At 34.1% G+C, this 128275-nt stretch overlaps 10 protein-coding genes across 14 annotated transcripts; 4 read left to right on the forward strand and 6 right to left on the reverse strand.

Moving 5' to 3' along the window:
- Positions 1-2216: 2216 nt before the first annotated feature.
- On the forward strand, positions 2217-7625 carry LOC137826738 (peroxisomal membrane protein 11C-like). Of its 2 annotated transcripts, none has more exons than XM_068632869.1 (8): positions 2217-2618; positions 5389-5598; positions 5978-6052; positions 6231-6305; positions 6405-6485; positions 6586-6660; positions 6770-6943; positions 7267-7625. In XM_068632869.1, exons 2-8 carry the CDS (start codon positions 5407-5409, stop codon positions 7300-7302), a joined length of 708 nt encoding a protein of 235 aa, XP_068488970.1. In that variant the 5' UTR covers positions 2217-2618; positions 5389-5406; the 3' UTR covers positions 7303-7625. The 2 variants fall into 2 exon arrangements, with proteins under 2 accessions (XP_068488970.1, XP_068488971.1); XM_068632870.1 differs by having other exon boundaries at positions 2298-2618; positions 5392-5598.
- A 1922-nt stretch (positions 7626-9547) lies between these two features.
- Positions 9548-13531, reverse strand: LOC137823879 (F-box protein At4g00755-like). The gene is made up of 6 exons (XM_068629188.1): positions 13353-13531; positions 12611-12808; positions 12055-12474; positions 11825-11964; positions 10279-10397; positions 9548-10089 (listed from the first exon to the last, which is right to left on the reverse strand). Exons 2-6 carry the CDS (start codon positions 12744-12746, stop codon positions 9804-9806), a joined length of 1101 nt encoding a protein of 366 aa, XP_068485289.1. The 5' UTR covers positions 12747-12808; positions 13353-13531; the 3' UTR covers positions 9548-9803.
- Positions 13532-17542: 4011 nt separating this feature from the next.
- LOC137826739 (uncharacterized) lies at positions 17543-30402 on the reverse strand. Of its 2 annotated transcripts, none has more exons than XM_068632872.1 (10): positions 29945-30402; positions 24773-27823; positions 24355-24588; positions 23525-24244; positions 22565-23377; positions 21478-22188; positions 20565-21389; positions 19314-20048; positions 18373-19192; positions 17543-18062 (listed from the first exon to the last, which is right to left on the reverse strand). In XM_068632872.1, the coding sequence occupies exons 2-10, from the start codon at positions 27758-27760 to the stop codon at positions 17995-17997; spliced, it is 7914 nt and encodes a 2637-aa protein (XP_068488973.1). In that variant the 5' UTR covers positions 27761-27823; positions 29945-30402; the 3' UTR covers positions 17543-17994. The 2 variants fall into 2 exon arrangements, with proteins under 2 accessions (XP_068488973.1, XP_068488972.1); XM_068632871.1 differs by having other exon boundaries at positions 29932-30298.
- Positions 30403-32839: 2437 nt separating this feature from the next.
- LOC137826740 (uncharacterized) lies at positions 32840-37049 on the reverse strand. Its single transcript, XM_068632874.1, has 4 exons — positions 36214-37049; positions 34708-35451; positions 33375-34612; positions 32840-32976 (listed from the first exon to the last, which is right to left on the reverse strand). The coding sequence occupies exons 1-4, from the start codon at positions 36340-36342 to the stop codon at positions 32967-32969; spliced, it is 2121 nt and encodes a 706-aa protein (XP_068488975.1). The 5' UTR covers positions 36343-37049; the 3' UTR covers positions 32840-32966.
- On the reverse strand, positions 37026-46202 carry LOC137823655 (uncharacterized). Its single transcript, XM_068628873.1, has 5 exons — positions 40863-46202; positions 40435-40668; positions 39652-40347; positions 38685-39488; positions 37026-37847 (listed from the first exon to the last, which is right to left on the reverse strand). Exons 1-5 carry the CDS (start codon positions 43896-43898, stop codon positions 37026-37028), a joined length of 5592 nt encoding a protein of 1863 aa, XP_068484974.1. The 5' UTR covers positions 43899-46202.
- A 5262-nt stretch (positions 46203-51464) lies between these two features.
- On the forward strand, positions 51465-52055 carry LOC137823657 (uncharacterized). The gene has a single exon (XM_068628876.1). It carries the CDS (start codon positions 51465-51467, stop codon positions 52053-52055), a length of 591 nt encoding a protein of 196 aa, XP_068484977.1.
- Positions 52056-66232: 14177 nt separating this feature from the next.
- Positions 66233-88273, reverse strand: LOC137823658 (uncharacterized). The gene is made up of 8 exons (XM_068628877.1): positions 87758-88273; positions 71182-74271; positions 70751-70984; positions 69963-70664; positions 68988-69797; positions 67346-68101; positions 66467-67225; positions 66233-66241 (listed from the first exon to the last, which is right to left on the reverse strand). Exons 2-8 carry the CDS (start codon positions 74212-74214, stop codon positions 66233-66235), a joined length of 6303 nt encoding a protein of 2100 aa, XP_068484978.1. The 5' UTR covers positions 74215-74271; positions 87758-88273.
- LOC137823668 (uncharacterized) lies at positions 82549-83277 on the forward strand. The gene has a single exon (XM_068628891.1). It carries the CDS (start codon positions 82549-82551, stop codon positions 83275-83277), a length of 729 nt encoding a protein of 242 aa, XP_068484992.1.
- LOC137823669 (uncharacterized) lies at positions 83376-86361 on the forward strand. The gene is made up of 7 exons (XM_068628892.1): positions 83376-84136; positions 84216-84987; positions 85029-85138; positions 85558-85705; positions 85851-85925; positions 86030-86087; positions 86288-86361. The coding sequence occupies exons 1-7, from the start codon at positions 83376-83378 to the stop codon at positions 86359-86361; spliced, it is 1998 nt and encodes a 665-aa protein (XP_068484993.1).
- A 2831-nt stretch (positions 88274-91104) lies between the features above and the next one.
- Positions 91105-114377, reverse strand: LOC137826530 (uncharacterized). 3 transcript variants are annotated; one of them, XM_068632522.1, is made up of 12 exons: positions 113881-114377; positions 98760-101838; positions 98334-98567; positions 97509-98207; positions 96525-97334; positions 95591-96352; positions 94661-95488; positions 93706-94467; positions 92768-93595; positions 92184-92257; positions 91472-91543; positions 91105-91376 (listed from the first exon to the last, which is right to left on the reverse strand). In XM_068632522.1, exons 2-10 carry the CDS (start codon positions 101784-101786, stop codon positions 92198-92200), a joined length of 8010 nt encoding a protein of 2669 aa, XP_068488623.1. In that variant the 5' UTR covers positions 101787-101838; positions 113881-114377; the 3' UTR covers positions 91105-91376; positions 91472-91543; positions 92184-92197. The 3 variants fall into 3 exon arrangements, with proteins under 3 accessions (XP_068488623.1, XP_068488620.1, XP_068488621.1); XM_068632519.1 differs by having other exon boundaries at positions 97509-98210; XM_068632520.1 differs by having other exon boundaries at positions 91467-91543; positions 97509-98210.
- Between the last annotated feature and the right edge of the window lie 13898 nt (positions 114378-128275).

A 128275-nucleotide genomic window follows, 5' to 3' on the forward strand; every position in this document is an offset into this window, starting at 1 on the left:
AAAAAATATTTACTTTTACTTTACTTTTATTTATGCATTCCTTTAAATTATAAAAAAAAAATATGATATTTAAAATAAGGTGTAATTATCTTTCTTGTCCCTACATTTAGGGTCAATATTCAATTTACTACAGTATTATTTTTTAGATGTGCGTAAGTTAGTTCCTTTTGTTAAATTTCTACCAACAACGTTAAGTGTTGATAATGTGACATAAAGAAGAGCACACATTTATAATAAGATTTTGTGACGTGGCAATTAGAGGGTTTGAAAGATTAAACATAATGAAATTGGAAAAAAGAGATTAGGATTTGTTTAATTGCAATTTGGGATTTAGGAGATTTGAATTCTTGATTGTGGTGTAGTGTTGGCAATTTGGATTCTTGATTCTTAAGCTTAGGTATTCTTCACTTTCATGTTTGTGGTACACTGTTGGCAATTTGGATTCTTGAATTCAAAAGGCAACTTGAAGATCATCTTAGGATTCATCTTAAATTCAAAAGCCTACTTGAAGGTCCAAAAGACAAAGATCATTATGCAGCAAAACCAAAGACATATTGCAGCAAAACCAAAGACAGATTGCAGCAAAATCAAAGGCAAGGATTGCATGTTCTCATATGGGTCTTCGTTCACAATCACCGTCGTATGCATCCAAATCCTCCTCGAAGGTGTCACACTCTTCACAAAGAAGGGCATCAAGGATTGAGGGAGAGTGGTGTTGTGCATCATCGCTAATAGTCATTCTCATGCTTCCCTTCTTCTTCAATCTCCTTTCCTCCCATTTCATTCTTCCTAAAAGTTAAAATATAAAAAAAAAATCCATATAAAATAATGTCGCAATATTAGGTGTTCAAACTGCACAGTCCAAGTGTGCAAACCAATGTCACTATGTGTGTCATGTCATCAACACTTAACGTCATTGGTGTAAACTTAACAAAAGGATGTACATTTTTTAAAAATCTTGGGACCAAATTGATTTATGTAGAAATTACTGTAGTAAATTAAATATTGACAAAAAGTATAGGGACAAAAAAGGTAATTATTCCTTAAATAAATAATTAGACGAGTCTCGATACCATGAGATAATAAAATAACAAAAATCTAGAGAAACACCCCTTACACTATCAATCATATGTTATTACATGAAACATAACATAAAAGAAAAAAAAAAAGACATGAAAGATAAGACCAAACTTATATAAATAAATAAAAGAAAAGTTCCTATAAGAACCTAAGCAAAAGGATATATAAAAAATTTAGTATATTAAAGATAAACTCATTACTCAACTATAAAGATGTGTTTGTTTCCAGTGTTTTATTATTGACAAAGAAAGAAAGGAACATATCATATGTGTTTGTATTTGGTTATCCGAGTGGAAATGTGAGTGTAGAAAAGCAGGAATTTACCTTTTCTCCATCCTCTCATGTCCCAAGCGATTTGCAGAGTAAGCTATAGTGAAATATATTGCCCTTAAATAATTTTTTATACACATATAAAATAACACTTTATATATTATAATAAAAAATTATATATTTATAATCAAATAAAAATAAAATAATTAATTTTAATAATATAATATAATAGTAATAAAATAAACATATTTATATAATAATAATATAAATGTATTTATATAATAATAGTAAAAGAAAATAAATTAGTAATGTAAATGTAAAAACTATGAATATGAATAATAGTAATATATTTAAAATTTAAAATAGGAATAATAATAATAAAAAAATTATAAACAATAATAATAATAAAAAATTACATATTTAATAATAATTAAAATAAATTTATTAAATAATAATATTAACAATAATAAAAGTTAATTTTAGTTTTGATTTGATTTTGTGAAAATATTTTTTATTTGTGTTCATATCAAAACTGGATTTTATAATTATAATTAATATAAATTCTATAATTAATATAATATTATAACTAATATGCATATTATAACATTTTGAGTAACTATATTATTGGTGTAAAATATTTATTATAATTTTTATCAATAAGATAAAAGTTAATTGAAACAGAAACCATTTATAGAAGCTATTTAGTACTTAGAAGCTTTTCAAAAGTTTGTTTTTTAATATGTGTATTAATTAATTTTAATTTATGAGAAAATTATTTTGGTAAAGTAATCATACGTTTTAAAAGTGATATGGTAGGAAATGAAGAAATGTGATTAATTTATTAACATTCTTGTTCGTTTATCAGCGATCCACAATCCACGGTGTAACCATTATCATCTCCATTCAAAACAAATTTATTTGTTTATTTTGTAAAAAGATAAGCTTTTACGTCACGGCATAGTGGAGGCTGTTGGGGTGCGTGTGGCAAGAACCAAAGCGACCCAGTTGTGTTGAATCTCTTCACGATACTGATCCAATCCAAGCCCAATCAAACGGAGTTAAGAACTTTCAACGCGTGGCACGTTGACATTGGAATCATCGAACGGTGTTAGATTAACATTTCCATTTGTTTGGTTGCTCCGAAAAGAGAGGACCAAACAAGCCCTTATCACAACTCTATCTACCGTAGTACAGGCCCAAACCAAAAAGCTTCCTCTCTCAATTCCGATTCCCCAGCACAATTCCCATCCCCAAACAACCTTGGTTTGGTACTCTTCTCTCTCTCTCTCTCTCTCTCTCTCTCACACACACACACTATTGTGTCTTTTTATTCGTTTAATTAGTGTTGGGAATTCACGTGCCCCAGTTGTTTGATCCTTTGACCTTGCAGCTTGAGATACTAAAGTTGCAATCTTTGAAGATGGGGTTTGGGAGTTTTGATTTTGGGTCAACTTAAAGGGGTGTTGATTTCATAGGGTCGTATGATTTGACTTGCTGGGTTGGCTATTTATTGTTGTTGTGAATGTTGTGTTGTTCGTAGTGTGGTTGGTTGCTTTGGAAATGATAGAAACGATGAGGGAAATCGAAGATTTGAAGATGTGGTTGTTGTTAAAACATAGGAAGGGGATTGGTGTAACTGGACTTCGGGGTAGTTTAGATGGATTGATTCTCTTCCTCCTTTATCCTATATCACGTGCCAAACATGGCGTAATTGAGTTAAGCCTTTTTGTTTTGACAACATGAATCTTAATCCTGATTAATGGAGAAACTTGGATTTGATGTTTTCCATATTTTTACCTAGATAAACCTGATGGTTGTTGTTTTGGGTGAATTCTAACTGCTAAGTACCCTGGAGACCTGGTCAATATGCAGAAGTTTGTCTTGTTTTTTTTTTTATTCTCGCAAATAAACCCTCTCTTCTCTTGGCTTTGAACTTGAAAATAATTCTTTTCAAATCCTATTCTATTGAAGCTATCTAAAGTTAGAGGTAGAGTATTCGTGCAGTCGTTCTAATTTATTCGTCATATTTGTTGGTATGCCGAAGAACAACAGATTCATAGAAAATAGTGGTTTAGTGATTCTATATAACAAAATGTGTAAATTTCCCTACCATAGAGTTTCAAAAATACCTCTTAAACCTTGCAAGATGTGATCTAAAGTAGTCACATTTGGAAGCACTAATACAATAAGTATGGAATTTTATTCTTTTCTGCTGAGCTGCCCTCACCAAATATCTTCTTATTATCACTTACCCTATTTATTTCCAAGGGTGACAGTTTAGGAGATGTCTTCTTGTTTATGAAGAACACAATTGTATTGTTTGATAGCTGACGCCACTTAGTGGAAAAAAACCTTTTGTTGTTGAGGAGGATTAGATGGTCAATTAGTGGCTGCTTGAGTGCTTTGAAAAGGTTATTGAATTGAGATTCCAATTTTGAATTGCCAACTATATTTTCTATCATTAAATTCAGGTACAATGAAAAATTACTTCAAATATATACAGATGATATATAATATTCAATGTAAATAATTTAAAGTAGAGATAGATAAAACAACTTAAGCAGAAGTCATACAAAAAAAACTATTAGTTATATCTAAGTTTGTGAAGTCTTTATTTTAGAAGAATGAATACAAAACAATTGAATAGCTAAATGAACTACATGTATTGAATGATTTTGTGACAAAGAAAGGTGAAATAATCAAATAGGATATGTTCACAAGTGTTCTTTCAAATTCCTATTCAATACACATTTAATCTCATTTTCTTTTCATGGGAATTGGTGAAAAGATAGAAACATACAAATCATTGAATTGTATAGTTGATACAAATTACATAGGTTCATTTATGTATCATAAGATACAAAATCATTTAAATTTCTTTTGGTGATACAAATAGGTTAGACAACCAATATGTATCAAACCATAAGACTCAAATAGTGAATTGTAATATTCTGATAACTATGCTCTAAACAGTATTTGTGAGAATGGATTTGTGGTTTGAGGAAATTGAGGAATATTCAAGCAAGGAACAACTAGGACTTTGGTAGGGTGGAGATTAACAAATTTGTGTTTCTTAGTATTCATTATGAGAACTATAAAGCTTAACAACTTTGTTTTTAGAATGTGTATACATAAATTTTCATTCTCAATTTAGTTTTTTTTTTTCACGATGATTTTATATAAATGAATATTTTCTAGTTTCCCAACTAAATTAACAGATCCTGATCTGATCTGATAAAGTAGTTTTTTACAGAATTGAGGGGCTGTTACTCTGTGTTTGTGAGGTGGTAGAACCTACTTCATGATTTTGTCCCCATATTTTACCTACCACTTGAGCTTTGAAGCTATTGTAGTTGAAGATTGTATGCCCCAATAGGTTAGAATTGGACCTTTACAGGTTATATACATACTATAATTTAACATTCTCAGTATACTATTGTTTAGTTCCTTTCATGGAGATTGAGAGAATGAATGAAAATGAAAAGAAAAATGATTTTATTTAGTAGTAAATTGAAATCTGATGAAATTGTGTTTGCCTTGTGTTCTTCAATTTTTAAATACAAACGGTGTTACTATTCGATTTCATGTTTGCAAGAAGGATGAGTTTTCAAATGCACATTCATTATAGAAACTCAAACTAGACAGTATCGCATGAATGATGTCACTTAGATAAGTGGAAGGTCTACTAAATGTTCCAGCTAATTGATTATCGCGCTTCTGTGATCTTGATGAAGTATTTGTGGAGGTGCTAAATTGTAATTCTCAGAAAGATTTTCATAATTTTTAAAATTATGATAATAACTTAGTTCTTACTGTTTTAATATTAGTAGCATTTAGTTTATGAGTTGGAGTGTTTAACAAGTTAATCTGACACCTTTTTCTTTTAAAAACAAAAACTCTTTGCAAAATATTGCTGCATCAAGTGAGAGCTCTGAACGCCATCACCTCCATATTTAATATGACAATATCACTCTTTACATCACCTACTCCTTTTCCTAATTTAGTTGACATGAACTGTGGTGTCATTTTGTTATATAGCAGCAATTAGTGTAGAAGATGAGTACGTTGGATGCAACAAGGGCTGAACTTGGTCTTCTTGTTTTATATTTGGGCAAGGCTGAAACAAGAGACAAAATATGCAGGGCAATTCAGTATGGTTCCAAATTTGTGAGTAACGGGGAACCTGGTACTGCTCAGAATGTAGACAAGACAACCAGCTTGGCACGAAAGGTCTTCCGTCTCTTTAAGGTTAGGTTATTTTTAATTTCCGAGTTTTGAAACATTTTTTTTCATCTGTTCATAACTTCATATTTTCTTTTTCTCACTTAGGAAGCTTCTGTATAATGATATTTCATTCTTTTGTATAATTTTCCTTATATGTATCCCCTTTGATTGATTTGTTTAGAAAAAGACTAGAAACATGTAGTATGCATAGTTTTCTCGTTTTTTTGGGTTCCAAGGTCATAATCAGAGAAAAGGATAAATCAAACACAGTCAAATATTGTAATTTTTTTTTATAGTATTAGCCAGTTATAAAATTCGAACAGTCATTTTTGGCAAAAAAATTAGGTGTTTCAAACTATTGAGTTCATGCAATGACCAGTACTCTTCACTCTTTAATTTGCAGTTTGTCAATGACCTACATGCTTTGATAAGTCCAACACCACAGGGCACTCCCCTGCCCCTAATTCTGTTGGGAAAGGTATGAGAACTGCAAGAACATTTAATCTTTTCTCATCTTTTTTTTGGTTACTATATTATAAGTGTAACGTGCCTACTGATTTTGCTGATGACTAATTTCCATCAGGAAACTTAGTTGGCTACCTATAACAAGGTTTCTCTTCCCAACCAAGTTTTTTCATCTTTGTTTTATATTTCAGTCCAAGAATGCACTTCTCTCCACTTTCTTGTTTCTTGATCAAATTGTGTGGCTTGGCAGATCTGGAATCTACCAGGTAGGAAATAATAAAATATGTTTTCTTTGGCGTCATGTTCGTTTCTGTATTATATAGAAATCATCTAGCAGTGTGTAAGAGTTTTGCGTCTAACTACAGAATAAAGAACGCACAGATTTAATTGGCCGGATATCTCTTTTTTGTTGGCTGGGTTCCTCGGCGTGCAGTACCTTGGTTGAGGTTTGTAGCTTTACCTACCTTCATTGATTCTAACATGCGAGCATTTATGCCCTCAAGTTTCTTCACTGTTTACCCTTGTAATATGTTTTACTTTGATCAGCTTGGGGAGCTTGGAAGACTCTCTGCATCAATGAAGAAATTAGAGAAAGAACTCAAGAACAAGAATAAATATGATGTATGTTGTCCATGCACGTGTCCAAATTCTTCAAACTTTCTGTTTTTTGTTTTACTTTTGGACCGTGATTGCGTTACTTTTCTGAGTATTTAATTACTTATGTCTGCAGGATGAGCAATACCGTGGCAAACTAAACAAGTCAAATGAGAGGACTCTATCACTTATCAAAGCAGGAATTGATATGGTAGTAGCAGTTGGACTGCTTCAACTGGCACCCAAGACTGTTACTCCACGTGTTACTGGGGCATTTGGATTTGTATCATCTCTAATATCTTGCTATCAGGTACTTGCTAGTATAATTGTAGCATGCTTCTTCCTCTGTGCTTCTATTTTCCGTCCCTAAAACCTTGTATCCATGATCTATATGTCCTCACAAACAATAACCTTTTTGCAACTATTGACCAAGAGCCAAAAATTGCAGACAAAATGAGTTCTTGATAACTTTTTCTCAAAGACAGTAGAACCACATTAGCAACGTTTCAAATTAAGTTTTGTAATAGTTGTGTCTGTTGATCGTTTGAAGGTTATGGTTTTTCTTTCCTGGGTTCTTAACATTCTTAGGAGTAGCAGTTTCACTAACAAGAATTTCTGGTTTCTGCAATGCAGCTGCTTCCTGCTCCGGCCAAATCCAAAACTTCGTGAAGTATGGGGAATAATAGAATGGTTCTGACGAGGTCTCATTGTAGTCAAATAATTATATGAATTGGTCAGAAAGTGTTAGTTGGTGAGACCAATTTTCATCAGTCACAATTGCTCCCAAAAACTGCTGTGTAGGGTATCTATGCAATGCAACAATAATATGTTGCTCCATAATCACATACATATTTGTCAGCCAAAAGACATCCAACAGCAAATTATTTCACCCCTTCCCTTCAATGTTTTATTGTGTTGTCAAAACGGTTCTTCAGATAACATCAAATTGGTCTTTGAAGGAGAAAATGAATGCGATGAATTTCTCAATAAAAGGACTCATTTGATGTTTATAAAAGGTTAATTGTGGTGTTCTGTGTTGAACAGATGAATGAATGGTCAGTGAAATGGGGTTGGTGTCAAGACACTTTTGAATTGGATTAGATCAATCTAAAAATATATACAAACGAAACTTACTTTGGGGGAAAGTTTTTCCACGTCTCAGCACCAGAAAAATTCTAAAATAACCATTCTTTTAATATCTCTCAAATCTACACATTACATTATATCAAATCATTCTAAAAAACCAATTCAAATTAATATATATAATTTTAGAGTATTTTTTTTATCATAATTATTTTATAATATTATTATTATTATTTTAGTTTAAATATGATACATAAAATTAATTTCTTTCATTATTTATAAAATTTATTTATACTAATAAATATTAATTCTTTTTCAAAATTCACGTGCATAGTACAAATTCAAAGACTATATGAATGTAGTCTAAATAAGAACACAAACAAATATCAATGTAATCTAAATAACAACACAAAAACTTGTTAAGTGTTGCATATTTTTTACTTTCTATATTTATTCTGATTTTTTATTTAAGAGACCAATTACAAGTACTTCTATTGTCTACTTTGATGTAATGGAAGCTTATTCAATGATAACAAAATGCAATCAAAATTATTTATTACTGTTTTCTAATTTTTTTTATCAAACAAAATTTATATAATAAATATAGTATATTTTTAAAATAAATTCCGTTGCACCAGTAAAATTACTAGTAACTTGTTAATTTTCAGCTTGTCAAGAAATAGATTTGAAAATTAGATCGGACTGAACAAATTAACTAGTTAAATAGAATTTGTCAGCTGTTTATTAAGGTAAATTTATTAATTTTATACGTTAAATTACTTGATTATCTTGAATATTTAGAACTTAGAAATGTTGCCAAAGATCTACCTCGTTGAATGATTAGTAAGTTAATGATGATTAGGTTTATACCACTTAATATTGAATTTATGAAGTTACATATTTGGACGAGGACTCAATCTTTTATATAAAAAATAATTTTTAATAATTAAATTAGAGAATTTTATCTGATCAAAATAAATATTTCAGTGAAATATTATAACTTCGATTATAATATTACCAAAATAATTTAGTGGGATGTTATTTGATTTAATAATTACCAAAATTATAAAGTAAGAAAATCATTATTAGATTTGATGAAGATCCGAAAAGCTTCGACTATACTTTGTCAAATTTGTTTTAAAATTCCTTAAGGAGATTTTTGTTGAGAAGGAAAACAAAATAAGTTATTTATTTTCAAAAGCATTTAAAAGGTAATGAGAAAAGTTTTGAAAATAAATTATCAAATTAAATATGCATTTAATGATTTATATTTAAAGTTTTTTTAATTCTATTAATCAAATAGTTATAAAATTAGTAGTCTAAGAATACACGTAGAATCTTCGTGAAATTTAGTAAGAGATTTTGAAATTCCAAGAACATATTTTTCATTAACTTTTGCTCAATATTATCTTCGCAAGACCTGTTTAAAGATAACATTTTCTTATCTTAGTTTATTCTAAAAACTGTTGTTTATTGTTTTTACTTTTATCTTTCTTTCATAATTGTCTACAGACAAGGCAAGGCAAATACTAAATTCGAAACATAGTCAACTGTCATTTAAGCACAAATAAATAAATTATTTAATTCTATAATTTAATGAACCATTACTTTTTTTTGGTAAACAAACCCTCAACAAAACAATTTGCATTCACTATTTATTACTTAATAAGTGCAAAACCTTAATGCTGTCGACCAATAAAAAATCAGCATTTATATAACTTCTAAGAAGATCATTGTAAAATTCGATAAGCTTATCATACTTGTAATTTATACTTATAGTTAGTGATAAATGAAGTTGTCAACAAAGAGCATTAGATGTTAAACCCCATAATTGAGAGCTCAAGTTTCAAGCATCATGTTAAACCGCAGATAAAAAAGGCGCAATATTTGTCCAACATGATATCTACAAGAGAAATAAATTCTTAGAATCAGATGAGTAGCAAAGCAGAGAAAGACCAGATTTTTTTGAAGGGTAAACATAAAGAAAACAGGAAAACTAATTGGAATGCAATCACTCCTCGCCTGGGGAGATTCTAATTTTTTTCCCTTTTCTTTATTTAGGAGGGGATTATAAAAACAAGCAAAGATCAGAGGGCAAATTCTGGATCAAAATCATCAATATCGTATTCATCCTCATCCCACTCATCTTCCACGACTCCTACTCCTTGTGCACGCAATATAGTCACAATCCGCTGAATATCTCCCAGTCCTCTTTGCTCGTCGGAAACATCTTGAGATTCATTTCCAGATGTCACTACCGGCTGATGGTTGGCCAGCTGGTCCCTCTTCAACACAAACATTCCAGAGGGCTGAAGAATATCCACATTGAACGGTGGTGACAATGAGCCTCCCAGAACTTGAACATGAGAAACACTGCAATCACAATTTTCAAGTAAGGAACTAAACAAAACTATCTGTAATATGACTTGTGTCACATTTTTAAAGATAAAAAGGACATTAAAACCTAGCACTGAATCTGCTCTGCCACTAATTAAGTTTCATAAAACCTCAACAACAAAAGAAGTTTGACAAATAGAGACCAAAAGGAAGAACAGAACGCACCACATGTATAACAAACCATCCATTTCTTGTCTCTGTACCCTTCCCAAAAGCTCAATCTGCAAGATACCCCCAATACAAAGCACAGGTTCTGGAAGCTTGAACTTCTGTAGTCGGTTTTCCTGTTCACAAGGATTTTTTTCTCTAAAATTTATGTAAAGGGATACACAAAAAAAATCATCAAAACATTGATGCTAATAATTTTAGAATCAGCCAAATATTCCTTCTTATTGCATACGAATGTGACTTTGGATAATTCATTATGATTTATGAAATGTGCAACCATTTTTATTTGAGTCTTTATGTGCGATCTGCCATCCCACAATAGCAGTTGGGGAATTGACTCCTCCATATCAGTCAACATGATGCTTAAATACGATTTTTAATATTATGGCTAAATGAAATAATTAGTAGCATAGTGTCACTAGGGATGAAAATGACAGAATAGGGAAGTAACCATTTGAATAATAGGAGAATATCAAATAGCAGGTCATGCTGGAATTTGAATAATACGCCCGTTCTGAAACCTAAAAGGCTAATGACATGAGCCAGTGAAGTAACCATAGGAAAAAGGCCCAATTAGAAGATTCACTTCCTAGTATATTGACCTCCCACCCAATGTATGTTAAATCTGATGTACTCTGTTTTTTATTTGATAAAAAATAACCACCAAATCACCATCTATTGCCAACAGTTAGATTTGATGTACTCTTGGTTGAAAATGAATGTAGAATTTTTAATTATTTATTTACCTCAATCATTTTAGCCAACTACACGATAAGAGAAATTTAAGGCCATCTGGTTGCTTTTCCAGTATTGCATCAACCTATCAAGTGATTATAAAATTTGAAAATCTTCGAAGGAGCAAATGATCCTCTTAGATTTAAATTCAATGTAGATATGTGTCTGGCATGGTTTCGTCCAATAGACCAAGGATGATTCACATTATTTTCAACAATGGAAAGGAAACTGGGAGACAGAAGCAAATTTTACTTATGGGTGGACATCTTATTACATCATATCATGTGGTAAAGAAGAGGGAAGAGTTATGAAAGCTCCCGATGACACATATGATGTGACCTTCTTAAACAGAACTTAAAAGAGATTTGAATTAACATCATGCAGAGAGTATATGGTGTACAGACATAACAGTGCATGCATAAATTTGACAATATGTGGCTGTACTAAAGACCTAATAAACCAGATGATGATGACAAAAGACAACAAACAATAATGAACATGGTGATTTATTCATAAAACCAGGTCTTGCTTATCTGATGCTAAAAAATAAGCCTAAGTTACATTAAGACTTTTTCAATATTCTGTTCTCTTCAATCAAAAGCATCACATTTATAACACTAGGGAGTTCACTGGTTATAGAAGGGGGTTATTACAATTTGGGACAAACTTCCGAGTACAATCTACAGAAGAGTTAGCATCCTTTAACAGGAAATATCTACTTTTTCACACAAGCACTGAGCAATCAATGAAACAGAAATTATTCATTGGAAAACAAGTTGACAAACTAGATAAGATGTAAGTTAAATACCTGAGACATTGGAAACTCCGGTGAAGTATAGGTCCACACAAACAATTCTTCATCGAAAGCATCTAAAGAGTCTTTAGGATGACCCATTTTAAACCGAACAGAGTTTGCTGAGTATATTGGTGACCCCAGCTGAAAGTGAGCTAGAAAAGGCATGATATTGTTAGCAAAAAGGAAATGAAAGTATAGAATAGATGGGTCAAGTCATCGTTTGTGAATATTTTAAAGAGCACCTTGAAAAGGCTGGATATTGATTTCTGTAATAACACAAATTTGAGAGACCAATTCGTACGTTAATGTCTCAGGCACATTGGGATTACTTTGTCCATCACTTGACCAGTAGGAATATCTACCAGAAATGACATCTCTTGGTTCAAGTGTATTATCAATGCTCTCCTGAGGAAAGTTATCAGTGCTAGAAGCACCAACTGTCTTAGCAATGCAATTCATTGCAACAGATGACATGAGAGCTTTACCTAAATAAGAAAAAACTCTATGTTCTCTCTGTAGCACTAGCCATTCCATAGAATAACTAGATCCAACCTCTTCATGTTCCTTTGTTCCATGTTGATTCAGTTCAACAACAAAAGCAAATCTAGATAATTGAGGAAACATTCTCAAGCACAGCTGCTTGCAAAGACCATTTGCAATCACTGCAAGCCAAAACAGTGTTGATCAAATTTGAAACGTAATGTATAATTCAAGGCAACAAGGAACTAGAATTGAATTTTCATGAAACTGATGCAACAGTTGAGAAACAAAAGCATAATTTGAACTAGTATAACTCACCAGAGTGTCTCCAAGATCGCGAGACACAGGTGACACGAACAAAATCAGCAGGATCATCCAGGCACATGAGTATCTTAAGACACGTATCAGTATCAAGATAGGTGATAAAATCTTTATGATATTCCATTGTGGACATGATCGTGAACAAACAAAATTAGGAATCTTCTCAAGCCGGGTTGAATTTCCTCGTAAAGTCAACTGTAACAGCCACTTTATAGTGTAAAACACAGATACTCAAAACAAAAAGTATGGTCTTGTTTTACAACTTTTTTATGCACAAATTGCTTCCTTTTCATGAATGGTTGAAGCCAAATTTGAAATAAATACACCCATATCTAAAAAATTCGGAAATTTTCACCCCCTTTATTTTATCGAAGTTATAGCATAACAATGGGGATACAGAGATTGAAAACTCTTCCACCCCACAGGCTAATCAAACAATGACACAAACAGGAAATGATTGAACATATTGCAAGTGAAGGGTGAAAAACGTTAGCAACCCAGCACTAAACCAAGCGATATTAAAAAAATGAAAACCAATTGAGTAATGGGCTATGAAATTCAGACCTTTTGGGTTAAATCTCTCGCAATCAACACAACATGGGGGGAAATTTCGAAAATAAAATTGAATATAATAGAAAGAGAAAAAAACTAAAAATGGAAATTTCTGAAGAAACAGGGGAAATTGAGGGTAGAGGACAAATGGGTGATTGTGTTGAAGATAAAAGAAAAGAAAAAACACCTTTGATGTGTAGAAGAAAGCATATCCGTTGCTGCAGAAGCGAAACCCTAGAAGTAGACGATAGAGAGAGAATGGTAAGTTTGATGTTGGTACGAACAAGGAATGGCGAATAACCTTACCAAACACAAAGCTTCATTGATGCTCAATTATTTTATAGACAAAATAAAACCGTTCAGAATTGTCTCCTTTATGTCTTTGTAAAATATAAACAAAATTCTACTCGTATGAATATCTATATTGTATAAAATATGTATTTATACAATAATTACAGTATAGTTGTATTGTTACTACAATTATTAATTTTTCTGGTTTTCATATACTAATAATTACTCCGTTTAATTTTTAAATTGTTACCCTTAACCAAGTCATTAATTATGCATAGGTGATTATGCCCATATGTGTTTTTTATTTTTTTAAATATTGGATATAAATTATATAACGTTGTTTATATTTGTGAAAGGGTAAAGAGTGAGTTTAATACAATTAATATTAATATATTTGTTTATATAATAATAAAAATTATAGTTTTCATTTATAAATTTCAATTTTATTAATTTTGTTTCATCTCAATTAAGGTGATTCAACACATATTTAATTTTTAATAATGATCACATATATTTATTAAAGAAAAAAATAATATTAATATGTAATAATTTAAAAAAATAATCAATATTAATATGTAATATTTTTTTAAGAAACCACTAATAATTTTAATTGTACATATTTAATTATTAATGAAGTTTTAAAAAAATAATGTAATTAACTTTTTATATTAATATTGTAATTTTTTATTATATAAAAGTAAAATACATTAATACTTATTGTGTGAATTATTATTTATTCTTTAATAAAAAAAATACATTTGCGTCTTCAAATTTTGGGAAGAGCCCTAGTTTAGAGAAAATCAAAAGTGTAGGAAGTTTTTTTTCACCATATCAATTTCAACTTATATTTTATTATTTTTTTAAATTTAAAATTATTTTTTATTTTGGATTTAAAAATTTGGAATTCAAAATTATAATTCAAAAGTCAAAATTTATTTTGGAAAAGAAAATCCGAAATGCAAAAAATACATTCCAAATCTAAAAAAGCATTTTAGAAAATAATTTCTGAAATTAAAAAATGTGTTATGGAAATCCAAATGAAATGTATTTTGAAAAAGAAAATCCAAAACACAAAATGTAAAAAAGTGTTTTGGAAAATAAAATCAGAATTTAAAAATGTGTTCTAGAAATCTAAATCCAAAAACGTATTTTGAAAAAGGAATTCTGGAAGTATTTTTTTATCTACACCCTTTTTATTTAAGGTTATTTTTGTTATTTTAGAAAGATATTTTCGTTATTTTACAAAAACATTTTTATTATTTTAATAATAAATTAGATGCAAGAGTTGAAAGTTGAAATTGATATGGTGGAAGGAAAATTTATGAAAGTTGAATAGTAGAAGATGATAGCTAGCTGTAAAAGCCCACGTCCACAAGTTTAATATTCATCATTGATCTTGAAGGTTTTTACTTCGGATTTTAATTAGAAGTTGTAAGTGTATTGTTGAAAATCAAGTTATTCTACACAATTGTTAAATGACATGGAAAAACTAATTATTCAACATTAGCCATGTCCTAATCAAATGTGTCCTTCAACAGCATATTCGAAGTTAGTAGCTTTTTTTTCTTTCTTTTTAATATGTTATCTATTTTGAAAGAATTCCTCAACCTATAAAATAACAATTTCAATCTCAAACATGTAGTTATATAGTTGAAAATGAAATACACTGCTAAATAATATTAAAACATAACCAAATATGTTATTACTTGTTCAAAGGTTGCCTGCGTTTGATGTTTGTTTTATATAAGACGTGTGACATTGCAGCTTATTTTATATAACAACACCAACTAAAATATAACATTAATTAACCAAAAGAAATAGGTCAAACGACTAATAAAATCAATATCTCTCATAAAAAATATCACAAAAAATAATGGACTATTGGGGTATCTTATGTCTCCTAATAATAGTTACTCCTCCTTTCTAGAACCTCTCTTAAGCAGTGATCATCTAATAAGTATTCTTGAAAATGGTGTATTGAAGATTTCACATCAACTAGAGATTAGGATATTTCATTGTATATAAGTAGGTGCAAACCTCACATCTTAAGCTGATTTTATGAGGTTGAGAGTTAGGCTTAAAGTCCACTTTGTAATATGGTATCAAAGAAATTTTGAGCCTATCCTAGTGAGTGTTTGTTGGCCTTATCGGGCCACTCGCTATCGAGACATTATCCATTGATGAGTTATTGGATGTAACTTATAGTTTTTGTTTTTTTTATTTAGTCAACAAGATTTCAATTAGTGTTTTAAATGAAAAAGGGGAAATTAGGCCACAAAATTAGAAAATACGATTAATATTTACAACTAAAGAATGTGTGAAAATTGTGGTATGCAAGCATATTCTTTAACCTACCAATCGGGAAGAAGGACTTGCAATGCTCATCACTGTCATTATAATGACTACTACAGAGTGGATTCCTTCACAAATAAAACAAAAGTTGATTTATAAAAAAAAACTACATAAAAAGGCTGATCAAAAGAGGGTTGCACGTAGGGAGTAATAATTGTGTTATGTGTGGACATGAATTTGAGACCATCAGACATTTATTCTTTGAATGCAAATGTGGCAGTGGGAGCTTGGAATATATGCAGTAGATGGATTAGGATTATGTCATCTTTCCCTAACTCAGTTAAAGATCATTTGGTTCAGTTTTTCAGTTCACAGCCTGGTCAGAATAATAACAAAGTTTAGACAAATATGTTAGTAGTATATATATGGACTCAGAAATGTGATTATGTTTAAAATAGCTGGATGAAGAGGAATTTTTTAGCAGGGTTCAGCAGAGGGCTTGGGTGTGGATTTCGCGTGTACATCAACGACTCCATTCTCACACCCGGTTGCTCTTTGAATCCGATTGTGTGTTTAAAATATCCCTAATTAAAACAATGTAGGAGGGGTCGGAGGAAAGTCTCTCGTTTTTTAATTTTGAAGGAGTCAATGGAAGGTTAGTATTAAGAAGTGAACTTTAAACCTAACTCAAGCTGATAAGCTCATAAAATTCTCGCTAAAATAAATTCTAAAACAACTTTGATACTACATTAAGAAGTGAACTTTAAGTCTAACTCAATCTTTTAAAACCGACTTATAAGATCAGCTTTGCACCCACTTATATACTATGAAATGTTTTAATTTCTAGTCGATGTCTCCAACAATGTAGAAATGTAGAGTGACTTGTTACAAAAGACAAACAAAGTTTGTTGAAGGGTATATCTGTATTGGTGTGATTTGGGCTCAATCTATGACATGGTCAACTCCGGTGTATTCTATGAAGATAGGTCCTGCTCTAGCAATAGGGAAGTCAGAATTTGGTTCAAGTTATAATAGGAACAGTGGGGTTAGTCAGTGATGTTCTGTGTCAAGGGATCAGTGTGAGGAAGAGTATAGGTTCCTCATAGTGGTATTAGCAGGATTTGATGAGAAAGCTACGTTTTAGGAATGCTTTTGTTCTCTGACCCAATAATTATGGGGGCAATATCTTTGCAACAGAAGTATGAGGAGTGAGTGCTGAGCCTCTGCCATGTTCAATTGTCGGTAGGTCCCAATACCACAGCAGACTCTATATAGCATATCAGAAGCACGCAATTTGGTGCTGTTGTATGTGTATACAAAGCAGGTAACATCCAAGCGCATTTGAGCTAGGTGTTCCCTGCTGTTTTCATCTGTGTAGCTCTGTTTTTTAATAGCAGGGTCATTGACTAGACTCTCTTATATGTATTTTGAGTTTTATTGATTTTCAATCTGTCATATGGGTGGGTATATATTAGCTGCAGGATATATATGTATCAATCAACACTTGGTAGCAACCCAAATTTGTATTTAGGATGTCAGGTTATAAAAGGCAAGGAATATCTTGTCTTGACTTGGGGGATGTTGGTGATGAGCATTACAGCAGTAATATTAACTGTAGAGTGTGGCATGGTGTTTGTGAGCTTATTTTGTTTATTTATTATGTTTTCTGTCTAACCATAAGGTGTATCCTTGTTTCTGTGTAATTTCGGTACTTCTTGTTCCCTATTATATGATATTTCTCTTTACTTGATAAAAAATATATATATTAGGAAGGACTATTCCACAGCCAAGATAATAAAAGGTGTAATCCATGCCATCACTACTATATTAATGGTGTGTTAGAAACGGTAAATAAGAACACATTTTTCCTAAAAAAAGCCTTGCTGATCAATCTAAACCAAGTTGATCCTCCACATCTGCAACTTCACTCAGTTCTAAACAGATTCAGCTTAACAATGATATATATCTAGATGTGATAACATTGGCCATTCTAGAGAGTTTTTTCCAGGGTAGAAATACTTGAGCTCTGGCAATTCCCAAAGTGTAAAGGTGATCAGACAATGGAAATTGAACTGTTTAGTTTCTCTCCCAAAGGCTGCTTCAGACTCTACCAAAATTTCCACATTCAGAATCAGTTTCTTCAAAGGAAGAGTAATGGGTTTCATATCTGCTCCTGTATCTTTGGTTCTTTGAAGTGTCAAGTCTGCAGGAGTAAAGAATACTCATATCCCTTTGCTTGCTTCCAATTACTCTTTTCTGCGCCTACTTTTTTGCCTGTACAACGCGGCAAGTCTTCCAAGCACAGAATGTTTTGCTGATAAAAAAATTAATTTGAAGAGCTTAGCATGTTAATATTTCCGGAGGTGTGCTTGTAATCATCCTTAATCAAAACAAAAGTTTCACTTATTTCATATAATGCTAAAATGAATGCTTATGCATGTGTATTACTACATTTTGAATACATAACCTGACACATTCATTTTAAATACCACCAAAAAATGGTTTAATTACTTTAAATGTAAAAATAAAATAATAAGAAGACGAAAAATTAAAAGAGACTAAAACTACAATTTAGCATATGAAAAAAATATGAAACAGTTGAATGTAGATAATGAGTTCCTCACCTCTATTTGAAGCAACCTCTGGAAGATCATTATGGAGGAATGAGTCAGAATCCTCCGATGACGTTTCAATTCCCAAAAACCTTGGCGCATTCAGTACTCCTTCAGATAAAGTTTTCATATTGGGGCAATCAATTACATTAGCTTTTTTCAAACATGAAAATTGCAGAGTGGTCTTCCCTGATAAAAAGCTTTGTAGTCGAGGTAAGGAACACAACCTTAATGTTGTCAGTCTTGTAAATGTGATCTCATCACAATCTTCTTCATCTTCTTTTCTTGCTATTTCTTTGATTGATTCACAATTCTTTATAATTAGGGTCTCAAGTTGCCCCAAACTTTTTGCAGTTTCAAATGTGAATAAATACTCCATTCTACCACAGTCCTTCACCCACAACTCTTTCAGATTGATGAAAGACATTGCACCACACCCTAATTTTTCCAACCGAGGGCATCTGATAACATTTAAAAGTTGAAGCTTTTCAGAGTATGGACTTACCCATGGGTGCTCCAACCCTATTGACTCAAGCTCATTTAGCTCAAATAGGGTTAATCCATTCAGTGACGCGGGAATTCCATCATGAACTTCCAATTTCTGAGAGGGAAATATCTCCTTCACACCAAAGCATCCTTGCACTCGAAAATGCTCTAAATTAGGTACCTTGTGCAGGAATTCAAAAGGCAAAGTATGTTTCTCATTTTTATCATCCTCAAAGCATAGCCGGAGAATTTTTAATTTGGAGAGGTAGTCTTGTGGCACATGTGTATCGCTCAACAACATCATGTTTTCCTCGTTGAGAGTCAGTGCCTCAAGTTTGGGAACAACCTAGATTCAAGCCAAACCAATTCAAAAGAAAATGATGGTGGAAGTTAGAAGGAGGAAAGCTGAAACATATACAATGAAAATCACAAATATTGGAAAAGAGGAATCTACTTAATGCTGTCACCTTTTCAACCATGAATAGAGGCTGTTGTAGCCAGCTTATAGAAGCCTCTGTAGCTGCTTCTTTGTGACTATGATGAATTTCTAATGTGAATAGCTTCATCTTGGGACAGTAGGCCACATGTAAGACTTCTAAATTGGGGCATTCTAGATGGTGTTTTGCAGGATAAAAGCAACTCAGATGTGTTAGGTTATGAAGAGTTAGGGAGTACAAACAGGGGAATTCAAAGATTAATATTTCAGTTGTTCCATTTTCTATTGCATCTTCCTTTCCAACAATTTCTACCAACTTGTCACACCTCTGCATTTCAAGAGTCTTAAGCTTTTCAAGATTGTTGGCGAACAGTGTTACCAAGCTTCCACAACCATCAACAGACAGTTCATGCAAATTGGGAAAGCTGACACTTCCTTGGGGAGTTTTGTTCAATACACATTTCAAATTTGATAAGTCTTTTAAAGTAAGTTTTTTCAAATGAAAGACTGTATCTTTGGTCTTGGCTTGGCTATCATCCATACCAAATATTACCTGAACCTCATCGGAGCTATGTACATTCAATTCTTCTAAGCTCTTCAAGTGAGAAAGTAGATTATATGGAATCACAGTATCTCCTTTACTTGCTCCATCAAATTCCAATTTCTTTAAACTACCAAAGAATTTGCCTGGATATTTAACGGGTCCAAATCCCCTCATCTCAAGATAATCCACTACAATCTTATGCTTTGTGTATTCGAAAAAACCCTTAAAAGTCACAAAACTCAATGTCAGAATAATTGGCAAGCCTCATATGCATAATTAATTTACATATATTTAATAATCTCGTATTAAAATTCATTTTTCTATCGTTTTTTAAATAAATTGTGAGTTTAATTTATATATATATATATATTTGTTTAATTTATATATTTTAAAATAAAATTTAGAATGCACAAATACAGAGTGAAATAAAATTAATGAAATTAGTAAATAAAGAGTATAAAATGTAATGAACATCTAAAGAAAGAAAAAGGCAAAAAGAAGATGTGAACTAAGAATATAATGGGAAAAAGGAAGGAGCGAAGAACAAAAGAAAAATGAATTAACCTATAATAAAACAAAGTTACTTCTGAAATGAAGGACTAATGGCAGTTTGTAAAAATTACATCAAACTGTTTTTTCAAAAATTCTTACTGATATCTCATCGGTTAATACTGTTATTTGACAAAAAGATCTAAAATAAAAGTACTTACAACTGAATTTGGATAATAAATTCCTTACCTTCTGGTGGAACAAAGTTTCAGTGGTCATGTTGAGATCCGAATGGAAGGTTAAATCAGAATTTATTGAAGACTTAATTCCATATAACATTGGAGCCTTTGTGTCTGCTTCAGAGAAAGTTTTCATATTGGGACATTTAAATAGCCTCACTATTTGCAGAGATGAAAATTGCAAAGTAGCATTCCCTGAATAAAAGCTTACCAGCTCTGGTAGGGAATACAGCCATAATTTTGTGAGCCGTCCAAATATGATCTCATCACAACCATCTTCATCTTCTTTTGCTGTTATCTCTTTTATTGACTCACAATTCTCTACACGTAGAGTTTCAAGCTTCACCAAACTTTTGGCCGTCGAAAATGTGAATAGATACTTCATTCTTTTACAGTCCCTCACAACCAACTGCTTCAGACTGATGAAAGATGTAGCACAATTCACTAATCTCTCTAAACGAGGGCACATAATAAGTCCTAATACGTGAAGCTTTTCGGTGTATGGCTTTACCCAAGGGTGATCTAACCCTATAGACTCTAACTCAAGAAGTTTAAGCATGCTTAATTTTTTCAATCCAGCTAGTAATCCATAATGATCATCAAGTTTTTGAGAGGGAAATATCTCCTTTAGACCAAAGCATCGCCTCAAAGAAAGATGTTCTAAATTGGTTACCTTGAGAAGGAAATCAAAAGACAAAGTGTCTTTCTTATTGTCACAATCTTCAAACGCAAGACCAAGATAGTTTAGTTTGTGAAGGAGGTCTGGTGAATGTCCATCCTTCAACAAGAGAATGTTTTGCTCATTGAGTATCACTTCCTTCAGTTTGGGAACAACCTAGCAAAATCAAATGAGTTCAATTAGAAAGAGGAAAATGATGAAAAGAAAAAGGAAATGGAAACATTAATAACTAATCCTTTGTCACCTCTTCAATCGAGAACATGGGGTGCTGTAGACTATGATGAAATTCTGATGTGAATAGTTTCAACTTACGACAATAGGCCACATGTAAACTTTCTAATATAGGGCATTTGAGATGGTGTTGTCCAGGATAAAAGCAAATAAGAAGTGGCAAATTCCAAAGAAACAACTTGGACAAACAAGGGAATTCAAACATTTCAGTTGTTCCATCTTCCTTCTCCTCTTTCTTTTCAACAATTTCTACCAACTTGCAACACTTATGTATTGTAAGTGTCTTAAGCTTCCCAAGATTTGTGGCAAGGGTTGAAGGGAACAATGTTACTAAGGTTCCACAATCATCTACAAAAACTTCTTCTAAATTGGGAAAATTGACTATTCCTCGGGGGTTTTTGTTCCATACACATTTCATATTTGACAAGCCTTTTAAAGAAAGCCTTTTCAAACCAAAGACTATTCCCTTAGTCTTGGTCTCACTGTCATCTATGTCAAATATTATCCTTGCTGGTTTGCAGCTCTCTACATTCAATTCTTCTAAGTTCTTCAAGTAAGGTAGTACATGAGATGGAATTACAATCTCTCTTTTACATGCTGCATCAAATTCTAATTTCTTTAACCTGCCAAAGAAATTGTCTGGAAAAACAAGTTTGTCGTAGCGAACTTCCTTCATCTCAGGATAATCCTCTAACTTCATATGCTTTGAATACTCAAAAGACACCTTAGAAGCCAAGAATCTCATTATTAAAAGTGTATTATGGAAATTATGTACAAGAAAAATTAATGAAGTTTGCTTGAAAAAGTAAAGTCTATTTTGGTATTCCACATACAATTATTCTAGAATTTTGGACATCTAATCAGACTTGATTATATACAACTAATCAGAAAACGTTGACCGATCAACTTAAAGTAGAATCAGTCTTACTAAATCTGTACAAATGGCATGCGTCATATCATTTTACACATAAATGCTACAGCATACAATTTATATATGTTTTTCACTATCGAAGTTATCATGTAGAATATTTTGTTACCAAAGTTTTAAATGCAATGAAAAATAATTATAAGTAGATGGAAATTAATTACATGATCCGTACCTGATGAGTGAAATGTTTTTGGAGAGTTGCATTCAAATCACCTTCCCAATACCATTTGTCTTTTTCTCCGGCTACAACATGTACTTTTTGTATGTTTGGAGCACTTTGAACTTGAGAGAATTTCGTCATTTTAGGGCATTCACTCACTACTAAATTTTCCAGTAGTGGAAATTTTAAGTCACACTTATCAGCACTCAAGAAACTTGTGAGATTTTTTAGAGAAACCAATTCTAAGGATCTTAATTGTTGAAACTCAATCTCTTGTACTTCTTCCTCTCCATTTTCTGCAACGATTTCCACAATCATTGGGCAGGAACTTACTTTCATCGTTCTGAGTTGAACCAATGTTTTAGCAGTTGAGCATGTCACTAAATTCCTCATCATACAATTCACCACTTCTAAATATGTTAAGAAACTGAAAGATATTGAGGATGACGCCAAATATGTCAATTTTGTACATCGTTGAATGATTAAGCGTTCAACCCTTTGAAGAAGCACCTCATGCTCAAAGCCAATCTCCTCTAGAGACCAAATGCTTTTTAATTCCAACTCTTTAAGTTGCAAAACAACTCCTATTTTTTCATGTGAAATGAGACTTGCAGGAGCCCAAATCGTTTTGAAGTGACAAAATCCCAATGTTAACCTTTTCAAATTGGGAAGTCTATGAAGAAACCAAAAGAGAATTTCAACATTCTTCAACCCATGCAACACAAGTGATTGCAGATTGTGCATTCTGTGAACATTAACAATGTAATTCTGCAACCACTCTCCTTCTCTGAAGCTCATCGCCAAATATTCCAGGTTGTATATCACCTGAAAAGTATATAAATAAAGTCATTAGCATATTTGGAACCATATTTTTTGCCAAGATATTTAATATGAAATATTTTACAAGAAATAAAAAACCTATATATTCTCAATCCTTCAATAGGTTCTTAATTCACGCTTTCTGTTATCTACCTTTTCTGTAGCCAAAACAATTGGCTTCACTTGTGAGTTTGAGATTTCTGTAGTGATCCCTTCCAGCTTACCACATCTTAGTATAAACAATTTCTTCAATGATGGCCACTCCAAAGTATGAGTTCCCCCGTAGAAACTCACAAGTTCAAATAATGATTGTAACGATACATTGTTTAGACGAGGAAACTTAAAGGTGATGATAGCATTTTCATTTGAACCTTGGTCCCAAGCAACAATCTCTTTCATTGCCTTGCAGTTTCGTACATCAAGAAATTCCAGTTTTTCTAGGTCATTGGCAACAGAAAGTGGAAAGAGATTTTTTAAATATGGACTCCCATCAACTGTTACGCTTTGCAGATTATTATATTTAAGTATTTCACAGGTGTCATCCTTCCACACGCTCACTAAATTTGGCAGCCCTTGTAGAACTATTTTATGCAAGTTTGTTTCATTTCTATCGCATGTTTGTGGAATCATTGCAAAGTCAAATATGTTTTCCACTGACTTGCAATTAGTTATGGTCAAGCTTTGAAGACTCTGAAATCTTTGCTCCATAAAACTAGGAAAAATTGTTACAAGTTTGTGGCACTCTCTTATTATCAAAGAGTCTAAACTGCAAAAGGAATGAAGACCGATATGGGGTTGCCAAATGGTATTGAGTTTTTCCATGCACATGATCTCCATTTTCTTCAACTTAGGAAAAACATTATCGATATTCCCCTACAGTAAAATTTTGTAGTTAGATGAACAATCAGAAGACCTCAACAAAAATGCAATTAAACAACAAATGATAGTAAGAATCAAACTCAATACTAAATGAATACACACACCTCAACCACTTCCGGACAAAATATATCCTCCATCATTTCACATTCACTGACAGAAAAGCTTTGGAGGTTCACCAAACGTCCAGCCATGGAGAATGACAGTAAATATTTCAAATTACCACAATCTATCACATTTAATGTAAGCAAATTTTGAAAACAATGCTGAGATTGGTCCCTCCATATCTTCTGGATGTTGATCGAGGACAACTCCAACCATTCTAGTTTTGGAATTGAAACCTGTAAGAACAATTAATTTCTCAAAAATAAGATTTTGATTTTCAAAATTTGATTTGTCCTAGGCAAATGGCAAGACTTGAATGAGCATGAACTTTTACTTCTTTAAAGGTTTAACATGCAAAATTAAATTAAAGATTGTAAAGGGTAGAAGAGGATACATATTTTTTGTAATGTTTTACATTACCTTTTCGCTGAAGAGTGAAAGACAAAATTTGGTGCCATCTTGCTCAACTTCAGTGATAATATCTTTGTTCCTGTTTTGCCCAATGTCTTCCAATGATTGTGCACTACAAGGCATCTTATCATTGGTATAGAAACAAGTAAATGTAGATAAAGATTTTAATGTTAAAAGTCGTAACTGAGGAAACTCGATATTGTCATCACTGTTAGCAGGGGTTTGTCTTTCAACAGAAACTATGTCCTTCAAAGAATCACAGCCACAGACTTCAATTTTTTCAAGCATGGTGAGGAGTCTGACTATGGAAAATGGGAAAAGGTTTTCCAATTTGTCACATGATTTAATCTTAATGGTTTTTAATCTGGAGAAAGAGGCCTCAAGAAGTTTATTGTTGCATATTTTCTCCAAATTATAAAGTTTGTAAAGATACAACGACTCCAATTTGGGAAAAGCCAATAAAGGGTGGAACTGTTCCACTGAGTTGATAATATATTGAAGGCCAAAATTGTTTACAATGGATAAATGTTTCAATTTCAGAAATCCTTCGACATTTAACTCATAGAAAACATCATCAACATCAATGAGTTCTCCCAACAACAAATATTCAACACTTTTAAACAACATTTTAACCCATGTTTCAGAATGAATGTCAATACCTTCTTTTAGGTTCAATACCAAAAGTTTCACCACTTCATACTTGTCAGGGATTTTGAATTCTCCCTCTGCGAGCATGTCAAATTCACCAATGACAATCTTGTAGCTATCAAACTTATCAAAATATAAGTTCTGTGGAACTTGGGCAACATTCTGAATGTGTAAGTCTAGGTTTCGTAACTGATTCAAGTGCCTCAACTCAGAAAGACTAGCATTTTGACTTTGAATATTCTTCTCGGTCTCCCATAGTATCATGCTGTCTCTCATATAAAATTCTTCCAAAATGTTCATCCTTGATATTACATTGGAAGGTATAACACTTAGTTTAAAGCAATTACTTAAGTCAAGAAGTTGCAGTTTATCTAGTTTCCCAAATTCAAGGGGAAAAATTTGAATGTTGGATCCTGAAAGAGTAAGAATTCGTAGTTTCTTTAACTCTCCAATGAGTGATAAGTCCTGTCCCAGAGTGCACCTCTCCAGATTAAGCATTCTTAGTTTCGTTAAGCATATAATTGAAGAAGGTAAACATGGCAAATTGAAAGCAGTCAATATCAAAACTCTGAGTTCAATCATGTCTTTGAAAAAGTCGTCTGGTATTTTCAAAAGGTGATCTTTATTGTCAATATGTAAGACTTCAAGTCTAGGACAATACATACTCCCAGGAAGATCATCAATGATATAACAAGAGTGTAAAAAAATTGCAGTGTACCTCTCAAGTTCATGTTTGTGAGGCCACTCATCGAGTATGCCATTTTTCATGAAAAACATGTGCTTTTCTTTGGATGATATTGAAATAGCAACATCACGCACAATGTCATGCATGTTGAAGCGGTCGCTAGAGTAACTTTCCCCCACCAAACTTGATTCTTTTAGCTCTTCTATTAACATATTTACTTTGTTCCTCACTTCTCTAATTGTGTGGACTCCTTGTATTAAACCCAAACCAATACAAAACTTCACCAAGTCCATAACCAAAGCATCATTTCCCATTCTTGCACAATGTAAAAAAATACACTTGAGCTGCTCATTTTTTAGATGATCATAACTCAGCTTTATAGAGAACTCAATAGGTTCGTGCCCTTCTGTAAAATTTTGCTTTTTCATTTGTTGATAAACATCCTCCCATACAAGGGAGCTTTTATTCTTTAGTGCCCTTCCTATGGAAACTAATGCTATAGGCAACCCATCACACATTCTTGCAATTTCAATGGCTTTCTCATCATACGCAAAATTTTGAACGTGTATTCCAGCCAGTTTCTTAAGCAAAGTCTTTGCCTCATTTTCATTAAGGACTCCAACAGAGAAAGTTGATCTCTCCTGCACATCCATTTGATTACACAATACTTGTTTTCTTCTAGATGTTAGAAGAATTTTGCATCTTTTGTGATCATCAGATAACTTCTCTTCTGTCATGTTATTGAAATCGGAAGATAACTCTTCTTTTTCCATCTTATCACCAGAATCAGATATATCATTAACATCCTGTTGGCTTCCATCATCTTCATCACTATATGGAATACCCAATCTATTCAAGTCCAACCCTTCCCACAGATCATCAAGGATTATAAGGGTGTTCTCCTTTTCTTTCATTAACCTCTTTCGAATGCGATCTGCTCTTACAATCTCACTTTCCTCTTCCAATCTCATTCCTAACATCTCAGCAATTTGTCCTTGAATTTTTGTGATGTTAGGATTTCTTGTTATATTTGCCATAACCACCACATTGAACAACTTCTTTTCTTGAGCTTTCTTAGCAACTTCTTTTACTAAAGTTGTCTTACCCACACCACCAACACCATAAAGGCCAATCATATTAACTGTAGAGTCTTCCAGGGCTTGCATAAACATATCCATAGTTTTTGTTCTTGATGCAAAGCTTTCATAGCTAATGTTTGTCAAAGCAGCATTAATGGATGGGAGTACTCGATAGGAAACTTCATCAAACCTTTTATTCCAAAGTTCTTCCACTTTCATTTCCTCTGCCATCTTTGTAGCATTTCTGCCCAATCGATACCTCAACGACAAGTTATTTGGAAAGAAACCAATGGAACATCTTGTCTTCGAATGTTGTTCATCACGAATAAAAAGTTCATACTTTTTTATCTTCTCATCCAACTGTTTTAAGCAATGTTGAACGTCATCTTCAATTTCTTCCGCATTCATTTCGGCATTATCAACTTGATGTTGTATCCTTTTCCTAGTATTATCCAACATCTCAATGTGACATTTAACCTCTTCAAATTTGTCATTGTAATTAAAAAAGTAGCTCAACTGTCGTTTCACTACACGTACTGCAATTTGCAGTGCATTTTCAGTCGCTGTAGAGACAACTACTTCCATGCTCCCTTGACAATTGAGACCTTCTCCTTTCCTTTATTGGTTTCTACTAGGGCTACCTTTTTTCTGATAGAAATGAAAAATTTCAAAATTTATGACTTATAAGGGAATCAATGCATAAACACTAACAAAATATAATTGATAACAGCTAATGCAAACTTCTAAAAAGTTCATCAAAGAAATCCTAGAAACTAGAAAATATAGAAATAGTACCACAATATAAAGACTTTAAAGGTGTAAATGTTTTAAAAAGCTCTTAAAGTGGATATCATAAAAGTTTTTGACTCTATAGACTGGAACTAATGTTATAGTTTTGACTTCATCACTTGCTTTTGCAGCTGGATAACCACCATCCTGAGATCGGCTAAGATTTCAGTAAGTCAATGGATCAACTTCTTCAGCTGCTCAAAAGGGGTAAGGCAGGGCAACCCATTGTCACCTCTGTTGTTCTGTCTGGCTAAAGAGAGTTTGAGTAGGGCTCTGCAGCAAGGTTTCCAAGATGGGAAAATCAAATACATGCTCAGTCCTGCAGGTACAACCATACCTTTTCACATGCTATACACGGATGAAATTTTCGTTTTCTATAGAGGGGCTAAAAAATCTCTGTGGGCTCTCAAATACTCTGTATAACTATGGTCTTGCCTCTCGTCAACTGGTTAACTCTGAAAAAAGCAGCTTCTTCGTTGGCAACAAAGCATCTCTTCAACGATGCAATACTCTAATACAGAAAAACAGGATTTGTAAGGGGGAATCTGCCATTTAACTACCTTGGAGTGCCTATCTTTCAAGGAGTGTCCAAAACAAATACTTCCAAGATATTAAAAACAAGGCCATAGCCTAGCTCCAAATTGGAAGGGGAGAATGCTAAGTATGATGGGAAGAATACAACTCGTTAATTCAGTGATTGGAGGGACGGTGCAGTATTCTTTCAAAATCTATAAATGGCCCGTTAATCTTATCAAGGAAAGAAACATTAGAAACTTTATTTGGACAGGAAGTAGAGACACTAGAGCTTTGGTCACGACTAAATGGAGTAAAATATGTAAACACAAAAATGAAGGTGGACTCATTAACCTAAAAACACAGAATCAAGTTGTTATGATGAAACTCACATACAACCAGAACATGTGCACTGATCTTTTGAGGAAAATATTTCTGAACAAGAAGGGGATGTTCACCTTCCTTCATTTTTTTTATTTGTCAATGTATAGTCCACTAATGATGGTCATCAATGCATAAATGTCAAAATGCAGTAATAACCTAAGGGTATGCTGAGTCAAGGGTACATACTACTAATATTTACTGCAACTTCTGTTACTATGAAACTACAGTATTTATAGATTTTAGACTCTGTATATTTCGAGTTGTGTAAAAGGGTAGATACTCCTTATTATATTACACAAATATATTTACAAACAAATCATAGGTGCACACAATACAATAATTCTAGAAAAATGAAACGTCTTTCCTATTCTCTGACATATTTATTCTTAAATTAGAAATGTATCCATAAAAAATTAATTTCAATATTAATCCTAATTTAAATGAAGGGAATTAAATAAATAATATTTGGCAAAGAGTAAAAATAAAAATGGATAAAAAAGCATTCAACTTATAAGATAAAAAAAGGAATGCAACTGGAAAGAAGAGAAATAAAGTTTGCATTAACTAATTAATTAAAATAAAGTAAATTAGACAACAACAATGAAATTAAAGTAGAGGGTCGAAGGGTCCTAGGCTATTCTATGCTTACGCCCCCACCCCACCAGCGATCCTAAAGATGGATTTTTCCTATCAACTATTAACAAACACTTTTTATTATCTTTTAAAAAAGGTTTAATATAATTCAAAATAAATAATTCACTAAGGGGGTAGATTGATGTTGATGAAATATAGATGTGAGGTTATTTTGCTGATAAAAAAAATAGATGTGAGGTTATTTGTGAAATTAATTCCGTAAAGATTTTAGAGTTGTTGATTAGAGATGTATGGTGTTTAAAATAATAAAAGTAGTTGATGATATGCAATGATTGAACCCATTTATGAATCAAAAAGTAAAAAAAAAAAACTTATCATTGTTGAAATATATCCATGGTCGATCTAAATAAGTGAATGAGATAGTTGCAGAAGAGATAGGAAAAAGAAAAAGAAAAGAAGTGTATGAGATATTTTACCTGAGTGATTCACTGCTGCACGTGATTTGTAGTTGACAGGGTGAGTGCAGTTGGTTCATTCAAGCACTGGAGCTCATAGCATCTTCAGGTGTCATGTCAGCTACACCATTAACAAAACTCTGTAGCATAAGCCTGCAACTTTGTATATATGTGTGTGTGAAGGGAGAGTTTTTTGTTTTTTTTTCTTTCTTATGAGCAAACTAAATTGAACAAGAAAGAGAAGGTAGAATAGAAGGGGTTGGTTATGTGGGGTTTGATGATGAAGTTGCTGTTTGAAGCAGAAGAAGAGGAAAAAAGGTGAGTGATAGTGTTTGAGGGGTTAACGTTGAGGATGAATCTGATAGGAAAAATGAAGGAGAATGGATGTAGCTGTGTGTGGATCTGATGCAGAATAAATAAAGAAAAGGAAATAATGTGCAGTGACATGTGTTTGTCTTCTCAAATTCAGAAGAAAGAGAAGAAGGAATATCCATAAAAAATAATTCTGCTGTCATTAAAAAACCTTCTGAGAAGGAGAACTTCATGCAAGGCCTGCATTATTTCTTTGTCTTATTTTTTATCTATTTTTTTATTTTTCATGTGTTTGTGTTTTTATTATCATATCTATTGTTCTCATTGCAAATCTATAACTTTTTCTTCATTTTGTCCTTTCCATACTTTAAAATATACCATTCAATGTTGACTATGGATATGTGTCCAGAAATCAAATAATATGTTAAACTAATGTATTTTTATTGATTTAACTATAGACTTTCCAATAATTACAGAAGTGCTCATTTAAATTTATAAAAGTTAACTTTCAAAATCTAAAACGAAGAGAACTTTTTATTTTCGTATTTCTTGATTTAGGAATCATTGGCAATTTTTGTTTCGATAAATCAGTCATTCATTAACCTTCATTGATGATATTTTAAAATCAATATTCTTTCATGTCTTCTCTACTTCATCAATTTTATTTCCATAAATAACACTTAAAATATGAATTTTTTTTATTCTACCTAACATAACCACAAGTATTATGGTGGCAATAGTTGTCACACTCATTGTTTTTTATGTCAACATATTCTGGTTGTTATCTCTATTTAATGTCACTATAATTATGCCTACGTCAGAAGCAGGTGTGTTAGGACTTAAAAAACTTTAATCTATAAGAAAAAAGTAGAAACAAAACATGTAGGTCATATGTAACTGTGTAATACCGTTTGTTGAACCTAGCAAGGATAATCCAAACTTATATTTATATTTCTCAATGAAAGAATTTGAATTAAAAATCCCACTGAACATATAGAAGAAATAAAATAATATAATGAGAATTCTTGTTTTGTCTCTATTTTAACATTCTTGAAAACTTTAAACTCTTTTTTTAAACATTGATAGAATTTGGGATGAATTTTGAAAGAAAGACAAAGGTAAACATTCTATGGATATATTTAATTTATTCAATTGAAAACATTAATTAATAGATTAACATTCAAATTATGAAAATATTTTTCATTTCTAAGTATTTTTTCTAGACTATATCTGAAAAGAGTTTAAAAATAAATTAATCCATTTATTACTGTAGAAATAATTTTTAAAAAAGGTTAAAAATAATATTTAAAATAGTTTGAATTATCGTTGATCTATATCATTAAAAACAAGTCGTTTTTAACAAAGGGCGTCATCGTTATTGACAAAATTATTTTAACGATGACTGTTAAATAAATTCGTTATAAATTAAGAATTAATGACGAGTAGAACCAACTTCGTCATTGAAAGAAAAATAAAAAAATAAAAAAATATTATTTTTATTATTTAAAAAATCATTAAATAAAGATTATTTTAGAAATTAAAAAATAAAATCTAAGTAGTTAATTAGATATTAATTTAAAAATCATTTATTAATAATAAAAATTAATTTAAATATTAATAATTTTTTAATCCTTAAAATAGTTTTTAATTTAGTTAATAAAATCATTATTATTATTTTTAAATAATTTTTATTTAATATTTTTTATATCAATTTAAACTTAGTTTATATGCTTTTTAGTTTTAGAAAAATTTTACTTGTTAGTTTAAAAATTGATTTATTATGTTATTTATTATTCTTATATTTTTTAATATTAGTTTTAATTTTAGGAATGTGCGTTGTGATATTGAAAAGAGGGAAAAAGAAATTGATGAAACGTATTTTTGTGACTGTGTGAATCATTAGGAGAGAGTGAAAAAGATTGGAAAATAAGTGAATTATTGGAAAGAGAGAGTGCTAAAGAACTCAATCATTCGTCTTTCTACCTTTCTAGTATAAAGTTTAAAATAAAAAATAACATAAAGGTACCCAACAGAATAAAATCATCATGGCTCATAAACCCTTTTATTATTAAAAAAATTGTTTTCAATCATGATATTAATATTTTACTATATCAATCCATCACAAATAAATAAAAATGAGCAACAAAATAATAAACATGTTCTATCGCTAAGTATTTAATGCACAATTTTTGTAAAGTTTCTATCAAACTAAGCCCTATAATAACCACACACCTGCTCGTAAACAATATGTAAAAGATTTTATTCTTTTTCATTCATTTAAATCATTTTTTTAACCAAATAATTATTTATGTATCTTTCTTTTATTTTTATCTATCTTATATTTACATTTCTTTCACAAAATATCAGTTTAAACAAATCCAAATAAAAAATTACTAAATAACATATTTATTCAAAACAAAAAGATATTTTTATCTATTTTTTATTCATACATGTTTGATGAAATATTTTTTAAACCAATCTAACATAATAAAAAACTAAATACAAAATTCAAAACAATAAAGAAAAAATGAGTAAACAGCAATTTCTAAATTTATAGCTAAAATTACTGTCATACTATGAACAAGTTCAAAGTAAAAAATTAAAATTATCAATCCACTTCAGAAAGAAATACAAAATACAAAATATAGAAAAATGTATCCATTTTTTCAAAATAAAAAAAAAAAAAATGTTTTCTCAACTTGCTCCTCTTCTTGTGAAAAATCTGTTACATTAGTTTGCATTTCTTAACGAGACCTGAAATATAAATACAACACACAATTAGAAACAGTAAAATTTCATTTGACAATATCATAACTTCAATTCAAATTTACTTCAGGTTATGCTTAAAATCCTCCAAGTCATGGGATAATTAGCCTTATAATTTTGCCAGAAAAAAAGGTTCACAATAAACCTCAAATAAAGGAATATTTAATTTCGGGTGGTATCATTAATAAGGTAAAATAGTGGAGATTTATACCATCACAAAAAGATATAAATTTTGTTTATTCAAGACTGAAAGAAATATAGACGAACATCATAGCTATCCTAAATTTCAGAAATTAGTAATTGATCCAAAAAAATGGTAGAAATTCAGCATTAACAAGGTCTATCTGAAGGGATTAAGTTTTGAATTTGGGTAATAAATTCCTTACCTCTTTGTGAACAACCTATTGACAATGTTGTTGAGATCATCATCGTGGATCAAACTAGGATTATTCTGGAAGTTTACATGGGGAATCATTGGTGCTTTTGCAACTCCTATAGAAAATTTGTCCATCTTGCGGCATTTAGCTATCTTCATTTCTTTCAGACATGAGAACTGCAAAGTAGCTTTCCCTAAATAAAACCCTTCTAGCCTTGGTAAGGAATCCAACGTTAATGTTGTGAGTTTTCCAAATATGATCTCATCATCATTGTCTTCTTTCTCAGCTATCTCTTTTAATGATTTACAGTTCATTACAATCAGGGACTCAAGTTGCACCAAACTTTTGGCAGTTGAAAATTTGAATAAATATGTCATCTCTTGACACAACTTCACACACAATTGTTTCAGGCTGATGAATGATACTGAATTCGGAACTAAATTTTGTAATTGAGGGCACCTTTCAAGGTTTAATACTTCAAGCTTTTCAGAATATGGCGGGTGCTCTAACCCTATGGACTTTAGCTCTTCAAGATTGCCTAGGGTTAAACTTTTCAGTGTGGTAGGTATTCTCTCCTTAACTTGGTGTTCTTGGGCAGGGAATATCTTCTTGATTCTAAGGCATCTAACAACTAGATGTTCTAAATTGTGCACCTTGTGGAGGAAATCAAAAGGCAAAGTATCTTCCTCACTATAATCATCCTCATTGTCATCATCCTTACTGTCACCATCCTTACTGTCACCATCTTCATTGTCATCATCATTATCACTGTCATCATCAACATTGTTACCATCCTCACTGTCACCATCATCACTGTCACTATCCTTATTGTCACCATCATCACTGTCACTATCCTCACTGTCACCATCCTCACTGTCACCATACTTACTGTCACCATCATCATCACTATCACTATCATCATCACTGACACTATCATCACTGTCATTAGCAACACTGTCACCATCATCATCACTGTCACTATCATCACTGTCATCAGCAACACTGTCACCATCATCACTGTCATCATCATTACTGCCACCATCTTCACTTTCACCATCCTCACTGTTATCATTAACACTGTCACCATCATCACTGTCACCATCATTTTTGTCATCATCATTGTCACAATCCTCAAAGCATAGCTCAAGATAGTTTAACTTGTCAAAGAGGTCTTCTGGAAAATATTTATTCCTCAATAACTTAATGTTTTCCTCATTGAGTGCCAATTTCTTCAGTTTGGGAACAACCTAACAAGGTCAACATATTCAAAAGTAAATGTGGAGTTGATGGAGGGAAATAATGGAAACAAATATAGAACTCAAAAGTGGTAGTACTTTGTCACCTTTTCAACAGAGAACAAAGGTTGTCTATTTGTATCTGGAGAACTAACTTCATTCTCTGTTGTATCTGGATAACTAACCTTACTCTCTGTAATTTCTTTTGTGTCACTATCAAGAAATTCAAATGTGAATAGTTTCAACTTTGGACAATAGGACACGTTTAAGCTTTCTAATATGGGGCATTTCAGATGGTGTTTTCCAGGATAAAAGCAACTTAGCTGTGGCAGCTTATAAAGAAGCAAAGATGACAAACAAGGGAATTCAAACCTTGCAGTTGCTTCCTCTTCCATTGCATCTTCCTTTCTTACTATTGATACCAACTCGGCACAGTTCCGTATATCAAGTGTCCCAAGCTTTAAAAGATTTTTGGCAAGGGATGAATGGAATAGTGTTTCCAATTGTTTGCAATCACGAACACTCACTTCTTGTAAATTTGGAAAGTTGATCATTCCTTGTGGATCTTTGCTCCATACCCTCTTCAAATATGGCAACTTATCTAAAGTAAGCTTTTTCAAAGGAGAGACTATTCCATTCTTTTCCATCGTTTCATCGATATTAAATATTACCTGCACAGCCTTGCAGCTATGTACCTGCAATTCTTCCAAGCTCCTTAAGACACGAAGGATTCCAGATGAAATCTTAAAATTTTCTATAATGTTCTCTACCACCAATGTTTTTACGCTTTGAAAGTAGCTATCTTGCAACGCAGCTTTGTCATGCCAAAATTCTTTCATCTTAGGATCCTCCTTAATTGTCCAATGTTTTATTTTGGAAAAAAAAAATGAGAAGTGGACACAGAAGGACAAATATTAGAACTTCACTTGAAATGAAAATTATGTTATCGAGAAAGTATTGAACCACCCTAAATTTTGAACTTAGTTTCTTACGGTAATAGGGGTATCACACTACAAGAAAATCATGAAATAAAAATTAATTTTAGAAACAAAAAATAATTAGTTGTTATAGTAACTAAATTACAAAAAAAATTTAAAAAAATTTAGTTTCTAAATTAGTTCCTATTATTGTTAAATGATTTCTAAATTGGTATCTAATTAACAACTAAGGATTTAGCAACTAAATTTAGAATCTAAATAATTGGTAGTTAAAACCTTGGTAGCTAATTAAATACCAATTTATAAACTATTTAACAATAATAGGAACTAATTTAGAAACCAATTTTTTTTAGTTTCTAAAATGTTTTCTAATTTAGTCACTATAACAACTAATTATTTTTTATCTATAAAATTAGTTTATATTTCATGGTTTTCTTATAGTGTCAGAGATACTGTATAGAAACAGAGGATGTGAAAGAAACATTTAATTTTTTTATTAAGTTTACACTATTAATTTCAGAATATTTCTAATTAGTCAACAAAAACTGTTTTGAATAAAAGAAATTAATTGAAAAAAAATATAATTGTTAAGTAATAATATACCAGTTCAATTGTAAAACTTACAAAAATCCTCATTTTCCAATCCCAAACCATTAATGATAATGAATTCCTTACCTTTTTGACAAACAACCACTGGACTGTAGTGTTGAGATCATTGAGGAAAGTTAAGTTAGAATAATATATTGAAGTTTCAATCCCTTGAAACATTGGCGCATTAATGGTTCCTTCAGAGAAAGTTATCATATTGGGGCATTCATCCACCGTGACTGTTTTGAGTCGTGAGAATTGCAAAGTGGTCTTTCCAGAATAAAAGCTTGCTAACTTTGGTAAGGAAACCAGCTCTAATGTTGTGAGGCGTCTAAACTTGATCTCAGCAGAAGCATCTTCATCTTCTTTTTTTACTATTTCTCTGATTAAATCACATTTCTCTATACATAAGAACTCAAGTTGCACCAAACTTTCGGCAGTTGAAAAGGTGAACAAATAATGAATTTTATCACAGAGCCGCACAGTCAACTTTTTTAATGTTACAGAAAATGGTTTTACCCATGGGTGCTCTAACCCTATTGACTCCAGGTCATGAAGTTTCACTAATGTTAATCTTTTCAATTCTGGAAGTTTTCCGTCATGAACTTCAAGTTTTTGAGAGGGAAATATCTCCTTGAGACCAAAGCAATGCCTCACTTCTAGACGTTGTAAACTGGGTACCTTGAGAAGATCAAAAGGCAAAGTTTTTTCTTTTCTGTCAACATTTTCATAGGATAGATCAAGTTTATTTAAATTGCACAGGAGGTGTGGTGGCCCATGTCCATCTCTCAACAAGATAATGTTTTCCTCATTGAGTGTCAAGTTTTTCAATTTTGGAACAACCTAGCAAGGTGAAATGAATTCAAAAGAAATGTGATTGTAATGGTGGCAGTTTGAAGCTATAGGAGGAAAATATATGACGAAAAGAAAAAGGAAGCAAAAAAGTGCTTGTGCTTTGTCACCTTTTCAACCGAGAACAGAGGTTGTTGAAGCTGGCTAATGGTATTGGGAGCACTGACTTCACTCTCTCTAACTGCTTCTTTGTCAGAAAATTTTGAAGTGAATAGCTTCAACATAGGACAATAGGACACGTCCAAGGTTTCTAATATGGGGCATTCCAGATGGTGTTTTCCTGGATAAAAGCAACTAAGCTTTGGTAGTTTATAAAGAATAAAGAAAGACAAATAAGGGAAATGAAACATTTCAGCTGTGCCAAGTTCTGTTTCATCTTCCTTTCCAACAATTTCTACCAAGCTCTTACACCTCAGTATTTCAAGTTTCTGTAGGTTTACAAGATTTCTGACAAGGGGTGAAGGAAACAGTGTTGTAATGCCACTGCAATCACTGACAATCACTTCTTGCAAATAGGGAAAGCTCACAATCCCTTGAGGATTTTTGTTCCATACACGAGTCAAATTTGGCAACTCATCCAAATCAAGCTTTTTCAAACGAGATACCATTCCATTGGTTTTGTTCATCTCAATGTCATGAATATCAAATACTACTTTAGCTTTCTCGCACCCATATACCTCCAATTCTTCCAGGCTCTTCAAGCAAGCAAGTATTTTAGATGGAATCACAGATTCTTTTTTTTTAATGTCTTCCACCACCAACTTTTTTAAATTTCCAAAGTACTTATATGGAAAAACAGCTTTCTTGGACCAAATATTCTGATGACTATCCTCCGTAAGTGTCAATTCCTTTGAATCTTCATAAGAAACCTATGAAAATAAACAAATATGAAAAGTGGACAAGGCAAGGAAAATAGAAGAACTTCACTTGAGAAAGATAATACTATATGTTATGAAAACCAGTACTGAAATTCCTTTTCACCTTGAGGGGTAGTATAAGGGTAGTGTAAACCACTGAGAATTTGAGAGAATTTTTTCTTAAACATTTCGCACAAAAACAATACCAATTATACCACCTCCAGACACCAAACAAACTGGTGCATCATCTGTACCTCACCAACATGTTAAAGATATGCATTTATTCTATTATGTAATTAGCAAAATATGGAAAGATTCCATATCTAGAAATTATGGATTTCTTTTAATATTGAATCCTCAATTTCAGTTACTTGACATACTTGGAAATACATTGAGTAAACTCTGCATGGTATCAGTGATTTAAAGTTCTTTGGTTTACAATTTGGCGCAGCCAAAATGAGTGCCTTTTATAGGTGGAGTATCCACTGCATTGCACATTGTTTCCTCCTTGGATCTCACCAGCACCCATGTCCAACAAAAAAATTGGTTTTCCTCAACACTTCAAAAACTCACAAAAATGGCTAAACAAATCCTCTAGCACCAGTCTTCAAAGGAGTGACAGTAACACCTCATGGAGCTCCAACTTAAGCTAAAACCCCATTTGCTATCCAACAGATTTTTGTGGGAACATGACTACAAGTATTCTTTTAATTTAATTTAGAAAAACTATATACATAATTATTCAATAGCGGAACATTTACAGAAAATTTTCATGGAAAAAACTAAATTAAGTGCAGGGAAGATGACCATTTATGATGATGATTAATAAATAATCTAATATATGCATACCTGACCAGTGGAAATTTTTCGCAGAGTGGCATTCAAATTGCCTTCCCAATACCATGTGTCTTTTTCACCTGCTGCAACATGTACTTTTCTTAGACTGGGTGCACTTTGTTTTTCACAGAATGTTTTCATCTTAGGGCAATCAGTCACTAGTAAATTTTCAAGTGAGGGGAATTTTAAACACTTCTTAGAACTGCAGAAACAAGTGAGGCTTTCTAGAGACACCAATTCAATAGCTTTAAGTTGTCTAAACTCAATCACTTGTTGTTCCTCTTGCTGAACAATTATCTCCATACTTTCACAAAAACTAACCTTCAAGGTTACGAGTTGAACCAAGCTTTTGGCAGTTGAGGATGTCATTAAATTCAACAATCCTAAACAATCAGTTACTTCCAAATATGTCAAGTAACTGAAAGACGCCATGTGTGGCATTAAGCTTTTCAATTTTCCACATCCAGAAACAACTAAGCGCTCTACCCTTTGAAGAAGCGGGCAATGTTTAAAACCTATATTCTGTAAAAACCACACATTGTTAAACATCAACTCCTTCAGTTGCACCACAACACCAATTTTTGCATCTGTAACAGGGTTTGTAGAAGCCCAAAACTCTTTGACGAGACAATTCATCAATGTTAGGCTTTCCAAATTAGGAAGTCTATTAAGCAACCAAAAGACAATTTCAGTGTTCTTCAATCCAGACAAGACAAGCGATTTTAATCTGTGCATTCTGTGAACACTAACAATGTACAACTGCAACCACTCTGCTTCCTTCCAGCTTATTGACATATATTCCAAATTGTGAATCACCTAAAAAGTAGGAGTCAATGAAGCATTACAAGCAAAAAGATATATAGTATAAGAACTAAAGTATAATAAGAAATTGAAAATAACTTCCCACGTCCTTTGGAAAGAGTTTCATTGTAAAATTAAGTTGCATGAATGAGTTTCTTAAATAAATTATATTTCGTACCTTTTCTGTAGCTAAAAGGATTCGATTCATTTGTGAATTTGTGGTTTCTTCCAAGTTGCTACAAACGAGTAAAGACAATTTTCGCAACAATGGCCATTCTAAACTGTGTGTTCCTCGATAGAAACTCCTGAGTTCAAACAAATGTTGTAATGATAGAGTATGTAGCTGAGGGAACCTAAAGGCTTCTTCATTTGATCGATTGTTGCAAGCAACAATCTCCTTAATTTCCCAGCAATTGGATACATCAAGCGTCTCCAGTTTTTCTAAGCCCTTGGCAACCGAGAGTGGAAACAGATATTCTAACATTTTACTCTTGTAAACAACAATGCTTTGAAGATTATTAAAATTAAGAACTTCATCAGTGTCCAACTTCCATATATGCACCAAGTTTGGTAGCCTTTTTAACAAGACATCATGCAAATTTAAATCACTTCTACCACAAGTTTCTGGAATATTCCGAAAGTCAAATATGGTTTCCACTGACGTACAATCAGTAATCACCAAACTTTGAAGGCTCTGAAACCTTTTTCCAATGTAGTTAGGAAATATTGTAACTAGTTTGTCGCATTCTCTTACTATCAAAGAATCCAAACAGTGAAAGGAATTGAAACCCATATGGGGCTGCCATATGGTATTCAGTTTTTTCATGCAGTTGATCTCCATTTCCTTCAACTTAGGAAAAATGTCAATATTCTGCTGCAATTGGAAATATTCATTAGCAATAAGTGAAATTAAACAGCAAATGACTTGAACAGTTAAATTGAATTGGATGACTCTACGCACCGTTGCATCTGTTGTACTAAATATGTCCTCCATCAGTTCACATCCACTTACAAAAAGGCTTTGGAGATTCACTAAACTTCCAGCTGTAGGGAATGACAATAAATATTTTAAATTTTCACAGTCTGATACATTCAACTTAAGCAAATTTTGAAAAGAATGAAAACATTGATCATTCCATATCTGCCGGATGTTGATAGAGGACAACTCCAGCCATTCTAATTTGGGAATTGAAACCTGTAATAAGAACACATAATTATTGTCTTAAGCATAACTAATTTTGATTTCAAAGTTTCACAAACCCAAGAGAAAGCCAAAACATAAAGAGACTGAATTCTTACTTCTTGTAGGGAAATAACATATCAAATTGAACATTAAAAATTGTAAATGTGTTGTAAATGATAAACATTTATGATAATATTTTTTAATACCTTTTCATTGAAGAGCGAAAGGAAGCCGTTGTTATATTGTCCAGATACTGTGGTAATTTGTTTGAGCTCCTTGTTTGGCACTTGGTCTTCAAATGATTGTGAGATGAAAGGCGTCTTATTGTTTGTATATAGACAACAAAATGATGGTAATGATTGTAATGTTAAAAATCTTAATTGAGGAAACTCGACCTTGTCAGCTTCAATAGCATTGTCATTAGATGATTCTCCTTCAATAGAAACAATTTCCTTCAAAGAATTACAATCACACGCTTCAATTCTTTCAACCATACCAAAACATTCGATCATTGAAAAAGAGAAAATATTTTTCAATTGATCACATGTTTTAATCTTGATGATCTTTAATCTGCGGAAAGAGTCCTTTGTGAGCTTATTGTCACATATTTTCTCCAAATTATCTAGTTTGTAAAGACACATGGACTCCAGTTTGGGGAAAGCTAGTAAAGGGTGAAACCGCTCCACTGATTTAATAATAAACTGGATACCAAAACTGTTAACAACATACATATGTTTCAAATTTGCAAACCCTTCAACATTGAATTCATAGAGAACATCATCGACATCATTCAGATCTCCCAGCAGCAAATGTTCCACATTTTTAAACAACATTTTAATCCATTTTTCAGAATGAATGTTAATACAATGACCTCTTAGGTTCAATGCCAAAAACTTCCCCGCTTCATACTTGTCCAACACTTTGAATTCTAACTGTGAAAGCATGTTGAGGTCTCCAATGACAATCTTGTAACTATCTAACTTGTCAAAGAACATGTTTTGTGGAAAATTGGCAACTCTTGGAATGTGTATGTCTAGAGTTCTTAACCAATTTAACTGCATCAACTCAGAAAGAGTAGCATTTAGACTCTTGATATTCTTCGCTGGCTTCCTTGGAATTGAGTAGTCTCTCATATAGAACTCTTCCAAAACCTTCATCCTTGATATGATATTGGGACGTATTATTCTCAGTTTTGGGCAATTGCTTAAGTCAAAAAGTTGTAGTTTATCCAATTGCCCAAATTCAAGGGGCAACCTTACAATATTAGATCCTGAAAGAGTAAGAATTCGTAATTTCTTTAACGCTCCAATGTATGATAGTTTCTTTTCAAGACTACATCTCTCCAAACTAAGCATTCTCAGTTTAGTAAGGCATTTAAGGGAAGAAGGTAAGAGTGATAAATTAACACCGGTTAATATCAAGACTCTGAGTTCAATCATATCTTTGAAAAAGTTGTCTGGTATTTTTATTGAATCATCTTTACTGTCAATATGCAAGACTTGTAGTCCAGGACAATCGATACTGTCAGGAAGCTCATCATTGAAATCACAATATTGTAAGAAAATAGCAGTGTACCTTTTAAGTTCATCTTTGTTCGGCCACTCATCAACTATGCCATTTTTCATAAAAAGTACATGTTTTTCTTTTGATGATATTGAAAGAGCGACATTGCGCACAATGTCATGCATGTTGAAGCGGTCAGTGGAGTAACTTTCCACCAACAAACTTGAGTCTTTCAGCACTTCAATCAATGCATTTACTCTATGTCTCGCTTCTCTGATTGTGAAGACTCCTTGAAGTAAGCCTGAACCAATACAGAACTTCACCAAGTCCATAATCAAAGCATCATTTCCCATTCTAGCACATTGTAAAAAAAGACACTTAAGCTCATCATTTTTAAGATGATCATAGCTCAACTTTACAGAGAACTCGATAGATTCCCGCTCTTCTGTAAAACTTTGTCTTTTGATTTGTCGATAGACATCCTCCCATACAAAGGCGCTCTTATTCTTTAGTGCTCTTCCAATGGAAACTAAGGCTATAGGCAACCCAGCACACATTTTGGCAATTTCAGTGACTTTCTTATCAAACATAGAATTTGTGGAATGTATACCAGCCACTTTCTTAAGCAAAGTTTCTGCCTCCTTTTCATCAATGACTCCTACCAAGAAAGTTGATTGATCCTGCACATCCATTTGATTACATATTACTTCTTTACTTCTAGATGTTAGAAGAATTTTGCATCTTTTGTGATCCATTGGTGCCTTTTCTTTTTTTACCTTATTGGAATTTGCATACAACTTGTCTTTTTTCATCTTACTAGAATCAATAGACATATCTTCCTTTTCCCTTTTATTGTAACCAAAATCAGAAATATCCTTGACATCCCATTGGTTGTCATCAACATCATAACTACTTGGAATCCCCAATTTATTCAAGTCCAATCCATCCCATAGATCATCAAGGATTATAAGAGTATTCTCCTTTTCATTTTGTAACCTCTTTCTAATGAGATCTGCTCTTAGTGTTTCGCTTTCCTCTTCCATTCTCATTCCTAACATCTCGGCAATTTGTCCTTGAATATTTTTTATGTCAGGATTTCTTGTTATGTTTGCCATTACCACCATGTTGAATAGTTTCTTTTCCTGAACTTTCTTGGCAATTGCTTTTACTAAAGTGGTCTTACCCACACCACCAACCCCATAAACTCCAACAATGTTAGTTTTAGAGTCTTCAAGTGTTTTCATAATCATCTCGAAAGTTTTGTTTCTCGACCCAAAGCTTTCATAACCGGTGTTTGCCAAAGCAGAATCAACAGTTGGGAATACTCGATAGGAAACTCTGTCAAACTTCTTTTTGAAGTGTTCATCTGCTTTTATTTCTTCTATTATCTTTGTAGCTTTCCTTCCTAACCGATACCTTAACTGCAAGTTATTTGGAAAGAAACCAATGGAACTTATCTTTGAATGGCGTTCATCGTCAATAAAACTAACATATTTTTTTATCTTTTCATCCACGTGTTTTAGCCAATTATGAACGTCATTTTCAATTTCTTCTGCATTCATCTCTGCTTTCTTAGCTTCATTTTGTACCCTCTGCCTAGCATCATTCAGCATCACAATGTAATTATTCAGCTCTTGAAGTTTCTCATTGTAATTATAAAAGTAGCCCACATGTCGTTTGACCAGACCACCTCCAATTTGAAGTGCACTTTCGGTAGTCGTGGAAATAACTGTCTCCATGCTCCCTTTACAATTGACGCTTCCTTTTTTATTATTCTTTTATGGTTACAAATTTTTCCTGGATGTTACAAATGCAAAATTAAAAAAAAAACTATGACCTGAAAGTACACGGATAAGGAAATATAACACCTTAATGTAATGTTGTTATATGTTTGTGTCTGAAGCCTACTGCAGAACTCTGTAAACTCGGGAAGTGTAGGCTTAGAAAAATCCTGAAGGCTGAGATAGCACTAGAAAAGATAGCTCTTCAATATAAAAGCTCACTTTAAACTCTATCATACGACAATCGTGCAAAATGGCAACCAACCGCTAGATTGAGAACAACTTATCATTGTTCCTTGTGCCAACTAACCCGGTATGAAGCTAATTAACAAGACCTCTCTGGACTCGAGGGTATTCGGGGAAAGGAGGAATTTTGAATAGGAGAATTTGGTATTCGGGGAAATTGGGTCCAATGCCCAATTGAGTGTATCATGTTGGCAACCATGTCAACATCTAACTCTAGTAATCCTAGATTGGGTTGAACCATAATACATATATGCAATTGCAGTACAAGTATTAGGTTGGGGTTAGATTACACCAGTAGGGTGGAAAACTGCAAAATTATTGTTTTATCAAGTAATGTTATATTTGTCATCATATTCAATTAGTGTTAAACTTTCTGCTTATTTGTGATAAACTTACCGATGATTCTATAACCAACTCAAATGCTACCTCATTGTTGTCCTCCCAAACACAATTCACGGTACAATGGTGCAACTACACTGCTTCTATAATTTAATCTGCATCATACTATTTAGACTAGATTTTTCACATTCTATGTAGATCATTTCCTGTGAACAGAAGCAAAACTAAAGACACCAACCATCTAGAAGATAACACCTCTTTTAAATGATAACCTTTGGAGAGTGAACAGAGCAATTTCCTAGATAGGGGTAACCAAGAAGAACACCAAAACAGTTGTTAAGTGTGGAAGGCATAGAAGGAGTCTCGCCAAGGAAACCAGAGATAACATCCACCAGGAGAGAGAAACAGGACTAAAGTAATGAACAACAAAGCAAATGATTGTCCACACTCAAATACAGATGTCAATACAGATGTCAGCTAAGGGTCAGCTCATGGAACCACACTCTGCAACAAAGGATATTCAAAGCTGATGCAACACAAACCCATTTAGAAGGAGCTGAAAAGTAAGATTAGTGTATTGTTTGGCCCAAAGACTTTGGTGAGTAGCAATATTTTGGAACACTTGGGCAATGTGTAAATCTGGTTTTTGGCAAATAGTTATGTTCTCTGGTACTGAGAACCGGTCGCACTTAATATTATTATTCATTCTTTGCAGAAAAAAAAAACTAGGTAGATGCTAGTTTCCTACTCACTCTTTAATTTCAAAATCTCTTTTTAAACCTTAATCTCTTCATCTTATGTGTATTCTCTTATGAAAACGCCCATTATTTTTCCCTCTCTCTGTTTCAATTTCTCCCCCATTTTATACTTTTTTTAACATGTGTTAATGTTGCTGGTAAAGGAAGCTTTATACAACAATGGAGTTCATGTTGAAGGTGGTGTTGCTGACATGAAAAGTAGAGGAAACATAGAAGTAGAAAAGAAAACACAAAATTGACGTGTGTAACAAACATGATGGAGGTTGTCATAATATTTCAATACTGAAACAAATACATAAGTGCAATAAAGAATATCCAGTAACAATAATGTTCAATTAACAAAAGCATACATAAAGAAACAACGACAAATATACAATATTATTATAGAACAGCTTGTTTGAATTGCGTACCAGTAATTGAGTCTTTGTTTCCTTCTTATTATAAGCTTGTACCTATTCAGAGTTTGATTTCACAATGGTGATTCCAAAAGGTGAGGATCCTGCACTCATAGTGGGGTACTTCTCTTTTACTTAATTTTTTTTTTAAAATTTATAACAAGTTTAGAAACACGTAGAAGAACAAATTGGAAGGAAATAATATAAAAAATTCATTTATTTATTTATTTTTTTAGTTGTTTGGAAAACAGGACATTTAGAAATGTAATAAAGACCAAATTTGAACAGAATAAGAAAAAACAAATCTTTTTAAAATGCTATAGCAAAAAGAAATGCAGGGTAAAGCAAACTTAAAATATGCAGAAAATATAGGGTTTTTTTTTTTGGTTTTTTTCAATTCAGAAACGCAAATGTGTAAATAAAGGATAAAAATAGGATGTGAATGAAAAAAAAATTGATCAGATTCAGAAGCACTAGATTGAAACTCAGTTGAACTGTTTGTTTTATTTTTCTGCTTGGTTGCTTTGCATAAGTAAACAATGAGCCAAAACCCATATGTAGAGAGGGGGAGGAAAAGAGAGGCTAAGTTCTTTGCTTGGCAAGAGAGAAAGAAAAAATAATTAAGATAAGAAACAAACGAAATCTTTTTATTCATTGCAGAATACTGAACAGAAAATAGTATTTGTTATATTTTTAGGGCTGAATAAGTTCTTACAACATTTCATTCCAATGAACTGAAAAATTCCAAATTTTTAAGTAAACTTTTCATATGACATTTAAAAAAAATGAGAATAAGTTGGTTAGAAGATGAATGAAAGTTTTTATTTCATTGGAATGCAAAATGATTTAAAAATATTGTACAAATTATGAGCTATACAAAATCCAGTAAGTAACAGTAAGTTGCGTAAAGATGATTAGAAAAAAGAAAGAGGTTATTTATTCTTTGCTTGGCAAGCAAAAGTGAGTGTGAATAAAAAAAAGGGAAGGAATAATATTTTCCTGAAAAGAACATTGGTTGTGGAAATTGTGCTTCTTAATAAGAAAAGAATAAACATATTTTGGTGAATGGTCAGAGGAAAGCACGATCATGGTTTGTAGAAGATATAAGGCTCAAAGGGGATATTTCTAGCCAATGGTTTAAAAATTTAAATAAGTTTATTTGTAATTTAAGACTAGTTAACGAATCAACTATTTATAAAAAAAAAAACATTTTCTTAAAATATTATATCAATTCCTCCAAAAATTGTCTAATTCTTATATAAATTAATTTAAAATTATAATAATATTAATAAGTAGATTTTAAGTCGAAGTCAACCTTATGCAACTGGTTTAAAATATGAGGTTTGCACGGACCATATATTTATTGGTGATTCGATAGTGAGTGACTTGATAAGGCGAACAAATTCTTGATATATTCTAAATGACTCTAATATCATAGTAAAGAGTAAACTACAAGAGAAAATTGATACATTGATTGATATGAATGAAATCCTAATATGAAGTTGACTTTAAGCCTAACTCAACCTCATAAAACCGGCTTATAAGATGATGTTTGCACCCACTTATACTATGAAATGTCCTAATCTCTAGTCAATGCGAGATTTCCTACAGTGTGTCATAATTGATGACTTCTTTACGGCAAGTGTATAGTGTTAGAAGTGATAAATTTGTTCTAAGGAGGGATATTGAACCTGCATGAACAATTGAATTCTCAAGTATAATATTCACTAAATAGAAAACAACATAATAAAGTTTATTGGAATTTTGTTGTGTATGAGATTGTAAGAATGTAAATAAAGCAAAGTAAATAGTTATTTGATTCAATTGGGATTGAGGTTCATCCTTCTCACTCTTTTGTATTTTGAAAAACATAATAATATTCTATCTTTGATTGATATTGATGTCCATATAAAATTCATTTATATCGATTCCATGCATATAAAATTATTAAAATTGTCTCCTAAATATTGATTTCTTGCATATTTATAAAAAAAAGTCCTTATTGTTACGAGCAGATATTGATAGCAATTAATATTTCAAATATATTCATAGTTTTCAAATATACGTTAAGTATCATCATTTAGGTCAGATGCTTAGTAGTACTTTTCAGTCAAATCAAGAACGGGATATTATGTTTAAATATCATCTCAATACATAAGAGTTTTAACATATTACTCACAATCCAAAGTGTAGAATTAACCACTCATGTTGGCCATTACAAGCATGGAAAGCAAGGAAAAAATCTAGGATACTTCTCCTTGATGACTGCTACCTCCTTTAGGGTTTTCTATTTCCTCCTATTCTCCCAATGATGTCTAGAATTATGCCTCGATCACGCCTCATATTTAACCTAGTTGGGCTTGAGCTAAGTGAATTCTCGCCTAGGCGAGTTTGGGATTGTTTGGGCGAGTTGGACGAGAAAAAACTCAACATCTCTGAAGTGATCTCGCTTGGACGAGTTCCTCTAAAGTGATCGTGTTGAGGGTTCCTGCTTTCCCTTTTCATCTTGTCTTTTCTCATTTAGCCCTTTCATCTTCATTTTCTTCTAGAATCCAAAAATTAACACAAATTTGGGAATAAATTCATTCTTATTCCTTTTATAATCACAAAATATGTAAAAGGTTTAAATTCATAAATTAACACTAGAGACAAAAAATAATTAGTTGCTACAATGATTAAATTAGAGATCATTTTAGAGACTACTTTTTTTTTGCTTTCTAAATTAGTTTATATTATTGTTAAATAGTTTCTAAATTGGTATCTAATTAGCTACAAAGTTTTAACTACCAATTATTTATATTCTAAATTTGGTAGCAAAAACCTTGATAACTAATTAGATACCAATTTAGAAACCATTTAACAACAATAGAAACTAATTTAGAAATCAAAAGTTTTTTTAGTTTCTAAAATGGTCTCTAATTTAGTCACTGTAACAAGAAATTATATTTAGTCTCTAAAATTGATTTATATTTCATGATTTTCTTGTAATGTAAAAGAAAAATTATAATTTTTTTTATCACAATAAATAAAATTAAATTAAAATAGACACTTAAGAGGTGCAACATCCACACGAACAATAGACAACGAAACGAATGTAAGTGCAACTTTCAATTATACTATACATTCACGCCACCTTCCTTCATTTTGATTTGTCAGTGTATAGTCCACTAATGATGTTCATCAATGCATGTCTATCAGTGTTTGCTAATAGCATAAATGCCAAAATGCAGTAATAACCTATTTTATTACTATTAATATTTACTGCAACTTCTGTCACTACGAAACTACAGTATTTATAGATTTTAGACTCTGTATATTTCGAGTTGTGTAAAAGGGTAGATACTCCTTATTATATTACACAAATATATTTACAAACAAATCATAGGTGCACACAGTACAATAATTCTAGAAAAATGAAACGTCTTTCCTATTCTATGACATATTTATTCTTAAACTAGAAATGTATCCATAAAAAATTAATTTCAATATTAATCCTAATTTAAATGAAGGAAATTAAATAAATAATATTTGGCAAAGAGTAAAAATAAAAATGGATAAAAAATATTCAACTTATAAGATAAAAAAAAGGAATGCAACTGGAAAAAAGAGAAATAAAGTTTGCATTAACTAATTAATTAAAATAAAGTAAATTAGACAACAACAATAAAATTAAAGTAAGGGTCCTACGCTATTCTATTCACCACCCTACCAGCAATCCTAAAGATAAATTTTCCTATCAATTATTAATAAATATACTTGTACATAAACACTTTTTTTATTATCTTCCTTCTCTTATCCTATTTTCCACTACCTCTTATTTTTCTTTTTCTTTTTCCTCTCTCTAAACATATATCTATACATTTTTATGAAAATGAAACATTTCCTAAACGTAATCGTTGAGAGATCTTAGTTAGTTCGGGAGGCTTATTTAAATCACAAGTTTGATGTTGCGGTCAAATTATATAAATTTTAAGTCTAATTCAATTTCATAAAATTAGTTTATAACTTAAAGTTTGAATTCACTAATCTTTAATTGAGGTTAGATTTCCAACATTATTTATAATAAAAAAGATTTAATATAATTTAAAACAAATATTTCACTAAAATCAAGATTATGTACGAAAAATAGTCTTGAAGTCTAACTCAATTTCACGTTGTTGGTGTGAAGTCAAGATTATTTATGAAATAGTCTTTAAGTTCAACTCAATTCTATAAAATCAATTTATAAGATGAGGTTTAGGGTTTAGGGTTTCAACCTATTTATATATTATAAAATGTTTTAATCTTTCACTAAAGGATATATTGATGTTGATCAAATATAGATGTGAGGTTATTTGTGAAATTAATCCGTAAGATTTTATTTGTGCACCAGTTTGGGGTCTATTAAGTTGTAGGTTTGGCGTTTAAAGTCTCAGAACATTTGATTTTGCTCAAAGTCTCAGAACATTTGATTTTTCTCTATATCACAATGGGGTGTAACCTTGTGGTTGTGTATATGGGTTGGATTATCCCTGAAGTAACCTTTTAATTTAATTTATTCATTGCTGATTAAAAAAAAAACGTAAGAGTTGTTAATTAGAGATGTTTAAAATAATAAAGGTAGTTGATGATGTGCAATTATTGAACCCATTTATGAATCAAAAAGTAAAAAAAAAAAAACTAATAGTTGATGAAATATATCCAAGGTCGATCTAAATAAGTGAATGATATTGTTTCAGAAGAGATAAGAAGAAAAACAAAAGTGTATGAGATATTTTACCTCACTAGTTCACTGCTGCACGTGGTTTGTAGTTCACTAGGGGAGTGCAGTTGGTTCATCCAAGCACTGGAGCTCATAGCATCTTCAGAGGTGTCATGTCAGCTACGCCATTAACAAAACTCTGTAGCAGAAGCCTGCAACTTTGTGTGTGTATATATATATATATATATATATGTGTGTGTGTGTGTGTGTGTGTGTGTGTGTGTGTGTGTGTGTGTGTGTGTGTGTGTGTGTGTGTGTGTGTGTGTGTGTGTGTGTGTGTGTGTGTGTGTGTGTGTGTGTGTGTGTGTGTGTGTGTGTGTGTGTGTGTGTGTGTGAAGGGAGAGTTTTCTTCTTTTTTTTTCTTATCAGCAAACTAAATTCAATAAGAAAGAGAAGGTAGAATAGAAGGGGTTGGTTATGTAGGTTTGATGACTAAGTTGGATGTTTTTTTTTATCAACAATGAATTAATATAATTTAAAAAAAATACTTTAGAGATGTTCTAACTCTTATACATAAAAAAAAAGTCCTAGTTAAGCATTCAACAATCAGAGAGCAAAGTTAAGTGACACGCCACTTAACTCAAAAAACTTAAACTAGTTAAAGATATTCAGTCCCAAAAACTGAATCTACTTAAAACCAGCACAACCAAAAACCTGATGGCGAAAGGAAGCTGCTGGAGAAAACATGCTAACAGCTAGGTGTGACCAGCACAGCATAACCATCAAAAGCAAAGACTAAAAAATGCCCGAATCCTGCTGCATTTGCTTCCTGCATCACTACATACCACCACGCATCTACCAAACATTGTGAGCAGCTTTACCATTGAAAGAAGCATATGCCTCAAACCAAAAAATAAAAGCAAGTGCAGTGTTTTTATAGCAGAACCAGCATATCAACAATGATAAAGTTTGGAGATGGAAGTTAGGTTGGAGACGAGTTAGATTTGAATGGGAATTGGAGCTGGAAGCAAGCTTGTATGAATGTATAGTAAGGGCTAATGTAAATAAAGATTCGAATGATATCCGAGTGTGGGGATCAGAGGAAATGGAGTCCTACTCAGTGAATTTAGCATATAAAAGCCTAGCTCAGGGAACTAGTGATACATATCATGCTGCTTTTGCTTATATTTGGAATGCTAAAGCGTTTCCCAGCGTTTTGACGACAGCCTGGAGGGTTCTTGTTAATAGGATTCCCACAAGGGAGGGTTTGAGTAGAAGAGGAATCCAGTTGAATTCAATAGCATGTGTGTTATGTCAAATTAAGGAAGAGTCCTGCCAGCATTTATTCATTGAATGCTTATATGCAAAGCAGGTTTGGTCCTTATGTCTTAAATGGTTAGGTATCCTGTTTGTTCAACACAATGACTTAAAGGACCATTTTGTGAGCTTTCATATAGCTCAAGCTAGTAGTAAGCAAAATCTGGTCCTGAAAGGAGTTTGGGCTGCTATTGTGAGGTGTATTTGGGACCAGAGAAACACAATTCTGTTTAAGCAAGGAGTGGTAGATGTTGAAGAGATTTTCCAGATGGCCCAGCTTAAGTCATGGCTGTGGATGAAACATCGGGCTTATTTCCACACTTATTCTTTTGTGGATTGGCTTCTCAACCCGTCTAGCTGTATTGTAAGTATCAAGTAAGTGGGTGCATGGGTGTTACCCTGCTGTTGTTTTAAGTATGTATGGGTGGATCTGTTATGGGTTGAGAACGGATGAGTGTGGATGGAGGTGTTCCTATTGTCCCAGTTACTGCACCGCGGAATTAAAAGGGATGTGTTTATCTTTGCAGGTTTTAAGTCTGGAACAGTATGTGGTGGTTCCCATTCATTTTTGTCCTGCTACGGGAAAGGGAGTTTCTTTATAATCTTTTTTCCAGTGGTGGAGCTAAGTATCATGAAGTTAGTCTAACATGTGTCTCGGAGGTTCAGCTCTGCTGAATGAGTTTAGTAGTTCAGGAAGCAGGGGTAGGGATGTTACAAGGGCTTATATTTTGCTAAAGATATTGTCTTTGTGCTGATCCAAACCCCTAAGAGTTGGGGGCAGGAGCCGAAGTATTATGCAGTACAAAGGTAGTGCTACCCGACAAATAATATTGAATAAATAAAGCGGAATAATAAAAGAGATAAAGAGGAAAAAACACACCCGAAAATTGTTAACGGAGTTCGACCTGTTTAGCCTAATCTCCGAGCACAGCAAAAACAACTCACTTTTATTATTATGAGAGAATATATTACAAATTGGGATATATAACAATGAAGGAGGAGAGTTTAATTTATAACCCTCAAACCTCCTCCCAAACAATGAACTCACCGATGTGGGACTTGGGATTAAGCCAAAATCAACAAATCTCCACCTTGGCTTAATTTCAAGTTCCACCTAACACAAATCTTCTCAAAACATAACAAAACAAACTTTGCAGTGCTTCAAATTTGCGCCTCCGGGCGCCAACTTCAAATGTGCAAAATATTAACCAAGTCTAAACAATGTTCAAACTTGGCCCTTGTAACCACCTTGCCTTGTAGCGAACATCTTCTTTATTAGAAAATTCTTCTTTCTTTGCAAATACCCATTTGCACCCAATTGCCTTCTTACCTTTTGGTAATTGTGCCAGCTTCCACGTCTTGTTCTTCTTCAAAGACTGCATCTCCTCTTCCATCGCACCTGCCCAATTACCACTCTCTGAACTCATAATGGCTTCTGGGTAAGTGGATGGAATGTCATCAACAACTGGAAGTGCATAGGCAACCATATCCATGAAACGAGAAGGCTTCTGAATATCTCGTCTCTGTCTTCTAACTGCAATTGGCGCTGATTGCTGTTGAGATTCTTGGGTAGGAACCTCTTCCTCATCTGACTCTTCTTCTGCCATAGCAGAGTCACTTGTGGTATTTCGTGTTGGGATCACCACTTTCGGCTCAAACTCCACCTGCTTCCGGGCACACTCCACCTGTTGCGGAGTACTATCAGCTCCTTCTGGATTTACCTTCTTTAACATGGCAGATTCATCAAAGGTAACATCCCTGCTGATAATCGTCTTCTTTGCCTCTAGACACCACAAACGGTATCCCTTCACTCCAGGACTAAAGCCCATGAAAAGAGCCTTCTTTGCCCGTGGATCCAACTTTGATTCAATCACATGATAATATGCAATAGAACCAAAAACATGCAAAGAATCATAATCAGTTGCAGGTTTTCCAGACCATACCTCTAACGGGGTTTTGCCATCTATAGCAGATGATGGCAAACGATTGACGAGATGTTGAGCGTATGTCACAGCCTCAGCCCAAAACTTTCTGCCTAACTCAGCATTAGACAACATACAACGAACTTTCTCCACAAGTATCTTGTTCATACGCTCTGACACCCCATTCTGCTGTGGTGTTTTTCTAATAGTGAAGTGCCGAATTATGCCACAATCTTGGCATACCTTCAGGAACGGATCACTCTTGTATTCTCCTCCATTGTCTGTTCGGAGAACCTTAATCTTCCTTCCTGTCTGGTTTTCAACTTCATCTTTCCACTTAAGGAAAATTTCAAGCACATCATTTTTGTTCTTCATAGTAAATGATCCTGCCTGTTGACCGGGACGCAAGAACCTTGCCTCGTCAAACCTGAATCGACTTCTGCGCCGTGTTAGCCTCCGTCCTTCACCGCGATTCACCTCAAGAACCTGCAAAAGACAGAACGGCGCCGCTGCGGCCGATCACGCTCCGACGCCCAAGTCAGCGACTGAACCACCAAATACTAAGAGAAAACTCAAGAACTCTAAGGAACCGTGCAAAAATTCTCTCTCAGCGTACTCAAGACTCGCAAGCGTAAAGAAACAATCTAAACGTGCGTACCTCAGAAGTTCGTTAGAATCTCTTATATACCTGTGCACTTTCTCTCTCCCGACAGTTACACCTCTGGACACGTGGCTCGCATCCAGCTGTACACGTGTCACCATCTGGAGCATCCTTGACTTGGGCGCCACTTCTTACTCTTCAAGCTTTTGGCTAAGTTACTTATGCATGACACAACTCAGTGCATAGCTGCCTTGGAGCGTGATCTCTTCTGAGTGGCGAGTTCGGGTGCCTTCGTACACACCTTCCCTGTGGTCTCGCCGGCCGCCTTCATGATCTACTTTACTTGCTTCACCGTGTATGTTCAGGTAAGCTGTCTCCCGACCTCATCCTCTGGTTAGCTAGGAAACGACTATCTGGCTTCATCTTCGGCGATGTCCTTGTTTCGGCGATCTCTGGCCACCATGTGGTCACGGGTTCGCATCTGGCGACTTCATCTCAAACCCGGTGACCGCCGGTTTAGGTATGCCAGAGACCGGGCACGCCAACTTAATAACTGGCGACCACACGAGCCCCCCGACCTCCTTCCCTTCTGCCAGCCATGGGCCCTGCTCAACACGCCTACATAATAGCTCGATGCCACGTCATCACTTCCGACTACCAGGACGGTACGATAAACACCCAAACTCTCCTGGAAAAATCATCCACAAAAGTGAAAAAATAATGCCTACCTCCGATTGACGGAGTCTTGGCAGGTCCCCACACATCTGAATGCACATAATCCAGAATACCCTTGGTATTGTGAATTGCAGTGCCAAACTTCACTCTTCGTTGTTTTCCCAGAACACAATGCTCACAAAATTCAAGTTTGCAAGCCTTCGTACCTTTCAACAATCCCTGCTTGGTAAAAATTTGCAAGGATTTCTCTCCAGCATGTCCCAACCTCATATGCCACAACTTCGTTGCCTCAGCATCCTTCTTAGAGCTAGAAGTTGCTGCCGCTACTGTCCCCACCACTGTACTACCTTGATAGTAATACAAATTGTTCTTCATCACGCCTTTCAACATCACCAGTGCTCCTGAAGTTGCTTTAAGAATTCCATCTCGCATCGTCACGACTAGGCCTTTAGATTCTAAAGCCCCCAATGAGATGAGATTCTTCTTCAACTTTGGCACGTAACGTACATCCCGCAAAATTCTGGTGGATCCATCATGATTCCGCAGCTTGATTGAACCTATCCCAACTGTCTTACATGGATTATCATTACCCATGTAAACAACCCCGCCATCAAGTTCTTGAAATTCAAAGAACCAATCCCGAATGGGACACATATGATAGGTACAACCTGAATCCAATATCCACTCATCTAGATACAATGATGCTGAAAGCGAGACAATTAAAGAGATATCTGATTCCACATCACTTTTGCATTCTGCAACATTTGCATCTTGCAGAACCTTCTCTTTCTTCTGCAGTTTTGGACAGTCTTTCTTCCAGTGTCCTTTCTCATGACAGAAAGCACATTCATCTTTGGCAACGGCTCGACCTTTAGATTTAGACATCCCTCTTCTCTCCTTTGTTTGGCTTTGCTGACGACCTCTTGCTACCAATGCTTCTTCTGATGTCGTTGATTTGGTTTTCATCTTATCCTGCTTTCTCAATTCATGACTATATAAAGCAGAACAAACAACATCTAATGACACATTCTCCTTCCCGTGAAGGAGCGTAGTCTCCAAATGTTCAAATTCATCAGGAAGAGATGATAACAACATCAAAGCCAAATCCTCATCCTCAAACTTCACATCTAAATTCAACAGGTCTGCTACTAATTGATTAAACATAGTGATGTGTGCATTCATAGTAGTACCTTGTTGGTAGTCAAATCAGAACAACCTTTTCTTCATCAGGAGCTTGTTCTGACCACTCTTCTTCAAAAACTTGTCCTCCAATGCCTTCCACAGTTTGTGTGCAGAAGTCTCGTTTTTTACAGCGTACTTCTGCTCTCTGGACAGGCAGGATCGAATAGTTCCGCATGCTAACCGGTTGATGATACTCCAGTCTTTCTCCTCTACCTCTTTTGGTTTCTCTCCTTCAATAGCAATATCAAGACCCTGCTGAAAAAGAGAGTCCAAGACCTCTCCTTGCCACATGCCAAAATGTCCAGTGCCATCAAATATTTCCACCGCCAATTTCAAAGTGGACACCGGGAACCTCGATCATGATGACGAGGAGCCCGACACTCTGGATACATTCTTCGCTTCTTCTTCTTCTTGATTTTCCATTACAAACTCAAAATATAATATTCAATATTACAAATAATTTCAAACAACCCAAGGCGAACCTTCGGCTCTTGATACCACTTGTTGGGAAAAACGGGTAATTTTCCCACTAAAACAAAACCCTAACAGAGCTACCCGACAAATAATATTGAAAAAATAAAGCGGAATAATAAAAGAGATAAAGAGGAAAAAACACACCCGAAAATTGTTAACGGAGTTCGGCCTGTTTAGCCTAATCTCCGAGCACAGCAAAAGCAACTCACTTTTATTATTATGAGAGAAGATATTACAAATTGAGATATATAACAGTGAAGGAGGAGAGTTTAATTTATAACCCTCAAACCTCCTCCCAAACAATGAACTCACCGATGTGGGACTTGGGATTAAGCCAAAATCAACAATATTGTCTCTGTGCTGATCCAAACCCCTAAGAGTTGGGGGCAGGAGCCGAAGTATTATGCAGTACAAAGGTAGTGCTTGTCTTGCTTAATTAAGAATATATATCAGGCGTGTGCATAATTGGTGGTGCTTTATTGATACTGGAAGAGAGGATACCTTGGATGGAAGTATTGAACATAGTGGTGGGATGCTATGGAGGTAGGTCCAACATAAGGTGAAGCATAGGAGAGGGGTTTAGAAGAGTGGATGTTTCCAACAACACATCATTGTGTAATTCGGTGTGCAGATGCTGACTTGCTTAACTCTCTGATGTTTGGTACTCTGGAATTGGCTGTGGTGTCCTGCCTAATCTACTTTATCTAGATTTTAAGCTATTGTTACTGTGCTTTTCTGATTGCTAATGGTTCCGAGCGTAAAATTTAGTTTCGGTGTGCAGATGCTGTCTTGCTTAACACTTTGCTGTTTGGTATTCTGGTTTTGGCTGTGGTGCCCTTCTTAATTTACTTCATTCAGTTTGAAGCCATTTCTAGTGTGCTTTTCTGAGTGCTAGCGGTTCCGAGTAGTTCAAGGCATGTGCTGGAGTTTTTTTCTGCTGTTATTAGTAGTCTGTAGGATGGTTTTCTGCCTCATTCAGCTAGTTTTGTGAACCCTGTAGTTGGTCTATGGTGGTTAAGAACTAAAGACTTACGTTGTATGGTGTTCTTGACTGTTGTATACGGGTTGGGACACCCCTGAAGTGTTCCATTTTATAATTTATTTATTTTTTGCTGATAAAAAAAAAGTTCATAGAAGAGCTATTGCAAAATCACAAGACATGATGACCTGCATTAATAGCAAACTAACTCCAAAAAAATCATCAAAGCAGCAACATTGCAAGCAACTCCATGTGATAGCCACGGTTGTTGATCACACTTACTTGGACCAGCAGAACCATGCACAACCAAAATCTCACCAAGCTAAGGAGTACCTACCAGCATCGGGATAGTAACTACCAGCACAACCAAGCCAAGGGGAACCTGCCTGTCGCCTATACCTTCACCCCTCCTTACAATGGCAGACCCACGCTCTGATAAAACAAGCCTCTAGGCTTCCTCAACAACACCACCTGAAGAATCAAACAAACTCCACTCTCCATGCCTGTAATCGAGCATCTACCACAAATCCAGGGATTGCCTCTTGACAGCAGAGAGTGCTTCATCTATAACTCTTAACACATAGCTCAGGGTTTAAGATCCAATCTGAGAATGAGAAGTTGAAATTGTGTACTCTGTTTTTCAACCAAAGCCAAGAGTTGAGTTGTGCCTGGTGAAAGATCTCTTCCGCATCAAGCTTCCCCTGCTTGAAAATTAACAGGTTTCTTTGTTCCCATATTCCTCTCACGGTTGTCACCCACAAACCTTTCCACACAAGGTTTTGCTTTGTGTTCAAGTGTACCAGGTGAAAGTTTTCAAAGTGAACCTTCAAGTCCTTATGTTGGACAAACAAAATCCCCATCCACCTTAGACACAAAAACCACACCTGTTGTGCTACTATGCATTCCAAAAAAGGTGGTGAGAGGTTTCTACCGAACCTTGGCATAATGCGCATCCCAAGGGTCTAACTAACACTCCTCTTCTACTCAAACTACTACGAGTTGGCATTTTGTCCAACAAGACCCTCCATGCAGTGGTCAGAGCATTGGGAAGTGCTTTGACCTGCCACAACTGTTTGAAGAAGCCCTCAGGCCAAATTGGCGCGTGGTTTTCCAAGTACTTGTATGCAGACTTAACCGTAAACTCACCAGAAGGATCCCCACCCCATTCAAGGACATGCTATTCCTCCCTATTAAGAGAACTCATGGATGTACTCCTAAGTAGTTCAAGTTCTTGTGTAGTTTCCCATTCAAACATTTCCCTCCTCCACCTTAATCTCCAGCACCACACTGATTCTTCCCAACTTCCTACCTCACCCACCGTCAAGCCCTGATCCAGAGACAGAGAGAAAAGTCTAGGATACTGGGATAAGAGGTTATTCCTTCCAACCCACGTGTCCTCCCAAAATCTTGCTTTATTTCCATATCCAACCTTCCAACACAGCGTTTTTTGGACCCACCCTACTTCATAGTCTTCCCCACTAACCTTTGACAAATCTCTCCACCACCAAGATTGGAATTTCTGGTGGATCTGCCTTTGCCCAAAGTCCACACCATATTTAGAAACTAGGATATCCTTCAATTTTCCTTCTTCATTATTTGCTAACCTCCATTTCTATTTTGCCAGTAGAGCGTAGTTAAATTTTCTTATGTCTTTGATCCCCAGACCACCTTCCTCCATAGGTTTACAGACATTTTCCCAACTAACCCAAGAAATGGGTCTTTTATCTCTAGCCCAACCCCAAAGAAACCTCCTCTGGATACTAGCAATGCGATTATACACTGAAACTGGAGCTTTGAAGAAAGATAAGTAAAAGAGAGGCACAACGGTTATAACTAACTTGATTAAACAAATTCTTCCTGCCATAGACAAGAACCTCCCTTTCCACACACTCAATTTAGCATTAATCTTAGACACAATTGGTTCCCAGAACTGCTTCTTCCTTGGATTACCCCTCACCTCCAAACCCAAGTATTTAAACGGTACCTCATGAGCATGCAATTCAATGAAGTTGGGTGTTTGAAGCATAAGAAGAGGCAAAAAGGAGAGTGAGTGCATGATGAGAGTGGTGATAGAGTTTGATTGAGGTGTTAACGTTGAGGATGAATCTGGGAGGAAAAATGAAGGAGAATGGATGTAGCTGTGTGTGGATCTGATGCAGTAAACAGAGAAAAGGAAATAATGTGCAGTGACATGTGTTTGTGTTCTGAAATTCTAAAGGGAGAAAAGAAGGAATATCCATAAAAAAAAAAATGTGTTTATGCAACTCTATCTCTGCTGTCATTAAAAAATCTTCTGAGAAAGAGAGAACGGTTCAACTTCATGCAAGGTCTCCATTATTTTTTTGTCTTATTTTTTATCTATTTCTTTTATTTTTATGTGTTTGTGTTTTTATTATCATATATTGTTCTCATTGCAAATCTAAAACTTTATATTCCTCATGGAAATAATTTGAATTAAAAATCCTACTGACCATGAATAGAATAGATTATTCTTTTTCTTTCATTTAAATCATTTTTTTAAAACAAATCATTATTTATGCATCTTTATTTTATTTTTATCAATCTTTTATTTATATTTCTTTCACAAAATCTATGTTTAAACAAATCCAAATAAAAAATTACTAAATAACATATTTATTCAAAACAAAAAAGATATTTTTATCTATTTTTTATTCATACATGTTTGATGAAATACTTTTTAAACAATCTAATCATAAAAAAGACTAAACAGAAAATTCAAAACAATAAAGAAAAATGAGTAAACAGCAATTTCTAAATTTATAGCTAAAATTACAGTCATACTATGAACAAGTTCAAAGTCAAAAAATTAAAATTATCAATCCACTTTAGAAAAAAAATACAAAATATAGAAAAATGTATCAATTTTCTCAAAATAAAACACAAAAAAAATATGTTTTCATTGCTCCTCTTCTTGTGAAAAATCTGTTACATTAGTTTGCATTTATGAATCAGAGACCTGAAATTTAAATACAAAACACAATTAGAAACAGTAAAATTTCATTTGACAATATTATAACTTCAATTCAAATTTACTTCAGGTTATGCTTATAAAACTCCAAGTCATGGGATAATTAGCCTTATAGTTTTGCAAGAAAAAAATAGTTCATAATAAACCTCAAATAAAGGAATATTAATTTCGGGTGGTCTCATTAAATAGTGGAGATTTATGCCATCACAAAAAGATATAATTTTTTTATTTAAGATTGAAAGAAATATACACTACAAGAAAATCATAAAAAAGAAATCAATTTTAGAGACAAAAATAATTAGTTGCTATAGTGACTAAATTAAGCGGTGCTCTCTTTTCAGGTTATGAGAGGCTTCTCGAAAGGTTGTAATGCATCTTTTATAGCTCTCATTCCTAAGGTTAGCGATCCCACAAGTATAGACCAATATAGACCCATATCTCTAGTGGGTGCATTGTATAAAATCATCACCAAGGTTTTGTCTGGTCGGATTAAGAAGGTCTTACCCTCAGTCAGTCGACTTTCCTCGGGGATAGAGGGATGCTAGACAGTGTTCTTGTGGCCAATGAAGTAATTCAGGAGCTTCGGAGGCATGGGAGGAGTGGATTATGTTTGAAAGTGGACTTTGAAAAAACATATGACTCAGTTCTGTGAAAATTCTTATATGATATGCTACAAAGATTGGGTTTTCACATCATATGGATTAAGTGGATTAAGGGATGCGTGGAGACTACTTCGGTCTGTGTTGGTCAACGGAAGCCCTACTGAAGAGTTCTATCCTATGAGAGGGTTGAGGCAGAGAGACCCTTTAGCTCCTTTCCTTTTTCTTCTTGTGGCCGAAGGTTTTTCTGGGCTAGATAGGCAAGCTATCAAGTCTAACATGCTCACAGGGGTGAAGGTGAGAGGGGATGAGGTCGATTCTTGTTTGCTCTGGTTTGCTAATGATACTGTGTTTAAGTGTGAAGACTCGTTCTCAAACGTGTTCACTTTGAAAGCTATCCTAAGGTGTTTCGAGTTGGCTTCCAGGTTGAAGATTAATTTTCATAAGTCAATGTTGGCAGGAGTAAATGTGGTAAGGAATAACCTTGAGTGCTATTCAAAATGTCTCAACTGCAATCTTATGATGATACCGTTCAAATACATGGGGATTGAAGTGGGTGCCAATCTGAGAAAGAAGGAGTTTTGGGAGCCAATTGTTAATAAGCTTTCTGCGAGGCTCAGTGCTTGGAAGGGGAGATTTTTATCTTTGGCTGAGAGAATTTGCTTAATCAAGTTGGTACTCATAGCCTTACCCATGTTCTATCTCTCGTTCTATAGAGCGCCAGAGTCGATTTACAACAGACTCATTTGTATCCAAAGGAGGTTCCTCTGGGGGTGGGGAAAGGAGAATAGACCTCATGGGTCAGTTGGGATAATGTCTGCAAACCTTTGGAGGAAGGAGGGTTAGGTATTAAGGACATTAGCAATTTCAATAGAGCTCTTATGGCCAAATGGAAATGGTGGATGGTGAGTGAAGAACGAGGGAAGTGGAAGGATATTCTGACTTTCAAATATGGAGCAAAATCAAGTCGGCATCAAAGTGTGTGTTGAGGATGATGTAGAAGTTGGAAAAAGTCAAATTCTGGGAGGATGTTTGGGTAGACAATAATGAGCTCTCATCTTGGTATCCAAGGTTATATTCTATTTAATTGGATAAGGGACTGTCAGTGGGTGAGGTTGGAGAGTGGGAAGAATCAGTGTGGAAATGGCGGCCTAGGTGGAGGCATGCCAGATTTGAGTGGGAGTCCATACAGGAGGAAGAAATGGTAAGGTTGATATCCACAGGTTCTCTTAGCAGGGAGGTACAGGATGTTCAAAAGTGGGGAGGTGATGTCAGTGGCGAGTTTACTGTGGATTCAGCTAACAAATGCTTAGCTTCATTTTCTGGTGAGGTCCATTCAGACATTTTCAAACTTTTATGACAGGCAAAAGCATTCCCTAATGCTATGATGACTGCTTGGCGAGTATTGTTAGACAGGCTACTTACAATGAGCAGCTTAATCAGGAGAGAGGTGAGGGTCAGTTCGCCTTTGTGTCTGCTATGTGAAGAAATGGAAAAGAACGCTCAACATCTGTTCTTGGAATGCGTAGTAGCTCAACGTGTATGGTCTCTATGTTTCAGGTGGATAGGTATCCTGACCGTCCAACAAAAGGATTTGAGTTGCCACTTTGAGAATTTCTATTTAGCGCACTTATGGGAACAAAGAAATCATGTAGTCTTTAGGCAAGGAGTTCTTCACGCGGAAGAGATTTTTCAAATGGCACAACTTAGATCTTGGATGTGGTTGAAATACAGGTTACGTCCTTTCATGTGTTCCTTCTCGGATTGGCATCTCAACCCCAATCTTTGCATCAAAAGCTATGTGTAAAGAGGGAGAGGGTGATCAGTAGCGAGAGATGGGGCTTCTAACTCTGGAAGTGACAGTCACGACTGAAGCGACCACAAGAGTTAGATGGTTTTTGGTGATGGGTTACTTGATGGTGCCCTTGGTTCAGTTAGATCTGGTCTTGAATATCTGATCTGATCTCCGTGCGAGGGCTGGCATTGGAAGCTAGGAGGGTGGGTATGGGATGGGGTTTTGGAGGTGGTTTGTATTTGCTTACACTAAGTAGGTGGCTTTTGTAGGTGTTGAGTGCTTAGGGCCTTCCAGTTGGTAAATGCTGTTGGTGGTAACAGCGGTTTGTTTTGGTTATGTACGCAGACAGCATAAGCTGGGTTCTGAAGCTGAACTGCCTCCCAGGTTTGTGTGAAGTGGAGGTTATGTTTGGTGTGTGGTAGTAGGGTGGTGTTGCCGGAGGTAGTGTGAGTTTAATAGGGTTGGAAAGAAGCTGAATATGGGTTTGCAACAGGGTTTTATTGTCGCAGACGGCTTGAAATGGAGTGGTGTTGTGTGCGTGGTGTTTTGATTCTCTTGTGCAGGGGAAGTGGCCATTTCTTCAGGAGCTGGTCCAGCAATTAGCGCATGCGCCCGGGAAAGATAAGTAATGGTTTCCTGGGTTGTTCTCTGAGTGTGGTGTTGCTGCTATATCCTTTTGGCTGCTAGTAAGGTCAATGATCCCACAGAAGGAAGGAGCTTTGGGAGGGTTTATGCTTGCTTTCCTGTGCTGGTAGCAGTTGGGTTGAGGGTGGTGTCAGTTCTTGAATTTTGGTTGCTCCTTGGTGCACTTGATTCACGAAAACAGGGCTTTGGTAGTAGTTGACACTACCGTTTGGAAGTTGTCACTGCTTTGGTGATCATCCTTTAGTTGCTGGTTTGGTGCTGCTTAAGGAAAAGCATCAGTCTAATTTCAGTAGCTGATGCTAAGCAGGTTCTACACCTTAGTAGTAGGTGTCTTATCTGGTTTGTTTTTTGGTGCTGTTGAGACTTTGGCTTGGCTTCTTTTTTTTGTTTTTTTTTTGTGCTTTTCAACGAAAGAAGATTTGTGGGATTTCTATACTGGATATCCTGAAGTATTTTTTTTTAATTTAATTTATTTATTATTGACAAAAAGAAATAAATAATTTTAAAGACTAAAAAAAATTTTAATTTCTAAATTAGTTTCTATTATAATTAGTTTTTAAATTAATTTCTATTATTTTATGATTTTCTTGCACGTGACTGAAACTAGTAGTTTCCTAAATTTCATAAATTAGTAATTGCTCAAAAAATTGGTAGAAATTCAGCATCAAGGTCTATTTGAAGGGATTAAGTTTTGAATTTGGGTAATAAGTTCCTTACCTCTTTGTGGAACAACCTATCGATAATGTTGTTGAGATCATCATCGTTGATCAAACTAGGATTATTCTGGAAGTTTACATGGAGAATCATTGGTGCTTTTGCAACTCCTATAGAAAATTTGTCCATCTTGGGGCATTCAGCTATCTTCACTTCTTTCAGACACGAGAACTGCAAAGTAGCTTTTCCCAAAATAAAACCCTTCTAGCTTTGGTAAGGAATCCAACCTTAATGTTGTGAGCTGTCCAAATATGATCTCATCATCATTATCTTCTTTCTTTGCTATCTCTTTTAATGATTTACAGTTCATTACAATCAGGGACTCAAGTTGCACCAAACTTTTGGCAGTTGAAAATTTGAATAAATACTTCATCTTTTTACACAACTTCACACACAATTGTTTCAGACTGATGAATGATACTGAATTCGGAACTAAATTTTGTAACCGAGGGCACCTTTTAAGGTTTAATATTTCAAGCTTTTCAGAATATGGCAGGTGCTCTAACCCTAAAGACTTTAGCTTTTCAAGATTGGCTAGGGTTAAAATTTTCAGTGTGGTAGGTATTCTCTCCTTAACTTGGTGTTCTTGGAATATCTCCTTGATTCCAAGGCGTCTAACAACTAGATGTTCTAAATTGTGCACCTTGTGGAGGAAATCAAAAGGCAAAGTATCTTCCTCACTGTCATCATCCTCACTGTCATCATCCTCAAAGCATAGCTCAAGATAGTTTAATTTGCCGAGGAGGTCTTCTGGCAAATCTTTATAACTCAATAACTTAATGTTTTCCTCATTGAGTGTCAATTTCTTCAGTTTGGGAACAACCTAACGAGGTCAACATATTCAAAAGTAAATGTGGAGTTGATGGAAGAAAATAAGGGAAAAAAAAATAGAACTCAACTGGTAGTACTTTGTCACCTTTTTAACAGAGAACAAAGGTTGTTGAAGCTGTCTAATTGTATATGGAGAACTAACTTCACTATCTGTTGAATCTGAAGATCTGACTTCACTATCTGTTGAATCTGAAGAACTAACTTCACTCTCTGTTGTATCTGGAGAACTAACTTCATTCTCTGTTGTATCTGGAGAATGAACTTCACTATCTGTTGTATCTGAATAACTATCTTCACTATCTGTTATATCTGAAGAACTATCTGTTGTATCTGGATAACTAACCTTACTCTTTGTAATTTCTTCTGTGTCACTATCAAGAAATTCAAATGTGAATAGTTTCAACTTTGGACAATAGGACACGTTTAAGCTTTCCAATATGGGGCATTTCAGATGGTGTTTTCCAGGATAAAAGCAACTTAGCTGTGGCAGCTTATAAAGAACCAACGATGACAAACAAGGGAATTCAAACCTTGCAGTTGCTTCCTCTTCCTTTCTTACGATTGATACCAACTCGGCACAGTTCCGTATAACAAGTGTCCCAAGCTTTATAAGATTTTTGGCAAGGGATGAATGGAATAGTGTTTCCAAGTCTCTGCAATCACGAACACTCACTTCTTGTAAATTTGGAAAGTTGATCATTCCTTGTGGATCGTTGCTCCATACCCTCTTCAAATATGGCAACTTATCTAAAGTAAGCTTTTTCAAAGGAGAGACTATTCCATTCTTTTCCATCGTTTCATCGATATCAAATATTACCTGCACAGCCTTGCAGCTATATACCTGCAATTCTTCCAAGCTCCTTAAGACACGAAGGATTCGAGATGAAATCTTAAATTTTTCTTTAATGTTCTCTACCACCAATGTTTTTACGCTTTGAAAGTAGTTATCTTGCAACGCAGCTTTGCCATGCCAAAATTCTTCCATCTTAGGATCCTCCTTAATTGTCCAATGTTTTATTATGAAAAAAAAGAGAGAAGTGGACATAGAAGGAAAAATATTAGAACTTCACTTCAAATGAACATTATGTTATAAAGAACAGTATTGAACCACCCTAAATTTTGAACTTCGTTTCTTACCGTAACAGGGGTATCAGAGATACTGTTTAAAAACGGAGAATGTGAAAGAAACATTTAATTTTGTTATAAAATTACACTATAAATTTCAAAATATTTCTAATTAGTCAACAAAAACTCTTGAATAAAAGAAATTAATGAAAAAAAATATAATTTTTAAGTAATAATATACCAGTTCACTTGTAAAATTTACAAAAATAGTCGTTTTCCAATCCCAATTCCAAACCACTAATGATAATGAATTCCTTACCTTTTGGACAAACAACCACTGGACTGTAGAGTTGAGATTATTGAGGAAAGTTAAGTCATAATCATCTGTTGAAGTTTCAATCCCTTGAAACATTGGCGCATTAATGCTTCCTTCAGAGAAAGTTATCATATTGGGGCATTCAGCCACTGTGATTGTTTTGAGTCGTGAGAATTGCAAAGTGGCGTTTCCTGAATAAAAGCTTGCTAACTTTGGTAAGGAATCCAACTCTAATGTTGTGAGGCGTCCAAACTTGATCTCAGCAGAAGCATCTTCATCTTCTTTTTTTACTATTTCTCTGATTAATCCACATTCTTCTACACATAAGAACTCAAGTTGCACCAAACTTTCGGCAGTTGAAAAGGTGAACAAATAATGAATTTTATTACAGAGCTGCAGAGTCAACATTTTCAGTGTTGCAGAAAATGGTTTTACCCATGGGTGCTCTAGCCCTATTGATTCTAGCTTACGAAGTTTCACTAATGTTAATCTTTTCAATTCTGGAAGTTTTCCGTCATGAACTTCAAGTTTTTGAGAGGGAAATATCTCCTTGAGGCCAAAGCATTGCCTCACCTCTAGATTTTGTAAACTGGGTACCATGAGAAGGAAATCGAAAGGCAAAGTTTTTTCTTTTCTGTCATCATGCTCAAAGGATAGATCAAGTTTATTTAAATTGCAAAGGAGGTGTTGTGGCCCATGTCCATCTCTCAACAAGATAATGTTTTCCTCATTGAGTGTCAAGTTTTTCAATTTTGGAACAACCTAGCAAGGTGAAATGAATTCAAAAGAAATGTTTATTGTCATGGTGGCAGTTTGAAGCTATAGGAGGAAAATATATGACGAAAACAAAAAGGAAGCAAAAAAGTGCTTGTGCTTTGTCACCTTTTCAACCGAGAACAGAGGTTGTTGAAGCTGGCTAATGGTATTGGGAGCACTGACTTCACTCTCTCTAACTGCTTCTTTGTCAGAAAATTCTGAAGTGAATAGCTTCAACATAGGACAATAGGACACGTCCAAGGTTTCTAATATGGGGCATTCCAGATGGTGTTTTCCTGGATAAAAGCAACTAAGCTTTGGTAGTTTATAAAGAATAAAGAAAGACAAATAAGGGAAATGAAACATTTCAGCTGTGCCAAGTTCTTTTGCATCTTCCTTTTCAAGAATTTCTACCAAGCTCTTACACCTCAGTATTTCAAGTTTCTGTAGCTTTACAAGATTTCTGACAAAGGGTGAAGGAAACAGTGTTGTAATGCGACTGCAATCACTGACACTCACTTCTTGCAAATAGGGAAAGCTCACAATTCCTTGAGGATTTTTGTTCCATACACGAGTTAAATTTGGCAACTCATCCAAATCAAGCTTTTTCAAACGAGATACCAGTCCATTGGTTTTGTTCATCTCAATGTCATGAATATCAAATACTGCTTTAACTTTCTTGCACCCATATACCTCCAATTCTTCCAGGCTCTTCAAGCAAGCAAGTATTTTAGATGGAATCACAGATTCTTTTTTAATGTCCTCCACCACCAACTTTTTTAAATTTTCAAAGTAATTATATGGAAAAACAGCTTTCTTGGACCAAATATTCGGATGACTATCCTCCGTAAGTGTCAATTCCTTTGAATCTTCATAAGAAACCTATGAAAATAAACAAATATGAAAAGTGGACAAGGCAAGGAAAATAGAAGAACTTCACTTGAGAAAGATAATACTATATGTTATGAAAACCAGTACTGAAATTCCTTTTCACCTTGAGGTGTAGTATAAGGGTAGTGTAAACCACTGAGAATTTGAGGGAAATTTTTCTTAAACATTCCGCACAAAATCAATACCAATTATACCACCTCCAGACACCAAACCAACTGGAGCATCATCTGTACCTCACCAACATGTTAAAGATATGCATTTATTCTATTATGTAATTAGCAAAATATGGAAAGATTCCATATCTAGAAATTATGGATTTCTTTTAATATTGAATCCTCAATTTCAGTTACTTGATATACTTGGTAATACATTGAGTAAACTCTGCATGGTATCAGTGATTTAAAGTTCTTTGGTTTACAATTTGGCGCAGCCAAAATGAGTGCCTTTTATATAGGTGGAGTACCCACCGCATTGCACAGTGTCCCGCAAACATACTTATATCTTTTAATCAAATTCACTGCAATTGTTTCCTCCTTGGATCTCACCAGCACCCTTGTCCAACAAAAAAATTGTTTTTTCTCAACACTTCAAAAACTCACAAAAATGGCTAAACAAATCCTCTAGCACCAGTCTTCAAAGGAGTGACAGTAACACCTCATGGAGCTGCAACTTAAGCTAAAACCCCATTTGCTATCCAACATATTTTTGTGGGAACATGACTACAAGTATTTTTTTTTAATTTAATTTAGAAAAACTATATATATAATTATTCAACAGCGGAACATTTACAGAAAATTTTCATTGAAAAAACTAAATTAAGTGCAGGGAAGATGACCATTTATGATGATGATTAATAAGTAATCTAATATATGCATACCTGACCAGTGGAAATTTTTTGCAGAGTGGCATTCAAATCGCCTTCCCAATACCATGTGTCATTTTCACCTGCTGCAACATGTATTTTTCTTAGACTGGGTGCACTTTGTTTTTTACAGAATGTTTTCATCTCAGGGCAATCAGTCACTAGTAAATTTTCAAGTGAGGGGATTTTTAAAACACACTTCTTAGAACTGCAGAAACATGTGAGGCTTTCTAGAGACACCAATTCAATAACTTTTAGTTGTCTAAACTCAATCACCTGTGTTTCTTCGTCTTGCTTAACAATTCTCTTCATACTTTCACAAAGACTAACCTTCAAGGTTACGAGTTGAACCAAGCTCTTGGCAGTTGAGGATGTCATTAAATTCAACAATCCTAAACAATCTGTTACTTCCAAATATGTCAAGGAACTGAAAGACGCCATGGGTGGCATTAAGCTTTTCAATTTTAAACATCCAGAAACGACTAAGCGCTCTACCCTTTGAAGAAGCGGGCAATGTTTAAAACCTATATTCTGTAAAAACCACACATTGTTAAACATCAACTCCTTCAGTTGCACAACAACCCCAATTTTTGCATCTGTAACAGGGTTTGTAGAAGCCCAAAACTCTTTGACGAGACAATTCATCAATGTTAGGCTTTCCAACTTAGGAAGTCTATTAAGCAACCAAAAGACAATTTCAGTGTTCTTCAATCCAGACAAGACAAGCGATTTTAATTTGTGCATTCTATGAACACTAACAATGTACAATTGCAACCACTCTGCTTCCTTCCAGCTTATTGACATATATTCCAAATTGTGAATCACCTAAAAATTAGGAGTTAATGAAGCATATTGCAAGCAAAAAGATATATAGTATAAGAACTAAAGTATAATAGGAAATTGAAAATAACTTCCCACGTCCTTTGGAAAGAGTTTCATTGTAATGTTAAGTTGCATGAATGACTTTCTTAAATAAATTCTTTTTCGTACCTTTTCTGTAGCTAAAAGGATTCGATTCATTTGTGAATTTGTGGTTTCTTCCAAGTTGCTACAAACGAGTAAAGACAATTTTCGCAACAATGGCCATTTTAAACTGTGTGTTCCTCGATAGAAACTCCTGAGTTCAAACAAATGTTGTAATGATAGAGTATTTAGCTGAGGGAACCTAAAGGTGACATCTACTTCATTTGATCGATTGTTGCAAGCAACAATCTCCTTCATTTCCCAGCAATTGGATACATCAAGCGTCTCCAGTTTTTCTAAGCCCTTGGCAACCGAGAGTGGAAACAGATATTGTAACATTTTACATTCGTAAACAACAATGCTTTGCAGATTATTAAAATTAAGAACTTCATCAGTGTCAAACTTCCATATATGCACCAACTTTGGTAGCCTTTTTAACAAGACATCATGAAAATTTAACTCACTTCTACCACAAGTTTCTGGAATATTCCGAAAGTCAAATATGGTTTCCACTGACGTACAATCAGTAATCACCAAACTTTTAAGGCTCTGAAACCTTTTTCCAATGTAGTTAGGAAATATTGTAACTAATTTGTTGCATTCCCTTACTATCAAAGAATCCAAACAGTGAAAGGAATAGAAACCCATATGGGACTGCCATATGGTATTCAGTTTGTTCATGCAGTTGATCTCCATTTCCTTCAACTTAGGAAAAATGTCAATATTCTGCTGCAATTGGAAATATTCATTAGCAATAAGTGAAATTAAACAGCAAATGACTTAACAGTTAAATTGAATTGGATGACTCTACGCACCGTTGCATCTGTTGTACTAAATATGTCCTCCATCAGTTCACATCCACTTACAAAAAGGCTTTGGAGATTCACTAAATTTCCAGCTGTGGGGAATGACAATAAATATTTTAAATTTTCACAGTCTGATACATTCAATTTAAGCAAATTTTGAAAAGAATGAAAACATTGATCATTCCATATCTGCCGGATGTTGATAGAAGATAACTCCAGCCATTCTAATTTGGGAATTGAAACCTGTAGTAAGAACACATGATTATTGTCTTAAGAATAACTAATTTTGATTTTCAAAGTTTCACAAACCCAAGAAAAAGCCAATACATAAAGAGATGAATTCTTACATCTTGTAGGGAAATAACCTATGAAATTGAACATTAAAAATTGTAAATGTGATGTAAAAAATGATAAACATTTATGATAATATTTTTTAATACCTTTTCATTGAAGAGCGAAAGGAAACCATTGTTATATTGTCCAGATACTGTGGTAATTTCTTTGAACTCCTTGTTTGGCACTTGGTCTTCAAATGATTGTGAGATGAAAGGCGTCTTATCGTTTGTATATAGACAACAAAATGATGGTAATGATTGTAATGTTAAAAATCTTAACTGAGGAAACTCGACCTTGTCAGCTTCAATAGCATTGACATTACATGATTCTCCTTCAACAGAAACAATTTCCTTCAAAGAATCACAATCACACGCTTCAATTCTTTCAAGCATACCAAAACATTCGATCATTGAAAAAGAGAAAATACTTTTAAATTGATCACATGTTTTAATCTTGATGATCTTTAATCTGCGGAAAGAGTCCTTTGTGAGCTTATTGTCACATATTTTCTCCAAATTATCTAGTTTGTAAAGACACATGGACTCCAGTTTGGGGAAAGCTAGTAAAGGGTGAAACCGCTCCACTGATTTAATAATAAACTGGATACCAAAACTGTTAACAACATACATATGTTTCAAATTTGCAAACCCTTCAACATTGAATTCATAGAGAACATCATCGACATCATTCAGATCTCCCAGCAGCAAATGTTCCACATTTTTAAACAACATTTTAATCCATTTTTCAGAATGAATGTTAATACAATGACCTCTTAGGTTCAATGCCAAAAACTTCCCCGCTTCATACTTGTCCAACACTTTGAATTCTAACTGTGAAAGCATGTTGAGTTCTCCAATGACAATCTTGTAACTATCTAACTTGTCAAAGAACATGTTTTGCGGAAAATTGGCAACTCTTGGAATGTGTATGTCTAGAGTTCTTAACCAATTTAACTGCATCAACTCAGAAAGAGTAGCATTTAGACTCTGGATATTCGTCGCTGGCTTCCTTGGAATTGAGTAGTCTCTCATATAGAACTCTTCCAAAACCTTCATCCTTGATATGATATTGGGACGTATTATTCTCAGTTTTGGGCAATTGCTTAAGTCAAAAAGTTGTAGTTTATCCAATTGCCCAAATTCAAGGGGCAAACTTTCAATATTAGATCCTGAAAGAGTAAGAATTCGTAATTTCTTTAACGCTCCAATGTATGATAGTTTCTTTTCAAGACTACATCTCTCCAAACTAAGCATTCTCAGATTTGTTAGGCATTTAAGGGAAGAAGGTAAGAGTGATAAATTAACACCGGTTAATATCAAGACTTTGAGTTCAATCATATCTTTGAAAAAGTTGTCTGGTATCTTCATTGAATCATATTTACTATCGATATGCAAGACTTGTAGTGTAGGACAATGTATACTCTTAAGAAGCTCATCATTGAAATCAAAATATTGTAAGAAAATAGCAGTGTACTTTTTAAGTTCATCTTTCTGCGGCCACTCATCGAGTATGCCATTTTTCATAAAAAGTACATGTTTTTCATTTGATGATATTGAAAGAGCGACATTGCGCACAATGTCATGCATGTTGAAGCGGTCAGTCGAGTAACTTTCCACCAACAAACTTGAGTCTTTTAGCACTTCAATCAATGCATTTACTCTATGTCTCGCTTCTCTGATTGTGAAGACTCCTTGAAGTAAGCCTGAACCAATACAGAACTTCACCAAGTCCATAATCAAAGCATCATTTCCCATTCTAGCACATTGTAAAAAAAGACACTTAAGTTCATCATTTATAAGATGATCATAGCTCAACTTTACAGAGAACTCGATAGATTCCCACTCTTCTGTAAAACTTTGTCTTTGGATTTGTCGATAGACATCCTCCCATACAGAGGCGCTCTTATTCTTTAGTGCTCTTCCAATGGAAACTAAGGATATAGGCAACCCAGGACACATTTTGGCAATTTCAGTGACTTTATCAATCATAGAATTTGTGGAATGTATACCAGCCACTTTCTTAAGCAAAGTTTCTGCCTCCTTTTCATCAATGACTCCTACCAAGAAAGTTGATTGATCCTGCACATCCATTTGATTACATATTACTTCTTTACTTCTAGATGTTAGAAGAATTTTGCATCTTTTGTGATCCATTGGTGCCTTTTCTTTTTTTACCTTATTGGAATTTGCAGACAACTTGTCTTTTTTCATCTTACTAGAATCAATAGACATATCTTCTTTTTCCCTTTTATTGTAACCAAAATCAGAAATATCCTTGACATCCCATTGGTTGTCATCGACATCATAACTACTTGGAATCCCCAATTTATTCAAGTCCAATCCATCCCATAGATCATCAAGGATTATAAGAGTATTCTCCTTTTCATTTTTTAACCTCTTTCTAATGAGATCTGCTCTTAGTGTTTCGCTTTCCTCTTCCATTCTCATTCCTAACATCTCGGCAATTTGTCCTTGAATATTTTTTATGTCAGGATTTCTTGTTATGTTTGCCATTACCACCATGTTGAATAGTTTCTTTTCCTGAACTTTCTTGGCAATTGCTTTCACTAAAGTGGTCTTACCCACACCACCAACCCCATAAACTCCAACAATGTTAGTTTTAGAGTCTTCAAGTGTTTTCATAATCATCTCGAAAGTTTTGTTTCTCGACCCAAAGCTTTCATAACCGGTGTTTGCCAAAGCAGAATTAACAGTTGGGAATACTCGATAGGAAACTCCGTCAAACTTCTTTTTCAAGTGTTCATCTGCTTTTATTTCTTCTAGTATCTCTGTAGCTTTCCTTCCTAACCAATACCTTAACTTCAAGTTATTTGGAGAGAAACCAATGGAACTTATCTTTGAATGGCGTTCATCGTCAATAAAACTTACATACTTGTTTATCTTTTCATCCACGTGTTTTAGCCAATAATGAACGTCATTTTCAATTTCTTCTGCATTCATCTCTGCTTTCTTAACTTCATTTTGTACCCTCTTCCTAGCATTATCCAGCATCACAATGTAATCTTTCAGCTCTTGAAGTTTCTCATTGTAATTATAAAAGTAGCCCAAGTGTCGTTTGACCAGACCACCTCCAATTTGAAGTGCACTTTCGGTAGTCGTAGAAACAATTGTCTCCATGCTCCCTTTACAATTGACGCTTCCTTTTTTATTATTCTTTATGGTTACAACTTTTTCCTGGATGTTACAAGTGCAAAATTAAAAAAAAAAAAAAACTATGATCCGAAAGTACACAGAAAAGGAAATATAGCACATCTTAATTTAATGTTGTTATATGTTTGTGTCTGAAACCTACTGCAGAACTCTGTAAACTCGTGGAAGTGTAGGTTTAGAAAAATCCTGAAGGCTGAGATAGCACTAAAAAAGATAGCTCTTCAATATAAAAGCTCGCTTTAAACTCTCACCTCTCAATTCTATCATAGGACATCGGGCAAAATGGCAACCAACCGCTAGATTGAGAACAACTTATCATTGTTCCTATTGCCAACCAACCCGGTATGAGGCTAATTAACAAGACCTCTATGGCTCGAGGGTATTCGGGGAAAGGAGGCATTTTTGGATAGGAGAACCAAACAATGCCAGCCCACCAGAACGAAGAAGACAAATAAGGTCAGATATCTCTCACATTAGCAACTCCATATCAGATAATGGCATCAATAATTGTAACAGAATATTTTGGTTGAAACACAGTAGTCTAGAAATAATCAAACTGTGAGAACTAGGGAAAGAGATAGGGGTAATGAGGCTAACTTCCTGGCTAAATTAGAGGAACTAGAAGTGAGAGATAGAGACCAAAAGAAGGTTAGGGAAGGTGGGGATAAGGATCAGGTTTAACGAAAACTTAACAATAAATACTATAGACGATAATAAAGAGTGTCATAGTAAACACTATAGAGATGCTGGATAAAATGGACGATGAAAGTTGTAAGAGGAAATCAAGAAGTCGGGACATAAGGCGCTCTTTAGTCAATTAAAGATATTAAATTTGAGACATAAATCCTCATTGCAACAAAAATCTAAGGCCTAATGGATTAAACAGGGGGATTCATTCCAACTACTTTCACTCCCTAATTAAATGGAGAAGATTAAAAGATGAGATTAAGGGGGTGGATATTCAAGGGAAATGGAATGAAGACCTAAAAACCGTAAAAGAATTTGTCATAGATTTTTATACAAACAGGTTGTCTGCAGTAGAAGATCTAGGTGTTAGGGTAGACAATATTGAGTTTAAAATGTTATCGGGCAATGATTACAATGTGTTGATTAGTCCTTTTTGAGGAAAAAGAGATTAAGGATGCAATATGGGGGTGTGTGAGCTCCAAAAGTCCAGGCTCAGATGTGGTCACCTTCAGTTTCATTCAGAAGCATTGAGAGGTTATAAAAACTGAAATAATACAAGCAATGTAGCCCTTCCACTAGAATGGTAGGATACTTAGAGGTGCAATGCACCGTTTATTACAGTAATCCCCAAATGTGAGAACCCTTTTAAATGAGTATAGACCCATATAAGATACTATCCAAAATCCTCTATAAAAGAATAAAGAAGGTATTAGATAAAGCAATTGACGACTCGCAGTCTGCTTTCATCTCAGGAAGAGAGTTACTTGATAGTATCCTAGTGGCCAACGAGGTAGTGGAAGAGATAAAAATGAAAAAAAAAATAGGAGTAGAGTGGTGGTCAAGGTAAACTATGAAAATGCATATGATTATGTAAGTTGGGAGTTCCTTTATTACATGATGGATAGAATGGGTCGGAGATAAAGCTAGGATAGATGGGTCGGCAACCTTAACCTTAAGGCATTGTTTCCTAGATTGTACTCTTTATCTATGAATCAAGGTCAAAAGGTGGAAGAGGTAGGTGAGTGGGAAGAATCAGAATGGAAGTGGAGCTTAAGGTGGAGGCATGTGAGGTTTGAATGGGAGTCTATGATGAAGGATGATTTAGTGAGGGACATATCTACGATCAATATGAATAGGGAGGTAAAGGATATCCAGGTCTGGGGGAGTGAAGAGTCAGGGTTGTTCTCGGTAAAATCAGCATATGTTATCTTAGCCAATCACACTAGAGGACCCCATAACGACATGTTCATGTGTTTGTGGCAGTTTAAAGCACTCCCCAATGTGTTGACTACAGCTTGGAGGGTTTTTTTGGATAGAAGTCCAACAAAAATGTCCTTGAGTAGGAGAGGGGTATTGGTAAGCACGACAATATGTGGAATGTGTCAAGCTTCGGATGAGTCAAGCCAACATCTGTTTTTAGAATGCAAGTGTGCACAGAGAGTATGGTCATCATGCTTCAGAGGGATTGACATCCTGTTTGTCCAACACAATGACTTGAGGTGTCACTTTGAGAGTTTTCATCTGGTACAGGTTGGTAGCAAACAATACTTCTTTTGGAGAGGTATTTGGGCAGCTATAGTGAGGAGTATTTGGAAACAAAGAAACAATGTTGTTTTCAAGCAAGGGGTGGTGTTGTGGAAGAGATTTTTCAGATGGCACAACTAAAATCATGGTTATGGATGAAACATAGGATACCCTCATATAACTACTCCTTCGTGAATTGGGTTTTGAATCCTCTGCTGTGTATCAGGAGCTATAGGTAATTTAACAAGGACATCGGAAGGTTTATACCACTAAGAGAAAGAATCTACAGGAGTGTGGAAGCATAGTAGCAGGGGTCCTGTTTCTGTGAAGGGGTTGATATGTAGTGGTCTCCAATCAGTTGCTCCAAACAACCTGATATATGATCAAAGGCTAAGAAATGTTTCTGCAGCATCTAGAACTACCTCGAGAGCCAAAGGAAAGCAGAGGTATAAATCACCTCTGCTGCTGTAAGGTTGCAGTACTCCAAATGTTGATGCATAATTTCTAAAGGTGCTGCAGTTAAGGAGTTAGAATAAGGCAGCAGCAGCTGGTGCAAATCATTGAGGTGTTTCGGTATGTTAAGTAGTAAATGCAGAAGGGAAGGAGTTGACAGAAGAGTGAGAAGGAAGAAGCAGAATAAGAGGGATCTGCACTGCTGGGAAAGGAGGAAGTAAGGGATACCACAAGCAAATCCGTAAAAAGGTGTGGCCAGCTGGATAAGATGGACTCAGATTGTAATCAGACTGGTTTATGGTAGGAAGAGGCAATGAGTGGAAGTGTCATTTGCAGTCGTGCAGCACCTTAAGCAGCCTGTGTCTCTGAAGTATATCAGGTCTTTGGACACTTCTGAGTGAAGTTTGAGTTGCTATGCTTTTTATGCTAAAGCCACTCTGGAGATGAAGTAGGCCCAATTTTGAAGGATGATGTATGTGGGAAGGGTCTGTCTATGCCAAGCTTTCTAGGCTATCAAAAGGTTGTCCAATCTTCTGCTTTGAGCCATGAAGCAGAGTCAGTAGCTTATCTGTTTCTTATTGGCAAGCCTGTGAATATCCAGCACCTATTTCTGCCTCATGTGCCAAGGTTTGATTACATTATGGTCTATGGATGAATCTTTAGTATTCACCTGTAGTGGAACCTGAAAACCAGAATTTGCTGCGGGAGCTGCAGATCATAGGTGTTACTAGGTTTGGTGAGCCAGTCCCAATGTAGTAGGTTCAGATGCTACTCAGTCCTGTGAAAACCACCAGTATTTTCTTAACATCTTAGAGTGCTTAGTTGGTGTCAATGCTGGTCACTTGGTTGAGATGAAGCTGTATAATGCTGCAAATGATGATCTATGGTTTGGTGCAAGTCACGTTGATGGAGTTTAAATTGGATAATAATTGGATAATGGTATGAGGCTGCCATGAGCGAAAGTAATACATGCAGCTGATGGGATCCGATGTAATTATGCAGCAGTTTTAAGTAGTCTTTGTCAGTGCCTTTTGCTGTGGTATTTTCTGTTCAAGCCACTCTGGATTTGCAGCAGAAATGCTTTTAATGCAGGCACATTTTTTAAAGTAAATACTCACTATTAGCCTTGTCTTTGCTGACTTTTAATGTGGTTTATGCAGCTAGCTATTTAACTCTACAAGTCAGTGTGTGCTTGTGGTATCTATAGTTAGATGTACAAAGTCTTGTAATACAGCAATTTTAAGGGGCTGTGGTCTATGGTTAGTGTTATATATCTATATAGGTTTTGGGTTCGTTTTGTTTCAGCCTAAGCCTATAGAAGGTGAGGACCTCTTGGTTCTTGTATATGAGTTGGGATACTTCTGAAATATCCCTGTTTTATTGAATTTATTTTTTCTCATAAAAAAAATTTGATGGATAGATGTGATTTTGTGAGAGTGAATTCCCAGGATTAGAGGGTGTGTAGAATCATATACCATCTCAGTTTTGATGAATAGAAGTTCCACTAAAGAATTCAAACCAACAAGATGGCTAAGAGGATCCGATCGTACCATTCTTTATCCTAATAGTGGCACAAAGCCTATTCGGGATGGTGAACCAAGCTCTTAGATAATAGCTATACACGGGATTGAAAATATAGGGGAAAATAATGTTGAGGTCAAATTACTACAATTTATTGACAACACACTGTTTATGTGTGAACCAATCTAAAACATTCTGGCCATCAAAACTATACTTAGGTGCTTTGAATTAGGTGAACTTCCACAAGAGAACCATTAGGGGTAGATAAGAATGTAATAGAAATATTTTCCGAGGTTTTACACTGGAAATGCCTTTCGAATACTTAGGCCTGCTTGCAAGAAGGAACTGTTAGGATACGCATAGAGGAGGAGTTAGTTAGAATTAGAATAGTCATGAGTTAGTTATTTGATTTGCTAGTTAGATATAAATAAAAAAGAAGGAGAGGAGAAGGGTAGTTATTAAAAATGAGTTTATGGAAAAGAGATATTTATTATGGCACAACTGAAAACTTGGACTTGGATGAAAAAGAAGATCCCTCAAAGCACACTTCTCAATTTCAAATTGGGTCCAATACCCAATTGAGTGTATCATGTTGGCAACCGTGTCAACATCTAACTCTAGTAATCCTAGATTGGGTTGAACCATAATACATATATGCAATTGAAGTACAAGTATTAGGGTGGGGTTAGATTACACCAGTAGGGTGGAAAACTGCAAAATCTATTGTTTTATCAAGTAATGTTATCGTTTGGCATCATATTCAATTAGTGGTAAACTTTCTGCTTATTTGTGATAAACTTACTGATGATTCTATAACCAACTCAAATGCTACCTCATTGTTGTCCTCCCAAACACAATTCACGGTACAATGGTGCAACTACACTGCCTCTATATCAAGAAATTGCAAAAACATTGGAGAAACCTTATCACATGTGTGTGTGATGTGAGAAGATGTGAGGAGGAAGAAGGATCTTGGGTATCTCAGAAGACACTTGTCCTAACTTGAATAAGAATCTGCATCTATTGATTCATGTGACCCTAGGACATTATCTATTTCATCTCTCAGTCTACTAAAAAATGGATGGAGCGGGGAGCCGCAGAGTGCGAGTGTGGGGAGCAGAGGGGAGTAGCAAAGTGTACCCTTCAGATAGGCAGGGTGGTCAGAGATCTCGCTGGAAACCATCTCTCCAACCTAGTAACTCTACAACGTTTTTCTTTTCGAATTTCCCCAATGGGTTTGGTGAGATGGACATGTTCAAAATCTTCCAAAGATGGGCAAGGGTGAAAGAAGTTTTTATTTCTAGAAGGCTTAACAAGTGGGGCAAAAGATTTGGGTTTGTGAGGTTGTTTGATGTGAAGAATGTGGGGAATCTGGAGAAGGAACTCGACCAAATTTACATTGGTAGTAGGAAGCTCTTTGTGAATCTACCGAAGTATCACCGAAGTCGAATGGAATCGCCTAGGGCGGAAGGTAAGAACAGAAGTTCTCTGGCTATGGGAAGGCAGATGAACGGGGTGACGGAGAGAGTGGAACCGAAGGTAAGAATGCTAAACAAAGGGAAGGAGGTTTGGGTGGAGAAGAGGGGAAAAAAATCTTTTGCGGATGCCGTTAGAGGACACGAGCGGTGGGAATGGAAGGGACCAGTTCTTACTACGAAAAAACAATCATTGCCGTGGATGGAGGAAAGTGTGGTTGGTCATTACAAGGCGGAGATGGACTCTCAACAGTTGGGTGAAGAATTTTGTTAGAGGAGGTATGAGTATGTTCAGGGTGAGACTGATGGGGACAACTTCGCCCTCCTAACGCCAAGATGAGGGGAGAATATGGAGGAGTTGATAAAGTTAAATAGAGACTGGTTTGATAGTGTCTTTGTTAGCATCCAGCCATGGTCTGCAGCATTCACAGTGAGCCATAGAGTTGTTTGGGTAAGGTGCTTTAGCCTACCAATTTCCCTTTAGAACAAGGAGTGCTTCGCTAGAGTGGTTGGAGACATAGCTACTCTTATCGATATTGACGACTTCACACTGATGTGGGAAAACATTGAGTTTGCACATCTGAAAGTTAGAATCGAGAATAATCGGTATATTAGGGTGGCAAGGAAGATAAGGATAAATGACCAATCTATAAGCATCTCTATCGAGGAGGAACACCCTGTGGCCGTAGCAAGCCAATGCAAAGGCTCACACTGCAACTATGACTCTTCAGATAGTATCTCTTCAACTGAAACCTACGTGGAAGAATCATCTTTCTCGGTGAAAAGCGGCGAGGAGGAGTACGACCGTAGGGCCAAAGAAGAGCGTCAGGCGGAGGGTAGGGTGGACGGAGGAAGGAGGTCGGGTGCAACGATCAAATGCTCGTTTTGGGGAGCTCTCTTCTGAGAATAACGCGTGTCAGGGAAAATGTGGAAATTCTTTCACTAAGGAGGTAAGTCAAAGGCAGAAGACATTTGTGGAACCTGATTTTGGCAACGACCCTGTCCAGGCCTGTGCAATTTCCCGCTTTAGTATTAATGCACATGCTGAGCTAGCTAGTTTAGTAGTGAATATTGAAAGTATGTGCACTCAGAACGTGAATATGCTAGGTTTGGGCCAAGTTAGAAAGGAAGCCCAAGAGGAAGTGGTGCAGGCGGGTGTGGGAGCGGATAATTTCAGGTCAGGTTCTGGACAATCGGTAGCGGGTCCTAGGTCCGAGTGTGAGGCGAGAAATCATCCCAAAGGAAGCCATGGGTATCCACGGGGTTTGGAGATGAATACTTTGCAGGAGCAGCGGAACACCACGTGTGCTGAAATGGAAGCCTGCAACATCAATCTTCTGGAATTGGAGAGTGGGTCGACGAAGAAGGCGCTGGAGCAACAAGGGGTGCAGTTTGGTCACACCATATCCGAACCCCAGGGCGATGTAAATGGTCTAGGAACTCACGGAATTGGTACTGAGCAGCCACTTTGCGGAGGAGAAGATGTTGGGCTAGCAGGAAGATTTTTAAAATCCTACCAGCGGCGCCACAAGATCAAAGGCCTTGTTGAATTGGAAGTCTCTAAGTCGCATCCAAGGCGATCAGTCCAAATACACAACAAATACCCGCAGGGTGCCATTTCTTCTCACTCCAGACAAGATATGGCAGCAGTTTCTCTTTCGGACGGAGATATTGATAACTGTAATCTAACGCTACGCGATCCTGAATCGCTAGTGGAACCGGCTAAGTTGTGGGGAATTAGTAGGAAAGTAGGGATAATCTGTCATAAGGACGAACAGGAGGTTGTTCATGAGTACTCTTGTATGGAGGAAAGAGATTTGAAGTTTATGAGAAGTATAGAGGACGGGAAGAAGGGAGGTTTTTTATGATTATTGTTAATCTAAACATAAGAGGTATGGGGGGAGGTACCAAAACAAGGTACATAAGGCATTTAGTAGGTAAGGAGGAGGCAGACTTTGTGTGTGTACAAGAAACAAAAGCTAAGGAAATCTCGGATGCTAGGTGCTTCTCTTGGTGGGGTGATAATAAAGTAGGTTGGATTCACAATAAAGGGGAAGAGGGGGGTGGAAGCCTGTTGTCCTTGTGGCATAAAGAAGTCTTTAGCTATGAAAATCACCTGATGGGGAAAGGTTTTATTGTGGTCATCGGTCAACATCTAAAATCGTCTTCTAGGTGTGTTGTGGCCAATGTTTACTCCCCTTGTGCATTGAATGCAAAGAAGACCTTATGGGAGGAGCTCTCCAATGCCAAATTGGCTTCACCAGATTGAGTCTGGTGCTTTTGTGGTGACTTTAATGTTGTGAGAAGTAGAAGTGAAAGGAAAGGTATTAGGGATAGGAGTGATCAGTCAAGAGAGATATCTGGCTTCAACAATTTCATTGAATCCAATTCCTTGTTTGACCTACCTTTGGTTGGTAAGAAGTTTACGTGGTTTAAACCTGATGGAACAGCTAAGAGCAGAATTGATAGAGCGTTAGTCACGGAAGAATGGGTACAGAAGTGGCCTATGTGCAAACAGTATGTTCTTCGAAGGGAGGTTTCTGATCACTGCACACTGGTGATTAAATCCGTGGAGAAGGACTGGGGACCCAAACCCTTTAGATCGATTGATGCTTGGTTCTAGGAGAAGGGGTTCAACATCATGGTTAAGGATAAATGGAAGTCTTTCTCAGTCCAGGGGAACGGAATAGCAAAACTGAAAGAGAAAATGAAACTTCTCAAGTCAGATCTGAAAGTGTGGAACAGGGAGGTGTTCGGCAACCTTCATACCACAAAGAGAAGGATCCTACAGGAGTTGGAGGATCTTGACAATAGAGACTGTAATGGGGACCTTGAGGAAAGTGAAAGGTTAACTAGAATGGAGTTGACTAGCCGTTTGGTAGAAAACGATAAAAAACTTGAATATCTTATATGCCAAAAGGCTAGAGCAAGTTTGTTTAAGAGCGGGGATGTGTGTACTAGGTTCTTTCATTCATCTTTGAGGTGGAGAAGGCTCATGAATGAAGTGAAGGGCGTTCAGGTGGGGAACCGATGGTGTGAGGAACCAGGCACTATCCGATTAGAGGCAAAGAAGTTGTTTGAAGTTAGGTTCAATGCTACGAAAGATTTAGGGGTAAGGTTGGATGAGGTAGAGTTTAAGACCCTAACCATGATGGATAATGAGGGGCTGGTGGCTGGTTTCACTGAGAAAGAGATTAAGGACGCTGTGTGGCAGTGCGAAGGTTCTAAGAGTCCTGGTCCAAACGGATTCAATTTCAACTTTATCAGGAAAAGCTGGGACCTAATTAAAGAGGAGTTAATGGAAGCAATGGTTTTGTTTCATGCGAATGGGAACATCCCGAAGGCTGTAACACTTCGTTTATTGCGCTAATCCCGAAGGTGAGGGACCCCTCTAAGCTTGAGCAATATAGACCAATCTCTTTGGTAGGTGTCATTTATAACATCATTACAAAGGTGCTGGCAAGTAGAATGAAGAAGGTGTTGCCTACAATAATAGATGAAAGCCAATCAGCTTTCCTAAAGGGCAGAGGGATCTTAGATAGTGTGCTCATGGCCAATGAAGTGGTGGAAGATATCAGGAAAAAGGGGAGAAGCGACATTTGTTTAAAGGTGGACTTTGAGAAAGCATACGACTCGGTCAGATGGGATTTCCTTTACGATATGCTACACAGGATGGGGTTTCATAATGTATGGATCTCGTGGATCAGAGGATGCCTTGAATCAGCCATTGTGTCTCTGTTAGTCAATGGGAGCACTACGGAAGAGTTTAAGCCATCTAGAGGGTTGCGGCAGGGCGACCCCCTAGCTCATTTCCTTTTCATAGTGGTAGCAGAAGGCCTTGCAGGGTTAGTAAGACAAGCCTTGAAGGCTAATATGTTGACAGGCCTCAAGATAGGAAGGCAGGAGGTGGAGATGTGTATTCTCCAGTTCGCAGATGACACTCTCTTTCTCTGTGAAGATACCATTGACAATGTGGTAACCTTGAAGGCCATTCTGAGGGGCTTTGAGCTAGCCTCAGGACTGAGGATTAACTTCCATAAATCAAGGCTAGCAGGTATTAATGTACAAAGCAATGTTGTAGTATGCTTCACTAAGATTTTGAACTACATTCAGATGGAGGTACCCTTCAAGTACTTGGGACTGGAGGTGGGAGGGAACCCAAGGAAGAAGCAGTTCTGGGAACCAGTTCTAAACAAGCTTAAAGCAAGGCTCAGTGCTTGGAAGGGGAGGTTCTTATCCTTGGCAGGGAGGATTTGTCTATAACTCTGTTCTAACTGTCGTCCCATTGTACTACCTCTCTTTGTTCAGAGCACCGGTTTCGGTGTGTAAAAGGATTATAAGCATTCAAACAAGATTCTTGTGGGACTGGGGGAAACTGTCTAAGCCAATTGCTTGGGCTAGTTGGAAAGACGTATGCAGACCAAAAGAGGAGGGAGGGTTAGGGTGTAGGAATATACGCTTGTTTAATCAAGCTCTCCTAGCTAAATGGAGATGGAGGTGTGTTTCGGAAGAAAAGGGAAGGTGGAAGACGTTGTTGGAATCCAAATACAATCTGGGAATTGATAGTAGTCAAACACCTGTCAAATCCCAGTCTTGGTGGTGGAGAGACCTTTCTAAGATGTGTAAGGAGGGAGGAGGTAAAGGGTGGTTTCAAGAAGAGCTAGGCTGGGAAATAGGCTATGGTGACAAAGTAAAATTCTCGGAGGAAGTGTGGGTAGGAAGTGTTGACCTTAAATCCTTGTTTCCACGACTATACTCACTATCTCTAAACCAAGGCCAAACAGTGGGCGAGTTAGGAGAATGGATTGACTCAGAGTGGAGATGGAGAATGAGGTGGAAGAGAGATAGATTTGAGTGGGAGTCATCTCTGGAGAGGGATCTTATTGCGCTCCTATCTGGGGTCACTCTGAAAAAGAATGTCCAGGACATCCAAGTGTGGGGGAAGGAGGTACCGGGGTTGTTTTCGGTGAACTCTGCTTATGAGTGTTTAGCTAAGCATGATAGAGGCAACCAAAGTGAAGTGTATAAGCTCTTGTGGAAGGTGAAGGCGTTCCCAAATGTGGTAGTGACAGCCTGGAGGGTATTGTTGAGTAAACTTCCTACAAGAGTGAGTTTGAGTAGGAGAGGGGTGATGTTGAACTCAACGGTGTGCCCTTTGTGTCAGTTAGAGGAGGAGACTTGTCAACATCTCTTTTTGGAGTGTCATCATGCCCAACGGGTTTGGTCTCTATGTTTGCGTTGGGTAGATATCTCCTTCGTCTAGCATAATGATTTAAGGCTGCATTTCCAAAGTTTCCACTTGTTTCAAGCTAGCAACAAGCAAAATAAAATCTGGAAAGGGGTATGGGCAAACGTCATTAGATGCATCTGGGATCAAAGGAACCTGATTACCTTTCAGCAAGGGGTAGTAGATGCAGAGGAGATTTTTCAGAGGGCTCAACTCAAGTCTTGGTTGTGGATGAAGTATAAAGCGCATTCGTTCTCTTATTCCTTTGTTGACCAATCCAACAATCTGCATTAAAAGCTGCTAATTGGAAGGAGGACGCACTCTTTTTTCTTGTACTGTTCAGAGGTGATGGATTTGGAGAACCTAGACTGTTAGGCTCTCCATGTGAAGTATTTGGTTTGGTAGGACCCTGTTATGGAATAGGATTGAGTTCCCTTGGGGCATGAGAGAGTATATCTGGACAGCGGGAATATGTGGTGCTGTAACCCGTTTCGAGGTCAAAGAAAGTGTTGTGGAGGTGGCAGCTGCTTCTGGAGTCGTGTCACGCACACCAGGTGTGGCAGCAGCTGAAGTAAGGCTTTTAGCAGGATGTACAAAAACAGATTGGAGCAGTAGAGCGTTGCTGTCGTGCAGTGAGTGCAAGACACTGTCCTGCTGTTAGTGGGGAAGTGTGGCGCATTATCTAGTGCTACATCATGCTCCTGGCTGGTTTGAAGTGGATGGCTATGAACATAAGGGCTTGTGTGGCTGCTGGTTGGAATGGCAAAAATTTTAGGTGTTGGAGATGGATAGTGAGGTTAAGTAGAGCTGGAGTTATAAGTAGATGACTATATGTTGTTTTGGTGGTCTTTTGCTGGTCATTCTTTGTTGCTCTCTTTGTTGACCAATATATTAGGTTGATAAAGAGAGGCGTGGAGGTCATTTTGTGAAGGGTAATGGTATAAAGGAGAAAGGTAGGAAGTATAGGTTGTGGATGAAGGTGAGGATGTAGGTGAGGCCAAGGCGGTGTAGCGGTGTTTGGATACCAAGGTGTAGAATGTACTGCTGTTTTTGTGTAGCAATTATTTTGGTTGCTGTCATAACCGTGTAGGTCCTCTGTCATGATGGTGCAAATTGGTTTGTTGTTCTGTGGTTACAGCTTTATTTTAAGCAGGTTTTGCCACACAATGGTTGTCTCTCCTAAGCCATAACTATGTGGTTGATGTATACGGGTTGGGATACTCCTGAATTATCCTCTTAATTTTATTTATTTATTGCTGATAAAAAAAAACAATGCTTCTATAATTTAATCTGCATCAGACTATTTAGACTAGATTTTTCACATTCTATGTAGATCATTTTCTGTGAACAGAAGCAAAACTAAAGACACAAACCATCTAGAAGATGAAACTCTTTTAAATGATAACCTTTGGAGAGTGAACAGAGCAATTTCCTAGATAGGGGTAACCAAGAAGAACACCAAAGCAGTTGTTAAGTGTGGAAGGCATAGAAGGAGTCTCGCCAAGGAAACCAGAGATAACATCCACCAGGAGAGAGAAACAGGACTAAAGTAATGAACAACAAAGCAAATGATTGTCCTCACTCAAATACAGATGTCAATGCAGATGTCAGCTAAGGGTCAGCTCATGGAACCACACTCTGCAACAAAGGATATTCAAAGCTGATGCAACACAAACCCATTTAGAAGGAGCTGAAAAAGTAAGATTAGTGTGTTGTATAGCCAAAAGACTTTGGTCAGTAGCAATATTTTGAAACACTTGGGCAATGTGTAAATCTGGTTTTTTGGCAAATAAATATGTTCTCTGGTACTGAGAACCGGTCTCATTGGAGTATATTTTGTAAAAGGATTAGAGCACTTAATATATTTATTCAAAACTAGGTAGATGCTAGTTTCCTACTCACTTTTTAATTTCAAAATCTCTTTTAAACCTTAATCTCTTCATCTTGTGTATTCCCTTATGAAAACGCCCATTAACTTTCCCTCTCTCTGTTCCAATTTCTCCCCTATTTTATATTTTTTTTAACATGTGTTAATGTTGCTGGTAAAGGAAGCTTTATACAACAATGGAGTTCATCAGTTGAAGGTGGTGTTGCTGACATGAAAAGTAGAGGAAACATAGAAGTAGAAAAGGAAACACAAAATTGACGTGTGTAAGAAACACAAAATGGTTTGGATTAGTGTTTGTTGTTTTATACTTCATGACAACTGATACCTATAAAGTCAAATATCTAACTCATGATTTGTAATAGAAGTTAGTAGTGTTTGATTTGAAGATGTGAAGACTCTAATTACATAATGAAAACATAAATTCAAATATTTTTATCATATGAAATTAAGTATGATGCAAAAGATTAATGGAATTCAATAAGGAATATTATTATTTCATGTTAAAGAATACCATCTTCCTCGTACAACTAAAAAATACAACCTTCGAGAAGAAGACTAAAGGAATATTTTGTTAAAGAAAAAGAACTTTGATGTTTCATAATATTTCAATACTGAAACAAATAAGTGCAATAAAGAATAAACAGTAACAATAATGTTTAATTAACAAAAGCATACATAAAGAAACAACGACAAATATACAATATTATTATAGAACAGCTTGTTTGAATTGCGTACCAGTAATTGAGTCTTTGTTTCCTTCTTATTATAAGCTTGTACCTATTCAGAGTTTGATTTGATAATGGTTTCCAAAAGGTGAGGATCCTGCACTCAGAGTGGGGTACTTTTCTTTTACTTAATTTAATTTTTAAATTTATAACAAGTTTAAAAACACAAAGGAGAACAAATTGGAAGGAAATAATAAAATAATAATTTTTTTTTTATTTTTTTTTAGTTGTTTGGAAAACAGGACATTTAGAAATGTATAATAAAGAACAAATTTGAACGGAATAAGAAAACAAATCTTTTAAAAACGTTATAGCAAAAAAGAAACGCAGGGTAGTTAAAAGCAAACTTAAAATATGCAGAAAATATAGGAGTTTTTTTTTGGTTTTTTTCAATTCAGAAACGCAAAGGTGTAAATAAAGGATAAAAATAGGTTGTGAATGAAAAAAAAAGTTTGATCAGATTGAGAAGCACTAGATTGAAACTCAGTTGAACTGTTTGTTTTATTTTTACTTGGTTGCTTTGCATAAGCAAACAATGAGCCAAAACCCACATATATAGAGAGGGGGAGGAAAAGAGAGGCTAAGTTCTTTGCTTGGCAAGAGAAAAAGAAAAAAAAAGATAATTAAGATAAGAAACATACGAAATCTTTTTTATTCATTGCATAATACTAACAGAAAAAAGTATTTGTTATATTTTCATGGCTGAATAACTTATTACAACATTTCATTCCAAAAAACTGAAATATTCCTAATTTTTAAGTAAACTTTTCATATGACATTTGAAGAAATGAAAATAGGTAGTTTAAGATGAATGAAAGTTTTTTATTTCATTGGAATACAAAAATGATTTAAAACTATTGAACAAATTACGAGTTATACAGTAAGTTGTGTAAAGATGATTAGAAGAAAGAAAGAGGGTATTTATTCTTTGCTTGGCAAGCGAAAGTGAGTGTGAATAAAAAAAGGAAAGGAATAATATTTTCCTGAAAAGAACATTGGTTGTGGAAATTGTGCTTCTTAATAAGAAAAGAATAAACATGTGTTTGGTGAATGGTTAGAGGAAAGCAAGATCATGGTTTGTAGAAGATATATAAGGCTCGAGGGGGGCTATTTCTAGCCAACGGTTTAAAAATTAAAATAAGTTTATTTGTAATTTAAGACTAGTTAACGAATCAACTATTTATAAAAAAACATTTTCTTAAAAGATTATATTAATTCCTCCAAAAAATTTCTAATTCTTATATAAATTAATTTAAAATTATAATAATATTAATAAGTAGACTTTTTTACGGCAATTGTATTGTATCAGAAGTAATAAATTTGTCTCTAAGGATAGATGTTCAACCCACATGAACAGTTGAATTCTCTAGTATAATATTGACGAAATAGAAAACAATATAATAAAGTTTGTTGGAATTTTGTTGTGTATGAGATTGCAAGAATGTAAATGAAGCAAAGTAAAGAGTTAGTTGATTCAATTGGAATTGGGGTTCATCCTTCTCTCTCTTTTGTATTTTAAAAAATATAATAATATTTTGTCTTTAATATTGATGTCCATATAAAATTCATTTATATTGATTCCTCGCATATAAAATTATTAAGATAGTCTCCTAAATATTGATTCCTTGCATATTTATAAAAACTACTCATCGTTAGATAGATGTTGATAGCAATTAACATTTCAAATGTATTCCTAGCATCCAAATATATGTTAAACATTATCATTTAGGTCAGATGCTTAGAAGTACTTTTCAGTCAAATTTAAGGATCAAAATCACGATAAGCATTAAGAATAAAATGACAATGTGAATAATCAATGAACAACATAATACTATGTTTAAATACACCTCAATACATAAGAGTTTGAACATGTTACTTCCAATTCAAAGGGTAAATTAGTCACTCATGTTGGCCATTACAAGCATGGAAAACAAGAAAAGAAGATTCAGGATGTTTCTCTTTGACGGTTGTTGCCTCCTCTAGGGTTTTCTATCTCCTCCTATTCTCCCAATGATGCCTAAGGTTGTGTCTCACACCTCATATTTAACCTAGTTGGGCTTGGGCAAAGTGACATCTCACATAGGCAAGTTTGGGGTTGCTTGGATGAGAAAAAACCCAACTTCTTTGAAGTGATCTCGCCTGGGGGAGTTCCTCTGGAGTGATATGGCTTAGGCGAGTTTGGGCGAGTGTTGAACGTTTCAGCTTTCCCTTTTCATCTTGTCTTTTCTCCTCTAGCCCTTTCATCTCAATTTTCTCCTAGAATCCTAAAATTAACATAAATTTGGGAGTAAATCATTCTTATTCATTTTATAATCACAAAATTTGTAAAAATGTTTAAATTCATAAATTAAGGATTTAATTATAGTTATTTTATCAATAAATATCCATAAGGTAAGTCTTCTAATATGAAATATTACTAATATGACACACTTATCAATAATCTATCAATTTCATTGCATGTATAAAGCTATCTTTTACTAATTGCTCATATGTGTGTGAGTGTAGCTACTCCTCCTCATGCATATATATCCTTCGCACAGGATAAAGTTGTAACTAGATGATAAGTTGATCATGAGTTTAAAGTTGAAAATAATGTTTTCGTATATGCATGATTAGACTGAGATGCTATTAACCTAGTTTTGACAGAGTTACAATCTACCAGAAAAACAATTAACTTTGTTTTCAAGTCTTTCCGAACAAAAAAGATCCTTAGAGTAAATAATTGTAAGAGGTATCATTGTAAAGCCTGCCATGCATACTGAATTCATGCATGCATAGTGAATGAGAAGAAATATCAATTTATTGCAATGTGATTGTTTATTCAAATGTGCACATCACGATTCTATACATACTGTGTATAAATTACTAACAGAGCTTGAATTAAATCGATAACATCACAGACTAATTCAAGTTCAACAACATACATAAACCATCACACACATAACTAACACCAGAACTATAACAGACTAATTGGTGTTACCTAACACAAATCAACATCAGCTGATATAACTGATTATGATCTGAGTGGTTAATGCAAAGAACGAGCTTGAATTGCTTCAAGTAAATAGAATTTTACTTCAAATAATTTTTGTGACTTGATATATGACAAGGAATATAAATTCATACAATAGAGACATAGATTAAAGTAGTAGGAAAAGTATCATATGATTAGTTTACTTTTTGTATGATCTTATTCCTAGAATGCAAGCATATGAGCATTGCTGCAGTTGTTTAAGTCTTTCTTCGTCAGTTAATTAATACAATAACTAATGTAGAAAATTAATTTCTATACTGATTAATGCAATAATCAGTGTAGAATCATGTGGTTTTTTTAATAACCTGTCTATTTTATACACATCTTATTCTGTAAATCAAAAAAACAAACCAAGAAAAATTATTCAATCATATCTTTTTCTATATAATTGAATAATGAATGCGTAAGGTGTAAGTGTATGCTAAACTAATTCAAAGTTGTAAATTATCTAAATAAATATAAATTTGATCTACAACTAAAACTGAAAAGGACTTATGCTAAGTTATCTCAAAACAATTGTAAACATTTTCTCTGTTCTTAAAATTATCATCTTTTCAATAGTGTCTTCCGACAATGGTTCTTCAGTCTCAAATAACTGCAAAACATAAGAATTTAACATTACCACAATAAACATTAAAAACTATAATTAATCTAAATTGTTAAATAAAATAAAATAAAAACCTACATTACCAGTGTCCTAATATTTGCAGAGATTATGGTTGGCATCCAATGCATGAGGCAATAGTCACACCCTTGTTTACACTAAAATGAATATAAAACAATTTCATTATAGGACATGATTATTATTATAGAAACTAATACAATGTTCTTTGGAAGATTGAAGTAATGTAAATTATCGATATATATTTGGGTAAAATATGTTGGGATGAAAAATGTTTTTGCTCCCACTAAAATGTTAAAAAAATGTTTTTAATTTCTCTTAAAAATTGTGTGTCCATTTTTTAGTTCCTTTATTTTAAAAAGTACCACATTTGGTCCTTTATTTTATTCAGATACGCACTTTGTTCTGATCCACTGTAGTGTTCTTTCCAATGTATATATTATAGCTGACCTCTTCTATCACATGACACTTGTAATTGACTTCGTATGTTTGGTTCCAAACACGGATAAACTATTTCTTTTTTATTATGTCATTAATTGATATATTCTTTTTTATCATAGAAAATTTATAGCTACATATAGTATATGTTTCAATGCATATACGTTTAATGCAAAGAAACTTCTTTTTTTTTCTCACTGCACCATGAGAAAGAAAGCACAACTAAATAATTTTAATGAATTATTTGGCTTATGAAGAATATGCAACTAACTAAAAATCAAACCAAACAATAAGGTGAATGTTACTCGTCAAAACCACTTAAAAATAAGATTTAACATTAACCTTTATTCAGAAGTTTAATTATCACCATCACTGCTTCCTCTATCAGTTGATTCCATGGTGGGATCCCCCTCAACCTAAAACCAAATTAAAAGAATAATTAATGCAATTTCAACCATTCTGTAAGTTATACAGGTAAATACAAAGACTTGGAATCCATACAAAAAACACACTATGGTTCTTCTAGTAATATATACTATGTCTTATTTTTTAAGATAACTTTTTATGACAGCAGAAGAGAAAAATAACAGTTTCACGATTGGGGGGCATTGCATTCCTAACTTGATATGTCAAATGTACAAGTATCCTTTCAACATATTTTCAAAATGGGTTAAATGTGATTTTTGCCATTTTTATTTTGCTCCATTTAGTTAAGGTGTTTTCAATATCAATTTGAAGCAGTGTTTCATATACAGGGAATGGAAAAAGCAGGGAGCAAAAATATCAAACACGAACAATATTAATGCAACCATAGGGAAAGCATAAAAATTGAAGTATAGCAGGAAGATGCATAGCTATACGTTTGGAAATATGTTGCAAAGGGTGTGAATGTACGTTTAACTCAATCATCCAAAATGAATTCGTACCTGTTTGTGATACAACTCCTTGATTGTGGTGTTGAGATCACTGTGGAAGGTTAAATCAAAATCTCCAATTGAACTTTCAACCCCATAAAAAAATGGTGCATTTATGTCTCCTTGAGAGAAAGTTTTCATATTGGGGCAGTTATCTAACATCACTTTTTTTAAACGTGAAAATTGCAATGTGGCATTCCCTGAATAAAAGCTTCCAAGCAATGGTAAGGTATCCAGATCTAAAGTTTTGACACATCCAAATATGATCTCATGAGAAGCATCTTCATTTTCCTTTTTGACTATTTCTTTTATTGATTCACAATTTTGTATCGATAGGATCAAAAGTTGCACCAAACTTTTGGCAGCTGAAAATGTGAATAAGTACTCCATCTTTTCACAGTCTGTCACAACCAACTCCTTCATATTCATGAAAGATACTGCACCAGACACTATTTTTTCTACCTGTGGGCACTCGATAAGCTTTAATGATTCAAGCCTTTCAGAGTATGGCTTTACCCATGGGTGCTCTAACCCTATAGACTTCAACTCTTCAAGGTTTTCAAGGGTGAAATTTTTCAATCTAGAAAGTATTTTGTCATGAACCTCGAGTTTTTGAGAGTGAAATATCTCCGTCAGACCAAAGCAAAACAGTTTAAGATGTTCTAAATTGGGTAGCTTGAGAAGAAAATCAAAAGGCAGAGTATCTTTCTTATTGTCATCATCCTCTGAGCATAGCAGAAGAAAATTTAATTTGCAAAGGAGGTCTTGTGGCAAATGTGCATGGCTCAACAAGATAATGCTTTCCTCATTCACTGTCAATTCCTTCAGTTTGGGAACAACCTAGCAAGGCCAAACAAATTCCAAAGAAAATGGTGGCAGTTAGAAGGAGGAAATGAAAGGAAAAGGAAATGAAAGAAGTTGGGAATACAAAAGGGATTAAGCTTTGTCACCTTTTCAACTGAGAACAGAGGTTGTTGAAGTCGACTAATTGTAATTGTAGAACTAACTTCAATCTCTATAACCGATTCTTTGCAACTATCATGAAATTCTGAGGTGAATAACTTCAACTTAGGACAATAGGACACGTCTAAGATTTCTAATAAGGGGCATAGCAGATGGTGTTTTGCAGGATAAAAGCAACTAAGTAATGGCAGCCTAAAGAGAATCAACAAGTTCAAACAAGGGAATTTAAACATTTCAGTTGTTTCAGGCTCTATTGCATCATCCTCTCCAACAATATCAACCAACTTATCACAGCTCTCTATATGAAGCTCCTCAAGCTTTAGAAGATTTCTGGCAAGATATGAAGGGAACAGTGCTGCCAACTTTCCGCAGTCAAAGACAGACACTTCTTGCAAATTGGGAAAGCTGATAGTTCCTTGAGAATTTTTGTTCCATACACACTTCAAATTTGGCAAGCTATTTAAAGTAAGCCTTTTCAATCGAGACACTATTCCCTTTTTCTTCGTCTCCATGTCATTTACATCAAATATTACCTCCACTTCCTTGCAGCTTTTTACCTCCAATACTTCCAAGTTCTTTAAGCAAGGAAGTACTTGAGATGGAATCACATGATCTTTTGTAATGTCCATCACCAACAACGTTTTTAAACTGCGAAAGTAGTTATCTTGAAAACCAGCTTTGCTGTGCCAAATTTCCTCCAAATCAGAATCCTCTCTAAGTGTCAAATGCTTTGAATGTTTGAAAGAAACCTACAAAATGAAGAAATATCACAATATTTGTAGGAACGAGAAAGTGGACCATGACCCTACTACTACCCTAAATTGGTAGGATAAATGCTTGCTTATTGTACCATCACCTTATTTATTTGTAGTCAAACAAATGTGTTTTACATGCATTACCAAAACATAAACTAGTAGAGGATTTGGATAATGAATTACTTACGTGTTGGTGAAACCACTGGACTGTCGAGTTGAGATCATTGTGGAAGTGGAAATTAGAGTCCTGCAAAGAAGTTTTAATCCCCAAAAACATTGGGGCATTTATGCCTCCTTCAGAGAAAGTTTTCATTCTGGGACATTTAACTATCGTCACTTTTCTCAAACATGGCAATTGCAACATGGCATTCCCTGAATAAAAGCTTACTAGCCTTGATAAGGAATCCAGCTCTAATGTTGTGAGTCGTCCAAGCACGATCTCCCCAGAGGCATCTTCATCTTCTTTTTTCACTATTTCTTTCATTGATTCGCAATTTATTATTGATAAGAACACAAGTTGCACCAAACTTTTGGCAGTCGAAAAAGTGAATAAATTCTTCATCTCTTCACACAACTCAACAGCCAACTGTTTCAGATTGCTGAAAGATACCACATCGGACACTAATCTTTCTAACCGGGGGCACTCGTTTAGCATTAAAAATTCAAGACTTTTAGTGTATGGCTTTACCCATGGGTGCTCTAACCCTATTGTGTCCAGCTCTGGAAGGTTATTTAGGGTTAACTCTCTAAATCTGGCCAGTATTCTTTCATGAAATTGGAGTGTTTGAGACGGAAATATCTCCATTAGACCAAAGCAATCGGACACTTGAAGATGTGCTAAACTGGGTACCTTGTGAAGGAAATGAAAAGGAAAAGTATCTTTCTTGTTGTCCTCATCCTGAAAGCATAGCTGAAGAAGATTTAATTTGCAAAGGAAGTCTTGTGGAAAACTTGCATGGCTCAACAAGGTAATGATTTCCTCATTCACTGTCAATTCCTTTAGTTTGGGAACAACCTAGCAAGCCAAACAAATTCAAAAGAAAATGGTGGCAATTAGAAGGTAAGAGGAAAATAACGAAAAGAAAAGGAAAAGATTGAAATTCTAATGCGTTGTCACCTCTTCAACCCAAAACAGAGGTTGCTGACGCCAGGGAGTTGTAATTGGAACACTAACTTGACTCTCTGCAACTGCTTCGTTATAACTATCATGAAACTTTGATGTGAATTGCTTCAACATAGGACAATAGGACACGTCTAAGACCTCTAACATGTTGCACTCCAGATGGTGTTTTCCAGGATAAAAGCAAGTAAGCCGTGAAAGATTATAAAGAAGCAATAAGAACAAACGAGGGAACTTAAAAATTTCAGCTGTTCCAAGTTCCGATGCATCTTCCTTTTCAACAATTTCTACTAACTTATCACACCACTGTATTTCAAGTCTCTGAAGCTTGTGGAGATTTATGGCAAGGGATGAAGGGAACAGTCTTGCCAACTGTCCACAGTCAAAAACAGACACTTCTTGCAAATTGGGAAAGCTAACAATTCCTTGAGGATTTTTTTTCCATACACGGCTCAAATTTGGCAACATAGTTAAAGTCAGCTTTTTCAGTCGAGACACTATTCCCTTTTTCTTTGTGTCAATGTCATTTACATCAAATATTACCTCCACCGCCCCGCAGCTTTCTACCTCCAATTCTTCCAAGTTCTTTAAGCAAGGAAGTACTTGAGATGGAATCACATGATCTTTTGTAATGTCCATCACTACCAATGTTTTTAAACTTCGAAAGTAGTTATCTTGAAAAGCAGCTTTGGTGTTCCAAATTTCCTCCAACTCAGAATCCTCTATAAGTGTCAAATGCTTTGAATGTTTGAAAGCAACCTACAAAATGAAGAAATATCTATTATGTTAACCACCTGAGATTTTGAACTTCCATTATAAAAGAGTAATGATATTTTCAGATTCCTCAACTTTTTAGGCTATCTCTACATTTACATCCATAAGAAAAATAATTTATGCGTAGGGACGATAATGATTTCTCATATATGCTTACCTTATCAGCAGAAAGTTTTCGCAGAGTGGTATTCAAATCACGTTCCCAAAACCATCTGTCCTTTTCACCCTCGGTAACATGTATTTTTCTTAGATTAGGTGCACTTTGGACTTTAGAGAATGTTTCCATTAGAAGGCAATCACTCACTACTAAATTTTCAAGTGAGGGGAACTTTAAGTTACATATCTCAGAACCGCAGAAACAGGTGAGGCTTGGTAGAGACACCAATTCTATAGCTTTCAGTTGTTTAAACTCAATCACTTTTTGTTTTTCATCTTCCGCAACAATTTTCTCAATCCCTTCACAGAGGCTTACCTTCATGATTGTGAGTTGAACCAAGGTCATGGCAGTTGAGGATGTCATTAAATTCCTCAATCCTGAACAATTAGTTACTTCCAAATATGTCAAGTAACTGAAAGACACTGAGAAAGGTAATAAACTTTCCAATTTTGGGCATTCAGAAACGACTAAGCGCTCTACCCTGTGCAGAAGCAGGTCATGTTCAAAGCCTATATTCTGTAAATACCTCAAATTATTAATTATCAACTCCTTAAGTTGTACTACAACCCCAATTTTTTCATGTGAACCCAGGCTTGTAGAATCCCAAATCCCTTCAAAGAGACAACCTTTCAATGTAATGCTTTCCAAATTAGGAAGTCTATGAAGCAACCAAAAGAGAATCTCAATATTCTCCAATGCAGACAAAACAAGTGACTGTAGTTTGTGCATTCTATGAACACTAAAAATATAGTCTCGTAACCATTCTGCTTCCTTCAAGCTAATTGACATATATTCCAAGTTGTGTATCACCTAAAAATAGCAGTTACCAAAGCAAATTTAGAACCAAAATCATGCATGCTAAAATATATATAATATAAGATGAATAAATATTTTGTTCAGAAATAAAAATATAACTTCCAACATCCTTCAGCAGGAGTTTCGTAAGTTTCATGGCTTTCTTAAATCATGTTTTTTAACTTGTACCTTTTCTGTGGCTGAAAAGATCGACTTCACTTGCAAACTTGTGGTTTCCTCCAACTTGTTACAAAAGAGTATAAATAATTTTTTCAGAAATGGCCATTCTAAATTGTGAGGTCCCGGATAGAAACTCTTGAGTTCAAATAAATACTGTAATGATAGAGTGTTTAGTTGGGGGAAACTAAAGGTGATAATCTCTTCATTTGATTGACTGTCACAAGCAACAACTTCCTCCATTTCCCAGCAATTACTTACCTCAAGTGTTTCCAGTTTTTCTAGGCCTTTGGCAACCGAGAGTGGAAAGAGATATTTTAACATTTTACTGTCATAAACAACAATGCTTTGTAGATTATTAAAATTAAGAATTTCATCAGTGTCCACCTTCCATATATGCACCAACTTTGGTAGCCCTTTTAAAACGACATTATGCAAATTTGTCACATTTGTACCACAAGTTTGTGAAATATTTCCAAAATCAAATATGGTTTCCACTGACATACAATTAGTAATCACCAAACTTTGAAGGCTCTGAAACCCTTCCCCCGTGTAACTAGGAAATATTGTCTCAAGTTTGTTGCATTCCCTTATTGTCAAAGAATCCAAACTATGGAAGGAATGAAAACCAATACAGGGCTGCCATAGGGTACTCAATTTTTCCATGCAGTTGATCTCCATTTTCTTCAACTTAGGAAAAATGTCAATATTCTGCTGCAAGAGGAAGCAGGTTGAGTGATCAAATAAAAGACCTTAGCAGTTAGTGCCACTGCAATCAAACAACAAATGACTCTGACAATTAACTTTAATTTAATTAAATTAAATGAATCTGCATACCATTGCATCTTCTGCACAAAATATGTCCTCCATCAATTCACATCCACTTACAAAAAGGCTTTGCAGATTCACTAAACTTTCAGACATGGAAAGTGACAATAAATATTTTAAATTGCCACAATCTGATACACTCAATGTAAGCAAATGTTGAAAACAATGCAAAGATTTCTCATTCCATATCTGCGGGATGTCGATTGAAGACAACTCCAACAACTCTAATTTGGGCATTGCAACCTGTAAGACCACATAATATTATTGTATTGAGGAATTTTGATTTACAAAAATTGACTTACCCAATCGAATGCGCCAAACATAAAGACCAGGAATTCTTACCTCTTTTAGAGAAATAACATATCAAATTAAACATGAAAGATTGCAAGCGTGAAGTAAAGGATAAAGATCTATCATAATATTTATTTTAAATACCTTTCCATTGAAGAGTGAAAAGCAAGCATTTGTATCTTGACCAGATACTGCAGTAATTTCTTTGAGCTCCCTGTTTTGAACTTGGTCTTCTGATGATTGAGAGATTGAAGGCATTTTATCGTTAGTATACAAACAAGAAAATGCTGGTAAAGATTGCAATGTTAAAAATCGTAATTGAGGAAACTCGATCTTGTCAGTTTGCACATCAGATTCTTTTTCAACATAAATAATCTCCTTTAAAGAATCACAATCATACACTTCAATTGTTTCAAGCATAGTGAGACGACTGAGCATGACAAATGAGAAAATACTTTCCAATTGACCACATGTTTTAATCTTGATTGTCTTTAATCTGCAGAAGGAGGCCTCTGTGAGTTGATTGTCACATAGTTTCTTCAAATTCTCCAATTTGTAAAGACACATGGACTCCAATTTGGGAAAAGCAAGTAAAGGGTGAAATCGCTTCACAGAGTTGATAATGTACTGAAGGCCAACATTGTTTACAATAAACAAATGTTTCAAATTTGGAAACCCTTCAACATTTAATTCATAGAAAACATCATGAACATCGTTGAGTTCTCCTAGAAGTAAATATTCAACTCTTTTGAACAACATTTTAATCCACTTTTCAGAATGAATGTTAATACCATCTTTTAGGTTCAATGCCAAAAATTTCACTGCTTCATACTTGTCAGGGATTTTGAATTCTCCCACTGAAAGCATGTTAATTTCTCCAATGACAATCTTGTAGCTATCCAACTTGTCAAAGAATAAGTTTTGTGGAAAATGGGAAACACTTGGAATGTGTATATCTAAACTTCTTAATTGATTCAAGTGCCTCAACTCAGAAAGACTAGCATTTTTACTTTTGATTTCCTCATTAGTTTCTCTCAGAATCAAGTCACCTCTCATGTAAAACTCTTCCAAACTTTTCATCCCTAATATCATATTGGAAGGTATTACTCTTAGTTGCGAGCAATTGCTTAAGTCCAAAAGTTGCAACTTATCCAATTGCCCCAATTCAACAGGCAAATTTTCAATATTAGATCCTGAAAGAGAAAGAATTCTTAATTTCTTTAACGCTCCCATGATTGATAGGTTATCTCTTAGAGTGCATCTCTCCAAACAGAGCATCTTTAGGTTTGTTAGGTGTGTAATTGAAGAAGGTAAGCGTGACAAATTAACACCAGTCAATATCAATACTTTGAGTTCAATCATACCTTTAAAAAAGTCATCTGGTATTTTCAAAAAGTCATCTTTACTGTCAATATGGAAGACTTCAAGTCTAGGACAGTATATACTCTCAGGAAGCTCAACAATATCACAATAATGTAAAAGAATAGCTGTGTACCTTTCGAGTTTATCCTTGTGAGGCCACTCATTTAGTTTGCCATTTTTCATAAAAAATACATGTTTCACTTTTGATGAAATTGAAAGAGCAACATCACGCACAATGTCATGCATGTTGAAACAGTCATTAGAATAACTTCTCACCAGCAAACTTGACTCAGTTAGCTCTTCCACCAACACATTTACTCTAGATTTTGTTTCTCTTATTGTGTAAACCCCTTGAAGCATTTCCACACCAATACACAACTTGACCAAGTCCATAATCGAAAAATCATTTCCCATTCTAGCACATTGTAAGAAAATATGCTTAAGCTCCTCAGTTTTTAGATGATCATAACTTAACTTTGCAGAGAATTCAATAGGTTCCTGACCTCCAGTAAAATTTTGTCTTTCAATTTGTCGACAAACATCCTCCCACACATAAGGGCTCTTATTCTTTAATGTTTTTCCAATGGAAATCAATGCTATGGGCAACCCAGCACACATTTTGGATATTTCAGTAACTTTGTCATCAAATGCAGAATTGGTAACACTTATTTCAGCCATTTTCTTAAGTAAAGCCTCTCCCTCCTTTTGGTCAAGGACTCCTAATGGGAAAGTTGATCTCTCCTGCACATCCATTTGATTACATAATACGTCTTTATTTCTAGATGTTAAGAAAATTTTGCATCCTTTGTGATCAACAGATAACTTTTCTATTTTAATCTTATTGTAGTCACTAGATAGCTTTTCTTTCTTCATCTTATTGGAATCTGCAGATAACTTTTCTGTCTCCACCTTTTTATAACCAAGATCGGCTGCATCCTTGCCAACCTTTTGGCTGACACCATCATCTTCATCACGTGGGATCCCCAGTCTATTCAAGTCCAATCCATTCCAAAGATCATCTAGGATTATAAGGGTATTCTCCTTTTCTTTCTTTAACCTTTTTCGAATACGATCTGCTCTTACAATCTCACTTTCCTCTTCCAATCTCATTCCTAACATCTCAGCAATTTGTCCTTGAACTTTCTTTATGTCAGGATTTCTTGTTATATTTGCCATAACCACCGTATTGAACAACTTCCTTTCTTTAGCTTGCTTAGCAACTTCTTTGACAAACGTGGTCTTTCCCACACCTCCAACCCCGTAAACTCCAATCATACTAACTGTAGAGTCTTCAAGTGCTTGCATAATCGTTGCCATAATTTTCTTTCTCGACGTGAAACTTTCATAACCAGTGTTTGACAGAGCAGCATCCATGGATGGGCCTATATGATACGAGACTTTATCAAACTTTTTATTCAAAACTTCATCTGCTTTGATTTCCTCTACAATCTTCGTAGCTTTTCTTCCCAACCTATACCTCAAGTGCAAGTTATTAGGAAAGAAACCAATAGAGCATCTTGTCTTCTCATGGCGTTTATCACAGAGAAAATTTTCATATTCTTTGATCTTCTCATCCACATGTTTCAGCCAATGTTGAACATCTTCTTCAATTTCTTCTGCATTCATTTCTGCAGCCATAACTTCATTTTGCACCCTCTTTCTAGTATCATCTAGCATCTCAACACAACGGTTCACCTCTTCAAATTTGTCACTATAATTATATAAGTAACCCAGATGACGGGTAACCAGATCTCCCCCAAATTTTAATACACTTTCAGTAGCTGTAGACACAATTGTGTTTGGGTCCATGATCCTTGACACTTCCTGTTCACTTGTTTTCTTCTGTGGCTACAACTTCTTCCTGAATGTTACAAACATAAATTTAGATAAAAACAAACAAAAAAATTCACAAGCCAAATGATGGCTTGTGAAAAAATACAAATTACAAAATCCAATCCATAATTATCCATATCCATATTAGTTTTAATACATTTAAATGGATTTATTTCAAATCCAAATCCATATTTTTGGATTTTAAATCCAATCTATTTAATTGGATATGGATTAGTCCTGGGTCAATATCGAGCCGAGCAAGCCTGGGCCGATTTCGAGCCGAGCGCGCCCGCGCCATTGTCGAGTCGAGCAATCCCAAGTCGATGTCGAGCCGAGAAAGCCCAGGCCGATGTCGAGTCGTTGGACCCGGATCGATGTCGAGTGGAACGGGACCAGGTTGATGTCGAGTCGATTGGGCTCGGGCCAATGTTGAGTCGAGCGGGCCCGAGCCAATGTCGAGTCTCCCGGGCCCGGGCCGATGTCGAGCCGAACGGGTCCGGGTCAATGTCGAGTCTCCCGAGCCCGAGCCGATGTCGAGTCCATTGGGCCCAGGCCAATGTTGAGTTGAACGGGCCTGAGCCAATGTCGAGTCTCTCGGGCTCCGCCCGATGTCAAGTCGAACGAGCCCGGGCCGATGTCAAGCCGAACGGGCTCGGGCCGATGTTGAGTGGAGCGGGTCCGGATCGATGTCAAGTCGATTGGGCCTTGGCCGATATCGTGCTGAACGGGCTCGGACCAATGTCAAGTCTCTCGGGCCCAGGCCAATGTCGAGCCTAGCCGACCCGAGCCAATGTCGAGTCTCCCGGGCCCGGGCCGATGTCGAGCCGAACAAGCCCGAGCCAATGTCGAGTGGAGCGGGCCTGGGTCTATGTCGAGTCGATTGGGGCCAGGCCAATGTCAAGTTGAGCGGGCCTGGGACGATGTCAAGCAGAGCGGGCCCAGGCCGATGTCGAGTCGTCCGTGCCCAGGCCATTGTCGAGTCGTCCGGGCCTAGACCGATGTCGTGTCTTCCGGGCCCAGACCAATGTCGAGTCGTCTGGGTTCTGGTCGATGTCGAGTCGTCCGGTCTCGGGCTGATGTCGAGTGGAGCGGGCCTGGGTCGATGTCAAGTCGATTGGCCCTGGCTAATGTTGAGCCAAGCGGGCTCGATTCGATGTCATGTCGAACGGGCTTGGGCCGATGTCGAATCATCCAGACCCGGGCAATTGTCGAGTTGTCTGGGCCTGGGTCGATGTCGAGTCGTTCAGGCCCGAGCTGATGTCGAGTCGTCCGGATCCAGGTCGATGTCGAGTCGTCCGGTTCCGGGCCGATGTCGAGTCATCCGGATCCTGGCCGATGTCGAGTCGTCCAGGCCCGGGCCGATGTCGAACCGAGTTTTTCCGTGTTCAGGTTGAGTCGGCTTAGACCCGGTTCGAACCAAGTTAGTCTGTAACCATATCAAAATAAATTTATTGTAATTGATAAAGTGGTTTAATCAATTAACAAAATGGATTAAATCTTTAATCTACTTTAAATAGATTTAAAAAAAAAATTCATTTAAATTAGATCTAGTTAAAATAGTTAAAATGAATTTGGATTTAAATCCAATCCATTTATTTGAATTTGGATTGCGTGTTAGATTTTGATCCATTGACCACCCTAATCAATGGTAAAGGATTCATTAAAACAGCATATATTAAAGAATTGTACAGCATTCCCAACTTAGTTCATATTTCTGTTCAACTGTAAATGATTTTGACATCATAACCTTCTCAAGTTAACTTTTAAAAATAATTTAAAGAAAAAAAATAATATATGTTAGAGTTCAATTTATAAGGTCTCAAATAAGACTGCAAGCTACTATAAAGATCTTGTTTACAAGTTCTTGAAGTTTTTTAGCCATAAACTAGCCGAATATAGTCTTTGTCAACGTATTGTATATCTGAGTGGGTAACAAAATGGTTTGTAGGGTGGGTTTTCTCTACTGTTTTATGCATTTCTTGTATCGTCTTTATCGTAATATTACATTTTATTCTATATCTTTTTCTTCTATTGTGATACCTAACATAATTGAGGTCATTGATGTAATTTTTGTAATTGGTTATCTGGAGTTAGAAAAACCACCATAAACTAAATTTTAAGGAACCAGATACAAAAAATGCAGAAGAAAAAGGATTCAATTAAAAAAAATTACTAACCTAATTAGAAATTCACAAAAAGTTTACGGACCTACTGATTATTAAACCAAAATAATATCACTGCGAAAATAATTATCAAATAATGCATAGTTAATGTTAGAAATCTTATATTAAGGATAAATTAGATTATATAACTTTAATTTGTATAAATTGATTTTATTATATTGAATTAGGTTTATTAGTAATAAGGCTTAAGATCAACTATATACTTAGTTTTAAACAAGACTTGAATAGACTAAATATTTTTTTGACATTGAGTTGATTAATCTATTATTCACTAAAAAAATTTATTAAATAGAAATTAATTTTAGAGATCAAAATAATTAGTTATTATTTAACTAAATTAGGGATCATTTTATAAATTAAAAAAATTATTAATGTCTAAAATAGTTTCTATTATTAATAAAAATTTATAAAATAATTTTTAAATTGGTATCTAATCATTAGCTACCAAATTTTTAGCTACTTACTACTTCATATTCTGAATTAGTCTAGTATTTTAGAAACTAATTTATAATCTAAAATATTAGTAGTTAAAACCTGGATAGCTAATTTAGATACCAATTTAGAAACTATTTTATATTTTTTTATTAATAATAGAAACTATGAATAATTTTTTAATCTCTAAATTAGTATCTAATTTAATCAACTTAATGATTAATTATTATTTTTTCTAAATTTGATTATTATTTAATGATTTTTTTTTTTTTTAGTGATTCTCATTAAACTCAATCATCTCACTATCATGGCAATAGATGCATGTGAAATTACATGGCTTAGGAACCTTCCCCCACAATTACGATTTGGACATAATTAGGACATTTAACCTTTCCCCCACATTAATCAACATTACGATTTGTAATAATCTTCCTTCCCTACAATGGGAGAGGGAAAGAGACCAATGTGCATGGGAAAGGGAAGCAGAACCCACACATCAGTGGGGCACGGTGGCCATGGTTCTCGTCGCAAACCACCTACCACGAGTAATAACTCCACAATGTTCTTCTTCTCGAACTTACCTGGCGGATTTGGAGAAAAAAGACATGCTCAAAATCTTCCAAAGATGGGCAAGGGTGAAAGAGGTTTTCATTTCTCGTAGACTGAACAAGTGGGGAAGAAGATTTGGGTTTGTGAGGTTATTCGATGTGAAGAATGTGGGGAAGCTGAAGAAGGAGCTTGATCAGATATACATAGGGAATAGAAAACTCTTCGTGAACATTCTGAAGTATCGTCATCACCAAGTGGAGCCTCCCAGGGCGGGGATAAAGGACGCTAGGAATGTGGAGACGGTGAGGCCAATGTTGGGGAAGAATAAGCTGGAGAAGGATCTTGATCATATATACATAGGAAATAGAAAACTCTTCGTGAACATCCCGAAGTACCATCGTCACCAAGTGGAGCCTCCCAGGGCGGGGATAAAGGACGTTATGAATGTGGACACGGTGAGGCCAATGTTGAGGAAGAAGAAGCTGGAAGGTGCCGACGAAAACATGACCAAAAAAGGAAAGGTGGTCTGGGTGGAAAGGAGGGGGAAGAAATCGTTTGTTGATGCTGTTAGAGGACATGCACGTTGGGAATGGAAGGGATCGGTCTTTAAAACTCAAAAAACAATCTCTGTCGTGGATGGAGAAAAGCGTAGTTGGTTAGTACAATGCAGATTTGGACTTTGAACAGTTGGGTGAAGAATTTGTAAGAAGGGGTATGAATATGGTAAGAGTGAGATCTTTGGGGGACAACCTAGCCCTCTTAACACCTAGAGAGGATGAGAACATGAAGGAGTTTGTCCAGCTAAACAGAGAGTGGTTTGATAGTATCTTTATTAGTGTTGAGCCTTGGACAGCAACATGCGTAGTGAACCACAAAGTTGTTTGGGTGAGGTGCTTTGGCTTACCAATTTCACTCTGGAACCGAGAATGCTTTGCAAAAGTGGTTGGAGAATCGGCCACTCTGATTTCTATTGATGATACCACGTTGTTGGGAAAATCTGGAGTTTGCTCGTCTGAAAGTTCGTCTTGAGAACAGTCGCTACGTTAGGGTGGCAAAGAAGATGAGGATTAATGATCAAACGCTAAGTATTTCTATTGAAGAGGAACACCCTATGGCTTCGTCAGGCAAATGCAAAGGTTACCATTGTAGCTTTGAATCTTCTGATAGTATCTTCTCAACAGAATCCTATGTAGAGGAATCTGCGTTTTCTGTTAAAAGCGTAGAGGAGGAGTACAATCTTAGGACTAGGGAGGAACTCTGGTCAAAAGGAAAGGTGGTCGGAGGAGAGGAGGAGGACGGAGGAGAACTACAGAAGTCAAAGGCCCATTTTGAGGCATCTTCTTCATTTAGTGGTGCTTGTCGGAGGAAAGGTGAAAAACCTTGCACGAATGGAGAAATGCAGTGTTAGAAGCCATTTGTAGAACCTGGTTTTGTCAACAAATTTGTCCAAGCCTACGATTTTTCTTTTAATAAAACTTGTGAACATGCTGAGCTGGCAAGGATTATCGTGGACATTGAATGCATGAATACCTAGAAGGAAACAAAAATGGGGTTGGGCCAAGCTAGAATGTTGGAGGCCCAAATAGGAGAGGTTTAGGCAATTGTGGGAGTAGGCGGATCCAGGTCAGGGTCAACACATCTGGATATCGGGTTAGAACGTGAGCACAGGATCTTTCCCGACAAAAGAGGTGGTTCAATAGGAGGATTGGTGGCGCATTCGTCCCAAGAGGAGCGGAATCCAGTGTATATCGTGAATGAGGTTAGCAACAGCGATACCAATGTTCTAGAGAGTGGGTCGGTGATGAAGATCTTGGATCAGGAAGGGATGCAGATCGGTTGTTATCAGTATGAAGCAAACGAAGACGAGAATGGTCTTGGGGCCATTCGCACAGGTTGTGGGCACTCACCCTGTCCAGGAGACGAAGTGGTGGGAAGGTCATAAAAAAACACTCAACGCCGACGCAAGACGAAAGGTCTATCAGAATTGGGAGTATCAAATTCCCACCCAAGGCGTTCCGTTAGAATAAGCATTAGGTCTGCTCAGGTTGGCATTTCTTCTCAAACCAGACGAGGCATGTCTTTAGTCTCTCTGTCGGACGGGGATATTAACAATTGCAACCTACGGTTGTGCGATCTTGATTCGTCAGTGGACTCGTCTAAGCTGTGGGAGATTAGTAGAAAAGTAGGGATTAATTGTCGGGGGATGAACAAGAGGTTGTTAATGAATATTCTTGCTTGGAAGCAAGAGACTTGGAGATTATGAAGAGTGCTGAGAAGGGGAAGAAGGACAGTTTCTTATGATTATTGTTAATTTAAACATACGAGGATTGGGGGGAGGTACCAAAGATAGGTACATGAGGCATATTATTGGAAGTGAGGGAGCTGATTTTGTGTGTGCGCAAGAAACAAAAGCCAAACGCCATATGTTTTTCTCTTTGGGGAGATAATATAGTTGGTTGGATTCATAATAAAGGAGACGATGGGAGTGGAAGTTTATTATCCTTGTGGCATAAAGAAGTCTTTAGTTATAAATATCACTTGATGGGTAAAGGCTTTATTATTGTTTATGATCAACATTTAAAATCTTCTTCTAGGTGTGTGGTGGTCAATGTCTACTCTCCTTGTGCCTTGAGTGGTAAGAATACCCTCTGGGAGGAGCTCTCTAATGCTAAGTTGGCTTCCCAAGAATCAGCTTGGTGTTTTTGTGATGACTTTAATGCTGTGAGAAGTAGAAGCGAAAGGAAAGGTATCAGGGACAACGGTGATCAATCAAGCGAAATAAAGGACTTTATTAGCTTCATTGAGTCTAATTCTCTAATAGAGTTACCTCTGGTAGGTAAGAACTTTATGTGGTTCAAAACTAATGGAACGACTAAGAGTAGAATTGATAGAGTTCTTGTTACTAAAGAATGGTTATAACTATGGCCAATGAGTAAACAGTATGTTCTAAGGAGGGAAGTGTCTGATCATTGTGCTCTGGTGGTTAACTCTGTGGAGAAGGACCGGGGTCCCAAACCTTTCAGATCTATTGATGCTTGGTTCTTGGAAAAGGGTTTTAACAAGATGGTGAAGGATAAATGGCAGGCCTACTCAGTCCATGATAAGTGTCAATCTGTAGTTTTTATGATTGAGAAAAATGAACACTTTGGAACTTAATTGTTGCTTAATGTAAGAAAATTACCCTAATCTGAGAATTATTAAATTTGATTATATATTTTGAACCAAAAAACAAATGAAGAAATTTAATCTCAATTTTTGTGTAAATTGCAGATGAATATGAAGCATTGAAAGAATGTATTCAAGTTGGCATTGAAAGAAAGAAAGCAAAAACTTAATTGGATCATAAGAAGATTTAGCTCAAGCTAAATATGTCCAGAGTTGATTAAAGGTGCAGTACTAATCTAGCCCAGGCTAGAATTGCTAGCTCAAGCTAAAACTATCCAGAGTTGATTAAAGGTGCAGTACTAATATAGCCCAGGCTAAAACTACTAGCTCAAGCTAAAAATGCACCGAAAGATCTAGCTTAAGCTAAATTGGTTTGCTTGAGCTAAAGTTCAATATATAAATTTTGGAACAAAGTAAAAACAAGCAGTGGAAAAAGATTGGATTTTTATAGAGAGAGATTAGTGAGAGAATAAGAGACCTTTGTTCTTAGGAGAAGAACGTGCTCAGATCAGCCCTTCTTATGCAATCCAGATCAAGAATGAAGATTGGAGGAGCTGTCATGAGTGGCTAAGTGCTTTCTAACTTGGGATTGAATGTAATCTACTTTGATCAAATGTATTCTCGGTGATATATATATATATATATATATATATATATATATATATATATAATATTCTCTTTTCTACTCTTTTCTACTCGTTCTTGGTATTTTCGTTTTATGCTTATTGCTTGATTCTATCTGATCAATGGAGTCTTGATTTTGATCCTTAAATTTAACTGGAAAGTACCTTTAAGGATTTGAAATAGACGAAAATACTTGATAACTTGTAATGCTAGGAATATATTTCAAGTTATTGATTGCATTATAATTCTGTTCCTAAAGCTGGATGATTTGTTAAATATCTGAGGAATCAGTGTTTGAGAAATTATCTTATGAATTTCATCTATGAGGAATCAAGGTGAATGACTTTAAATTAAGCATAAAAAATAAGTAGTTTTCAGTATTATATATATTGTATTATTCAAAAATACAAATGATTGACATAGAAGCAATTCAATCTCAAGTATCTTTCTCTATATTTGATAAGTTAGTTTTGCTTTTTGTTGAATCAAACCCTAAACCTTTGAGTTACTTGTGAAATCTTTAATTTGGTTATGAACAAGTTCTCAAAATTATTTTCTATACTTAATGGGTTTTATAACAGAACATCTTAATTAGAATTGTTACCTGTGGGTTCGACATTCGTACTTTAAAGAGTACTATATTACAGTTGATTCGGTACACTTGCCGAGAAAAATCAACCGTCCAGGTGAATGAGTTTACGAAACTTAAAGAAAAACTGAAACTTCTCAAGTTTTATCTGAAGTTATGGAACAAGGATGTGTTTAGCAACCTTGACACCACCAAGAGGAGGACTTTACAGGAATTTGAGGATCTAGACTACCAAGATTGTAATGGGGGCTTAGAGGAACGATAAGAAAATCGAATCCCTTATCTGCCAAAAGGCTAGAGCAAGTTTGTTTAAGAATGGGGACTCTTGTACTAGATTCTTGCACTCGACTCTGAGGTGGAGAAGGCTCAAGAACGAAGTGAAGGGTGTTCAGGTAGGGGACCAATGGTGTGAGGAACCAAGCACCGTACGTGCAGAGGAAAAAGAGCTATTCGAAACTAGATTCAGAGCTACGAAAGACCTAGAGGTAAGGCTGAATGGTGTCGAGTTTAAGTCTTTAACACCAATGGAAAATCAGAGCCTCGTTGCTATGTTCATTGAAGAAGAAATAAGGGATGCAGTGTGGCAGCGTGAAGGATCAAAGAGTCCTGAACCTGATGGTTTTAATTTCAATTTTATCAAGAAGAGCTGGGAGTTTATAAAAGAGGAGATAATAGTCGCACTGGCTCTGTTTCATATGACTGGGTCTATACCGAAAGGCTGTAACGCTTCGTTCATCACTTTAATCCCTAAGATCAAGGACCCCTCTAAGCTTGAACAGTATAGACTCATCTCATTAGTAGGAGCTTTATACAAAATCATATCAAAGGTGCTGGCTAGTAGATTGAAGAAGGTGTTTCTTGCAATTATATATGAAATCCAATCTTCCTTTCTAAAGGGCAGAGGGATCTTAGACAGTATACTTATGGCTAATGAAGTGGTGGAGGAACTCAGGAAAAAGGGGAGAAGCAGGTTTTGCTTGAAGGTTGACTTCGAGAAAGCATATGACTCGGTTAGATGGGATTTCTTATATGATATGATGAGCAAGATGGGATTTCACAATTTGTGGATCTCCTAGATTCGAGGATGCATGGAATCCGCTTCTGTGTCTGTGTTGGTCAATGAGAGCCCTACGGAGGAGTTCAAGCCATCAAGAGGGTTGAGGCAGGGCGACCCCCTAGCACCCATTCTCTTTTTAGTGGTTGCAGAAGGCCTTGTTGGGATAGTAAGACAGGCTTTAAAGGTCAAGTTGTTAACGGGCCTTAAGATTGGATGTAAGGAGATAGAGATATGTATTCTCGAATTTGCGGATGATACTCTATTTCTATGTGAAGACACCCTCAATGACGTGCTAACTTTGAAGGTCATCCTAAGGGGTTTTGAGCTAGCCTCGAGCTTGAAGATTAATTTCCATAAGTCAAAGCTAGCAGGCATCAATGTACAAAGCAACACAGTTGAATGTTTCACTAAGACTTTGAATTGTTCTCAAATGGGGATACCGTTTAAGTATTTGGGAATTGAGGTGGGAGGAAACCCAAGGAAGAAGCAGTTCTGGGAACCTGTTCTCAATAAACTTAAAGCAAGGCTCAGTGTGTGGAAAGGGAGGTTCTTATCATTGGCAGGGAGAAGTTGTCTTATTAATTCTGTTTTAACTGTTGTACCTTTGTACTATTTATCTTTGTTCAGAGCCCCAGAGTCGGTGTGTAGAAGGATCATCAAAATTCAAACCAGTTTCTTGTGGGGATGGGGGAAGGTGAATAAGCCAATCTCCTGGGTAAGTTGGAAAGATGTATGAACACCAAAAGAGGAGGGAGGGTTGGGTTGTATGGATATTCAAATGTTCAATCATGCCCTACTAGCTAAATGGAAATGGCGTTGTATATCTGAAGAAAAAGGAAGGTGGAAGGATCTTTTGGGTTCAAAGTACGATCTGGACCGTGAAAGCGGCCAAACACCTGTCAAATTCCAATCTTGGTGGTGGAGAGACCTTTCTAAATTGTGCAGGGAGGAGGTAGAGGGTGGTTTCAAGAAGAATTAGGATGGAAACTAGGATGCGAAGACAAAGCAAAATTCGGGGAGGAGGTGTGGGTTGGAAGCAATGATCTTGAATCCATGTTCCCACGCATGTACTCCCTATCCCTAAACCAGGGTCAAACAATGGGCAAAGTTGGCACATGGAGTAACTCGGAGTGGAGGTGGACTATGAGGTGGAGGCGTGCCAAATTTGAGTGGGAGTCTCCAATGGAAGCTGACCTTATCACGCTTCTATCCAAAGTCACGTGGAAGAAGAATGTCAAGGACATATAGGTGTGGGGGAAGGAGACACCAGGGACGTTTTTCGTGAATTCTGCATATGAGTGTCTAGCTAAGTACGGTAGAGGTCCTCAATCCGAAGTGTATAAACTCTTGTGGAAGGCAAAGGCATTCCCAAATGTAGCAATGACAGCTTGGAGGGTGATGAGGGGAAGAATGCCTACAAGAGTGTGCTTAAGCAGGAGAGGGGTGTTGATGAAATCTACGCTTTGTTCGTTGTGTCAGTCAGAGGAGGAATCATGCCAACATCTATTCCTGGAGTGCAAACATGCTTAATGGGTTTGGTCTTCGTGCTTTGAATGGATAGGTATCTCTTTTGTCCAACAAAATGATTTGAAGATGCACTTTCAAAGCTTTTACTTGTTCCAAGCTTGCAATAAACAAAATCTGGTATGGAAAGGTGTCTGGGAAAATGTTATTAGATGCATTTGGGACAAAAGGAATCTGCTTGTATTTCAGTAAGGGGTAGTAGATGCAGATGAGATTTTCCAGAAGGCTCAACTCAAGTCAGGGCTCTGGCTTAAACATAAGGTGCATTCTTTTAACTACTCGTTCGTTGATTGGGTCCTCAACCCAATCATATGCATTAAAAGTTCTAAGTAGGAAGCAGGTTGCCATTTTCTTCTCCTGAGATGTGCAGACGTAGATGTAGGGGAATGTAACTCAATAGTCTCATGTTTGTGTAGGGAATGGATGTTGGTCGCTGGTCTGGTTGGTGTAGAGTGGAACGCTGGAACTGGGTTTCTGTTGGTGTTCTATAGGAAGTGGGGAAGCTGAGCCAAAAGTGGATACACATGTGCTTTGCAGCTATAGTGAAGGTTACATGGTCTTTGTGGTGTTCTGGATCCTGGGTTTCTATAGGTATAGCTTTTGATATGATTGGCAGTGTTGGCTATGCTCGGATGAACAGCTCATGCTCTCAGTTTTCTCCCCTATAGTTGGCGGTACAGGTGGCTTTGCTGTTCATTCATCATGTATCAAGCTGGAATACATAGAGAGGGTTGTTGTCACAATAGACCTTAGTTTGTTGTGGCAGGTTGTTGTACTGCTGAAGGTTTGAAAGCTCTACATGGTTGGGGTTTTCGGGATGTTTAGTTGCCTTTAGATGCCATGAAGTAAAGCTAGTTGTGGTGAAGGAGAGGGAGTCACAGGTGTCTTGCCACTTAGTCAATTAGATGGTCAACGAAGAAGAAGTGAAGAGTAATGTCCTTATGTGAGGCTGAGCAGGTTTGGAAGGGATGGCAGGGATGTTGCTTAGGCAACTTAAGCCTAAATTGACTATGTTAGAAAACCTTTATGGTTTTGTTAGCCCAGCTTTGTCAGCAGAGGAACTCTTTATGCAAGGCTGGTGCAACTTGGCATTAGAGGGGTCTACAGGAAGCCTGCTGGCAGAGGACTCCAACAAGGATCCAACAATGGCGGTTCAGGGTGCTTGCTGGTGCAGGTTTTACTTAGTTTATGCAACAAACAACATTTTCTATTGCTTTTGGGGTGTTCTTTTTGTTGGCTTTGTTTGGAGACCTCTTAGTCTGGTCTTTGGTTTGTGTAAAAGGGTTGGGATACCCCTAATGTATCCCTCTTAATTTAATTTCACTCTTTGCTGATAAAAAAATCTTTATTTGTAATATCTTTACTTTGTCTTTTAATTTAAAAAATATTTATTAAATATCTAGATAAGTATGAAAAATGACGAGACATAAATTTTATTTCGAAGATTTAGATAGATTTTTACTTTAACAACAATCACAATCATCCCTTTTTGTGCTCTAAGGATACAGAATTCCTTAATCCTATTTAGCAAACAACTCATTTACATATGAAAAGGGAAAAAATTGACAATACTCATAAAATATTTGCTTGCCACTTTTTGAGGCCTAAGAGCTCCTTGATAGAGGAAGAAAGAAAACAAAACTACTATTTAATTGATATAAAATATTAATAATAAAAATGTCCAATTTATATATATCCTAAAGCAACATACTTACTACAAGTAGATGATCTGTTATTCAGTTTTCACTTTAAATATGTGAAAGATAAAGAAATTTAATGTTTTTAAAATTATATAACTTGTAATGTTAATCTCTCCTAATCAAAATATATTTGAAACAAATATATATGCTGGAATGTAATGAAACAACCAGTAAAAAAGAACCTTAAAGAAATAAAAGGAGTAAATTAAGAAACAACATAAAAGTGCAATCTTATGGAACAGCTTACCAATGGAGTTCTTCCTGTTTGGTTGGTTGCTGCAGCTATTCAGTTTCGCTTGAAACGGTGATTCAGAGGTAAGACTCCAAAAACAATTTGTTTTCCTCTTCCTGCTTTTTTGGAACAGCTATTCGGTTTCACTTCATTTTCGAATTTAGCAAGGTTGCATTCAATACGGTTCTCTGTCTGAAGTGTGCTTTGAAACAATTTTGCAGAACACGGTAAATTTAGAAAACACAAATGATAGAGAACAAACCAGAACAGAATAAACAGGAAAAAAACGGTTGATGTTTTAAACACAACGGTAAAAACACTACAACATAAAATGCAGAAAATAACCCTTTTTTTGGTTTTTAAATATGTTCTAGCCAAAGACAAATTTAGAAAAACGAAGGTGAATAAGAAAGTGCGATGTAAATTTTTTAAGAAAATGACTGATAAATTTCTGAGGCAAAGGTTTGAATTCACTGAAAAGAGAAATTGTGTTTGTTTTCCTCAACGGTTTCTTTTGTGTTAACAAACAGGGATCGTAACCTACATATAGACTTTGCAAGAATTTTTATGATGAGGAAAAGGGAGGGAAAATTCTTTGCCTTAACAGAGCGAGAATGTGTTAAGAGAAGAAAAGGATGAATTCTTTTTCTTCATTGAAGGATACTTAATGAACCTAAAGAAAAATTCTTTCATTCATTGAGAAGATATTAATAAAAATTTAAGATCATCGATGCTTGATTACTTTGAATTAGCAAAGACGCATTTGGATTAACAGATTATTAATTAAACCTGTATTCAATAACATACTTCTTTGTGATGAGATTGATCTTAAAAAAAATTAAATAAATTTTAATAAAAACACTTAAGTAAAGATCAAAGCTATAATCAGTTTCATGATCTCAAATGAGCTCAACATAAACTTCTTTAAATGCCCTCTCAAGCTGAAATTACAAAACTAATTAACAAGCAAAGCCAAACTGTTACATAATATTTGATTATGCATTATAGAGTCTTCAAAGTTATGACAAATTATCTCTGTGAATTTGATTATGGTTGCATCATAATATAAATTATTCATCATAAATTTCAAATAAAATTTGTTTAAAACAAATTATATTTTATGAATAAACTGTCATTTCTCTTGTGTTTTTCAGCGATTAAATCGGAATCAGCTTCAGCATGAGCTATTGGTACAACTGAGAAAATATATTGCAGATTAACCAATTTTAACAGTCTATTTAGTCCATGATCCTCATTTTTTAAAATAATAATTATAATTTAAAAAAAATTTAAATAGTATTTTTTTATTGAAACTCATACACGTGTTAGAATTTATATTTCAAATCGCTACATTTAAAATTTGAAAGGAATTTTATTTATTTAACTTCAATTTTTCAAGAAAAAGTATTTTTGTAATTTTGTCGATTTAGAATTATTTTTTTAAATTGGGCCAAAATTAAATGGTCCATCAGATTGAAATAGGACTGGATCAAACAATCATTCTTCTTTCTCTACCCCATTATTCTTCTTCCTGCACCCATCACTATTTTGAAATTACAAAATTATCCTTCGTATTTTATTTCAAAATGCATGGTAGCGTGTAGGTGGCATCGTGGAGGTATAATATTAGTTAAGATTGAGATAATAACAAACAACTAAGGTTCATAAAATGCATTTCTCACTGTGAACAAGAGGATTAAACTTGAATGTTTTGGTTTTAAGTCATTTAAACTTTGAATCACAATAATAGCGTCTACCGTTAGGTAAAACTTGTTCCACAAGACAGCACTGTCGTGATTAGTGTTTTTTTAGCTATGAATAACTGAATTCTCAATCGGCAAAAACAGAAAGAACTTCTTCATTTACTTCTCCTTCACACTTTTACTGAGAAATTTATCCTTTGAATGGGCAAGGAAGTTTCATAAATCTTAACCCTCTTTTAAATCCTCTTTCAATGATTTCGTTCTGAAGGGTCTCAACATATCGAGCACCGCCGGCAATGTAAACACTAAAAAAAAAAAACACAGATAGAAAAGGTCAACCTTCGTCATTCAGTGAATTCCACTCGAAAAACTTGCATTCATTTTAGAGAAGGTAAGGTTAAGGGCAGAATGAATGTGTTTTACTTCTTGCAATTTTTTATTTTGACATCGTCATTTTCGATATTAATCTTGCAGCATCCGATACATCCCTCTTCAAATAAAAACATTATTTATTATTCACTTTTTATTACTAACCTTGACTTAAGAATTAATAAAAAAAGGAAAGAAAAACATAATAATATATTTTAAAATTATATAATTTTAATATACTTAATTATTAATCCTTAAAACATAAGAAATTATTATTATTTTTATTTTAGAGATGAAATATATTTCTTGGTGCATTAGAAAACAAATAATTTAAAGTTATAATATCATAAGTTTATTTTTAAATTACAATGTTTAAAAAATAAACTGTTTTGAAAAAAATAAAAATAAATGTACAAGATTATTTTTTTTATATTAAATAAAAATATTTTTTAATTAAAATATTTTTTTGAAAAATTAATGATTTTAAGTTTTCATTTTTTATTATTTTAATTATATTAATTAATATTTTTATTTTAACGTTATATTAATCACACCTCAATATAAAAATTAAGAAATAATATTGCAAAATGTTAAGATGTAAAATTTACAAATATAAACGAAATCATATTTATATAAACTCAAATATATTTAATTTTATTTTGAATATATTTTTTTACGACATTTATCATTCTATAATCTTACTTTTACTTTGAAAAGGGAAAAAGTTATATTAATGGATCTCAACTTTTACCAACTAAATTTAAAAAAAAAAATAGTTTACACTATTTTATCGAATAATACTGAATAATAATGTTGCATAAAACTTTTTATTACTTCTTGTACAATATTATTTAAATTTTATTCAAATTTATACGTTATATTTTCTTAAATGAACATCTTGAATTTAAGTGAACAAAGATAGATAATTTTAGTTTATTATGTTTAATTTGAATAAAAATATTTTTTGCAATAAATTTCTATATTACTAATATCATTTTATGTTACTAAAATGTTGATTATGTTAAACTCGACTGGATTGATGAAATTGTTGACTATGTTTAGTTTGATTTCTAGTCCTGTTGGATTGATAAAACTAATGACTATGTTAAACTTTACTTCCAATTCGATTGGATTGATAAAATTGTTGACTATGTTAAACTCAGCTCGTATGGATTGATAACATCACTAACTATGTTCATATCAACTTCCATCTCGTATGGATTGATAAAATTGTCGACTATGTTTAGCTCGAGTTTCACCTCATATGAATTGATAAAATCGTTAACTATGTTCAGGTCGACTTCCAGCTCGTATGGATCGATAAAATTGTTAACTATGTTCAGGTCGACTTCCAGCTCGTATGGATCGATAAAATCATTGACTATGTTCAGCTCAACTTCCAGCTCATATGGATTGATAAAATCACTGACTATGTTCACCTCGACTTTCAGCTCGTCTAGATTGATAAAATCGTTGACTATGTTCATCCTGACTTTCAACTCAGCTAGATTAATAAAATCATTGACTCTGTGTAGCTCGACTTCCATCTTAGTTGGATTGATAAAATTAATGACTATGTCTAGCCTCAACCCCAGCTCAGTCAGAACATTAAAAATTGACCTTATTAGACGATATTTATTAACCTTATTATGCAACATCTACAAAAACCAACCTCATCAGCTAGTATCTACAAAAATTGACCTTATTAGGCAATTCCCACAATAACCAACTTTATCGGGCGATATTTATAAAAATCAATTTTATCAGGTGGTATCTACAAAAGTTGACATTATTAAGCGATATCTACAAAAACCAACCTAATCAGGCAGTATCTACCAAAAACCAACTTTAACAGGCAGTATCTACAAAAACCAATTTTATCAAGCGGTATCTACAAAAACAAACTTTATCAGATGGTCAACCTTATTAGGTGATATCTACAAAGATTAACCAACCTAGCTCTCTGACATTTGCTTAAAGTCTAATCATGTGTGACACAATTAGGTTCATTTTTCTTAACTTAGGCAATTGTCGAGTCTTAGTCTATATGGTAATTTAAACATGGGAAATTTATAAAATGTTGAAAGAAAAAATGACCATAAATTGATTAAACAACTTATGTCATATTGGGTGATCTAATATTTTCATGAATGACCATAAACCAATTAAGCACAACTTACATCATAATTTATTTCTGAATTTTTTGTGGATAAACCTCTTTGTCTACTCAACTCGAGGGTGTGAGACTCGGTATTGGTAGCTAATATCATCTCCTATTAAGAGAGATTGTAACTTATCTAAAGTTAGTTATATGATTTATTAATAATTAACATAGAGATTTAATAAAACTACCTAATATCTTAGTCAAAAATAAAATGATACCTACTTGTGGTGGTTGAAATCAGTTAAAAAATATATAAATTTTAAATATTAAATAATATTAATTAAGATTCAAAACATACTCACAACTAACCACAAATATACATTTCTAATTAAGAATAAGGAAATTGAAGTTGAATTCTCTAATTTGAAGTGATTTAAACTTTGAAAGGGAAAACTTCTAATGAAGGTATTTATTTATTTGGAACGTCTTTGAAACTTTTCTTAATCAAAAGAAAATAAATGTTATGATATCACTACGCAAGTTGCAAAATTAACTATAGGTTGTGAAATTAGTTTTACAACTTAATTTATATTTTTGTAATTTGTTCAGAGAAAACGTAAGTACTATATACGTTGTCTCACACAATTCTGAGTTTAAAATATGTATTCTTGACACTGTAACAACAAACAATACTTATTATTCCTTGTATAAATTTATTCTTTGACACTGTAACAACAAACAATACTTATTATTTCTTGTATAAATTTATTCTTACAAAAAAGGATAAAACCTTGTTTAGTCAAATTATTTATATAGAGTAACATTCCAATAATTTTTTCCATATCTAATAACCATAATCGGCATGAAATATCAAAATAAATATATAAACATAAATATGTTTACAATTCTTTCATAGTGTTTCAAAATATATCTCTCTTCATAAAACTTTAATTATTTACATAAAATTAAAATAAATATTTAAAAGAAAATAAAAAATTTCATCACCCAGCTTCTCATCGAGAAACTCTATCACATGTAACATCATTTGCTCCCGTATAAATACACAATCATCACAAATTATGGAAAAACAACCACAAAACAAAGCAAAAAGGTAAGCTAGCTATTTTTAAAATTTCTAATATAAATATAACTTTAAATATTCACATAAAGTCATCAATTATCATGCATTTCCACATAACCATCAAGTGTATCAAAATTCACAATTCATCTTTCTCATGTCAGACTTTTACTGACTCATAACACAAAGACACTTGACTCTTATTTCGAAAGACTCGTATATTGAAATTAGAATCCTGAGACCTGCACCTGTCAAACTACTCATTGTGAATCCACACAGTCATACACATAAACATATCAATATCTCATCATCACATCATCTCATATGACAAGGTAAATTCATATGACCTGAAAGACCATATTATATTTCAAACCACAGACAAAGTCATATGAACCTCCATCGACTCTCACCAACTGAATAACTTCATCTATGTGATTTCATTATATCAGTAGAGTCAGGATGTCTCATTATGGGCCTAACAAATCAGTACACCCTAACAACAATCTCAACACAGTATTTCTTTTCCTAAAAATATTATGTCTTGATCACACTTTCACACCATTCCATATCTCATGTAACACATCAATGCACCATTCAATCACATCATATTTTAAACTTTTCTAAACAATCCAAATATATCTCAAAATTCACTTAACACACATAACTAAGTTCCTTTAATCATATTTTTAAATACAATTTAGAATTTTCACTTAAAAACAGTATGTAATAATAAAGTAGGCTTTCAAAGCAAAAAAAAAAAACTTTAAGTTTTTTTTACATAGAGTCTAGCTTGAGCGAAAAATTACTCGTTTGAGTAAGAAAGGACCTAAGAGCATCCAGAATTTCATCTCAGGTCTCGCACTATGTGAGATTCCTTCTCGTTTGAGTGAGAATGGACCCGAGAGCATCTTATCTTTCCATTCTATTCTCGCTTGAGCGATAATTAACTCGTCTGAGTGAGATATGCAGAGAAATCTGCATAATTATGCTAAATTTCATCATTCATAGCCAAACAAAAACAAGTTCAATAACTCATTTCACTTCAAAAGTAACTTACACTATATCAACTATACAAATCAACCAATTTTTCAAATTCAAACAAAAAATCTACCATAAATCATCCATATCAAAATCAACATATTCACATTTAATTTCAAAAAATATTATGCATTACTCATAAACAATCAATCATGCAAACAAAATTTAGAATTGGTGACCATGTCACCCCCACATCCAGATCTTCTAGCCTAGGGTTCTATTGAAAATTAAAACTAGCTTCCCTTACCTGAACTTGAGCAGATGCTTACTAAGAGCTCTAAACCAACCAAAATCTTAAGGATAGCTTAACCTGCACCATAGAGTCCTAATAAAAAATCTAACTATATCACTAGGACCTTGAGCTAACAGAGATTAACCCTGAAGCTAAAAGACTCACATGCAAAGTAGACTAACCTAACCAGTTCAAAATTTGACTCAAAGAGAATAGCAAAAATAAACTTACTATATTAAAGATTTTGATCTGACAATCTTGTAATATTCACTGTCAGGAGTTTGATGGCGGACTCCGATTATCAAACTGATGAGCGAAGATATCAGAATCTTAAAGAGAAGAAAGAGGAAAAAATTAACTTTTAAATAGATGATGGTTCTTTTAAAATAAACCTGAATAACTGAATTTCTATTTATATACTCTTTTAGCTTTAATAATAAAATATTCAGATGTCATTTTAATTGTATCACTTCTATTCTAAAACTCTTTTTCTCAATCCTTACTTATAACAATACAATTCTTATTCAAGTTCATGAGCAATTCAATCATATATACCAATTCAACTTTCAAATTAAAATAAATAAAAAAATCAACCAACTATCAATATCCAATCAATTCTTTTATTCTCAATTTTTTTAGCAGGTAAAATTTTATATTTCAAAAAAAAATACAAAAGGTGCTGAAACTCTTGTCCACAAATATACACACAAAAAAGGCTATATCATATCTTGGTCAGATTTTCTTGTACCAAACCCTTCATGCCCTAGTCATCAATACAGGGTATTTCATACCTACAAAGTTCCCAAAAAGATGACGAAACATACTAACACCAAAATGTAATCTATACACTTGCATATATGAGTTGTGGGAGTTTTCCTACACTGATCCGCAACAGAAATATTTGCACTTCAAAGCTGCTTGGAACATTTATTACAGTGTGTTTAGTGTCTTGGCTTGACCTTTATCGAAACAGTATCTCCTTTTGCCCTTATATTTACAATTCATCTGCTTGTGGTCATTACTCCCACATCAACAGCATATGTCTTTTTACAAATTTTAGGCATGATATACGATATAAGCACCAATCTAAGTAACAAAAACCAACTATTTATTTTTTACTTGTTATTCAAGATCATGATTTCAAATGAGGTAGAACAAAAGTTTATTTAACACAACCTTCTAAATCAACTTGAAACTAATCTTGAGTCTTTCCAAAGTTCTTCAATAAAAGACTTTAAATACTAAACTAGGTAAGGGAAGTGTTAACGTACTCACATAAAACCTGACTCAGAAACAAACATAATACTATCTACCTGAACTAACCAATATTAATCCAATTGTTTCAGATTAATTTCATATACTTATACCCATCTCATGCAAAACACACAAAGAAAGAGAAGTTTGAGATCTAAAGAAAAACAAAATTTGATCAAATTGTCTCAATCTTTGTATAGGAGGCTATCACATCTCTAGAAAAAAAAAAGTGTCAACGGTATTTGGATTATGCAATAATTTCATAAGAAGTAATAATTTATGTGTATGGTGGGAGCTTGCTACGTTGAAAATAGGATAAGAAAAATGAATATGATAAGATTATATGGAAAGTAGTCACGTTGGCAACTCTTGTTTAAAAAGATGTGAGCACATGAAGTTTGGAATATAATTAATTACACGTAATTTTAAAACGTTAAGAGAACGTATAGGTTTTATGTGCAGCATAAGATACGAGAAAGTGGAAAGATGGCAAATGGCACGACCTAGGGTAGTCTCTATCGAATATTAATTTAATATTCAATAATTGGTCCTTTTGACATGCAAAAATAAACAAAACATAGACGATGATAGATCATGATAGAAGAACCATAAGAAAAAGTTATAAGAGAAAGATAAATAATAATAATAATAATAATAATAATAATAATAATAAATTGACTGAGTATTACACATCCTAACTATAAATTAGAGAGAAAATAACCAAGCCAACTAAATTATATAATATATATATATATATAGTTATTACTAAATAAATTTTGTAACAAGATATATAAAACCTATTTTAATAAATTTAGAAAGACTTCATAAGAGAATAAGAATATTGTAAAACTAAGTATACATAAATTAAATTGAATTAGAAATATATAAATTACTATATGTATGTCTAATTTGTATTTATGAAAAAAGTTGGTTTTTTTTTATTATTAATTTTTAATTTTTTATAGAGAAATTTGTTTACACTATAGGAAAAAGATGAAATAGAAACCAGTTTTAGATAAAAAATAATAATTAGTTGTTATAGCAACTAATTATTTTTTATCACTAAAAATGAATTTTTATTTCATGGTGTTAATTATACCCTAAATAAAACAATACATAGAATAAATTAAATAAAGTAATCTATCTCAGTTATTGTATTTTAAAAACATTTTATTTTTAAAATTTGTGTTCTTATAATTTCTTTTCGAGATTTTGTACCGGCACTTTTGTCACTTAAATAGATTACTTTTAATTTATATTAATTGCATTTCTATACAACTATAGTAATTATATTTATTGATAATATAATATTATAATAAATTATTGATTTATTAATATAAGTTTATCGATAAATTCATGTTCATGAGTAAGTATTTAATTATTGATGAATTTTCCAGATGAATAGAATTAGTAATAGATTTTATTGATGAATTTTTATCCGTCTATAATAATTTTATGAATGATAAGAAAAAAAATATATAATATTTTTTATACTCATAAGTTAAAATTTGTCGATAATTAAAACTAAGAAAATATTTATCGGCAACTGAACCTCAAACTTATATATCGATAAATTTTTTAATAAATTTCACAAAATTAATATAATTATAATAAAAGTATTATTTAAGATAATGATAGTAATAATATTAATAATAAAAAATAACAATATTTTTCTTAATTTTAATAATATTTTTAAATAATAATAGTTTTTAAATAATAACAATACTAATAATTTTCTTTAATATATAGCAAAATAAAAATATTAATTTAATAAATTGATGTAATACTAATAAAGATAGTAAAAATAATTATGATAAAATTAAAATAATTATGATAATAATTATAATAATAATAATAGTATTTAAAAAATATAATAATTTTAATATTATTAGTTTTATTTTATATTAATATTAATATAAATAAAAATAAAAATATTAATTTAATAATTTGTATTAATAATAATAATACACATTATAATCATGAAGATAATAATAAAAAATAATTACTATTATTCTGATAATAATAATAACAAAAAAAATAATTATAATAATAAATCTAATAATCATATTAATAATTTTCTTATTAATAAAAATTTATGATAATAATAATATAAAAATTTTATTTTATATTACTATATATGAAAATGAAAATAATAATTTAATAATATTAAATATGATAACAATAATATGAAAAAATAATTATGGTAATACTTATAATAGTAATAATTTAGTTTTATTAATAATAAATTATGATAATAGTAATACTGAGAATCTTATTTTGTATTAATATATTAAAACAAAAATATTAATTTAATATACTGATGTAATCATAATGACGATGATAATAATAATAAATATAATAATATTTAAAATAATTATGATAATAATTATAATAATATTATTAATAATTTCCTTATTATTAATAATAATTTATTGTAAAATTAATATTAATAAATTTAGAATATATATTGAAATGAAAAGATTCATTTAATAATATTAATATTAAAAATATTAACAGTAATTATTATAATATTAATAATATTAATAGTAGCAATATTAATAATTTTAGTAATAATAATAATTTTAATATTAATAATAGTAAATTAATTTTAATAAAAAAATATTGAATATTAGTAATAATAATAATAATATTGGTAATAATATTATTAATAGTAGTAATAGTATTAATAATAATAGTAGTAGTATTAATACTAACAATAATCTTAATAATAATAATATTATTCTTATTCTTATTTATATTATAAATACAAATATTAATAATAAAAATAATAATAGTATTTTAAGAATAATAATGAAATCACTAAATTACTTTGATTTAGTGATTACAAATTTTCTCTCATGTATTAGGTGGATTTTTTTTTATGGTATTACTGACATATCTTGACTGACAGTAATACTATTTTTTTGTAGTAATTTATATTTTTTTAATTTATTAATAATAATAAATATATATAATTATATACTTAATATATATATTGGAAATTATATGAATGTATTAGGAAGAAGGTTAATTGAACATATATGACGTAAATATAACTTTTTTCTATTGAACATATATGAATATATTATGTGATGTAATGGTAGTAGAATATTTTCCATAAAAAAATAAAAGATAAAATATAAAAAATTCAAATTCAAATTATTTTATACATAAATTAAAAAAAATAAAGTGTATAAAATAAATTATACAAATTAATGTATACATAAACTAATTTTAATTTATAGAATTTTATATTAATCATAAAGTTTATTAAATAGTTAACCATTAATAAAGAAACTTGTTATGAATTGAAATTGGGAGGATGAATTGAGGTAATTAAAACTGAAAATATCAAAATTAAACGGAACTTAAGAAAAATCAAAGTATATTAAATCATTTTTAAAATATAGATTTTATAGTGTTGGAATGTAAATAGCACTTTGACATTTTGATCTAAGAGAGACCAAAAAAGAACTTTAAATATCTATATAAAGAATTTGAATTTTGATTAAAAAGCATAATTGTAAATTGTATTTTTGGTGGAAGTAAAAAAGTTGTGAAATGATAACTTATTTAGACTCAAATAAATCAAGAAACTAAATTAATCTCTTCTATCCATCACATTTTTTATTTGCAAAAATTAAATTTAAAGTATTATTTTTATTTAAGAAGACTGAACTATAGACTAACAATTTGTTAGTAATATATTTCATTTTCTTAAAATCATAAAACTACTACTTATATTTTTAAATTAATCCACTACCATTGTTATGCATATCGAAAAAAGTTGACTCAATAATAAGATAATATTTTGAATAAATTATATTGTTTAATACTCACACATATTTTCTCATTTTATGACATATATTTATTTTTATATTTAATAACTTATAAATGATATACATATATATATATATTAAATTAATTAATTAATATTTCTAGATAATGTCAGATTTTATTCTAAAAATCTCTCTTTCTATATGTATACGTATACGTATATAGATACATATAGTATACTAATATATAAGAACGATATACTTTTAATAAAAAAAATTGGTATACACAATACTTTTATAATTTTACCTTAATCTTGTAATAATTATTTCTTTTATTATGATAATTGTATTTTTTTAATTCTTGTAATTGTTTTTTATTATAGTAGAAAATTATGAACACATAAACGCAACAAAAACATGTGTTTCTATTAGTATTTAAAACTAATGGTAAAGGAAGAGGTGAAAAAAATATTAGCTATAGAGGGGACGTTAAATAAAACTAAAAATCTTTTTTAGTATTTTTAGAAAATGGTAGTTAGTAAGTAGTTTAAGGCAAAAGTCCAACATATTAAGATTTTTGTTAGGTGCTAAAAATAGCTAACTATAAAACATGTTCATATCCATATTAGTTTTGTGAAAACAACATATTAAATAAAATATAAGTATTTTTGTCTCATAAATGATGTAATATTATGCGACTTTTGTTAATAAGGTATACAGAAGACGTAAGTGTTTATTCGGTTCTTATTTTTTTAAAAGTATATTTTTATTTTCTTTAAGAAATTATGATTTTTACGAAAAACTTAATAAAATTGTATTTTTCAGCTTGAATGAATTGTCTAATAATTATTTGCTTATGATCTTTCGTATAAATATTTTTTGAATTGATCTTTGACATAAGAGGCTTTAATGAAGATATACTTATGCTATGAAGAGTGGAAAACTGAGTTGAAAGAGTGAAAATAAAAAATAGAAAATGAGCATTAGATAGAATGGTCAACAAAACTCAAGAATAAGTTAGTTTTGTTAGTTTTTTAGATAATTTTGTGAACCTAATTTCAAATGAAACCAAGATCCACCCATTTGTAAAGCTTCTAAATCTAAATAAAGTGTAGTTGTAGAAGAAAAGTTATGCATCATCAAGGACTTAGACGCGTAACAGTTGAGTTTAGTTTTTAGTTTCTAGTTTTTTAGTTTTATGTTAACCGTTTTTATCATTTCTAATTCTAAGAAAGTTTTTTCCTTATTCTTCATTTTCTCGTGTTTCTTCTTCTCTCTACGTCGCTTTACATTCTACATATATATAAAATTATTAGAAAACTATTATATTAAAAAAAATATTTTTTTTACTGTAACACTATATTGATTTTTGTTTTGATTCAAACTAATTTAGATCATTTAGATATTTAGATATTTATAGTATAAAAATGATTGTAATAGATCATTTCGTATGTGGAACTCATTCAATTTGAGGTACCACTTCATCAATCCATTGAGAGTGGTTATATTGTACATCAATTTGTAATCAAAACAACAATAAATTCAAAACACACTAACAATCATTTTACATACAAAATGACTCATTCCAATCATTTTCATACTACAAGTAACTAGATGATCTAAATTTAGAAAAAAATAAAAATTAATTTTATATTATAATATAATAACGAAAAACATATTTAACTTTAAAAAAATTATATACTCATATTTTATTTGATAAAAATTGTAAATATATATATATATATGTATATATATATATGTATATATATATATATATGTATATATATTTATTGGAAAGTTGTATTTTGATTTCAAGTTTTAGGTAATGGCAAGCCAAGTAATCTTTTAATGTCTTTGATGTTCACACTTTATATTCATGCTTAACAGCTCACACTTAAGCTGGGATGCCACATTGAATAACCAACACACAAGAAATTTTAGCCAAATGCAGAGTCCAACCACTCTTGTATATACATTTCTTCTTCTTCTTTTTTTAGTTCTATATTTTGATTATATTTTCTATATTTTTTTACTTTAAAAGATTATAATTTTGCTCGAACCGCCGTTAAATATTAAATATATTTTTTAATATAGTTTAGAGGCAGTTAAAATCGACTTTAATATTAATTATTTCGATAAATATATTAAATCGATATTATGATATCGGTGAAGTTAAAATTTAATTTTTTAGTAGTGTCAAATCGTTTCATATACTCTTTTTTTAATGTAAAATACAAACATATCATACTTAAATAGCTTATTAATTGCTCTTATATTTTCAAAAAAAACTTTTAATGCCAAATTTGAAATCAACCAAGTACCCAATCCTAAAGATTTACGTTTTCATTAGGGTCAACATCATGTTGATGATTCTGTGAGCTGGGGAATAGCTTATAATAAATAAATAAAATTATATATTTTTCCGTTTTGAGAATTTTCAGTTTCATCTCTTAAAATTAAATTTGCACATCACGTTACGTTTTCCATCCATTTGGAGAAAAACCTCAGTTTCCATTCCCTTTCACCTCTCTCAGTTTTGTCACTTTACCCAAATGAGTATTCATTACTTTAGTCTCTGTTTCCAAATAACAAAAATTGTAAAATTCCATCGTATATACATTTTTAGACTAATTATTTTGAATGGAAATAAACTTATAAATAGTATTTGCTTTAAAATAGAAAATACTTTACTACATTACTAATCCGAATCTTCCATGTTCTTCTGGAAATAAATTATTCCTCAACATTATCCTTTTCTCTTTCTAATTAATACCATCATTCCTTTTTTATGACATTTGTTTCTTCTTATGCATATACATACACTAACATTATTTATTTGTATTCATTATTTATTAA

Source organism: Phaseolus vulgaris, chromosome 8 (genome assembly GCF_000499845.2).
Source record: "Phaseolus vulgaris cultivar G19833 chromosome 8, P. vulgaris v2.0, whole genome shotgun sequence".
In the NCBI taxonomy this organism is placed as follows: Eukaryota; Viridiplantae; Streptophyta; class Magnoliopsida; order Fabales; family Fabaceae; genus Phaseolus; species Phaseolus vulgaris.

Excerpts from the sequence above, each read along its gene's own strand:
- LOC137826738 (XM_068632869.1), top strand. The coding sequence starts at position 5,407 with ATGAGTACGTTGGATGCAACAAGGGCTGAACTTGGTCTTCTTGTTTTA. Across the intron at positions 5,599-5,977 it reads AGGTCTTCCGTCTCTTTAAG|TTTGTCAATGACCTACATGC; the intron begins GTTAGGTTATTT and ends TTTAATTTGCAG. Across the intron at positions 6,661-6,769 it reads AGAACAAGAATAAATATGAT|GATGAGCAATACCGTGGCAA; the intron begins GTATGTTGTCCA and ends TTATGTCTGCAG.
- LOC137823879 (XM_068629188.1), bottom strand. The coding sequence starts at position 12,746 with ATGTCCACAATGGAATATCATAAAGATTTTATCACCTATCTTGATACT. Across the intron at positions 10,398-11,824 it reads CGGAGTTTCCAATGTCTCAG|GAAAACCGACTACAGAAGTT; the intron begins GTATTTAACTTA and ends CCTTGTGAACAG. Across the intron at positions 10,090-10,278 it reads GATGGTTTGTTATACATGTG|TGTTTCTCATGTTCAAGTTC; the intron begins GTGCGTTCTGTT and ends TTGTGATTGCAG.
- LOC137826739 (XM_068632872.1), bottom strand. The coding sequence starts at position 27,760 with ATGGAAGTAGTTGTCTCTACAGCGACTGAAAATGCACTGCAAATTGCA. Across the intron at positions 19,193-19,313 it reads CTCTATTCATGGTTGAAAAG|GTTGTTCCCAAACTTGAGGC; the intron begins GTGACAGCATTA and ends GCTTGAATCTAG. Across the intron at positions 18,063-18,372 it reads AGAGGTTGCTTCAAATAGAG|CAAAACATTCTGTGCTTGGA; the intron begins GTGAGGAACTCA and ends TTTTTTTATCAG.
- LOC137826740 (XM_068632874.1), bottom strand. The coding sequence starts at position 36,342 with ATGATAACTTTCTCTGAAGGAACCATTAATGCGCCAATGTTTCAAGGG. Across the intron at positions 35,452-36,213 it reads AGTGGTTGTTTGTCAAAAAG|GAGGATCCTAAGATGAAAGA; the intron begins GTAAGGAATTCA and ends TGGACAATTAAG. Across the intron at positions 34,613-34,707 it reads CTTTGTTCTCTGTTGAAAAG|GTTGTTCCCAAACTGAAGAA; the intron begins GTGACAAAGTAC and ends TGACCTTGTTAG.
- LOC137823655 (XM_068628873.1), bottom strand. The coding sequence starts at position 43,898 with ATGGAGACAGTTATTTCCACGACTACCGAAAGTGCACTTCAAATTGGA. Across the intron at positions 40,348-40,434 it reads TTAGTACAACAGATGCAACG|CAGAATATTGACATTTTTCC; the intron begins GTGCGTAGAGTC and ends TTCCAATTGCAG. Across the intron at positions 39,489-39,651 it reads TCCTTTTAGCTACAGAAAAG|GTGATTCACAATTTGGAATA; the intron begins GTACGAAATATA and ends CCTACTTTTTAG.
- LOC137823657 (XM_068628876.1), top strand. The coding sequence starts at position 51,465 with ATGGAGTCCTACTCAGTGAATTTAGCATATAAAAGCCTAGCTCAGGGA.
- LOC137823658 (XM_068628877.1), bottom strand. The coding sequence starts at position 74,214 with ATGGAGACAATTGTTTCTACGACTACCGAAAGTGCACTTCAAATTGGA. Across the intron at positions 70,665-70,750 it reads TTAGTACAACAGATGCAACG|CAGAATATTGACATTTTTCC; the intron begins GTGCGTAGAGTC and ends TTCCAATTGCAG. Across the intron at positions 67,226-67,345 it reads CTCTGTTCTCGGTTGAAAAG|GTTGTTCCAAAATTGAAAAA; the intron begins GTGACAAAGCAC and ends TCACCTTGCTAG.
- LOC137823668 (XM_068628891.1), top strand. The coding sequence starts at position 82,549 with ATGGTTAAGGATAAATGGAAGTCTTTCTCAGTCCAGGGGAACGGAATA.
- LOC137823669 (XM_068628892.1), top strand. The coding sequence starts at position 83,376 with ATGAAGAAGGTGTTGCCTACAATAATAGATGAAAGCCAATCAGCTTTC. Across the intron at positions 84,988-85,028 it reads TGGTAGTGACAGCCTGGAGG|GAGAGGGGTGATGTTGAACT; the intron begins GTATTGTTGAGT and ends GAGTTTGAGTAG. Across the intron at positions 85,706-85,850 it reads CAGGTGTGGCAGCAGCTGAA|TGGATGGCTATGAACATAAG; the intron begins GTAAGGCTTTTA and ends GCTGGTTTGAAG.
- LOC137826530 (XM_068632519.1), bottom strand. The coding sequence starts at position 101,786 with ATGGACCCAAACACAATTGTGTCTACAGCTACTGAAAGTGTATTAAAA. Across the intron at positions 98,568-98,759 it reads TTTCACTCTTCAATGGAAAG|GTTGCAATGCCCAAATTAGA; the intron begins GTATTTAAAATA and ends GTGGTCTTACAG. Across the intron at positions 98,211-98,333 it reads TTTGTGCAGAAGATGCAATG|CAGAATATTGACATTTTTCC; the intron begins GTATGCAGATTC and ends TTCCTCTTGCAG.